General features: G+C 45.6%; 4 protein-coding genes across 22 annotated transcripts; all 4 read left to right on the top strand.

Moving 5' to 3' along the window:
* Positions 1-4,152: 4,152 nt before the first annotated feature.
* ATP13A3 (ATPase 13A3) lies at positions 4,153-64,409 on the top strand. 9 transcript variants are annotated; one of them, XM_082320086.1, is made up of 34 exons: positions 4,153-4,223; positions 5,550-5,603; positions 27,636-27,729; positions 29,688-29,861; positions 30,663-30,833; positions 31,137-31,207; positions 35,334-35,414; positions 37,232-37,301; positions 38,175-38,309; positions 39,109-39,181; positions 39,951-40,082; positions 41,098-41,277; positions 44,199-44,356; positions 45,027-45,215; positions 46,132-46,193; positions 46,776-46,926; positions 47,397-47,513; positions 48,509-48,526; positions 48,620-48,773; positions 48,860-48,980; positions 50,193-50,317; positions 51,244-51,422; positions 51,877-51,999; positions 52,083-52,162; positions 52,831-52,873; positions 52,971-53,080; positions 53,898-53,994; positions 54,886-54,958; positions 55,788-55,965; positions 56,778-56,965; positions 57,403-57,491; positions 57,688-57,768; positions 61,659-61,748; positions 63,291-64,409. In XM_082320086.1, the coding sequence occupies exons 2-34, from the start codon at positions 5,566-5,568 to the stop codon at positions 63,486-63,488; spliced, it is 3,843 nt and encodes a 1,280-aa protein (XP_082176212.1). In that variant the 5' UTR covers positions 4,153-4,223; positions 5,550-5,565; the 3' UTR covers positions 63,489-64,409. The 9 variants fall into 9 exon arrangements, with proteins under 9 accessions (XP_082176212.1, XP_082176213.1, XP_082176211.1 ...); XM_082320087.1 differs by having other exon boundaries at positions 4,153-4,281; positions 61,689-61,748; XM_082320085.1 differs by having other exon boundaries at positions 4,153-4,281.
* Positions 64,410-65,206: 797 nt separating this feature from the next.
* GP5 (glycoprotein V platelet) lies at positions 65,207-73,837 on the top strand. The gene is made up of 3 exons (XM_082320094.1): positions 65,207-65,814; positions 68,369-68,552; positions 71,731-73,837. The coding sequence occupies exon 3, from the start codon at positions 71,757-71,759 to the stop codon at positions 73,731-73,733; it is 1,977 nt and encodes a 658-aa protein (XP_082176220.1). The 5' UTR covers positions 65,207-65,814; positions 68,369-68,552; positions 71,731-71,756; the 3' UTR covers positions 73,734-73,837.
* A 10,785-nt stretch (positions 73,838-84,622) lies between these two features.
* On the top strand, positions 84,623-86,797 carry LRRC15 (leucine rich repeat containing 15). The gene has a single exon (XM_082320496.1). It carries the CDS (start codon positions 84,628-84,630, stop codon positions 86,350-86,352), a length of 1,725 nt encoding a protein of 574 aa, XP_082176622.1. The 5' UTR covers positions 84,623-84,627; the 3' UTR covers positions 86,353-86,797.
* Positions 86,798-89,079: 2,282 nt separating this feature from the next.
* Positions 89,080-105,996, top strand: LOC309594503 (uncharacterized protein). Of its 11 annotated transcripts, none has more exons than XM_082320469.1 (3): positions 89,098-89,168; positions 94,068-94,223; positions 95,135-100,384. In XM_082320469.1, exon 3 carries the CDS (start codon positions 95,769-95,771, stop codon positions 98,490-98,492), a length of 2,724 nt encoding a protein of 907 aa, XP_082176595.1. In that variant the 5' UTR covers positions 89,098-89,168; positions 94,068-94,223; positions 95,135-95,768; the 3' UTR covers positions 98,493-100,384. The 11 variants fall into 11 exon arrangements, 10 of the variants coding, with proteins under 10 accessions (XP_082176592.1, XP_082176593.1, XP_082176601.1 ...); XR_014229066.1 differs by lacking the exon at positions 89,098-89,168 and adding an exon at positions 101,446-105,996 and having other exon boundaries at positions 93,284-94,223; positions 95,135-100,292; XM_082320470.1 differs by lacking the exon at positions 89,098-89,168 and adding an exon at positions 93,284-93,964.
* Positions 105,997-107,954: the final 1,958 nt, after the last annotated feature.

Raw genomic sequence — 107,954 nt, 5'->3', positions numbered from 1 at the left:
AGCAAAATGATTTTTATCCTGTGTACTGCCAAAGTACATAAAATCCTTGGCCCCCATCAGCCAGGTAATATACAACAGGTAACAAAGCTGGTCTCTGCCCTGAAGGATTTACAATTTAAGATGAGAGTTAACAGTGGATACAGCCAGACTGGGGAAGCACATAAGATATGATTAGTCAGCCTGAGACTCACTAAATGCCATACACCTAATAAGCATCGTTCAGCATATCTGTGCCTCCGCCTGGGAGAGTGCAGGCTTTGGTGGGGCGAAGCTGGACACGGAAAACAGCGTACGCCCTCGACGCTGGGGAAAAGGTCGTGGGAGGGAGCAATCGAGAGGTGTCACCTGCGAAAAACGTTCTAGTCACAGAAAGTTGTAAAGCAGCTGGTGAGTTTTATTGTGGGAGCTGTACCCAGCTCAGGTTCAGGTGGAATATATGTGACTATGAAATCAAAATAGTCATGGGAAGCCCATTAAGAAAGGCTGCTGGAAGTGATCCGAGCAGGCTGTTACAGCTCCTCCTTCCTCAAGCCCCATGCTGCTTGCCTGCTCCCGCATTATTGAGAAAAGTCTTGAGGAATTACACTGGCTGCAAATGGCCATAGCGTTTCCAGAAGCGGTGACAGCGCTGGATTGCGTGCTCTGGCTCGTTTCCTCCTTTTAACCGGTCTCCCTAAAGTGAACTGAACAGAGAAAAACTGTTATTTCTCTTGTAATTTTTTTTCTTCTTGTTTCTACCAGGTTGAGCACCTGATGCTTTAAAAGCACCAAACGCCACGATTCATGTTCAAACACTCACGATGCCCTGTGACCTGTCCCGTCCCTGGAGAAGCTGCAGCCAGCGAGGCGGCGGGAGAGCGGAGCTTGCCAAGCACCTCCAGCGGTACAAACCCGTGTGATGCCAAGAGAGCTGGAAAGCAGCTGAGAAACGGCTTAAGGAGATGGGTGGAGGGAACATGCCAACCACAAATTTAATCTCTGAATTAATAAAAGCCTGCATGGTTTGAGGTTTGTGAAGCAATAAATGAATTCAAATTTGCCAGAGACTGAAAAAGAAAAGCAATTAGGTGTTAAGGGAAACCTTCTAATGGGGGTAAAGATAATACATTAGAATATGCAATGGGTTGAAAAACATGCTGAGAAATTAATCTTTAATTGAAAATGACTAAAGGAACTTTGATGAAGAACATAGAAATGTATGTATCAAAGCAAATCTTTCTACTCTTATTACTAACAGGTAATGACAGAATGAGAGCTTCTGTTTAATAGCACTAATAACTTGATAATATTTTTTCTTTGAGTCATATGGTAGACTCTCTTTAGCAGTGAATACTTAGTCCAAAAAAAAATCTCCTCTTTGGCTTCTCCTCATCATAGTCATGTTTCTGGGTCTGTACGGATGCCTGCTACTTCTGCTTACGTGTTTTGCCTCTGTTTTCCCCTTTCCATCAATGTCCAGGTAGAATGGTAGCCATTTCAGTCTCCCTGCCTTCGTATGACTCTACTGGGGACACTGCTGCCAAGTTTGCAAAGCTAAAAGTAGTTCTGAGCAAAAGCGAGCCTGAGGAAATACTTCAGTGCAATCTGAATGGAAATTGGGGGAGTTCTTCACCAATGTGTTATTAGATGACTCAAATGCTCACAATTTCAATGTCACCAAAGGAGGCTTTTCTGGTTTTAAAATGAAACAAAACATCCTGCTCAAAAGGGGAGGTATAGGCAACAATAAAGAACTGTATATAGGTGGAAATTTGGCAAGCTGATAGCAATGGCTAGATCAACAGTTTGGAAACAGCGGTAATGAATTAGGGAAATTCAGTGGAAATATACGTTGGCCAATATGATTGATCACCACCCAGTGGTGTTACCTTGAGGTACAAAGAAAATCCTAGCAGTGATTTAGGTTGCATGTTAGACAAAGACAGTAATAATTCAATGAAAAAAAGCTGAAATTATGCAGTAAATTTTTCTGTTCTTTGTTTGGAAAATGGATAGAACAACGTCCCTGTATTTAATGGAGGTAATTTTGTCCTCCATGTGTAACCAGAGTGAATGAAAATCACTGGTTAATACTCATCTTTTTAAAACTTGCAGGCAAAAGTGTTTTAAAAGTTGCCTGAGATCACAGAACCCTTAGTACTGATTTCTCAGCAAATACTGCATCGCTGAATTTCCAGAGAATCAGGGGAAGTAAACGTTGAGTCATTGTACAAAAACCAGTAACTGATGGGTCCCAGGTAAGCAGGAACTGAAGCTCGGCTAGGCTGACACCAACTTCTGGCAAAAGCGGTAAGAGAGCGATGAAGCATGCAGTCAACACAGAATTAAACTGCGACAGTACTAGAGTTAAGAGATTAACAGAAAATAGATGGTTTTAATTTTTTTTTTTATTTTGAGTAGAGGAAGGGGACCATTCTGATTTGAGTCAGAGCAGCTCAGTATTATGCCTGATCCGTGGGTGGCTGACAAAAGGAGCAGTTTTGTTTCTCCTTTTCTTTTCCTCTCCTTCACTTAAATAGTGGTCACATGCCTGCCTGGTGAATCAGTTCAACTCACTGGGCTAACGGGAAACTATGCCTTTTCTTTTCTTTTCATTACTGGCAGAGTTTCCTGCTGGATCCCTGTGCCGGGCTGACTCAGCCTGGAGCTGTGGGGTCACTGGAGCTGGTGCGGGAAGCCGAGAGTGCTGCTGGGAGGACAGGATGCTCTGCCAGATGGAGGCAGCCCCTCTTCAGTCACTGCTGGGGTCGCATGTGATGAGATGTAATGGTCAACGGCTCCCTTAATCTGCAATGGAGGAGAACTAGTGGAAAAAAAAAATATGTGAAGATAAATATAGACCCTATTGCGGTTTACAGACCCCCTAAATGGTTTACAGTGCTCTTCAGAATCTTTAACTGATGCGTCTGAAAACTTAACCCGTCATCCACCTGAGGGTATGTTTAGCCAAGTCACACAGGTGTCCCTTCTTTGGCCTTACAATGTTGATTATCTTTATATGTTACCTAGGAGTAGTAAAAATAATTTCTGATACAGCGTCCGGAGAGAGGCACGAGTTGGTGGGACAGCCGTTGAGCGGGCCGCCCGTCACGCCGCCCTCGCTGGCTTTCTCACCTGGGCGCACCTGAGCAACGCCAGCCCCACAAAGCGACGCGCCGGGTGGCGGAGGGCGCGCGGGGCCGGCGGGGCAGCCGCGGAGAGCGGCGCGGGCAGGGCTGCCCAGGAGGCACCGAGGGGCACCGAGGGGCAGCGGGGCGCCGGGCGGGCTCCTCGGGCGCCGGTACGTTTCCAGAGGAGCCCGTCGCTAGCAGTGGCGATGGCCGCCGACAGCAGCGGAGATGGGCTGTTCAGAGCGGGCGCCCACCGGCCAGCGGGCCGCGCCACGGCCCTCGGCGCTCCTGCGGGGCTGAGGGGGGCCCGGGCCGCGCCCCGCACCGCAGGTGGGTCTGCGGGGAGCCCCTCGGCGGCCGTGCCTCTGCCTCCGTTCGTCCCCGTCACGGAGGTTTCCACGGGCCGTTCCCCACCCTCTCTCCGCCACGCAACGCCCGCGGTGGCCGTACCCGGGCACGGAGCGGCCGGCTCCCCGGGGTGCCGCGGCCTGAACGCCTGCGCCGGCCGGGGCCGGCTGCGCCAAGGGAGGCGTTAGAGGCCCTGGCCCCGTACCGCGGCGTGCCGCTCCCCATCCCGCCGCAGTCGGGGACCGGGGTAGCTCAGGCGGGCTCCCCGAGGAGCCGGCCCCGACTCCGCCGGGATGCCTCTCCTGCAGCTTCCAGGGGCCGCGCCGGGCCCCGCAGCCTCCGCTCCCGCCCCGCCGCCAGCCCCGGCCGAGGCCCCCGGCGCCGCCGCCCCGCAGCCCCCGCAGCCGCCTCCCGCCTCGGGCGCGCCGCCCCCGGGCTCCCCCCGCCCCACAGCGGTCCCCGCCCCCGCCCAAGCCCCGCCCCCTCCCAGGCGAGGCCCCGCCCCCGCCGGCACCGCCCACTCCCGCTCTTCCGGCGCGTAACGCGCGGGGGGGGGGGGGCGTGCCGCGGTGGCGTCACTTCCGCGCCCCTCCCTGCCCCCGCCCAGCGCGGCAGGCGCGTGGAGCCGGTTGGCGGCGGATCCGGTCGCGCCTCACGAGGCAGCCGCGGCGCGCGGGCGGGGTGGGGCGGGGGAGAGCCGGTCCCGCTCCGGTCCCGGTCCCGCGCCCGCCCCGCCGGCATGGGGCTCAGCTGAGGGCGCCGCCGGTGAGTGGGGCCGCGGGGCGGCGGGCCCGGCACGGCACGGCACGGCACGGTCCGGCAGGTGAGGGAGGGTCCGCGGGCCGGGCCGCGCCGGGCCGGGCCGGGCCTGCAGTGTCGCCCGCAGCCCCGCCGCCTCGGGCTCGGCGAGGCCGCCTGCAGCGCCCTGCAGCCGCGCCGGCCTCGCCTCTGCCCGCAGGAGCCCCCGCGGGGCGGCCCGGCTCGGGCGCTGCCCTGCATAGCGGAGTCCCGGGCTGCTCGGAGCGGGGCCCGGGGAAGGGGCGGGCGGGGGGCGTGAGCGCGGCCGCCCGGGGTCTGCTGGCCGCCGGTCCCCGGACAGGTGCGGCGCCTTCCCGGCCGCTCCCCACCCCCCCTCCCGCTGCCCGCCTGTGCGCCGGCAGCCCCGCTCTGCCCCCGGGGCCGCCGGCTGGCGCCGCCAGCAGCTCGGGCAGGGGTCCCCTTGCGCCTCCTCCGTCCGCTCGGCCCGGCTTTCGGCTCTGCCGGCGGGGCCCGGTTACCGGACAGCGGCGCATGAAGCGTTTCGCTGCCGGGCACACGTCAGCGCGGGGTCGGTGGGGAAGGCTGGCCGTCATGTGCCGGAGAGAAACTTCCCCGGCAACGTGGAAGAGGGCTCAGTGCGTCTCGTCCATGTCTTCAGCAGATGAGTCAGTGCGTTACACTGCTGTTGACAAAGGGTATAGAGTATTTTTCTGTCAGCTGGGCTATGGCGATGGTGATCTCACGCTGCAAGCGCCTCTGACAACCACTGCTTCATCCCAGAGAGGGGGCTTGTTTATGCTTGTTCAGGGATAAACAACTGCCAGGTGCATTAAACGCTGAGCAATGAAACGGAATTGACGAGGCAGTTTTAAAAACTGCATTGGTACTTCAGGTGAAGAGGAAGAACTTGAGCATCTGCAGTATCGGCTCTAAAAGTTTGCTGCTACCACTGGTGCCCTGGCTTGCCCGCCGGGGTCTGTGTATCCCTGCAGGTGCTGTGGTTGGAGGTGCTGTGGTTGGAGGACGCTTTTGGAGCCCTTCAAGAAGCTGTCGTCTCCCTCAGCTAAGATAGCGCAGCCTCCAGCAGTGGGAGATGGTTAACTCTAAACTGCTCTAACATGAGCCCTGATAGTTGTCTGGCCGCCCCGGCTGACGGCTTCTTCTTCATCTGAGCTTGCTGAGAATTTTGTTCCAGTTCTAGAATTCATTAACGTGTTTTCTTTGCTGTTTGCACTTGCTATAGCTGTACGATGTTTTCTTAGCTAGGGCAATTAAGTTTCATTTAGCCTATTCATTCTTCTGACTATATATATTCTTTTTTTTTTATTGTAGGTGACTCAGCCGTTGTATGTCTGAGATTTGTCCACACACTGGCTCTTCAGACAGGTTAGCTGTATTTTTCTGCCATCAGTTCCATCATATCTGAAAGACTTGCTACTTTTACCTTTTATTAAAAATAAACTGACTTTTGTATAGTGCTGTGTTATCTCCTATAGAATATTGATTTTCTTGAACCTGTAGAGAAATGGCTTTCTTTAAATTATTTAAATATACTCTATGGTATGAGTCAGGCCCTCATAAACTTAGTGTCCATGTAGCAGTGTCACTGGCGACAGCAATAGATCTTGACTGCATGTACACTGAGGGAATGTTTGTCTTGGTGTGTAGCCTGACAGTAAGGGCCACATACTGCTAGATTTGTAAGCTGCTTTTTCTTGTTGGCTAATTAAAAATACAACTTTACAAAGTTTAAAGAAGATGTAGTATGTAAACTTTGAACTCTATAATTGACTCGGAAATTTATTGGTACTGACTTAACTCTCCTGATTTCGAAGAAGCCTATGGTTAAGATGGCTTGGTGAAATGAAAATGTCATGTATTGTTGGTGGTGTCAGCTGTGAGGAGGAACACTGGCTTCTGGCAGCATGGAGCCTTCCAGTGTGAGCGCCTCGGAAAAACTGATGTGCTCCAAAGTACTCAGCTTTTAAGGTACTTCAGAAAATGGGTAAGAGAGATCTTGTTAACTTGGGTTTTGGCCAAAGCTGACTGTCCATGCCACAAGGAGGAGAAAGCAGGGAAAGGGATCTGAGCAATTCTGCAGACTCTGTCTCCAGAGGAGCCGCTGGACAGCAGCTGCTGCCTCCCCGAATGCCTTCCAGGAGCAGTGGTGCTGTTCTAGCTGCTCCGCTTGGTGTCTTCCAGTAGTGCTCTCTAGACTTTGAGCTCATTATGCTCTCGCTGCTTAATTTTTTTGTTAGTTGTCATATAGAATCAAGTGTCCATTCCTGTATTTCTTTTTCGTTCATCCTCTAGGGAGGGCTTGGTGACTTGGGCAGGCACTAATTCATCCCTAACCTGAAGAGAGAGGGACAAAAGGTCCCAGCTGCTGGGTCAGGCAGCGTGCAATGCCTGGCAAGGGAGTGTGGGGGCTGCCTAGCAGGGAGGGAAGTTGCGTCATGATGGCTCGGTATGATTGAGAAACTTTGTGATTCAGTCCTCTTCTGCTAGCGTGCCACGTGACAGGCATGGTGCATCAGACAAGCTGCTTTGCTGTGTTCGTAATAAATTATTTTAAAAAAGAAAAGAAAAATCTCTACTGACATGGAGCCCTTCAGATTAATTTTTCTCATTTGCCTCGAGGAGGTAGTATCCTCATCGTCTTCTGTGTGGAGTATAAAACAGTCAACAAGACAGATTTTCAGTGCTGTGGAGTAAAATACCTTTTTATTGTTAAAGCCAGGTCCAAGTGGGTTGTCCAGGTCATGGAGGAAATCTGTACTAGAACTGGGAGCTGACGTGGAAAGGCCAGGTTTTCATCAAGCGTCTTAACCATTGCACCCTTGTTCCTTTTTCTGGCAACCTTCAGATGCTGTTTGCGTTATTTCTGTAAAATACTAACAGTGGATTACTTTTGACTTGGCTTGTCCAAGGTCTGTTGTAGGAATTATTACTCCTGGTGTAAAAAAATGTCTGAGTTGAGTGGTACGCTTAAGGATCTTTAAGAGGAGGCCAGGGAGAACTGTTCTAACACTTTCCTTATTAAATGTCTGTCTAGTATGAACCTAATGGTAGCTGGCATAGAGGGAAGAGGTTTCATTCCGTTAATACCTTGTGAAACAAAGTCCTTTAGTTCATTGTTGTAAAACTCTGAGTTTTGGAAATTAGAAAAAAGGGCTTCCTTAGATTTCGTTTTCTCAATGCCCAAACAGTATCAGTGTAATGTAAAAATGTATGCTTCTGCAGTGTACGTTTAGACTCATCTTTTGAATGGCTTAAAGACTTGCATTGGAGAACTGAGCGTGTATGTAAGTGTATGCTTTCTTTGGGCAGGGATTACGGGTCTCCACAGTGTGGCATCTAGTATGGCCAAGCCTGCTTTGGGTCTGTAGGCATGGTATTGTGCAAATTAGTAGGTTTTGTGTTCTTGTGTTCATGGCGAAAAAAAACCAACATTCTGACTAGTGCTTGGATCTGGTTATGTTTAGCATGGGAGAGTTCATACAAAACAAATCCTACTTCAAAAACCCTAATTTCCCAACTAGACATTTAGAAAAATGTTTTAAATAACAGTAATGCTGAAGTGTTTCCCTTTCACTGTTACACAATGAGCTAAAAATAATTTTCATTCATTAAAAAAGCTACTTCCTTTGTTAAATAATCTGCTTAGCAGAGAACAAAAGTTCAGTTTGTAGTAAACTGTAGTTGTATTATAGCTTCAAGTCTGACACCTTTATTCCTGATTGAAATAAGTCTGTAAACTTTAATCTTTGGTAGCCGAAAGGCAGACTTAAATAAAAAAGGATGGGTGAATCACAGCTACTCTTCAGGAGTTATGGATGTGGTCTACCCAAAAATCTGAAGTGCTGCTCCTTTTCTAAAATCTGTAACTTCAGCACCATCTGTGTGGAGCGCTGTGCGCGGTTGGGATTGGGCAGGGGTCTCTGTGGCGATGGAGTCTGGCTGCTTGCTCTGAAGTGGTGCAGTGTCAGTTGTAGTGTTCGTAATCCTATCAGTCCTACCAGAATTAGCTGCATTTTGCATTCATTCTGTATTTTCATTTCTTCGTTATATATTTTTCCTTTGAAAAAATTCAGACCTTTTTTGTGGTTCTGGTTTATTAGAATTGTGGCGTTGCATTGTTCATCTTAAAGCAGCTCTTTGGAAGAGGACCAGGTAGTGGAAATGGTAGCAAGTCCATTACTACTTTAGTTGGATTGAGATTTTATGTGGTATTTAAGACCAAAAGACCATCCTTCAAGATCAAAATACCCAACTCTTTCTCTTTTGACCTTTATCAAAGTTATGTGATGGTGACATTTTCAGTTTAGAAGGTACATACAGCAACAAAAATGGCAACTCCTTTAGATTTTATTCTAGCCTGGGGATGTCAAAATGAAAGGTAATAAATGGCAATGGCTATGAAGTCAGAGCTCGTGATCCTTATAAAGGGTAGGAGACAGAACAGCAAAATGGGAAGGCTTTTGAGAAATAGAGAAAGTAGTAAGACTAACTTGTATTATGAGCTTTTGCTGATTTTGTATACAAGAAAAAAATATATGTAGAGAGTGAAAGTAAGTCACATGAAGAACATGTATGAAAGAACAGTAGAGGCAGATATTGGAAAGGCCAAAGTGCAGATGTAATTACAACAAGCAAGAGGCATAAAAGCTAGCAAGCTTCCTGGTAGAAGTACATTAATAGCAGGAGGAAGACTGGAAAATGTCTCTCTTGATTCAGTAGAGAACGTATGTATCTACAGAAGGTGCAGAACTTTTAAAGTGCTTGGTGCTTATTTTGCTTGTCTTTAACACAGTGTCATGCAGGTCCTTAATCTTATTAATACTTGTGATGAGGTAGTATTTTACACTAGAGTGTACTTCCATTAGATGTTCCTGCGTCAGCTGGCCCTGATAAGCTTCACTGTACGATTCTCAAAACAGCTCAAAAAATGCAAAAATATTATCTAGAAATACTCAGAAGTACTAGAAGACTGGCAAAGGACAAGTCTTCAGAGAGTTATAATGGAAGAGAGCTGAGGAAGAGGAAGTCTGACAGTTCACTTTCTCATTTCTTTTCCATCAGTTGAGATTAATAAGCAAACATTCTGTTTTCAAGTGCTTGGAAGATAACTACGAGAAGAATAACAGCATGAACTGATTTGTGGGAGAACTAATTGCATCCAAAGTCTAATACCTTTTTACTGCAGAAGGCTTTGTGGCTATGGCAGAAGCAGTGGAGGTCTTGTCTCCTGATTGATAGATTTATTTATTTAATAAGGTTTTCCACATTTTAATGGCCTCATAAGTAAATGGAGACATGATCTGGGGGAAGTAGTCTAGGAAACGTGCAAAAATGGGTAGATGATCCTATTCAGAGAACAGTAATTATTGATTCAGTGTTGAAATGCGAGGTTATGTTGAAGGGTTCTGTCCTGGGTACAATTGCCTTTAATGGAAGCATCAGTCAACTGGCTGATTAAATGTGCTTATTAACTTCTCAGGGACTATGTGTTGGAGGACATGATGAGAGTTCAAAATGACCTGAAAAACAGGATGAAATTCAATAGGGACAAATGCAGAGTACTGCACTTAGGCAGGAATTATCAGCTGTGCAAGTGCAGGGTGAAGAATAGCTGGTTAGGTACTAGAAAAAGGACCTGGGGGTGTACTGGATCACAAGTTGAACATGAGTCAGTGTCATGCTGTTAGGAGAAAAGGCAAATATCTTACTGGGATGTTTAAACAGGATTATTGTCTGTGAGATGTAAAGTTTAAATCCGTCGGCTTTTATTTGTTGTTGGTATACTCCCAGTGTGCAGACAGCATCCGTTTTGGGTGCCAAAATTCAAGAAGAATTTGGACCACTTGGAAAGGGTTCAGAGGAGAGAAATGCAAATGATCGGAATTTGAGGAAACAACTTTATGAAGATGGAAGAAAATCCAAGTTATTTTGGCAAGAGATGAGGAGGTTAAGAGGAATGTAAGACATTTCAAGTATTTAAAAGATTTGTAAGAAGAAAATGCTATTTTCAATGACCATGATGGGCAGGTTGAAATGGGATTAAGTTTCACTGAGGAAAACACTGATTATGCTTTTAATTTTCTCACAGTAAGAATGGTACTCTAAGAAGTCTTTTATGGTGGCCATTAAGAACAAGTTCGTGTGTTGAGAAAGACTAGTGTAGTTGGTTTAGGTTGGGGAATAGACTAAACTCTCTATTGATGTCCCTTTCATCTCATTTTATAGGATTCTGGTTGTAGTTTGTGTCACGTTTGGGCCAAGGAAGGGGAAATACACAGGATTCTTTTTGTCCATCTCTTGGTCATATCATGTGAGCTTAGACCTTGCGCAGGTTCAAATGGCTAGATCGTGGTGCTTGTATCAGTTTGGAAACATACAGTGTTCTGGATGTGACTCTCTTCTCTGGGATGCTGCCTCTTGCAAATGGAACAAGTTTTCTTGTGCTGTCGGGATGTTCTAAACCTCCATGGCGGAGGTACTACAGGATGGCAAGGGGTACGTGTGCGCGTAACTTCAGTGTAGCAGAGCGTTGAGGAATTTTCAATAATTTTAGTAGTCTTAGTAGCTTCAGATTACTACTTTAGACTCAGATGGTAATCCTAATGCTTTTGACCCATACTTCGAAAGGTCCACCTTTGGCTTTGAAGATCTTTTTGAAGGACATGTACTTCAGTATATTCACCAGTACAGGGAGCCTAAGTGAGGACGGACAGATTTCCAAGTGGAAAGTCCAACTGTGAGTCTAGCCATGCTATTTTATTTATCATTATTTTCGTGCAGTCTTATAATTGCTTTTGAATGTCTGCAGTAGACTGCATGACAAAACAAAGGATCCAATTATTCCTTCTATTTCAGAGATTGATTTGTAAGATAACTGGAATGTGTGGAAACATTTAAATTAATCCTATGCATTTTGCTGTCATACCATGTCTCCAAGTGAATGAAGAAAAGTACAGTTACCCTTGTGAACTCTGGCCTTTAGATCTGCCACAGCATTTAATGTCAACAATAGCAAGAGCTTATCTTCTGGAGGATACGATAAATGCAGTGGTAGATAGCAGGAGCTGAAAGTTCAGTGATGTAAATAAGGGTTCACCTCCACTGTGGTGATTGTACAATGTGTTGGCAGTTACATTGCGTTACCTGCCTGACTGTACCTTCACCCCGTAATAGTATTTATTGAACTGTGTAACTTCTGGGTACAGATGAATTTCCTGAAAAGTCCTATTGCTGTTGAATTGCTAGAGAATTTTTTCTCTGAGCAGAGGGACAGCTTTTCTTACCTCTGTTTCTCAAACAGAGGAGCTGTTTTTATCTTAGTGGAGGAATCTTAACATGTCTGCCATTGTCACTAAGTTGTGAAGGCTTGATCCAAAGCCCAGTGAATTCAAAGGGTTGTTCCATTGGCTTGAGCAGTCTTTGGCTGAGGGTGCTGCTGTCTAAAACTGGTGCTTCTGTCACTATAGCAGTACTCGAGATCTGACAAGCCAGCAAAAAGTTCTTTTCAGACCAACTGGTAATTCAAACGGGACCATAAAAGGGCTGCCAAATGTGCAGTCTTGCAGAGTGCATTCTTTGGATTAACCCTATCTTCAGTTGGTCCATTTGATGAGGACCACAAAGAAGTTAAGTAGTGTTTCAGGAGAGGGTCTTGACATTACTTTCCTGCATCATAGCCATGCTTTATTGCTAGAGGCAGTCTACTGAGCCTTAATACTGGCAATACTGAAGACCTGTGGTGTGAAAAGGAGTAATTGTTTTGACTCCAGTTTGGGCAGCCAGGCTTTAAATACCAACAGTGTATGGATGAAACACAGCTTCTGCCTATTCGTTGTTCTGTACAATTGTACTGCTGCGACAGTTATCTAGTGCTTGGATGAGATCAACCCATGATGAAGGGCATGTGTCTGGTGCAGAGGCAGATGTAATGTGTCTGAGTGAATAGAAGCACTTGGAAAAGCCCTGTTGTGTAGTCTCCGTTGGTTGGAAGTGTACTTGGGCTCCTGACTTCCTAAGTTTTGTTAGTTCATCTACAAATTTTATTTTTTGTTTGAAATAAAAATTGCATTTTCTTACGACCATGTCTTTTCCAGCGGAAATAGCTTTACAATAGTAATACACAGGCAAAAATCTAGGAACACATGTAATGTTTCACCACACAAATTGTATGCATTTTGTAGGGGGAGAGCACAGTGAAAAATAACTTACGGTCTTGTCAGCTTGACAGAGTCCTTATTCTATAGCATACAAATGTAGGTATCCTCATAGTGCTCTTCCCTGTGCCACCTCTTCCTTTATGCAGCAACATCCCTTCCCCAGAGAGACAGCTTTTGTCAGTAGCAAGGCTGTTGGCATAATTGCATTCTGAGCATGCGTTAGGAAGGATTTTTCTGCCTCAAGCCTGTACTGGTATACTAGTAGCATTTGTAACACCAGTTCTTAGCCTGTGGTCATTTCAGTAGTGATTATCTGGTGCGTTAAATTGCTACTGTCTCTTTGCTGGAGATTGCTGGTCCACATAACTCCTTTGGTAGAATGGATCATAGGAGTGTTTTGCTCAGGTTTCGGTGCAAAGTACTTTGAATTTGTGTAGTCTACATCTTTCACGTGGAACAAACGTAGAGTGCCTCAGTTTCTTCTGCTTGCTGTTACCCTCCAGTGGCATAAGTGTCTGGGAAGCAACAGTATATTAAATGCCATAATTGTCTGTCCAGCTGAAGTCAGGTAACACTTGTTATATGTAACATTGATGGATGTGGTAGGAGAACTTACACAGACTATAGTCAAAACAGTAATTGTGCTGGTTGATTAGCTACTGTCAAGAGAAGCTGTATCAGGTTGAGAATATTTTGGTGTGCACACTGAGAAAATGCTTTCTATTGACTGACTGCTAAATTGAAGTAGTTCACCTTTTGTAAAGCTCATTTTCCTTAGAGACTAATTTTTGATATTACAGACATTGAGCTATACCTAGGCAGTTGAGTTTGCTGAGTTCATGGGGCAGTATGTTGTGGTGAATCATCTGCTCGATGTTTCACCTTATCCTCCCACCTTATCTTTGCTAGGTTCCTGAAGTGTGTGTTTTATATCTGTGCTTTCCTCCATCAGGGAACATCCTCATTCCTTGGATGCTAATTTTGATTTTAGTTAAGTTAATATTTCTTAAATTTGGAAGCGTGGTAGTGTATCTATTAAATACAGCTGTGAAAACGGGCTTGATACCTAGAACATCAGCTTGAAAGATAGTAAAAATACAGTAACTTGTGGCTGATTCCCTTCTTAATGTTCCATAGAAATAAGGTAATGTTCAGAGCTTCTGTCTTTTTCAAAACCTTTTTGATTGTTTTGCTTTCATTCAGATAAAGTAGTTGCTTGTGAATTTCCTTTCCTGAGTGCTGTGGCCAAGGAGAAACCAAAGTGCGTATTCATACAGCAAGTTGTGATGGTGTTTAAGTTGGGTCTTTCCCAAGTTCTTCTGTTCTGCCTTGACAAATGAAGGCATTTTTAAGAACTCTGCGAAGTGGTTGTTATGTTTGCAGGTAAGATGGGAGTTAAGTTAATGTCTGTCAGAAAGTTGCACGTGCGCATTTCTAACTGTATTAATCACTCTGGTTTGCTAGGTATCTTGGATAAAGCCTACTGCATCTGGAATCAGGCTACTCTGCTGTAGCTTCTGTAAGGAGCATACAAATTTGAGGACTGCAGAGCCTCTACAAGGGGTTCAGTTTATGCTTAAGTCTCATGATCCCGTTGAAGCTTCAGAGTGAGGTGTTAACTTTGACAGAGCTGCCCTGTGGTCGCTTTTACGTAAATTGTGAAGTCTACCCCTTCTTTCTTTGTGTAGAAAGCCAGGGTAAAAAAAACATTGCTTACTTTGTGTTTGAAGTGTTTTCAGATGTATTCTGTGCTCTGCCCTTGATCCCTTTACTGTGAGGTTTGAAGTGTAAGACAGATGGGGATTTGGATGCTGTGGAACCATCTGGAATAGAAGCATTAGCTTCATCCTGTAAACCAGAAATCCAGAAAGACCTGTGCTCATCAGAAATGGCATGTGGGGATAGTCCTGATGGGAACTTCTCATGTTCTAGAGATATTTCAGGGATCTGGAACTTGATGATGAGGGATTTAGTACCTGTATAATTGCAAGTTTAGTTCCTTGATGACTTATGAAAAGTCATAGAATCGTAGAATTATAGAATCGTCAAGGTTGGAAAAGACCCTTAAGATCATCGTGTCCAACCGTTAACCTATCACTGCCAAGTCCATCTATACCATGTCTTCAAGCACCGTGTCTATCCGTTCTTTAAATACCTCCAGGGATGGATACTCAACCACTCCCCTGGGCAACCTGTTCCAAGGCTTGACCACCGTCTCAGTGAAGAAGTTTTTCCTAATATCTAACCTAAACCTCCCCTGGCTCAGCTTGAAGCAAATGAAAATGTTTGTTGTAAATCTCTCATCTTGCGAGCCACCATCATTTGAACGTTCTTTTAAGAAAACATACTGGGTATGGTAAGTGGAATCGCAGACTCACAGGGTGGTTGAGGTTGAAAGGGCCCTCTGGAGGTCATCTTGTCCAGTCCCCCAGCTCAAGCAGGGCCACCTAGAGCCAGTTGCCCAGAACTATGTCCACATGGAATATATTTTTTTGTAATATATGTAATGGTATTTAATGTTCCTATTCCGTAGATGATTTTTGTTTTTAACATCAGCACTTAGTGTAACCAGCAGGTGCTTCTTGGAACATGTGACTTCTCTTCCACTTACCTGTGAAGTGTTGAGTATGTATGAGAGAAAACAGACACTTCTTCTCTTGAAAAATGTATAACCGATCTTAATTAGCTATTTGTGTAGCATATTATTTTCTGATTTGTTTGTAGCATTAATGTGTCATTGGCCATGTGCAAATTCTTATGGGGAATGAGACATTGTAAGAAAGATGCTGACAAGGATGATCAGAAGTATGGAATGACCTCCGTAAGGGAAGCTGTTAGTTGTTTCTGCATGGAGAAAACTGAAGGGTGGAGGATAAAACAGTCTATAAAAGAATCATAGGTGGCAGGGAGGGAGTAAATAAGGCATGACTTCACTGCCCCTTCAAATACAAGTAGGAAGCTTCAGCTGAAACTAGCAGATGAAGGGTCAAAATAAGGAAAGAAAAAAATCCTCTTCCACGAACTCGGGAATTCTTTGCTGCAGGATATTGGCACACTTAAAATGTGCCCCAAAATAATTTAAAAAATTAAGAAAAATCCACTTAGTATTAAATAAGATGATATGGTATTTGGCTGACGAAGCTCTTGAACTGCAAGTCACTGGGATTGGAGAGAGTCTACTGGGCAGTATCGTTATACCACTCTACCTGTGTTGAATCCTTGACTGCTGCTCGTTAGGATGCTGGACTAAGGTCAGATCGAACGTGCACTTTCGGGACCATTATTTTGTTGCTCTGTTAGCCTTCGGCCAGGCTTCCTATTCTTCGGTTACTTTCATTCAATGGATATAGAATAAAAGCTCCTCGCGCATTTAATGTATGTGGAAGATCGTGGCAGTCCTTAATGGTGCTTTAGAAAGCTGACCTCTGTTTTCACCTAATATTTGTGAAAAAACAAGGCTGATGGGGGAAATCTGAGTGGCGCATCTGGACCAGAGGTATCTGAGAAGATGCTACTTCTGAATATTTGGGTAGACAGTGGTGATATTTCAGTTAGTGGGGCCAACGCTTGAGGAAAGAGTGCTACTTGATACATTTAATGCACTTACAACATTTCAGTCTTGGTTTTAAGAAAACTAGCTTTTCTCCTTACAGCAGAGAAGACTGATACAGTTGCATCTCTTAGTACTGTTATAAAAAAGTTTATAGGCTAGGAAAGAAAAAAAAATTCTGAAAAAGGTAGCTCAAATGCGGACATAAATATTGCTCTAGACATGATATGTTAAAGAAGAATTTCTCCTTTTAGGTAAGTGTTCAGGATAAAAGTTAACTATAAATGGAGTGATAACCAAAAGCTGTTGCTTACTGGAAGAAGCAAGTCTGAAGACCTTTACTGACTGTCATCATCAGTGCTGAGAAGATTGCAGCAGTTGAAGGGAGATCATGTGTCAGATTTTTTCAGAGTCTATTTCCATTCTACAGAAGATGTCTCCCACTGCTGATGCTGTGGAAATCATTCCCAAGAGGTACACAAGTGCTGCGAAGTATCATTTAGACTGAGCTATTTAAGGCAATGATGAAACGTATTGTAGTAGGCTGCTGTGAGTTCATTTAATTTCATGGATCGTAGAATTCCTTCTCTGAGGGATAACTGTTTACTAAATCACTAAAGCTCTTCTGGGTTTGTAGGACTCTTCTGAATGATTGGGACATAGCAGGTAGATGGACGTGGGCCAAAGTTTACGTTACAGGCGTGGAGGAATATATCTGTTCTCTTCTCGTGTTTGTCAAACTTCAGTTCATGGAGATAGAGAGTGTAACTTTTCCTCCTCGGTTTTCTCATCTTACCTCATATGGTAGTTCTGAGAGTAAATTAATAATTTTCAGGAGCTAAGCTGTCAGGTTGTATAAATTCCTGTGCATAAGAAAATTGTCTTCTACAGCAGTCTAATCTCTGAATGCCACTTGTTTGTAGATTTTTCTGTTACTTATTTCAGTTACAAGAATTTGATCAAGGGAAATAAATTGTCCTGCTTGACATCTTAAATTGTGTTAAATTCTTTGATACAACCTTTTAATTTAATTTTTAGTGTTGTTATATGATACTTACAGTTTTAGCAATTTCTGTCATGGATAGTATTTCTATTGATTGGTGTGTTAGTTGCACACAAGAAGAGCTCTTTCCTTGAAGTGTTTCTGATCTAAGTAAAGTGAATGTGCCACGTACTTAAGGCTTTGTATCAATTTATTATGACTGTTTAAAAAAATTGTACTGTCAGTAAACATTAGAAAACCCAGGTTTAAGTGCTGAAGTTTAACCTATTTGCATGTATAGCTTTTATTACAGAATAAATCTTTAGAAGTGAGTACAATTTGATGCTATTTCTGTTAATCTGGAAGATACTCTATATGTGTGCATTTAGCAGTCACATAGTTGAACTTCAAGAATCTTTTAAGTTCTACATCATGACTTCAGGAAAGTGTGAAGAAATATTGCTGCTTTGTCTCAGGATGCTTGGCTGAAAGCAATGAAAGGTACTAAGTCATACTTACAATGGGAAAGGAAAGGCGCTAAAGCAGATTGCTTGCTTATGATGAGTATGACTGGTTCTCAAACTTTGCTGTAGTCATAGCTGTATGCCAACTATATGTGTTTTATGAGGAAACAAAAGTTAAATGTCTAAACTTTAGAGGAAAGTTCCATCTCTTGTGATTAGTCTGGTTGTGCTTGGTGATCTCCTTGTAGGTGAACAGAAATTTGATTCAAATGTTCTTGTGTTAACCTCAAAAGTATTTTCCAAGAATTTAGAGGAAGAGGAAAAAAAGTCATTGCCTCCTTTTACTGAGCATCCATACTACAAAAGCAAATATATCCCAGGAAGCAGATACTCTACATCGCACAATAAGGCGGCAGCCACACAGGAAAGGTTGGGCTCTTGGCACAGCCCCTGAGGGGAAATGCTTCCTTGAAAGGACCCATTGTTGCTGGATCTGGGTCTTCAGACTCCCAGTTCTCCGCTAGAATACTTGCGGTTCTCTTGGTGCTGGAATGGGGCATCTTTGCCATCTCCATTATCTGACCATAATAGTCTTGGTTATTTAATCAAATAGAAGGACTGAGTAAAGTTCAAGCCCCATGCCCCCATGTGAGAAAGGAACTTTTGGAAACAGCTTCAGTGCTCAGCTATTGAAAAGTCACGCTGGGTGTAATGGCGCCATGCCTTACCCAAGGTATTTGAAACAGTTTAACTTTCTCTTCCAAGCATAAATAAAGCATTTCATTGTCCCTGTTGTCAAAGTCTGTGAATTCTAACCCAAACGTCTAGTATGCTCTTCCAAGAGAGGAAAGGAACAATAAGCATCTAAAATAAATGTATGCTTTATTGGATTCCCTGACTGTGGAACAGACCTTCTTTCCCTAATGGCAGCCAGGTAGGAGATCCAGACATCTGAAAAGGAAACAAGGAAAGACTGTATTTCTGTGTGCCTGAGAGTGGGAACAAACTTTGGGCAAGTTTGGCTTCTGGTGCTTGATTTATCAGTTGGAAATTTTCATTAATGTAAATAGCTGCTGCTTCAAGTAAGATAAATGAGATGCCAGGAAGGTTAGGTGGTGAAGTGCTAGTCTAGTTGTCCTTGATATGAATGACTGCTTTCCTAAATTCTCTTCTAACATGTCTTCAACTTGTGCATGTGCTGTTAAATTAAAAGCAAATTTTTAAGTTGCCTGAAAATAATGATCTGAAGACCAGCCAGAAAGTAAGATTTGAGTATAGTATTGGCTATAGTACTTTGTTATCATGATGAATTGTGATACTGAGTTTATTGTTGGATGTAGAATTATCTTACCTTAATGTAGCATGTATTCTACTATAAACATTGCAATTGCTATTGCAGCCTGCAAAAAGTATACTTTACAAAGAATACACTCTACAAATGTAAATACAGTTTCGGTTTGGTGATTGTTAGATACAATGGTCTTCCTTAAGCCTAAACACAGAAACAAAAGCTTGTATTATAACAGAAAGCCCAAGATGGGAAGTGATAAAATAGGTATTGAGTGGAGGGCTTTGTTAAAATTTAGCTCGTGTACTTGTAAAATTTCCATGTATTCATTAAACTATTATGTCATTCTTATTGTTAGAGCTTGGTTAGTTGACTAAAGTGTTAAGCTTTGTTTGTAGTACAAATTATAACCTTAACTCCCTTCAAAATATAGCTGGAGGGTTTTTGATCTTCCATAGTTCTTTTAGCTTGCAGGTGTTATCCAACATTTATTGTACATTATGTGGATAACTTCGTATTTAAGGGTTCAGCTGCAAGCTACTGGAGAACTGTAAACCGCAATGACTTCCATTCATGTAAGGTGCATTTCTCAGATTGAAGGTGCCTCTCAAGGAGAGTGTCTTTCACGTTTGTAGTCTGGACTACAAAATATAATAAATATTAATCTGTTAAAATAATACTGAAAATTTCACAAATAAATTTAAATTAACACACACAAGCTTATCCTAGTGTATGTTGAAGTAAAATGTGATAACCTTGTTCTCTATGGTCATAAAAAATGTGATATCCCCAGACTATTGGCTAAGTTGTATACCAGGTATAAAGTGATCTGTCTCGGTTTAGAAGCGATCTTTGAGTGGTGTGGCTTTTATGTTTTGGGGGTGGGCAAAGACAGGATCTCGTGCACGGTGTCAGGCTTGCCAGGTGGTGCGAGAAGTCTCTAGTGTTGTGCTGCAGCTCAGATGGATGGGCCCCTCTGAGTCCAGGCTGTAGCGTAATCCTGTCTGCCCCGAGTCATGGCTGTGGTCCTGGATACTGAGTGTCACTGCAACACTGGTGCACATGAGAGATGCAAAAATGCTGAGTGCAGGCACACCTGTGTTCAGAAGCTCCTGGAAGACTGTAAGAATCCATAAAAAGGAACTTTGGAAACTGTTTCCTCCGAGGAGATACGAAGAATAATGAGTGAGGGATGATAAATCCTGATAACAGACTGTTTGGAGACAAGATGCCATCAAGTGGATTTTAGCCAGGGCATTCTTACAGCCTTTAAAATCGACTCCTAGCTTCTGTAATTGCAAGTCTGTTTAAAAATGGTCCTTTTTTCATTTTCAGTGGCTGCAGGTTCTGCCAATCTCTTCAAAAGCAGCCAGTGGAGAATTTTAGCAGATAGTACATTATTTTTATAGATGCTGAAATAGGATCTCTTATGTAAAGGAGGAGGACGACTAGAAAGTAAATATGGGACTTATGTATAAGACACTGTGGGCAGAAGCTCTGGTTTCAGCTCTTGAAAGCTTGAAATGTTCTGTTCAAGTTTGCTTTTTTTTTTTTGGTGATTGATTTTTAAAGTGTGCAGCACGTTATGTAGTACGGTTTGAGAAGAATGTGCTCCTAAATATTTTCCTTATCTTTATTTTTTTATCTTCTTAGCCTTGTGTCCTTGTCCATTTACTTATTGGCACAGCACATTTTAAGTCAGCGTTTTAGATTCAACTTTTCAGGTATTGTATGTAGAACTCATTAGCAGTTGGCATGGGCAGGAGCTGCAAGCTCAAGTAGTAATAGCTGATAAGACTTTTCCTTCTATTTTTTTGTAGCTCCATTTAACAGTGTGCTTTTTCTAGAGTATGGTCTCTTAAGCTATACCTAGAACTTCTTTCCTTGGCTGCTGGCAATTCTGGCATCAGATTAAATACTACACACGTATTGAAAGCAACGTACTGAGTGCAATTTTGTATAGTCAGTGCTGCCAAGTGTTGTGTAGACCAGGAGGTTTCATTAGCAGGATGGCAAAAGTGATCTTGAGTCAAGATCCTCCCCCTGCCCCCTCCTGAGAGGTGTTTCCATGGTTTGGGGGAAAGAGTTCTTAATCTGTCTGGAATAATTTTGAATAAGCATTTTCATTATTTTTTTTTTTTTTTTACTGCTGGTTAAGAGGTACTTCTTAAAAATATGCTTGTGGACATATACCATTGAAATTTTGAAATACACTTCAATATTCAGAGCAACTTTTGGCATTCGGCCTGAGGTACTAGTGCAGAACTGTCTTCCAACGCACCGTCTCCTTGGATGTGCCAAGTGTTCCCATGCAGCACCCGATACACAGCCCCTGTAGGGTGATGCGGAAAGCTGGCTTCTATGGAAGGGCAAAAGCATGCACTTTTCCTCTGTCAATCGCTTCGTAAAAATTAACTGCTATCCTCTTCTGCTAATGGTCAGCTATAGCCCAGGCTGTGTTTTCATCTTTCCTGAGAAATTGAATGTATTTTGAAACTGAATGTATTCTCGGAAGATACATTCATACCTATTCCTGGCCTGTTACTGCTCTTCTAGTTTGAGTACTTCTTCAATTTTTAATTTTAGAACTGCCAGTATGGCAGAGATTGAGCATTAGTTGGCGTTTGTATATGTAAAGCAGTGGCTTACCTCCTGTAGGTCCGGTGCATGAATGCCGAAAACCTTTACCATAATGCCTGGAAAAAATGGACTCAGTTTGGTAACAGCTCTGAATGTGTGGGAATCGCGTGTTGCTGGAACGTGAATAAGCCCTGGTGGTAAACGTTGCCGTTGTAAGGTCTGTTACCTTGCTGGTTTGTTCCTTCTTGTGGTAAAGGGTTGGAAGTGTGGCTCTAAAGTGCAGAAATGTTTAATTTCTGAGTGACTGAAATAATGTTTGGTTTTCTAGTTTCAAAATGAAACAGGATTTTTCTGTTTTGACAGCAAGTCAGGATACAGTTGAAGATGATGTCTGTCTGCTATGCAACAGGCAGTTAAGAATGACTGTTCAAGGTATTTTTTTTTAATTCAGGAAACTGAAAGACTTTTAATGGCATCAGGCCATTTAGAAAGTTAATTTTCAACTCCAGAGCTGTGAAGTGTCTCTTTTAATGGAGGATATATTTGTTGTAAGTAAGTTCTTGAAAAGTCTTTCAGTAGCCCTTAAAGATGCCATAGTAGATCCTTTTGGACCCAGGAGAGCCAGACTGGTCACTTAGTAAGACACTAGATCAGATTTCAGGAATATGATTCATGTTTGATCTATATTGTGATCTTTTTCTAGACAGGCCAATTGTGGGGCTTTTTTGTCTTAATTCTCTTCCTGTAGAAATTTACGGTGCTTGGTTTATTTAATGACAGCGATTACGTAGGAGGAAGATTGACTTGTATTAATGTCTGCATATAAGTAGTTCTTAGATTTGGCCTCTTCCATGCATGTCTCTCACTTTTCCTGTCTGCTTTGCTAGATCTTTTCATTTGCCCTTTGTGTTCTTACCAAAGCAGTGCTGGTTGATCCTTCTCTTGTACAGAAAAGTAACGTATTTCTGCAACGTTCGGGTAGTCACCAAGTTAACCCATTTTAGCTTTGTAGCGCTTGATCTCTAAAGGTTGTATAATTTGGTGTATGTGATTGCTTCATTATGCTGTGGGATAAACTGTAAAATGTTGAGAGTGAGAAATATATGTATTTCTTAACTGCCGCCTTTATCATCGATTAGCTCCTCAAAATGAATGTTGTTGTCTTCGCTCACAACAGCTGTAAATACAAGGAAGGGTTTGGTCAGAAGCATATACGCTTTTAGCTGGGCAGATAATATCAGGACTCGTGCATAGACCTGAAACTGTCTGCAGGCTCCTGGTGGGGCATTTGTGGTTTGAATAGCAGGAGCTGGACCGGGCGGCTGATGCCTGGAAGCGCAGCCTCCGCCAGCCCGGCCACAGTCTTGCAATTGTTCAGCCACACTGGAGGGAAGGGGGGGGGGAAGGCATTCCAAGCAGTGCCAAATTTTCTTTGATATGTTAATCTTTTGATAACAGTTTGAAAAGCCCTTGGAGACTTTTTTTAGATTTTAGACAAAATAGTTCATTTGTCAGGACTTCCCTTGTAGATAGGGTCTCAGTTATTAAGAACTGCCTCACTAACTCATGATAACAAAAGCAAGTGCAGACGACAGCTGCTGGACTGCTTGTTGGTAAGAGAAACTCTTTTAGTTATCTCAGGATTTTTACGAATATCTAAAAAGAATAAAATAGGCAATGTTTAAGATACAAGTTTGTAACTTTATTGTGTATTTTAAGCAGACGAATGATGGCAGAGCATAAGCATATGTAACAACTTGATAATTTTTTTATGCATATCCATACATGGATTTTACTAAAGACTTGAGCAGTCAAAATTATATTTTCATCTAAGAAACTTGGTATTTAAATTACTCATTGGCTGCAGGAGATCTCAAAAGTTTCTTCTTTTGTAGCTGTAGTCTTTCCAGACCTTGGAATTTTTCTCTTGAACTTAGGAAACTTCCAGTTAAACTGGAAAGCTGGAAGAATAAACTGATGGCAACAATGTATGTATGCTAAAGCAGAATTAATTTTTAAGGATTATGGACTTGGGACAAATGTTGAGGAGAACGGAGGGAAGATCTCTTTGCTTCCCAGCCCCCAAATCAAACTTGAAGGGTAAAATTTGCACTGAAGTACTTTGTTAATTATGCCAACTATGAGAAAACTGACTTCAGATAAGCTAGTAGTCCTTCGAAAGTGTGGCTTGCAGAACTTTTCAGGCATACTGATTGAGACTTACTGTAGTTCTTTAACATTTTCCTTAATGAATGTTCCATGCCTTCACTTGCACCTTTTATGCTGTTGCTACGAATGTTTATTGCCTATAAATATTTTGGTAGAACTGCTTGGTTGTTTAGTCAGGATAGATCAACAAATAGATACTGGTGTAGTAATTCAGAAAAGGTGCAATATTTTCTTCACTGGGGGGGATGCATGTAGTTTTAAGGTCCGTATACTGCTGTAATTTCTCCAGTGATCCAATTTGTCATCTCCTTTAGCTCCAAAGTAATATTGACTTAAATCTGAAACTGCAGGTGCTGTCCTACTCACGGCTGTATACTCTTCAGGACAGAGGCAAATAGCAAATGCAGTTTAACTTAATTTTGATATACTTTTTTTACAAAGTTGCAGATTTACTTTTTAAGCTTGTTATTCAAATGTATGCTCTTAGAAGTACTTACAGTTCAGACATTGTTCAGCTGATCGCTATACCATTTGTTAGGTTTATACCTATGTTGTAAAATGTTCCAAGTGATCTCATTCTCTTAGTCTCAGTGGCAAACAGCATTTCTTTTACAGACCTATTTGATACTTCCTACTTTTCTGACTCTAGAATATGCTTAGCTCTACAATAGTGGCTCAATGAGTAAAAATTATGTAAGTGGAGCAACAGTAACTTTCACCATTTCCATTGTTTTTGGCCCCTTTCTTTAAAGCGAATAAATAGTGCTTTTTGGTTGCTATTTTTGGTTTGTTAAAGGGGGAAGGGGCTTACCTAGCTATTCACTCCAGGGAACTTGTGCCGGAGAGAGGCCGAGTGGCAGCCCTTGCATCAGAGACACTTTATATTTGAATATTCCTGCATCCACGTTGCTTCTCCTGAGTGGATTTCAACCTCACTTCAATTCGAGTACTAGTAAAATGTCGTACTGCCTTGTAGTCTGAAAAGTCCAAGGCTTATATTTAAATATTAAGTATTTGAAGTATTGAATATTTAATTTCCCACCATATTACAGAAGGAAGGAAGTAAAGATCAAACGCAGATTGCTAAAGTCTCTTCTGAATTGGTGAGATGCTGCTGCTGCTTTCTTCAGTCTGACCCAGCAGCCTGAAGTCACCTCCAAAGAGGCCAACCCTGTGGAGCCCATGGTGGTGGTGTTCAACCCCACCTTTCAGCAGGGCAGTGAGAAACAAACCCAAAACAGTTATGCATTTGAACTCTTGACGACGTGCCAAAAGGGGTAAGACTGGAGAAAGAGTGCTGTTCTTTGTTGCTGAATAGTAACGATTTTTGTGACCCGTCAGCTAAGAAAAGGTCTCTAATGTTTTCTAAGTTTAGAGATTTGAATTTGAGTTTAATGTGGAAAAATACAGGTAGTATGTGAAATACTGAGAATGTGTGTGTTAGGTGAAGGTTGCTCAGTAAATGAGTCTGTATAAAATAATGCAGATGGAGCTAATGATGTGAGTCAAAAATAGCCTCCTAATGCTCCTCATGTATTCCCTGTGTGATTCTACCCAGCTGTTCAAAGAACTTACTGAGTCGCAGGAATTGTTGCTGGTGCTCTCAGTGCTGAGATTTCCCTTTGTGCTTCTTCAGACCGACGACTTGACGTTCCTTCCTAGCTGTGGAACAGCCCGAAATTAAAGCAATTGCACTTCTCTCTCATGCTGCCGCGGTGTCCCATAAGGTGCCTGTTCAGGCGCGTCGCCCATATGGAAATCTCAGTTGTGATTTATTGATGTTAAAGCTCTTTGCATTTATTTTGCTGCCTGGTGCTTTCCTGTATCAAGTACAGTTGTTGCTAGGTATGTTCATCAAGATTGGAGTTTTGCCTGCAGACACTGTTTTTGATGTTGCAGTACACTATAGTGGGGAAATGCGTGTTTGTTTAAGAGCAGACTAGTTCAAGTATGGTAAATCTAATCATTCCCTCATGGAGCTGTGAACTCTATTAGAAGTATAATTCTGTAAATACGCAAAACTTTTTTTCTGGCTGCATGATTTATTGATTGAAAATGTGATTTGTCCAGTGTACATAAAGTTGTTTGATGTTTAATTCAAAGATTGTTCTAGGAGCTTTCTTAGCAATCCTGTGTAGGTTTAGGACAGATTTTAACTTGGTTTCATCTCTCTCTTTCTCTTTCCCAGGATAAAAAGCTGTTTAGTGAAGAAAAGTGGCAATTTAAACAAAAATGTGTTTTAGAACTTGCATGACTTGTGTAGCAGATAAGGAAGTATCAGAGATGCACATCTTTTGGCTTAATTTCCAAATTAATCTGCAGTAAGAAAGGTATTCATAGTTCAGGACTGGGTAGTAATAGAAATTTTTCAGCTTAACAAAGCAAGGAGCATGTGAGCTCGTGTTTCTATCAAAGGAGACAGTTGTTACCAAATGAGCTTCCTACCATACAGAACAAAATAAAAACTGTGTCAAGCACTCAATTTATGAAGTGCCGAGTTGTTTTTCACCTGTGACTGAGCCCTGTGTTGTGATGCAGTTCTTTGCTTTGAGTGTGTGTTTCTTCTACTAGGACCTTATAGAGCAGTGGGAATAGATTTCCGAGGAGACCCAGATTTGGGCAGCAAAAGAAACCTTTTCTGTTGCGTTCATTTGTTGGCTTAATTGGAGAGGAGGTGGTAGCTTGCAGAAAACACGCAAGGGTGTGATGATGTTGATAAACTGCAGGAGTTGGGAGGAAGGACCTTTTGAAGTTGGCATTGCTGCTGAATGTAAGTGCATGGATCCAGGGGCTGGCTTTGAGAGGATCTGACTTGGAGTCTGGTGATTTGATTTGTGAAAATGTTGGGGAGTTAATGACAGCAAAGAACTTGGTAATGGTTGTGCTTTTATTGTAATGCTACCTAATACTAAGTATATTAAATAGTGGCATCCTGGTCTTCAGTGGACAGCTGAGATGAAGTTAAGTGGATGGCTTTCACCTTGATTTTCTTTAACAGCCTTCTGTCTGAAAAATGACAATTACAATAACTACTTGTGCTATGACAGTGAATCCTTAATACTTGAGGACTGCTTATATGCTGTGGTAGTAAGTGCTGTCTTCTGAGAGATTTATATGTGCAGTAAATAAAATCAAAGGCTGTACAATGTCAGTGCAGAGAATGATAGTTAATTCGTGTCTTGGCAGGTGAGCACTGGCTATTTGGTGGTTTTAACTATGGGAGGTGGTCCTGTGGAAATATAATATGGGTGCATTAATTATAAATTATATACAATTAACATGTACAGGGGTGCCCAAATGAAAGTTAGATGCAGTTTTAATTTCAAAAATTTAACTTTTTGACTTGGTATCTTTGATTTTTCTTTGTTTATGTGATGTTGGAACTTCTGATGAGCCTTTTAGTATGTTGTAGCCTTTTGTTTGTAGTTTTTCCCTACTGGAACAGGGATCTGTGTGCCCTATGTTCATCTCATAGACAGCTTCATATTTTTAATGCCTTTCCTTATTCCTGAAACTTGTGATCATAATCTCTCCTCAAAGCACCCCTCAAGATGTGCAACTATGAGAGATTTACAATAAGAAATGAACCCATTGATAGAAATGGAATGGTAAAAGAATTGGAAAGAAGGGGAAAGACTAACTGACCATTAAGCATGTCTTGACTTAGAAATACTAAACTGTGCGCTAAACTTTTTTTAGCATGTAATTTTTTTTTTTTTCTCAGATGAGAAGTGTGTATCTCAGGGGTACAGTGCTTTTCCTCTTGAAGGATAGCCTGGCTTCTGAAAGCATCTGATTGGAGCTATTACATATAGAATGATAGAAATGTGTAATCTTGACCTACTTTAAGCTTTTTTACAGGTTTAATTTACGTTTCCATTGTGAAGTTTGTAGAATGTACCAAAAACTGCTTGCTGCATGTAGAATGTAACCAAGTTAAATTGGTACAAGCTCTTTTCCCTCCTTCAAAGCCTGCGGTTTCTGCAATATTTCACTTGTATTCATCCAGTGTTCAATCTTAAAGTTCTACTAGAGCTCCTTGGGTCGTTACTACTGGAAACTAGTAACAGTGCAAATTTAAGGTCTATATTAATATGTTGTCTGTGTTTTATGGGCATGCATATACAGAAGATAACTCAAAACAACCTAATACTTAGGTATAAAAATCAGTAATGTTGCTTCAATTTTTAATTCTCTTGTTGTTAAAGGTCTTCCATATCTCAAGTCGAGAAGTTCCATATCATACTAAACATGGAGAAAGAAGAAAAGAAATTTGTCAATAAAGCAGAGGAAGATGAGATGGTAATGAATTCTAATGGTCTGTACAGTGAAAGAAACACATTTTTGTGGTTTTCTCTCTAAAATGGGGCATTTCACATTGGGAAGTGGACTGTCTCAGTTTAAATCAGTTTAGCAATTTTATAAGGTTATCCTTGATAATCTTTTTTGGTATTAAGAAATTTAGTCTTGGGATAGGGAATATTTTTGTTGAAAGCCTTTGCAAGGGTGCTGGTTTGGTTACATTGAGGTCAGTAGTCCAATAGATAAGAGATTTTGGTACTTAACAACATTTTTTTTTAAAGGAAAATGGAAGCAAAGTGGTGAGGTTTGGGTTTTTTTTTTGTTTGGCTGTTTTTGTTTTTGTTTTTCCTACAAATCCTGGAGCTTTTTCCCGTGTAATTTAAAACAGGCTAATGCTCCATAATCTGACTGTACTCTGCATACTCTTGCATATTCATATTTATGCAGATAAGACCCACTTCCTAAAGCATGGCAAACAGTTTTATGGGTATTTGGTAGCACCTAAACTTTGCTTCCTACTGGAGCAATGATATAGTTTGTCCTGGAAGACACAGCAGTTAGCTTTAACAGGAAAATAGTGGCAGCTGATCTTTAAATTCATAGCCCATTCTAGAGACAGCAGAAACTATTTGGGGCAGATAGGGATTTTTGTTTTAAAAAATGGTAGATTCCTGTGAACTGAAGTCCTTGTTCCGTCTTTGTGCACGCTGCTAGGAAAAGCTGCTCTTAGCTAGGCCAGCTCTAATGTGGAGAGTAGGCAAATGCACTTTACAACAATAAATGAGATGCTTATGGTCTGATCACTAAAATAAATGCTTTCCAGAGGAAATAATTTTGGTTTGCCCCAAAAGAAGCATTAACCTGTCCCACTATCTTTCACCCACCTGTTCGTATTGGTAAGGAGTGAATACTGGCTCCAGTGTTTTGGGGGTAACAAAGAATGGGTTTTGTCTCTGCTTTTTGTCGGCTGAGAAGGCTGCAAAACAAATTTGTCGAGAAGCCTTTTCTTAGGAAAGGAGTTTAAACAATTTCTAATACTGTTTAATGAAAAGTGCAAAAAATTTGCAAAAAGTTGGTGTCAATATGAACAATGTGGGTGGGACTCAATGGGAAACTTCATTGCCCTTTTGCAAAGGAAATATAAGCTAATGATGTAATGTGAAACTCAGGAATGTAACGCAGCATTTACTAAGTCACTGAATTATTTTCTGTTCCTGGCTGTCATCAGGTTAAGTTGGTACTTGCCTTTGACCAAGGCACACTTAATACTTTGTGGGTTTTTTTAATGGCAGAAGAGGATTTTTCAAGCTGGTGCAAGTTACAGAACCTTTCACAGTGTGGCTTGCAGTTTCTAATGTTTCACAATAGCATTTCTTGTTAAATAGCAGGCAAAATAAGCCAGTTTCTCTACTAAAAAGTACTGTTTGATAAATGTATTTACAAGCTTGTTTAGAAAGTATGAAATTCTGCTAGCACCAGTAATTCAAAACTATGTATTCTAGCTAATCAAATGCTAATGTGGTAAATCAGCATTTAACAAAACTACATATGCTTTTGCTCTTAAATGCTTAGCTGACTTGTACTGTATCATGGTCAAAAAATTTGGTTGCTCACTGAGAGTTAAGACAGGTTGTGTTGCAACCTCAGCCCTTAGGGAGCAGTGCAGAGAGGAGACAGGTCCTGCAATGAAAGCTTTTAAACAATGTGGATGTTCTGCCTTTGTCAGGCTTTTACTGCTGTTTGTATTTCTGACCGAGCAAAACAGCGTTCCTTTTTGTTGCCACTTGATCATGTATTAAGTTTTTTAAATCTTTCATTCCCCCAGAAAAGGAAAAGGAGAAAATGGCTTTGAAATTTGATTCGCTTTAAATACCGCACTTTATGAAAAATTAATGTTGCCTTCCCGAGCCAGAGTAACTAAGAGGGTAATTGTTATTTGTTTCTCTGTTTCCATGCAGGAGATCTATGGCTATGATCTATGTCGCTGGAAGTTGGTGCTAGTTACTGTAGGAGTGATCTGTTCTGGTGGCTTTCTTCTCCTCCTCCTCTACTGGATGCCTCAGTGGCGTGTGAAAGCAACATGCAAAAGAACTACGCTTAAAGACTGTGAAGTGGTTCTGCTGAGAACGACTGTAAGTCTATAGGAGGGTGCGCTTCTCTGTTTGCAGTTGTTTCGCATCCCTCTTGCGGCTTGCTAAATACGCAAATCCTTGCCTGCAATGTAGACAGGATTTTGTTTTACAGCACTGGAGAACTGCGCTCCTTGGTACTGCGCATAGCTTTGCTGCCCACATGGGACGACTGACAGCTGTTTGCAGAGGACATAGCAAAAAGAAAGTCTTTGCTTTGGGATTTTAAGAATTAAATACATGAATGCTGTTGTCATCAAAAGTTACAGAACAGATACCTTGTTCATATAACCTGATAGCGTGGTTTTCAGGTTCTCCCTCCCTTGTTCAGCAAAGATACATTTGTTGAATTAAGGTGTAACCGCGGACCCAAATGTGGCTTGATTTCAAGTGATTTTCTTCCTCTACAATTGCTGTGTGCAGTCCCTGGTTATGATCTTGTGTTAAGTCCTCAGTTATTTGAAGTTGCAGAGTGGGTGCAGCTGAATGCATAGGAATCCCATAGTTCTTACTGCTACAGAACAACTATATTAAATTGTGAAGGGCTGAAGATGTCAAAATTCAAGTACCAAGACTCATTTCTTAAAAAAAACCAAATCTTTCAGTGCAAAAAATATGCTTTTAGAATTGTGGAAAGAAAATGTATGCTTAAGGTAGCTGATATTAACTTGGGGATTTCTCCTGTAGTTAGGTATGGGCTCTGCTAATCTGTCATCTGATGTTGACACATTTTGCTATAGCTGTTGTAGTAAAATGCTGTTCAAATGCTGTTTCAACCAACTCATTTTTTTCCCTCTTTTTAAGGATGAATTTAAGATATGGTTTTGTGCAAAGGTTCGCATTATGCCTTCTTTGGGAACCAATCCTTTACAGAATCCTAACCCTATTGTACACAAGGTTTCAAATGGCCATGCTGTTCATTTCTGTGAATCTGCTGCAGAAGAGAATAAAAATGATATGAAAAAGTATTTACCTGTAAGTAAACCTGCAATACTACGCTTGCTAATTTTCAAAGTATCTCAAGTAGTATCTAGAATAAACACACACAATACAGTATAGGTGAGCTGCTACTTCTGCCTAAAAGGCTAACTCATTCTCTTCCTCAATAACCTGTTACAGGAAATTGTGGAATGCTTGATAGATTATTTTGAAAGAAAAGTATTCATTTTTCAGTGAAGCTTTTCTAAATTCACTTTCTATCACTGTTCAGAATAAAGTCAGTCAGAAGAGAGGTGTTAAGCAGGGCTAGTTTAATATCTATGTCTGTTGCCCTTGCAGATTCGTTATTTCACACATCACAGCGTGAAGTATTTCTGGAATGATACAGTTCAAAGTTTTGATGTTATACGGTAAGAATACTTTTTTCTTTTGTGTTGTGCTTCAAACTGCATTTTTTTTTTAAAATACAATAGCATGCCTAAGAACATGGTGAAAATTGGTATCATATTCTGACCAGCTGTTTTAGCTCGTTGAGTCTTTGAACTGTAGTGAGAGCAGGGAGATTTTAACTCAGTGTGACTTTGGAAGGAAGGTATTTGTTTAATCTACCTTTATCAAGCATGATTCGTATAGGGTGACAGGCTGCATGCCTCTGCAGGCTGTTTGCCTGTTCTTGGAGTGTTATTTGAGAATCAGAGCACCTGTTTATAGACAGTAGTTCTCCTTCTATAAACTTTCAAAAACTTTCCTTCTGATGGAACAACTTATATTTTTTCCATTGCTGCTGAGCTAGACCCAAAAGGAGTATCTAGGAAGAGGGGAATTCACTGAATACTTTGCTCACCTTTGTGTAGGTCTGCTACTACATTTTAGTCCAGTTGAGCTGAATTTGATCCCTCTTTTGCTACCCTTCAGTAACAAAAACAGGTCTCTTGCATTGATAGAAAACGTCTTTTGGTGGGCAGTACTAGCTGCGCTCACTGAATGTGATGTGTTGTATTTTTTTTTACCCAGCAGCACTGTTGCATGACGTTAGGGTTGAAGAAGAAAGTTCTTTCTTCTTATGCTGCTGCTAAGGCCTTCCCATAGATCTAACAAGTTAAATGAACACAGGCTTCTCAGTTTTTGAAAACTGCTTGTTAAAATTAGAAGTTCAGATCAGAAGTATAATTTCTTTTTAATGTAAATCAATATTCACTGCATTGAACCATCATGTGGAAAAGTCCAAGCACTACATATAGAAAAAATTAATGACTAGTGACTGAAGGAAAGAAAAATAGCCAAAAATTCTGTAAGAAGAAACATACTCTTCAAATGTGTCTTATGTTTTTGAAAAAAGTGTGTGCAAATAGTAATGGAAGTTGTGACAGCAATTTAAAGAAATTATCACAATACAAGCAGTTACAAAACTGAGCACTTCTCCTCTGGGAGAGGAGGGTGGAAATGTCTCAGTTCACGTGTAAATAATTAAAAGCTTTGTGTGCATTTTTTATGTTAAGCCTCCCATGAATTACAGTGGTGCAGGTAGTGACGCTTGTCATCTTGCATTACAGGGTCCTGTTTTCATGCCTATAGTATTGCTATTTTAAACTGTTCAAAGGGAATATTTCCCACAGATGAGATTAAAAAAACCCTCAAAACCATACTTTTATGCTAAGAACAGGTATAGGAAAAAAATCATACGACTCCATGTCTTTAGAGAAAAATGCTGTTCCTTAGCATTAAAGCAGTGACTTGAAACTTGGCATTTGTTGGCTGTTTGGCTGTGCCTTTTGATGTTCTTGTGATAACTCAGCCAATTTATAAGCCCCGGAAAAATCTCAGTTATGCCTGTGAAGTTATGTGAGCATTTATTCAATCACATTCTTGCTGATATGCCAAACTTTGATTTGTTTGATGTATTAGCAACGACTGCGCCTGACCACTTCTTTAGTCAGGTACTATAGCTGAGCTGGACACCATTATTTAGCAATTGGATAATAAAGAGGAGAAGCAGCTGGATCTGAGACATACCCAATACTGGCGGAGTACTAAGTCACATTTGCACAAGGTCAAATAAGAATGAGAGTTTGCTATAATTTTTCTCTAAAGTGAATTAGGTATGATCATGTAGTGAAGTACTAGATCTGAATCTGAATTCTCTCCGTGCCAGGAGGCACACAAGGCGCGAACATCGTTCTTCCACTTCGATCGGTCTGCGGCTGCGGGCTCTGGAGTCCCAAGGGCCACAGCGCAGTCTTCCGTCGGTTTTTTCCTCAAGACATGACCGATCCAGTTCCATCTCCTCCTCCTCACTTCATTACTGATTTTCTCCATCTCCGAGTTGATGCTCGTCGTTTCTGCAACACTTTCCTCCCCCCGCCTCCCCCCCCCCGGGGAGGAGGTAGTTGGCCTCCTGCCCAACCCCCATGACTTGGAGGGCCAGTGGTTTTTCTGTCAGGGTGGCCTTCCCTTAGGCTGCATTGGTTCGCGGCACCTTCTTCAATTTTATCCGGTGCACCCTCCAGAGAGGGATCCCCTATCCACCACCCAGGGGATGCGCCTTCTAGCCGTGCAGCCCCAGCCGAAGGGAAGTACTAGATACCACCTGCGAAATAATAACTGAACTTATGAGTGATAAATATTCTGAAAAGTCTTAAAAACTTGTTCTTCATCGAGATACTTTTTCTTCAATTTATGTAAAAAACAGAAATCGGTATTACCTGATAACATGGTGGAGAATCAAGTTAATATTTGTAAAGAGACGCTATATGAGACTGAGGGCTTTATAGTAAAATCCATAAGGCAAGCAGCACAGTTGTAGTTGTGATCTAAGCACAGTACTGCATCATGAAGATAGATTCACTCTGTGCAGTTAATTATGCAAGTATCCAGAGACAGAACAGCTTGATCACATAATTAAAGACTTAGCACAATACAGATGGGAGGCAAATTAAGATTTCTTGGACAACTAATTTGGTTATGAGAGCTTGAGTTTCATATCATTGTTCTTTTTATAATAATGTAATATTAAGATCAGTCTCTTAAACACAGGAAATGCAAGTGTAATTGTTCTTAAACTAAATCAGACTTGGTCACATAGCCAAAGAGGATGCAACTTTGACCTTGTATGTCTGTTTTGTTTTAGCTAGTGTCAACTGAATCTCTGAGTGAGTTGATGAGTGCTTTATGTAATAAACTGTGTGCACACAGGGATTTTTTTCTTTTTTTTAAATGCCCTGGGAATTCAGTACTGTAACAGGACTGTAAAAAGCAGATAACATCCTGCTAGAAGCTTTGTCTTTGCATGGACATTACATAGGTATGCATATTTGCATATAAAGCACTTCGCTTTAGGCACCCTTCTGAAACCCACTGTTACATTCCTTTTTGTGCAGGAGGAGAAAAACTGAATCATTTGGGATAGAATGGGAGGAAAGGCACAGTTATTAATAGAGGATTTATTTGTCTAAAAATCATAATTTTCAAGTTCTTGAACTGGAAAAATTTTAGGGAAACCTTGTAAACCTGTGCCCAGATTAACACATTAGCATTTTTACTTTCTGTTCTTTTACAAGAAGTTGGTGGAAACATGGTCCTAGCCTTTGCAATAGTTGAGGATGTTTAAAGCTTTCCCTGTGTTTTAGAGAATGGAAATAATTGTTACTATATATGCACAATAAAGAGTTTTTTCTTCACTAGGACAACTTTGAATCCTTTTTAGTAGATAACTTAATAGATATCCAATATAAAAGAGATTTGTGTGGAATAGTGCTGGTTTTGTCATGTCATCTGTGAAAGGCTTTTGGAAGGTAACGATATTTTCCTGTGCGTTCAAAGTATGTCTGCTAGAAAATGCCTGGATATTGGGCATGATATGTCCGATTTACTGAGTGTTGTAGTTGAAATTATCCCATAGCTGTAAACATAATGATGTTTCAGGTGTGCTTGCTTATCTGCAGATCTTCTAAATGATAGCATTTGCTTTCACAGCATGTAGAAAAGTCCTGTGAAGATGAATCTTCCAGTGATAATGAAGTACTTAAAATGTAGACTATACTTTACCTGGTGGATAAAATTTTGATAGCAAGATGCTGCAAAATAGCTTCAGTATAGATTTATTTGATAAATTGATTAATAATTGTTTCTAAAATGCTTCCATTACTACTTAGAGACAAATGAAGATAATTTGAAGAAATGTTAATCCATATTGATTTCATACAATGTTTTATAAAACTTGCTCACTTTTTCTTTTTAGAGGCCTTTGAATACTAGTTATGCTAGTATTTTATTTCGTTTTTAAAGTGTATCTCCATTTTGATTGAAATGGATATGGCTGTTCTACAGAGTAAGACATGTCAACAAGAGGACTGCTTTTAACATCTCATTGGTGTCTGCAGTTGTGACAAAAATAGCTAGAAAAACATTAATCCGTAGACTTTGTTCTTTTATAATACACTGTAACTCTTTGCAAAGACCTAGCTCTTTTGAGTTACTGAATACTTCATTTTAAATATCAGGTTTCTTAAATAACTCTTTGACTTTTCCTTTACTTAGAGGTCTAGATGAATCTACATTCTGTTCTTCAATTCATAACGAACACAGCACAGGACTGACAAAGGGAATGCATGATTACAGGTAACATTACAGTATTTGAGGGAAGAATTGTTTTTGTTCCGTTACCTGTGCCCACAGTGTTAACAAAACTAGAAGACAATTGAGTGATCAGTGTTTACAGACAGGCTCTTACATTCCCTGCAAAGAAGGCTGTTAGATGTATGAAATTCTTGTTTTTCTTACCTACGTGTTGAGTAGGAGGTAGACTCTGATATTGTGATGACTTGCTTTTCTCAAACTATGCTGACCACGGGAATTAGAACTATTGCTTATAGTAATTCAGAATATATTTCTGAATTTGTATTTACTACTTAACATTTTGAAATATTTACTACTTAACATTTAGAAATAAAATGAGTGTACAAAAAGAATAGCAAGCACAGTGAAATTTGGCAGTTGATGTAAAACAAAGTAGTTATTTTTTCCACATAACTCACCTTTAAGTGACATAAATGTTACCATAACATACTGTCATTGTTGAAGGGCATGTATGGGTTCAGAGGCGAGTAGACTGATTCCCAGTGGAAAAGTGCATCAAGAGTTCTTTAGCTGGAAAGACGCTCATTTTTCTCAAGCTGCAGATTGCTGAAGGCTTGAAGGGAATGCTGGGGGAGATCACTGTGCTGCTGCTTGTTTTCTTTCCCATCCTTGGCTAGTGGTCATTGTGAGTGAGGGGATAGTGTGCTAGATGGCTAATAAGGAATATTGGATGTCAGCAAGCAGCAAACCTGGCTTAAACTGTAACTAATTTCTTATTTTAGGAAGATGAAGCTGAAACTTCCCAGGTCTCAGGCCTTTGGCTTTAAATTTAAAAGCTTAGTATCACAGGTGTGTCCCATAGCTTGCATGGATCTGCCTCTGGTTGCTTGGGGCTAAATGCATTGCCCACTTTTTCTTTGAATTCTGGTTGGTAAGAAATAACTGGGGAAAACAATACTAATTTTTTAGTGTGCTGTTTTAGACTAATGGTGTAAATATGCCTGTCAAGGGACCCAGCTGAAGTGCATAGGTAGAGAAGCACTGAGCCTAGAAAAAAAACTTTAAAATGTAACTTTAATGGTACATACTTCAGGGATTTCTTAGTTCTCAAATGTGAACAGCAAACTGGAACATATATTGTGAAAATGTAGATATGTACTTAATTATTGGTGTTCTAATTTATTGATACACTGCCCAAACTAGAACAGTTTGGGTTCTGTTGCATTCCTGGCTGTCTTTTTGTGAATGAGACCCTTTTAGAGTTTAAAATACGGAAGCATCTGCTTGTTCATCGTTCTGTTTTCTGTCAACTTGTGTCTTTTCGTACAATAAAAGCCTTTTCCTTAAGAACATCCTTTAAGGGCTTCCTCATGTCAATGTCATTTAACCAGCTCAGATCCCATCAGAGGTTAGTTTCTTGCCCGTGCTTTCATGATTTGCCTTTCTTCGTGCTAAGTATAAAGCTAAGATACAGAACCATGAAAACAGTGTCTTCCTGCAGGGTAAGGGTTACCACTTGTTTGAGCTTAAGTTAACGAGGACCCCATATTGGCTTTCAGAATGACATGTTTAATAACATTGGACCTATACACAGTTTACAGGGAAATCTTACTATGAAAGAACCTAAAAATTAAGTTACAGTTTAAATTGAAGCATAAAATAATTATCTTTGTATTGGAACATCTCACTGGGTAAATGTTTTCTGATAAACACCTTCTGAAACAATATGATAAATAAAAGGGGCCACAGATGAAGTAATATTTTATACTTTCTCATGTTAATGGAATTACTTTGAAGTGAATAAGATTTCTAATGAAAATGTTAACTGTCTTTTGACGGTTTTCTTTTTTTTAATGCAGAAAAGCATTCTATGGAGTAAATGAAATTGCTGTGAAAGTGCCTTCCATTTTTAAGCTTCTGATCAAGGAGGTAAGGTCTTTTCTTTAACAAATTTAAAAAATAAAAAGTATATCATTAAAAGTTACTTTAAGTACAATGACTATCAGATTGGTCTTCAAATAATAATGTAAAACAGAAACCTTCTCCCAGAGCCCAGCATTCTAAAGCAAAATGATATGGACCTTTATTTTTGAGCTCTCCAAACTTAAGAGGCCTTAGCGGTAAGCTCTTCAGATTTCACAACCTGGTGCCTCAGCAAGGACATTAGAAAAATGTGTCAGAATTCTTTGAGAAGGTATGCATCCTATTTATTGGTTTTTGTTAATTTCAAACATAAAATGACTGTGTTCTCCATTATCAGTCTAGGGGTCATACATTACAACATGTGCATCGAATCAAATATGTTCTTGCATATACATTTGTTGGATTTGTTCCATTTTCCTTGTATGAGGTGGATTTGAATAATTGAGTTGTTATCCATGTGCTATAATAATGCGTGATAGAAACTTTTGAACAAAGAAACTCTCCAGCCTGAACTAGTGGAGTAAGAACTTGGGGTGTCAGTGCACTTATTAATATGAAATGGATAATAACATCCAAATTAATTTAAGAATTGTAACTTAAAATGCATCAGATGTTCCTATCATTTTGCTTTGAGGTGTAGGGGAAAATGCACGCAGTCTTAAAAAAGTATGTATTTGTGTATGATTTTAGTGAGAACTGTGCTTTTGAAGGGTTGAGGAAGTAGTGAAAAAGAGGGATCAGTTTGGTAAAACAGACAAAAATAATGTATAAAGAGCTGAAATGTTGATCTCCTCCATGAAGGAGAAGGATGATTCTCTCTTCTGACCAAGAATGTATGTGACCTTTTGGTGTAACTTCAATGTTCTGTCACTCTTCCAGGTTCTCAACCCTTTTTACATTTTTCAGTTGTTCAGTGTGATATTGTGGATCACTGATGAATATCACTACTATGCATTAGCAATTGTGATCATGTCTGTAATATCCATTGTTAGCTCACTCTACACCATTAGAAAGGTAAGTTCAAAGAATACAGAAGCATCTTTTCAGCTTTTTACTGATTGTTTTATTTTGATGTGAAATTGCCTACAAATCGTTAAGAATTTTTCAGAGGTATACAGGTAGAGTATTGTTACGGGTTTTCCTTCTTTGAGCTGAAAGAATTTGGGTTGGTTCTCTTTGAGACCCTTCTCTGCTGACTTTCCATGCTGTTGAATCAGTAGGTTGACCTCAGATAACAGAGATGCTACCTCGCTTAAAAAAAACCCGGACACAAGTTTATGTACCATGTTATACTGACAGTAGTGATTCCATCTTACATTGTTTCCTTCTGATGAGAAAGTCCAACGGCATTGAGCACCCGCCAAATGTGTGGATCATTAAATTGGTGATGCATTTTTTCCTCTGTAGACTTAGCTGTAGCTGATGGAAATCAAAGTAGTAATTATCCTTAAATTGCAATCTCTGAATTCAGACCAGAGACAAAAAAAAACCCTCTTACCTTAATCCAAGTTCATACAACTACTGCTGTTTTTACTTATGTTAATGACCAAATGTTTTTATAACATTTTGCGTGGCAGTGTATCTTTGCTTCCAGAATGCTGTTAAAAGTAGGAACCTGTACAGGTTGATGCACTCAAACTTTATTTGCCCATAAGTTTCCTAAATTACATTCAAGAGAATGTTTTGAGTAACATTTTGTTGTAGAAGAATGTTAGTAAAGAATCTCATTGCTTCTACTTGTAGAGATAGAATGTGCATTTAGAAGAAGACAAGCTGTGCTTTTAAATAATGAACTGTTTTCTCCCCTTTGCAGCAATATGTTATGTTACATGACATGGTAGCAGCTCACAGCATTGTCAGGGTTTCTGTCTGCAGAGGAAACCAAGGTAAACTTCACAGGCGGTTTGGAAGGTTGAGTTTAAATTGTTCATTAAGTGTGGCTGTATAGTTGGTCTACATCTGTGCTTTCTTTGTTCAGCTTGAAATGCTTGCATTTCTTAGCAAAATTGCATGGGAAAAGGAGAAGTTGCAAAGTGGAATTTAGATCGGATAATCGCCTGTTCAGGATTATCCTTCTAGGTGATATTTTTAGTGAGTATCAGGTTTGTTTTAGATGAGGTGCTTGTCCTATTCCTGTTTCTCATTATCTACCACTCCATATATGTAATTGTCTTTGTAGTTTCCTTCTTGGCTTAAAGACGTGCATGCGTTGGGTTTCCATTACAGTTTATCACCCAGCAGAGGCTGCAAATTGATTTCTGGACTTTTGCTCATTGGATACCACAGTAGTTGAAGATGGTTAGGTTGTGGTGCGTGATATTGTTTTGTAAGACATGCATTTGTGTTGGACTTACGTCTTTATACTGAAGTTACACTTTAGTTAATTGTTAATATCTTTTGCACAAGCTTGATTCCTTTAATTTGTTATGATGTACTATATCCATGTGCTCTGGAGTTTAATCTGTGATGGAATTGAATCTGTGATGGCTTATCAATGGTTTTTTCTATATCTTTCCAAAAACTTTTCATAATGCCATTAATAAAATGGAGTATAATCTTAATTGTCACCACCTGGATCTTAGCCATGAGGGTCTTTATCAGGTTTTGTAGATGGTGTCTATTTTCAGGTAAACTTGTTTGTGTTTTAACACTCAGAAAGAGAAGAAATCCTTTCCACCGATCTTGTGCCTGGAGATATCATGTTGATTCCATCTAATGGGACAATTATGCCCTGTGATGCAGTACTTCTCAGTGGTACTTGCATTGTAAATGAAAGTATGCTAACAGGTAAAGTAAACTTGATACAGTTTTGCATTGCTAAAGGTATTAGTTTATACCTGTGTGCATGCTTAACTTGCAGTATGCTGTAGCAGAAGTGGATATGTTTGTTTTGCTTGAAATGTGTATGTTCTTGCAATTACATATGCTTCTAAGTACTTATGTACTTGCGTTCTGCTTATCTGCAACAGCTACCTGGTACTGCTTGGCAACTCCAAAAATGAGTGGTGGTTTCTTGTTGAAAAGCTTTCTTCTTGATAGTTTGTCTTCCTGCCTCTTGACTTGGTGTTCTCAGTACAGATTGAGTTCTGCAGTATGTTTCTTCAGAAAGTTTTTGCCCAAACTTTTTAGCTGCTTCCAAGAATGAAGGTAGTGAGTAGAATGTTCTGCTCTGTTTAAAAACAGAAATTGTTATCTCAAGTTGAAACCAGGGACCCGATATATTTGAAGAAAAGCTTCAGTGAACAGGATGGACTTTTTGTTATTCCTAGAACAATCTGTCCAAACTGGCAGCATTTAGAAAATTGTAGTTCAGAGATTCTGCGTTTTATCACGTTCAATTCTTCGAATATACTTGAGCTTCTTGCTGCTGCTAGCAACTGATAAAAATTGATTGCAGCCCTAGCTTGATGGTACTCAGTTACCAAAGGAGCTGAGAATAATTTTCTTCAGCTTCTAGTTTTTCTGAGTAAAGATGGGGTGATGCCTTGCAGCAGGAGAAGGAAGCTCGTCCTGTTTTCTTTCAATGAACTGTATTTTGCACTTATCCGATTTGAAGTAAGAGGCACAAAAGCTGTATTGGTGAATAACGAATACAGTTAAATAGGATTTGGATAAGGAATCTGGTGAGCTGAGGCTAATAGGTGAGAGACTACCTAATAATGTGCTGAGAGGAAGATGACTTCTTCCATAAGTCTGCTTCTGTGCTGATGAAGTGAGTTTTTATATTGTTCTACCTGAAGTTGTGAAGGAAAAAATGTCTATTCTTGTTTGATCTTGCTTAGAGCCTGTTTTTCCATTTAAGGTGAAAGTGTTCCTGTCACAAAGATTAATCTACCAAATCCTTCAGAATATCCGAAAGCAATGGGAGATGAAATATACAGTCCAGAAGTGCATAAACGGCATACTTTATTCTGTGGAACCAACGTCATTCAAACCCGTTTTTATACTGGAGAATTGGTCAAAGCTCTAGTAGTGAGAACAGGTATTGATTGTGAAGTTTATCACTCGTTAACGTACTACTCGCTTTTGTAGGTGTATGTCAACTGATACTTCGGAGTATTGTGTTGAATGTTGCTAAGCTTGGTTAAATGAGTGTACCCCAAATAATTTGATAAACGTCTTAGAACTAGATAATGGCCTGGAGAGTATCGATTGGCAAGGAAGAAAGTGAATCAGTCTTTAGCATGAATTTAAAACTTATCTGAATGCATTTTCAAGTCCTTTAGATGTCTTTTACAGTGTGTTGGTTGAACTACATGTGCCTTTTTGAAAAGGTTTGGCGTACCATCAGATTCAGTGGCTAGTGGGGAACCGCTTATTTTAGTGGAGTCATTGACAACGTCAAATGTTTTTCTTTGCCCGTAGTTTTGTCAAAGCCCATAATATTTGCTTAAATAATGTGTTCAATCTAGCCCTTTCTACAGAAGTGCTTGTTCATACTAGTATGGTAAAGATTTGGTTTTAGATAATACAGATGTTCTATTAAAAACAATTGCACAGACTAACATAGTTGCGGGATTCTGCTTTACAAAGATGATCTTGAGAAAACCACCCCAAAATAGGTGAATGTAAGCTATAATCCAAGCTACAATAGAATTGGATAGAATAAATTTGACTACAGTGATAGAATACTACTTAAAGCAAGTTTTGCAACAAGTAACTTCATCCTAATTAGCCTCTTCTTTCTCTGGTGTCTTCTCTTCTGTTTTAGCAGTAAAGGTTCTGGCTTTTTTATTAAATTCATTAATGTCTTTCTAGAGGCTTTTATTAGTTTCTTTTTCAAAGAAAAATATTTCCTTTGAACACATCTCCCATTTAATAATATCCATCTCAACTTCTTTTGTTTTTAAATAAGAGATTTTATGTGCCCAGCCTGACGTGTATATACGGATAGGTGGTTCAAAACAGGAACAGAAATGAACTGCTGAAGACTTATTTCTTCTACTCTGCAGGAAGGATAATGTTTTTTTTGTTTGTTTGTTTGCTTTTCTTTTAAAGTCTGGAACTCTTACAAGGAGAATTGTAATTGCTTCTAACACACTGAGTCTTACTGCCCTGACATGTGAATTCATTTTTTTAATCTGCTCTTTGCCCATGACAGGTCAGAGTTAGCTCCTATGTTGTAAACAGGATGAATTTAACTCTGTGGACCTTGTTCAGATTTTGCGTGTGGACAAGTACACTTTTCCTGCTATGACTATATAGAGAATGAGTAGCAAAGGGATATAAAATCCTTTCTGTTCTCCTGTCTGGTTTACAGGGATGGCTTTTAGGCAAGTAGGGAATTTCCCACTTCGCAGAACTGGATAGGTGTCACAGTGCTTGTAGCTTCTCACTCCTAAGATGTCAGATAGTAAGGACTAATGTAATTCTTACCTTGTGAGATACAAGTAAAAATCCCTTTATCCAAGGATGGGGGATGCCGCAGAAATGAAGACATTGGAAAATTTACTCCTTAAAAGAATTCTAGGACAGCAGAACTCCGTATGGCTGTATGCAAAGACATGTAGTCGCAATCTTGTCGTAAGTCAGGATATAAGATTGATCATGCTGGGACTGTACTCACGGTACTTTTCAGAGTTAAGCCTTTAACATGAAATGTTTGATGTTACAGCTGAAATGTACATAAAATACTAATGAACTAAATGTATTAATTTTTTTTTTTGCTCCTAAAACGCAGTTCATGGATCTGTTAGTGTGCATGTCATTGTGGCTCCTCTTGTAATTGTAAAGAATTCAAAACTGGTAATTTTTTTTTTTTATTTAGAGAACAGAAATGTTCGCTGAAGCTATTTGTGTGTCCAGTGTGTTCTCAAGACACCACATGAGGTTTTCATTTATTGTTTTACCCTGGTGTGTTCTAGCCTATGTGGCTACAGAACCTTCTGCAAAACCATTAGAAGAAATCAAAAGTAGTTCTGATTTTTTTTTTTTTTTTGACTGCTGTGTCAAATTACAAAGCATTCATGAGTAAATACTCAAGTACATACTGAACTTCTCTGAACAGGCCCATGGTTTGTATTCTGCAGTAGCAAATTCAAAGCCTGGAGGCTTCACACCTTGTTCCTCTTGTGATGAACTCGTCCTCTTTAAGACTGATGCAATAGCTGCTTCGTTCTGGCAGAACATATATCAGCTTGGAGGGCTTAGCCTTTGCTGTGATGGCTTCCAGACTGACAAGCTGTCACTAATGCCAGCAGACCTGACATTGTTATTGAGGTTGTAGTAATAGACTTTGAAGTGTAAGCAGATACGAAATATTTTGGGCATACGAAATTGGGCAGTGGTGTGGGCCTCTTCACATGTTGAGGCAAAGGTTCAAGGAGGATCTCAGGGTGTCTGTTGGTTGTCTGACTCTAAGACCCTTAGAAGTCTAGTCTCCTAGACAGTGTCAAAATGCGATCAAGGCAAGGTTTTCTCCAAAGATGACTCTGTACGCTGCAGTTTTTTTCTGAATCTTTCTGACTGTGGAGGGAGCTTACAGAGACTTGCCATTTAAGTACTTAAGGTTGGACGCTATGAATAACTTCATTTTCTTTTTGCAAGGACTGACTTAGTTAGACAACTAATAAACATATACACTAGCTTTGCACTCTTAAGGGACAAAATGCAGTACAATAAACTCTTCCAGGCCAAACCATTTGAGGGTTTACTGCAGCTGTAGAAGAGGAGTTCATTTGCATCAGCTGCATGCCCTTGCCATAAGGAGAGAAGCACTTAGTATGATGTGCATGTACATTTTTGAAGCACCTTAATTACAGTATTGCAAAACATCTGTTACTGTATATTGAGAAACAGTCTTAATAAAATGAGTAGCTTAAGGGTTTCTTTGAGGTTTTTAATATATTTGAATAGCTTTGCTCTTGGTTATACTTTTAATAACTTACTCCTTTTTATTTCTAGGCTTTAGTACTGCTAAAGGACAGCTTGTTCGTTCCATACTGTATCCAAAGCCAACTGATTTTAAACTCTACAGAGATGCCTATTTGTTTCTCCTGTCTCTGGTAGTGGTGGCAGGCATTGGGTTTCTTTACACAGTTGTCAATAGCATCTTAAATGAGGTATGTTTTAATTTCTGGTCCAGAGCTGCCTTATTTTAGAAAAGGGTTGATCATGATTTCCAACATGCTTCAGATGATGAGAAATAATTTGATTTTAAGTGAAAATTTCTTTGCTTTATTTTCTATCAGTGGAATGAGAAGGACAAGCTTACTGAGAACAAAATACAGCAGAGAAAGCAGAATTTGAATATGTTACAGTGAAATTTGTTTACCTCAATTTCTCCTGACCCAATTACTAGATTTTTTATCTTTATTATATGCAAGATTACCATCTGACTGATACCCAGTTGGAAGAAATAGGATACAGCACATCTAAAGCATGCTGCAGGCAAAAAATCCTCACCAAGAAATTTATCACTAATAACCTGATAACTGTAATTTTTTTCTCTCCAAAAATTTTGCATTATTCAGTTACTGGTTTAAAGTAATATATTTGCAGGGGAAAAAGTGAAAACTTGAAGTTATGGGTTCTAGATAATTTAGGACTGGATTATCATGGTGGCTGATGGTGGGTGAAGATTGTGCTAGGTTTCTGGGCAATCCAGAACATGCTGTACTGGGGAAAGCAATGTGTGGATTTTGCTTTTGGTAACAGTGATGTAACGCTTCAGTGGGATAGTGAATCTTTAAGTAGTGAGTTCTTGGTCATTAACTCTGACCTTTATTGCAGGTTCCAGCTCACACCATCATCATCGAGTCTCTTGACATTATCACTATCACGGTGCCTCCCGCGCTCCCTGCTGCCATGACTGCTGGCATTGTTTATGCACAAAGAAGGCTGAAGAAAATTGGCATCTTCTGCATCAGCCCACAAAGGATAAACATTTGTGGCCAGCTGAATCTTGTGTGTTTTGATAAGGTTAGATGAATTTTGAAACTTTGTGTTGCCACCTGGAGAGGCATTGTATTATAAACGGGAATTCACATAGACTAGCAACTACAAGAAAGTTCATTACTTTCATATAAGTTAGATAAATTTTTGTCCTGATAGCTTCCAGGTATTCAGTGTTTATCACCTGTTAATGCGCTTAATTTTGTCTGCTCTAAAAAGTTTTTATACAGAGCTGCTTTCTTATCTCAAGACTCCCAAGTCCTAACTTATTACTGTCACCCCGGAAATGCGAGAGTTGGGGTCTATTAAGAGTTTTATTTAGTACACAGGCTTCTGGAAAATTGAAGTGTGGGGTCAGGCTTATTTCTTATTTTCATTTAATGAAAAGCCACACCAGCATATTTTGTTATTATTCTGTAACAGAAACATGAGTGAAAGACAGTAAAGCCAGTAGCCAGAATCCTTTGCTTTTAGCTAATTCTTAGATAAAATTTATTTTCCTCCTTAGATTTTTACCTAACATCTTAAGTACCCACAATAAATTTATTATTTCCCTTGTAAATATACTCCAGTTTCTGTTTTAGCTATGTAATAAAGTAGTACTAAGTGTTTAGTACCTGTTTTCTATTGCCCCCAATCCCTGAATACAGAGATGTTGAGCTATCATCCTTGGATTTTAAGGGTCTGTTTTGTTTGTCCTGTCTCCAAGGAGGGGCATGATTGCTTTGAATGGCTTTTATTTAACAGAGTTGGAACTTAGTAGAAAAACCCAAGGGAGATACTGTATTTCCTGTTCTGAAGTCTTGATTCTTAAGTGAAAACAAAATAAAATGAATTGTTCAGGTGAAATTTGGTTAATTAGCTGTTTAGTTTTGCTTTACCTGAGGATAACTTGTTTCTGACGGCTTTTTCTTCTTGCCATGCCCCTTGGTTTATTTTGCAGACTGGCACGCTTACTGAGGATGGCTTGGATCTTTGGGGAATTCAACGGGTGGAAAATGCTCGGTAAGGATAAGCTTAGAGCTGATAGCAAATATGATACTTAGTTGTGCTTCAACAGCTTCAGCAGAATAGAAAATTCAGTGTGAGCTCATATATGTTTGCATTTCTGTAATGAGCTGTAAGAATGCAACTGAAAATATACTTTAGGTGTAGTGAAAGTTATAATTCTCAAGAGGCTGAGGTGGAATTCAGTTTGTTAAAGTCTGAGACCTTGTTAGGTTCATACTGCAGACATGATGCGGTTAAAGTATAGCATGTTTCCTTAATCCTGTCCTCCTAAGTGATGACTTTTTGAGCTGCTAAAATGAATTAGCTTAGCTAATTGCGTTAAGTACAAAGTGATAAGAGGCCTCTGTATGAGGAATCAAACTAGACAGTGAATTAACACAGTTTTTGAACGAGACAGAAGTTGTGACTCTTTCTGAAGATTCCAGCCCAGAGTGTTAATCTGTTTTCTGTTCTGTGTGAAAATACAAGTGAAGAGACTTGTGCAGTCAATTTTCTTTGTTAATCTAAACAAACTTTTTGAATTGGCTCATAATAAATAATTATAGTGCTAAGTATATTATGACTTCATTGTTTTAGTTTCCTTTTGCCGGAAGAGAGGGCTTGCAGTGAGAGCTTGCTGAAGTCTGAGTTTGTTGCTTGCATGGCAACTTGTCATTCCCTTACAAAAATTGAAGGGGTACTTTCTGGGGATCCTCTTGATTTGAAGATGTTTGAAGCAATAGGATGGGTAAGTGTCTGCTTGTTTCAAGAGAAGCAACGTTTTTAAGATCAGTAATCTGAAATTTCCTATGCTGTTACATACAAGATAAGCCATTATATGCTGTTTCAAGCTGTAACTATAAAATAGTGGGCTTTTGACAATAATGCCTGTGTGTCAAAGGAAGTCTTAATATGAAAATGTTCCTAAAAGGTGTTCTGTGCAACAATTCATAGAACTGAAAGAATCTGAAGAGCTATTTTACTGCTTTCTGACGCTGTGTGTGGCAAGGTTTCAATGCATATAATAAACATGTAAAATAGCTAAGTGGATGTTAAGTTAACCGCTAAATTAAGAAACTTAATTCTCACAGGGAATCTTGTTTAGAAAGATCGCTGCACCTTGGGCTGACTTCCAAGGCTGTGTTTTTTTCTGAAAATTACATTATGAGAAAATCAAAGTTAATGAATATATAAATTAGTTGATTATTTTTAATACAGATTTTAGAAGAAGCAACTGAAGAGGAAACAGCCCTTCATAATCGAATCATGCCAACAGTGGTTCGACCTTCAAAACAACTTTCCCCAGAATCCAAGCAAGCAACAAATCAAGAAATGGTATAAAAATTCAAAGCAGTTCTTTGAGTTAAAGTAATCCTTGGTGTTAAACAAATACATTTTATCGTATGCTGTGGTTCTGGCTGATACAATTCAAACAGGATCAAAACTGTGTGGTTTTTGATGGCAAAGATAGAGCAGACATGTTTAAACCATTGGTGAAGGTTCAGTATATGCCACTTTCAAGGTGAGCAGACTGATTGCAAGCATTATTACCCTTACAGACTGGTTATAAAGTGCTGTAATGCTTTTTGAGCCTACGCATTTTAGTATTAGTATCATTACCAAATTCTTACTGTGCTAATGAAGTGCCTCGGTGTGCTCTCTTCACAGTTTCAGTTAAAACAATCGCTTGTTAATGTCACTGCATGGTACGGAATTCTTGCCACCGTTGTACCTTAGAGATGTTTATTTTAATTTAATGCAGATTTAAGATTCTTCTGTCTGCATTTTGAAGTATTTTTTAAACAGGTGACTGTATATCCAGATTATTACAGAGCAGGGTAGCAGGAGGGTGTAGCAGGTTGGTTCCTCTGTATGAGTCTCATTTTAAGTGGACAGAAGCATCTTTTTTAGTTCAGAACTCAGTGTACATGCACAGCAGTAATTATTGTGCAGTAATTGACATGTGAACATTCTTGAAACTTACTACGTGATTTTTTTTGGCTTATACTTAATAATCAGGGACTTATTCCGAAATACTATGGTACTTTAATCATTTATATAGGCTAAACAGGCACAGGTTGGACTGTGAAAGGTCTTGCAAATTCTAATCAAGAAATCAAGCCGTAAAGTTCTATGTGTCACTTGAAGTAAAGGATACTAAACAGATGCAGTATATTCATATTCAGCTTTCATGAAATCCATTGCAAATACAGTGTGACTTTATTTAGAGTGCTGTGTAGATTAATTTACTGATTTATGTTGAAATAGTTTGTAGCTAAAAAAAAAAAAAACCTTAATATTTACAGTAAATGTATTTTTTCTTTTTTTAGGAATTGTTTGAGCTTTCGGTAAGTATGCTTTTTCAATTAAACATGTACCTCTCTTTTTTCAGAATGTATGTCTATGTAACCCTTTTCTCCCTTCCTTCCTGCATGACACAGACCAGTTATGAGATTGGAATTGTGCGCCAGTTTCCATTTTCTTCAGTTTTGCAACGTATGTGTGTAATAGCGAGAGTTCTAGGGGAGAAGAGAATGGATGCTTACATGAAAGGTGCCCCTGAAGTGATTGCCAGCTTGTGTAAGCAGGAAACAGGTAAAGGAACAAACTATTTTTATTTCTTGTGTAGCTCAGCTGTAATAGGAATAATTTTAATAACTCTAAACTTGACCTTTTTAAAGTTCCTGTTGACTTTGAGTGTGTCCTGGAAGAATACACGAAGCAGGGCTTCCGAGTTATTGCTCTCGCTCACAGAAAGTTGGAGTCCAAGCTCACGTGGCACAAAGTCCAGACTATTAATAGGTAAGAGTGACTTCACTTTTTTAATAAGTCACAGGCTTTAAAAGCTGCATGCTTTGAATTAATTATGTAATGTTTATTTTCGTTTAAATCAGTTGCTACTCGAAGCTTTCTTCTGTCTTGACATATGTAGTTCTGTGCATTCTTTATTTGTACCCTGGACAATACATAGAAATTTAAGATAAGGAAGTTTTTCTGCAATGATGTGAATTCTGAGGAACATCTTTAAGCTTGCAATGAACTGTAATAATAATTCTTCATGAGGTTTAACTTGTGCTAATGTGGCAGAAAGCCTCATCTGATTTCTCTGTCACTTGAACATACTTGTATCATCTGTGTCTATTGAAGGTAATGGCATGTAGTGGAAACCCTCCTGTGCATGTTTGATTTAGTTTCTTCACCTGCTATAGGCACCATGTCCATTTTCTCATTGCAGAGCTTGTCAGAAAGGTTTGGAAGGTAGAAAGGTTTCTTCCTTCAAAGTGTAGTATTTCCTGTTAATTACTTTTCAGCTGGTCTTAGTTTTGTGGATAATGGTATCTTTTCCATAGTGTTTGAAAGTGTAGTATCGCTATGAAAATGCCGACTTTGATTCTGTTCTTTTGTATCAGCTCTGTGCACAAGATGAACTTTTTGCAAAACAGTACAAAGCAGAGAAATGGGTTTTCCAATTTCAGGTGTGAAAATCTAGTAGTGGCAGTAGAATACCCAAGACCTGTAAATATACTGACTTTCATGTAAAACAAAGTTAATTAGTTGCTTTACTTAATTAGCTAATGTCTATCAATCTTACTAGTATTGGCAACATAATTTGGTAGCTTTGTATGTTGAGGTTCAGCTAATTTGGAAATTAGAGATCTGCATTCTAAACAAATCTTTAAAATTTGGCTGTAAATGCAGTTAGTTTCAGAGCATTTTTTCTAGCAATGATCTTTCTTTTTGAGAATGTAATTTCTTTTAAAAAGAATTCTCATGGAAGAAATGAAACAACTGTGCTTGAGAGGAAGCAACATTTTCTCATACTGGTTTTAAACTAAAACAAAGGAAATAAGTATGAATGAATGTTATTGATGATATCTCTTGGGTCACTTTTTATAGAGCAAATTCTTCACACTTGTAATGGTTAAAAATAAACATTTCCTTTTATTAAACAGAAATTCAGGCTCTTTAAGCTACATCTAATAATTGTTCTTTTCCTTGCCTCCTTTTCTACAGAGATGCTATTGAAAGCAACATGGATTTTATGGGGTTAATTATAATGCAAAACAAGCTAAAGCAAGAAACCCCTGCTGTACTTGAAGATTTGCATAAAGCCAACATTCGCACTGTCATGGTTACAGGTTAGCATGTAAACATTCATACTCAAAAATCCATCTCTTTTTGGTGGTCTTTTGATTGTAGTGTATAAGTAAACTTTTAGTGTCAATAGGCTGAGATTACACTGTATAGCAAGAAGGAAGTTTAGAAACTATCGTGAGAGTATTCAGACACCAACCTGTTTCTTTTTGGGTGAAAGTTGCTTTGCTAAGTCAGAAATCAGAAACCAGCATGGGGGTTAATTCTATGTTGTAGCTTCCTCCCCCTAGCTCCTTGCACAAGTTACTTTATGCTGAATTGAAGGGTGAAAAACCTTGGAGGTTTTCCAAATCAGACTAGGTAAAAGTTGCGGTCTACTCTTACGACTGACCCTGCTTTGAGAAAGAGGTTGGACTAGATGACTTTCTGAGGGTCCCTACCATTTTTAATTATATTATAAGTCACTTTGTAGTGGATATTTTTTTTTTTTTTTGCAAGAATGACTTCTTATATTCCCCTGAGTGGGCTAGGTATCTGTGCTCAGTGTTTTGCATGCAATATGCATGTGTGTTTTTTAAATCACAGGTATTGCAACTTAGCAATAGCGTTTTGATAGGCTAGTAATACAACTGGGTGTTTGTGTTGCATGATCTGTGACCATGTTTAAAAAGCAATACTTTAAATGGCCCCATGTTTTCTGCCTGATTTTAGATTTGCTCAATAAGAGATCTTTGTGGCTGAAAGAAGCGTACAAAGTTTCTAGTGATGCTAGTGCAGGGGAGGGGTTTAACAGGCTAGACTTTGAATTTTGTCTGTAGACTTGGTTTGGCCTAAGGTTGTCACTGGTACGTTAGGCTTTTCTCCTCCTAGTTTAAAACAGCTTTTGTTGGCTTTTCTCTTACGTGGAATATCAGTGTATGCTATTGATCCTTTTCTAACTCAAACCTTTTTATGTGCAATTGTTTAACAGGGGATAACATGTTAACTGCTATCTCTGTGGCCAGAGACTGTGGAATGATTCTACCTCAGGATAAGGTCATTATTGCTGAAGCACTACCTCCAAAAGATGGGCGGGCTGCCAGGATCAACTGGCATTATGCAGATACCCTCGCAAAATGCACTAGTTCATCACCAGCCATAAACTCAGAGGTAATGTGAGCATTATTATGCCCTTAGAGTGTAAGCAGTTAGTTTTACTGTTGAATTTCTTTCTTTTTATCTTATTCCGTTAAGTAGCAAATCTGCTGTTAAGTGTCAAATAAAAATTGATTTACTAGTTAACTTCCAGATCTTAAGATACCAAAGAGTAGTAAAACAGCCAGGGGAGCTAGTTTTTCAACTGTGACGTGACATTTGATACTTTAGTTGTGCAGGAGACAGGTTTTTTCCCACATTTCAATCTGTTGCTTGCAGTTGAAACATTAAACCACATTCTCTTATTACTAAATAAGTGTTTTCATTGTATGAGGTTTTCTTTCAAGTAACATTCTTAGGAGCCTCCTCTAGTGTGGGATATCTAGGGATACCCCCTGAGTATTAGCTTGAAATTACAAGGTGTCTGTATAAAAACACTACAGCTAGAGTATTAAACTACTTTTGATAGGATATTCCAGTTAAATTGGTCCATGAAAGCCTTGAGGATCTCCAGATGACCAAATACCATTTTGCAATGAATGGAAAGTCATTTGCAGTGATTTTGGAGCACTTTCAGGACCTGGTACCCAAGGTGAGCATTTTACTTGAGTATGAGCACTTTTGATGGTGAACAGACTTTGCCTTGTGAGCAGTAAGAAATCTTCTGTCTTCCAGCTTGTGTTACATGGCACTGTGTTTGCTCGCATGGCGCCTGATCAGAAGACTCAGTTGGTGGAAGCTTTACAAAACGTAGAGTAAGTATTTGCTTAAGCATAGAAAGCAGGAGGATTGACAGTGTTCGGTGTAACAGGAGAAAAATTATGTATGCTGCTAGCTGTTTTGCCAAATGAAAAAGGCTGGGCTAACATAACTTCCTTGAGTTGGTAAATCAGCCTATTGGCTGAGCAGGAATGAGAGTAGTACCATCTGCTGGCTAGTTGTGAAAGTTTCAGACTTTTCATGAAGTTATAAATGATGAATAACTAAACTGACTAACATATTTTATAAATCTGACTGCTTGGCTTAATAAATCCATCAAACATCTTCCGTGTATTAAAGTAGTATTAACGGGATGGCTTCTGTTCACATATGGTCAGTATACTGTCCGATGGTGTCAGGCCCTGCAGCTGTACAAAATACTACAGAAGTCTCTTTGCCTAGAGCAATGATGCTTTAGACCACCTTGGAAGGATAGAGGGCTGATAACCATATTGGTTTGGGTGACCTGGCTAAGTCATGTTACTTTTTGCTCTACTTCCTTATATTTATAATGGGAACAGTAATTGCTTTCAGCATTAATAATCACTGATTGCTATGCAAACACTGAATAAGTCAAATAATATAGATGTATTTAATGAAAAAAGCTAAATGTGCTATGATTAAGGAACGGTCCAGAATGCTGACATCTGTTTGGTTTTTATAGTTACTATGTGGGCATGTGTGGAGATGGAGCAAACGACTGTGGCGTAAGTATATTTTTATTTTCTGTACAGAACTGTTCAGTTAAATTTTACAGCTGAAATCAAGTTTTAAAACGTTCTCTACTTCAATCCTAACTGGCAGGCGCTGAAGAGGGCACATGGTGGTATATCTTTGTCGGAACTTGAGGCTTCTGTGGCGTCACCGTTCACTTCCAGGACACCTAGTATTTCCTGCGTGCCAAAGCTGATCAGGTAGTGCCACTTCCTGTGAACTTAAACGTGTCTGTGTAACTCGTTTTGCATACCCGATGTTAGTGTATGCTTGATGCTGTAGGAGGCCAGTTTGAATTAAAGAACAAGCCATACGTTTTCAGTAGTTCTGTTTCTTTACTGAAGGTACTCCGAGCAGACTTGCCATAGCATGATTTAGTATTTTGTTATAAACCCTTTTGTCCATGTAAAGTTAAGTTTTTTAGACTGTAAGCAAGCTTCTATAGGTTAATATTTAATTTGATGTCTTAGTGACTATGTTAGTTTACATAAAGGCCGCATGTAATTGCAAGCAGTAAAGTTCTTCAGATAACTTGCTCAGCACCATACAAAGTAGAAAACAAATCTTCTAAGTAGGGTTTGACCAATTTTTGATTCTAGAATTGGAAATTAGGTAATAATTTTGGATAAAGGTCAGCCAGAGAAGAATCTAGTTAAGTCTGTGTGGAACTAATGAAGTAATGCGTAAACAGAAACATTTCTGAAGTCAGCAACTCTGTGGCTGACTGCATGTTCATTCAGTCCGTGTAGTAAACTAGCGCTTCATAGGTGCTTTTGCAAGCAGACTTTGATTTTCAAACCTGTGTTGGAAAACCACATAAAGTGCAAAGAACACTGAAGTAAGGTAGTGGCTCAGTTCAGAAGGCATGCTCGCAACTTTGATGTCCTTGAAAGTGTACCATTCTGACCCCTTTTTCTCCATATGTCTTCAGCCTAATGTCCCTCAAAGGATTCGCTGATGTGTTTAACTGCTTCCCCAGAAAGCTTTCTAGTTACATGATTGCATTTGTTTTGACAGGGAAGGCCGTGCTGCTTTAATAACTTCCTTCTGTGTATTTAAGTTCATGGCATTATACAGCATTATCCAGTACATCAGTGTTACTCTGCTATATTCTGTAAGTATTTAATTGTGCTTAAGCAGTGTCAACGTAATTCAGAGATCTGAAAATTGATAGATATTTAATGTAAATTGTTGCAAGTCTCTCTGAGTACACAACTCCCACATTCTAAAATCTGTCTTTGGACTAAAAGTATTGTTAGTATTTTTTGCCTCTTTTTATATTAACTGTATGGAAAACATGGTATTATCTATTTAAAAAAAGGCAATAACTAATGCCTGTGAATAGAAAGTCCCTACAGTGGGAAGTCCAAATAAGCATATAAATTGAACAAAAATACAATTTTCCATTATTTAAAAAATATCAGCATTTTAAAATAGCCTAACTTTATTTAAGGGCAATGCATTCCTTTTATGTAAGGATTGAAAGAGAGCAGCTGCAAGTATTGAGTTAGGAGAGGGGGAAAAATCAAAGTGGACTATTTCCTGTTAATATGATTGGATTCACAATATGACATGTGGTAGAAATCCTGTATTTTAATTTGTATTCTGAGTGAGTTACACATGCAAAGTATTAAAGGACTTGTGAGGTAGAAATTTTGATAGCTGTACGATTACATAGTAAGGTTATGGTGTTTAGAGAACTGCGGGCCTAAGCTATTATTTCATTGGCTTGTGAGATTCAGTAATACAAGTTTGATTACAAACGAACTTCAATTACAAATAGCTTATGCATCTTGAAATTGAAATTGTTTCATACCTTGATACTTCAGGAATTGATCTGTGAATTGTAGAGTACTCCAGACTCCTGCAGATAAAGGAAGCCAGTTTGATAAGAGACTGTTTGTTATAGAGTGAAATTTAAAGAATTAATGCCATAGGAGTGTCGTTGTAAGATGTTTCTTGGTGTGAAGAAATTACCAATGTTTCAGTTGTGATTTCTGTCTAGATCCTGAGCAATTTGGGAGATTTCCAGTTTCTCTTCATTGATTTGGCAATCATTTTGGTGGTTGTCTTCACTAGTAAGTATTGTGCTGAATTACCCCGGCTGGCTTCTGTAATGCTGTTTTTGCTTGGTCAAATTTTCTTTAATATGGAATATTTTGGAGTAAGCGCTGTGACATACAGTTAAGATGTTACAACTACTACAGTATATGCATTGAAAAAAACAAACCACTGTGTACTGAGTTAAATTAATCGGAAGTTTGTGGAATGTCCTCATACAAAAAGCAGGTTGTGGGCATGATCTTAGGAAAGTAGTTCTTGACAGTACAGGAAGTCATAAATCTCTACTGACGTGAGGAAACTGTTTTTGGAATCAAAACAGGAGTTGTTCCAACATAATCTTTCTCCAATGTTTTGATTTCTTGCATTTTTAGTTGAACTTATGTCCACAAAATGTTATACTTGAAAACTGTAATCTAGTGAAATATTTGATTCCACATATGAACCTAGCACTCAGTTTACTGGCTAGCAGTAGAATTCCATTTTCAAGTTTATTAGAAACTGCTGCTTTGAAGCAATGGCAGACCAAAACTGAGGAGATGAGCTCTAAGTCCTTGTGCCAGACAAAGGGAATTTGGCCAGACACCACTAATTCCTTAAGTCTCATGGCTTCTATTATCGTCCCCTGCTATCCTGTGCTGCTGGGGGTAAGGAGCCTAGAGAAGGCACTGTGGCATTATTCTATTGCAGTATAATCTTTTCAAGGTGGTTTCACACTTACAGTTCTGGACTAATTCTTAAAGTGATGTCATGAGCAAGCCATTCTAATTCCACGGAATGTGAGCAGGGTAACTCTTGAAAACCATAATGATGTAATGTGTAATTTATTTTTCTTTCTCTTTGCAGTGAGTCTGAACCCTGCTTGGAAGGAGCTTGTTGCGCGAAGGCCTCCATCGGGTCTTATCTCAGGTCCACTTCTGTGTTCCGTTTTGTCTCAGATCATCATCTGCCTTGCTTTCCAAACCTTTGGGTTTTTTTGGGTCAGACAGCAGTCCTGGTATGAGCCTTGGACAACGGAATCTGAGTAAGTGTTTCAGTGGCTCCATGCAGGATACTGTAATGATCAGAAAGCTATAGGCAATAATTGCTCTCTTCTTTATTGATCTGCTTTGGGGACTTTGTAAATAAAGATTCTGTATGGCAGCTTGTTAGTTTGCTGAATTTTTTGTGAAAAGCATACTAATACGTAGGAGTTATCCAATGGCTGAAATGCAAAATTGGGTCAAAGCCAGACTGCAGGGTCTGAAGACTGCTCAGCTTTGGGATAGTTGAGATTGAAATTTGAGCTTAATGGTTCAGACCTATTTTAACTCTTCTATATTATAAAGTTTTGTCTTCCTGTTAGAACTCCAGTAAATCAAATTTGTATTGCTGAAAATGAAGAGATGTTTTCATCTTTTTTTAGATTGCAGTATTTTCTTACCTGTCTTCAAAGTGTATCTACAGTGATAGTTTCTAAACAGTTCATGCATTCATAGAATCATTTAGGTTGGAAAAGACCTTTAAGATCGAGTCCAGCCGTTAACCTAACACTGCCAAGTTCATGACTAAACCCTGTCCCTAAGTGCCACGTCTACACATCTTTTAAATGTAGTGAACTTACAAGCTGGAAGCATAAAAGAACTCGAAGCTCAGAATGCACAAAAATTGCTACGTTCCTGATGCAGTTTTGACTTCTTTCTTATGACCTGTTTTCAAGGATAAGCTTTTTATCTACTGTAGCAATTTGTTCTGTCATTACTTTTGTTAATAAGTACGCCTTGTTTGCATCTTCTCCTTAACTCAGTGTTAAATGGGTTTTTTTGTGTTTTTTTTTTTTTTTTCTTTCTGTTGTAGTGCATGTAATGTATTGGATGCCACAAACACCAGCTCTGCACACCATGAGAATGAGACTCTTCATGATGAACATTACATTCAAAATTATGAAAACACAACTTTGTTTTTTATATCCAGCTTTCAGTACCTCATAGTGGCAATTGTCTTTTCTAAAGGAAAGCCCTTTAGACAACCGTGCTACAAAAATTGTAAGTCCTTTCTTACTATATACAGTTCCAAGACTCATCCATGGCTTGCTTACAATTCTGTTGTGCCACTTCAGCAGTAATAGTGTTGCTAGGAGAACATAGTACAATTATCCTCTGATAATCAGAGATAGAAATAGGGAAGTATTAAACTATATTAAAGTATTAAACTATATGGAGAAATCTGTGTTAATAGTTGCTTTGTTTGTAGAAGTATATGTGTATATGCGTTTCAGTGAGCCAGTGAGAAACTGAGTCTGGCCTTCTGTCTCTTTATGGCTATCAGCACAACTTGTATTGCCAAGATCCACCTGGAGGGGGTTTAGAGGGAGAAAAGAGGTTATTTCCAGGGAGTAATGAACCCATGATACATGGAAAAACTGTCTAAAACTCTGATTGAGAGATAGTCCAATTAAAATATTTTCTTTCTTCTTTTACAGTTCTGTTTGTTATATCTGTGATAGTTCTTTATGTCTTCATATTCTTCATCATGTTGCATCCTGTTGAATCTATTGACACATTTCTTGAGGTAAGATTCAGCAGATAAGCAGGTGTCTGTACTTCCTGGGACAACTGGTTGGCTGCCTTTTGGGCAAGCTTGACCCCTTTAGAGCTTTAACTTCGCATCTCTGGGCGGGAAGGGAGAATTTATAACTCTGAGCCTGTTTTGAATGTGCGTTTACTTCATATGCGTGTTGCTAACCTCTGGAAACTTTTTCTCACAGCTCGTGTGTGTGCCATATGAGTGGCGCCTAAGAATTCTCATCATTGTTATTCTCAATGCAATTGTATCCATGCTGACGGAGGTAAGAAATTCAAATGGAAAAAGTGCTTGTCTGTTAAGTGGGGTTTTTTTCAGGGTACATGTTTGTCTTTTGTTTAGAAGGTCTCCTTTCACTGCATGCCAATGTAAGTGGCCACTGTTTTCTTAAGTTGGTATTCCTAAAGATGTCCTTGTAGGCTAGATTTAAGGTGTCGAGGTTTCTGTGTTAAAAGCATAATTTTAAAACCTTTTTTATTAATTAAAGAAAGAGGGGTTAAAAGTTGAAAGACACCTACATTATTTCAACTATTTCATAGGACAATACTCTCCGTATTTATTTGCTGTGCTAATTCAGTTCAGAATAGCATAACATAATAAAGAACTATATAAAATCCTTAGGGGACCTCATCTTCATTCAGTTGGATCATACACATAGCTTATTGTTCAGAATAGTGCGGGTCTAGATGACTTGTTCATCTGATTTGGTCCAAGTCCAGAAGAAGAGATGTTCATATAGATCTGCTTTTTTCCAGTCCTGAGCTTGTCCGAAGTTAGTCACTCTGGATATTGACCTTTTCTGCTGTAATTCCAGAGTTAATGTGGGCAGAAACATGCCTTGCCTTTCATCCAGGTACCCCAGGTACCTTACTCCAAGAATCGGAGTTTGACAGATACATCTTCCAGAAAGAGTCTGGATTCAAAGCCAGTCATTTATTCCTGTGGTTAGTTCTTCTCCCTGTTAAATTGATGCCTTATTTCCAACCTGAATACATTTGGGTTTTGGTTGCAGCCATTAGTCACTATTTTTTTTTTTATGCGAGATGAAAAACCCTTTTAACGTTATCTAGTGCTTGCACACTACAATTATCTGTTTTTACTGTATAACATTTTCTGCAGCTTCTAGTCAGTATTTCCATTACCATGTGAGGGATTGCTATCAAGGTAACCAGCATGATGTTTACTTGGATCATACCATTTTGGCCTTTGAAGATTACTACAGCATTAATATTCTTTCCAGTTGACTAGTCTTTTCCCTTTTATTCGCAGCTTAGTAGAAATAAAATCAACCAAAGTTTTTTGGATACTTTAATCAAAATTATCAAGGATTTGTGTTCAAAATGTTCCAAATAGAATTTGCAATATATGCTATTATGTTGCTCCCTCTTGGAACATGTTTCTCAGTGTTTTCACATGATAGGCGATAACTTGTCTTTTCCAAAATGTGGCAGTAGATATTAAATTTTTTAGCCTTTGCCTTGTGGTTAACAAGTTTATCCTCTCCTAAAGGTCCCGTGCCTTTCTTACATTGTCCTATATTTACTCTAACCCTGCTTGTAATGTTTTCCTGTATGCCCTTTAATTCTTTCATTATTTTTGTACTACTAAACTCTTCGTAGTTTTCTTTTTTTGCCTGGTTTTATTTAAGTTAAATTTTATGTATATTGCTGTCTTTGCTACTGAAACGAAATAGTTTTTCTGAAGCTGCAGAATCATGGCTTTTTTGTCTTCTGATAAGTTTAAAACAAACCTCCTAGATAAAAATACTTTTTTCCTGTTTACTTTTTCTAGTCAGTTTTGATGTTTTTATTACCATCTCTGGGAAATCAGCTCTTCTGAAGTGCTAAGATTATTCCTTGGAATTGAGCTTTGTGTTGGTACGTGGAGCGTAAATAGGCGGTGGTTACAATTTTCAGGCCGGTGATAAACTTTACTGAGAGAAATAAATTAAATTTAGCTTCTGCTGAAAAATTACGTTGTTCTGCAGATGATCTTTCTAACTTTCATACAACCTGGCGGTGTTTCTGTTCTGGAAGCGTAAGGGCTCTAGTAGAAAGTCTGTACAGTGTGTCAGTCCACGTATCGGCACGTCTCTCTCAAGGACAAGTGGTTCTCTGGTTTAAACGTTCATAAGGTTCCACTCCTGGGCCTTGTTGGTTGCCACATCAATTTGTAAACTTCCGAGTTTCTGGTAAGCATAACCTAAGCAATATAATTACTGTAGAGCATTTGCTTTCACCCAGTATTTCAAACCCCACCCCACTCTTTTTCCTGTGCAGGTGTGAGTTGGCATCTTTCAACACTTTAGTCACTTATCATCCTACCAGTTTTGGTAATGACAGTTTTGTCACGCTCCTTTTAACCAAACTTACCTGTTTATCTTGTTGCCCATACTTTTAGTAGTGGAACAGAAGTAACTATAGAATTTAGTTTTCTTGACATTCATTGTTTGGGATGTTCTGCTTTGACTTAAAACCTCTTTCTTCCACTTTCACTGTTAGTTGAGCGCTTTGTTTAGACAGAGAGATAAGTTGTCTTACTGCACAGCAGGTGTCCAACAGAAGCATTACCGAGTGATCCTCAAATCCCAAGCCTTGTTTTAAGATACTCTTCACCTTCCATAACTTCAACCTGCTTTTGTTCCGCCTTTTGACCTGTATGTGTCCAACTCCAGCAGTATTACTCTAGGCTCCCTGAAGCTTTCTCACGTGGTGCCAACTCATTGGATCCAATGTGTTGTGTAGAAATCACAGGCTGTTTCATTCCTTCACTTCCAGTATAACTCACTGCCCTTCTGTCCTTGTGTGCCTGGCTGGATTTTCTGCTCACTACACTTTTTGCTACAGAGTTCCTGGGTACCACAGGTCATGTTCTGAGTATCTAGGAAAAGCTGCTGGTGGCACTGCCTTATTTCTTTTAACAAGGTACTCTGTAGGTATATCACCTGTAGTTTGTTCTGCTGAGACTAATCCCTCCGTAATTGCCTCTTTAAGTGTCTCATAATGATGAGATACATGAGAGATTGGATCTGTCCTCTTTTGTCACGCTTCCAGTTTGACGCTTTTGTGTCGCGCTATGGTCTTAATTGCTTCTACAACATGAATGATTTCTGACTGTGGTTGTCCCAAACATGTTTTCTGAAATGCTGTGTAAAGCTTTTGCTCCTTCCATGTGGGTGCCAGACTAGGTTCACAAAGCACGCATATTCTTTCTACCAGATGACAGAAAATACTGCACAACAAAGGCAGATCCTAGCAGTGGTTCCTCCTTTCCCTGATCCCTGGTATAGACATACTTAAACCAGACTGGCTTCAAACATGAGCATCTAACAAGCTGAAGATTTGTTGGCAAGTGCTTTATAAAAGCACTATAAAATTCTGGTGTGTTGTAAAATCATAAGCATTTATAAAATCTATTATAAAAGTCTGGCTGATCAGCTCCCCTTTCTCAATGGCAGAGGTTAGTCAGATGTTAGAAATGGAATCTGCCCAAAGATCAGAGTTGTAGGCTCAAGGCCATGGAAGATACAGGTTCACACCTGTGTTGCTGGATTTGTTCAAGGCTCTTGAATCCGCCCACACAGCCGTATGAGAATAACCAGATGTACTGAACGTACTGTTCAACTTCTGCCCGCTCTTCCAAAATCTGGAGTGGCTCCTACAGAATTCCTTCAGGCTTCCTGCTGGTGGCTCAGCTTTGCCACCCCACTGAAGCTTTTCTGGGAATGTCACTGGTTTAAAACAAACTACAAACGAAGCATAGCTACAGCATGAAGTACACTATAATGTTAAAGATGGTTTGAGGGGAAACTCCTTTAAGCACTCAAGTCTGCAGTGCTTCACAGGTTTTTTTAAAGTATTGAAACACATTAAGAATGTGTATTTATGATTTTTACCTGTATCGATGGCTGCAGTTTTGGTCATTGTTGCTATTGATTTAAAGTACATGTTCATATTCTTAAATCTCATGTGAGCACTTTAAGAATGAAAATGTTTATCACTTAAGTATTGACAAGTAACGTAAACTCTCCATTTTGCCTGGCACTGAATTAGTTATGCCTAACACACTATTTCAGGTTTTGTTTGTAATGTGCACACTAACAACAAATGATCATTAGTTTCTTTAATTCTTCCCGCTCACTGCAATGTCTCACAGAATGTCCTCCTTGATATGATCCTTTGGAAGGTTGTGTTCAATCGAGACAAACAAGGAGAATATCGCCTCACCATACCCCAGCCGCCTCAGGTTGGAGACTAGTATTTTGCTGTCATCATTTGAGTGCATGCAGATGAATTCAGTTTTGTCTTTTTTATGATCTCTAAGTGTCTGTTGCCTTATCTTAAGCTTAAGACTGTTTAAATTAGATTTCTGTAACTTGAATATTAAAAGGAAAGGCTTCTGGTTTTATATTTTTCTCCTTGTTGGCACTTAAAGAATTTAGCTCTGTATACAAGAACTGTGAAGCAAACCCATAGGATTGCTTTTAAGACTTTTCGCACTTTATCTTCAGTTTGCACATTAGCAAATTTTACTTGCATTGTCACAAGTTGGTATGCTAGGACTGGAGAACATCTTGATTTGCTTGGAAGCAGAATTGCTGATGCTGGGACTAATCCAGTTCTTTATTAAACTAATTCAGTTTAGGGTTTTAGAACATTGTCTTGTGAGAGCAGTAATTTATAGCATGTACAAATGAAACAAAACAAAATGGCAAATGAAAGTATGTTATTACTACTTCAGATGGTTTAGGAGACTGAAGGATTTAGCTTCTGCTTTTCAGGTGACCACGAATCTTGGTCTGGTCTGCCCCTCTGTCAGTAATACATGAAGGAAAACTATGTGAATCCCATAAAAAATAGCTTTTTTCTTTTTAAGCCTGTTGGCTTATTACATTTAGCTGGTTGTACATTTGTTCTTGTTAAAATTACAATGGTTTATTTCTCAGTACTAAATTTTATTAAATGCATTCACTTCAGGTTTACATTTATCCTTTTGAGGCTGTTTAAGAAAAGATTGCTTTGTGTTCACTGAAGAATGGAAGTTGAACTTAAGGATCATGTTTGGTTCAGTTCACCAAGTGATAGAAATTCGGAGTATGAAGAAAACCATAGAATATTATATGTCCATTAAAATATCAGCCCTGCAGACTACAGGTGCTCTCTGAGGCATGAGAGGGATCCAGTCCTGAGAACGAGGAATGGTGTTTCTCTTCTCCAGCTAGTTAAGTTACGTGCTTTTAGGACTGGGAGCAGAAAAATAGGAAGGAAGACTTAAGTTCAGTGATTTGTGTCTGTTTTAATAACTATTAATACCTGTAGGACTTAAGTTTCACAGTATCAGCAAGTTAAATTCTGCCACTTTTGGCTGGCTGCCTGCCTTCAGTTAAACAATTGCTTAAAAAGTGTTTTGAGACTCTGGGAATTTGACTGCTTTTTCCAGACCAGGCTTTTATTCTTCAGTAGTAACATCATTTAATGGTGACTGTTACATCTGTGTTTATTGAAACTATTATGAAATATGCATAAAAGCTGGTGGTGACCTTAGGTGTTAGAATAATGCAGAATACTTGGTTTTTCTTAATGTTTTTTAAATGTCATTGCTACCATAGTATAGAAGAGATGACACAACAGAAGAGTTCCTGTACTACACTTTCTAGGTCCAATGTGACAATGAAATAGTAAATTAGAAACTAAAATCATAGTTTTTCTTCTAACGATTTACTGTACTGTTAGTTCTATTCAATTTTTCTTATGATAATCCAGTTTTCAAATCTGTTCACTTCTGCAGGAGGCTGTGGACCGCTGTGGAGTCTGTTTCCTTTCTTCCCTGTTTGGTTGTAGAGAGAAGACACCAAAAGCCAAGTATATGCATCTAGCTCAGGAACTGCTGGTTGATCCAGAGTGGCCACCAAAACCCAGAACAACAACAGAAGCGAAAGTACCATCCCAAGAAAATGGTTCCTATCAAATCATCACTGTAACGTAACAGTGGATCTTGCTGGCATGTGTCTTTAGTAGTATTCAGAAGAATGTAATTTTCAGGCTTTATTTGAAATTGCAGTATACTAAATGTCAAATTCTAATGCAGATATTTCCAACTCTTTTGTCTCTCTGAATACAAAGTTCAGAGCCAGACATCTTATGGCTATAAATTTTAAAAATGTAGGTTACCTTAGGCAGAACAAAAATGATTGTTTCCTTCCACCTTCTTTCAAATCTCATTATTCCTAAGTGAGATGTATTTGAAGGTTTAAACTGCAGGGCAGTTAAAACAGGTTCACTTTATTTGCCTGGAGTATCTTAATCATTGTTCTAACCTGCTTACTTGGGCACGTGTTCATGTAAACCCTATGATGTAATGGTGTCATGGTAGTACTAGAGGCACATAAGAACCTTGTCATGACCTTTTTTTTTTTTTTTAATATTCATTGTTGGAAAGCTTTGTGCCTCAGAACGGTTCTAAAGTTTTCGTGTGTGTACCTCTGGGTTTGTCCCTACTAGTAAGGAGTGTTTCCAGGTGTAAAGTTTGGATTTTAGGTTTTAATTCTTTAGTCTGCCACAGCAGGAATGGGGAATGCTATAAAAGCAATATGCTCTGTCCTTAAGAAGAAAGCACATTGCTTTCAAGTGGGTTCTTAGCTTCTTTCCTAGCTAACCCCAAGGAAGGGCTTAGGTGGCCTCCTCCAGAGGAGGCATTTGGCTACACTCTAAAGTTTTTGGAGAAGGAAGGCTGGAGAATCTTAATGCTTTCTTCTGTCTCATGTTTTATTACATTTAGCTATGCATTTCTTCACAGACCTTGCTATTTCCAGCAGAAGGGTTGGATTATCCCTTTGTGGACCATGTTTTATTTGTAAATCTTAAGATGATTTTCCTATGTACCTTGAAGTAGTAAGGCCAGAGTTACTGCTGCAAGGGAAATGGGGGTGGGAGGGAGGAATATTTTCACATGCCCATGCTTGGATTTGTGCATGTTAAGAACATATGCATTTCATAGAGTCTGCCAGTGTCTTAAGCTCTGTATGTAGCTGTATGAAACAAAATTAAGAGAAAATAGATGAGCTAAAACCTGTCTTGTTGCAGAACTATAAGGCTTATGTGGATTTTTATTTAAAAAAAAAAAAAAAAGAAAAAAGAAAAAAGAAAAGCTTGCATCACCAATAATGCTGATTAAGCGCTTGGGGTAGCGATACATCATTTTGCCATTAGGTGGTGTCAAAACACAAGACCACTAGAAGAATAGATCTGCAGAGATGTAGAGGCAGGCGTTGTCTTCACGTGCAAAGCTTAAAACCTTTTTTTTTTTTTTTTTTTTTAAATTTACCTTTTTAAAATTTAAAATTACTTATCTCCAACCCATCTTCAACTTGCTAAACTTTCAGCAAAGTAGTCTTTGGTGTCTTTGAGAAGATGATAAAAATATCAACTCTTGATTAGTGTGTTTTGACCAGATGCAACTGACTGGTTCAGACACCTCCAAGCTTTGGGAGGGGATCTGCGATCTGGAGAAATCACAATTCTGTAGAATCTTAAGAGAAGGAAGCCGGGTCCTTTAGAGTAGTTGTGGAAGGGGGGCACCGAACTCCCTGGCCGGCTGGGATCCATTTGAATTGTGTGTATTCTGATGATGGAATTTGAGGTTTTGGTTTTGTGTTTGTTGTTGTTTTTTTTTTTTTTTTTTTTTTTTTTTGTTTTGGTATGGTGGGGTTTTTTTGGTTTTTTTTGTTTGTTTGTTTGTTTTTTAAATTCCTGTGGAGACGATTCCATTCCAGCATTGTTTTAATAAGGGGAATTTTTCAGGTCGGGCCTAATTCCCTTGTGCTGTTCTGTAAGGCAGTATGGACAGTCCCCCCTCACTGCTCACGTTATGGTTTCTGCAGTGTTGAACATACTGTGCCAATGGGGAATTTAAAAGTGGTGCTAAATGGTTTGGAAGACTTTTTCCTATAACTTGGGGGTTTAAGTTATTAGCACTTGCTCCTCAGAAATAGTATGCATATAGTGTACTATCATCTAGTCCAGCTGTCAACTCTTTTCCTGATTTTTTTTTTTGTTGTTCGTTTTTGAGGGGTGGAGCAGGAGGAAGGGGGGAAGTGGTTTTCTTAACATTCATTCAGCAGAGCAATGTAAAAGTCTTATCCTGGCTTCTTAGGGTCATAAAGATCGAACAACATTGGTAGCTTTTAAGGGGTCTGTGGACTTGGATAAATTTATTAATCATGAACTTGAGTCAGTTGGCTAATTTCTGTCAATGTTGATTTTACAAAATCTTTGTAGCATGGAGTAACTGATGAAGAATAATTCTTAGCTGCGTAAGTAGTATTCAAATTTAAAGAAAAATAATATTTTAGTTGAAAAATATTGTGAAGCTATGCATCTTGGACCTGGGAGCTGTGACATCCTTAAACGCATAAGCTTTTGCTTTCCATTTCATTGACCATTTTAGCTTGGTTGTTCCATCAGAAGTGAAAGAAAAGATACGTGTCTTTCCCTTTTATATGCTTTTGCTTAATACTTTCTCTAAACTGGTAATTTCTCTCAGCTTGTTTAGTTTCTGAAGCTAGTCTTTCAATCTTATTCTAGTTTATTAGACTTACCTAGAAAGTGAGGAGGAAACAGCTTATTAAGGTGGGCTTGTCTTTGGAGAATTTTGGGCAGTATCAGTTTTAGTAGGAGTTCCCTAGATTGAGTACCTAATGGGTCATGAGCCTATTTAAACTTGAATATTTTGCAAACAGGAGCTGGTTTCCTCAAGGTATGTGTTCAGAGTTAGTGAATGTTCTTGAGGTTGCATGCTTGAGCTCTGACCTATTTACTTCTGATGCTTACTCAAGAATAATAAATCGGCTTTTCTGAGAATCCTTCTTGTTGTTGCAAGTTCAGCCACAAACTAAGCTTTTGCATCTTCTGCAATTATTGGGATTCATGCCTTCCTGCCCAAGAGCTGAGTTTGGCCACCTATAATTTTTCTCATTTTGAGCAGTTTAGTTTTTCTGGTTTTCAGAAATGCGGCAAACTAGATTTGCACTAGTGTATTCAGTTTCTGCTTTGAAGTAAGATGAAATTCAGTTTGTAGTGAAAAGAATCTCTTCTAATGTTCATCCTGGAAGTCTAAATTCAGGTGAACAGACCAATTTAGTGATCTCCACTAGATACTTGGTAGACATTTTCTTTCTGCTGTATATTTTGGCCTTACATTGAGGAGTTTGATTTATTATTAAATTATTTGTGTATGCAGACTTTAATCAGTACATATTTTACTTTGATGTATCAGGATTTGTAAATATTACTGATTTTTAAATATTATTTATGCACATACTTAAAGGACTGGTCTACCCAGAAAAGCAATTGCTAAATAATAAATGTTACTTTTTAGAAATAAATTGCAAGTTCATGAAATTGTATATCCCTCAGGGTTATTTTTAAAGTTTTTTTTTTTCTCCTCTTCCCTTCAGATTCAATTAGCAGTAACTCTAGTTTCATGTACTATAGAACTAAATCTACTGTAAACAAAATGCTGCGAATAATGCTTGAGTAGAAGCGGCTAAAACACCCACAGAACTGACTGTCCATATTCATCGTAACTTTAAATTGGAAACTCTTACTGTTGCACTTTTAAAAAGTTGTTGGATTTTTAATTCTATTTATTTTTTTCTTTCTTCATGAAGGTTGTGCTGAACAGTCATCCCAAATTGGGTAAATAATCCTGTACTGTATATGTCTATACAGTATAATACTAAGCAGATGTGGAGTCCTTTTTATGCTGCAAATTTTTAATGCTTATGTTGGTCATCACAAAATGAGAGAGCTAAAGTTCTGTAGGATTTCTCCCATGAAATTCTGAATTGTAAACTTAGGCTTTTGTATGTCTAAGGGAAAGCTGTGGGTTTTTGACAATTTTTAGAGTCTTGAATATGTTGATTTTATACAGTAAAGCTTCAGGTTTTTAAAGCTATTTTCAACAAACTGCAGCTTGTTTGATAATTATGTGAACCAGAAACTACTCAGTTTGTCATGAATTCCTCAAGCCTAACACAGATTAAAAGGCTCATCATTACAGCGCTCTCTAGAAGCTCAGCTTCCTTTTTATTTTTAAATCTGAAATGTTACTACATCTTTGTATTTAAAATATGTATTGCTGCTCTAGAATGGTACCCTGTTGTCAAGAGGCATACATAAATAACTGTACAATAGAATTGTAAATAGACTTGTAAATCATTTTTGTGACTGAAGCTCTTTGAAAATAAAATTAAAATGAACAGATATTTTAACTCTTTTCATTAGTTTCATGAAATTGTTTTTTTAATTATTCTTTATACAATTAGATCCAAAGCTTGTTGAAGCATACAGACTTACTCCCACTGACGGCATGGGTATCTTGTTCAGTGCCTCTGTATTTTTGAAGATGGGTAGAGAAGTATGCATGCTGTGTGTTAGCAATGCATACGGTAGCACTGCTGTTCTGCAGCAGGATAATATTGACCGTACTTTTATCTGGCTTATGAGAGCCATTTTACAGCCAGACCTCCTTGTACCTGTGATAGCAACTTGTTTCCACCTTCTGTTATCCAGATGTTCCTTCTGTTCTTTGATGTGTGGGAGGCATTATCTTGAAAAGTCTCTTGGGCAAATGTTCCTGGTTGTGAGCTGGCACTGTTGTCACAGTCATCTTCAGAAAAATCACACAGAAACGAAGGTGTCTTTTTCCATCCCGTGTCTCACCTTCTGTTTAAACATTCATTAACAGAGCACATGGTTTTAAACTTGAAGATAAGATGTTTGAAACACGGGGTTACTTCATTACAAAAATTTAATCTTTTAATTTCAAGCTAGTATTTTGAAAACTTAACGCTTTTCTCTCTTCAGAATCTTGCAGGCTTTAGGTTTTGTTGGCCTGTGACTACAGAAGACTTGGAGGAAAAACAGAAGGCAAATGGGTCAACCCTGGTTTGCTTAGCCAAAGGGTTAAGTAGAAAACTCTTCGTTCCTTACTCAAATTGCTTTGATTCCAATCCCGCAAGAAAGTAAAAGTCAGAGCAGCCTTGTGAAGGTACATATCAATCACTTGGTTGTTTAAAGTACATGTGTCCACTCCTTCAAAACCTAATGCACCTGTGGAGCAGACTGTGGTGAAACTAAGTGTCTAACAAATTTGAAATTTCTTTCTGATCATAATTCATGTTGAAATACAGATTTCTGACTCTAGCCAGATTTGCATTGGGTTGGTTGAAGCACATACTCTAATATTACTGTCAAGGAAGCTACAAGTGTTTTTTGTGCTGTTGCACGTGTGGCTTCAAACTTTCTCCTGTTTTGTGAGTGGTCTCAAGTTCTACTTTAGGAGTTACATACAACCTATGGAAGCTGGTTGCTTACACAACTAAATGTAGGCAAAATCTGCTCTGAAGCTTAAAATATTCTTTGGCCGTTCACAGTAGTTATGCAAATATGGGTGAAAGTGTTATCTACAGGATGTGTTTTGCTGTTTTACTTCCCATTTAAAGTGCAGAATCATGGTGAAGCCTGGTTGCCTGCTATGCTCCTAGTAAGTTCCTCTAAAAAGCAGGTAAGTTTCTAAGGTACAGTTCACAATTCCTTTTTCATGCTCATATGAGTTTAGGAACTTGGCAAGAAAGTAAAAAAGTTAAGCGCCATAGTAAATGATACGTGTGCTCAGTATCCTATGAAACTATGTGCAAAACTGATTTGTGACTTTTAATATTTTGACAGTATTAATGTATTGCTTCTGGCATCCTTTCATAGTCTTGAGAAACATTAAGGGGGTGGTAGAAAGAGGCTGTAGACCAGAACATGGTAGGTGACCAGCCAGGCTGGTGTCCCTTCTGGAATGGCAGGTGTCTCACATGAGGGTTGGAGAAAATTTTAATGCACGGGAATGTATAAATATTACCCTTAGGTGGATCTTACTGTGTTCTCTACTACTAAAATCTTCAATTGTGGAAGTTTAAATATTTCTTCAAAAAATACCATTAGCAGCTCTAGATGTTTGAGATCCATGGGATTATCCAGTTCCTGTGCCAGTCATATGCTTGTGGCCTTAATCTCTTGCAAAGAATTTGTACCATTCCATTGTTTGTTTGTGAAAATGTGTGTCTTCTGGCACTTCTGAGTGTCTAACCTTGTCTCCTTGAATGCTCTTACCTTTTGTTATGAGACAGGAAAATGGACATCCCCAGTCTACAGACTCTGGCCTGCAGTCATGCCCTCTGAGGGACCTGCATTGGCAGTCTGTAGCATAACAATTTGTTGTGGTTTTGTTTTGTTTTGTTTTTTCCCCATTTGGTTCTCTAGCTCCTTATTTCTCTCGTCTCACTGAATCCTGTAGTTCTGCTGTGGTCTTGGGTTGAGTTGGTGCAGGTTGAGATGCCAGTTAGGGCTTGAAACAGCAATTACCCGGTGCGTTTCTGCCCCGCGTGGAGGGTTGTGCTCCTGCACCACACAGAAGCAGCTCGCCGGCTGCCAGCTCTGCGTGCTGTGGGCTGTAGGCTGCGGTGCATGCCCTGGGTGCGCGGGGATGTGCTCCTCAGCAGCGTGCTGAGCTGGGGATAGGTAGGATCAGGGACAGGCTGGCCTATGAGTTCCTCTATTGAGGTGAAGGCATCACTGGGTTATGTGAGATGGTCAGTTTTGGAGTCGGATGGGGGGGTTACTAGGAGGGCGAGATTCTCTGAAACATTCTTTTTTGACATGGAAAAGTCCTTTGGAAGGGTGAAATCTCAAGGCCTTTTTTTGGTGACTTACGGTCTCATTAACAGAGTCATAGAAAGGCCAGTGAGAGCTTGCCTTGCAGCACCACGTTGCTGGTAGTTGATACCACTAGGCGCCGTGTCCTTCCTGAGGAAGGGAGGCAGATTTCACCCGTCTTCAGTACCCTGAAACTAACCAAGAATCTTTTTCTGAAGTATTCTTTTGCCTTTTTTTTTTTTTTTTTTGGCACAGCAGGTGTTCTTGCTTCATGGTGGTATGTTCTTGTCAGCAGTTCAGGCACGTGAGAAGCTCTGCTCTCCAACCTGGCTTACTCCTTTTTAGGTGATTGTGTTTGTGCCATGTCTGTTTGTGGGGTTGGTATGGGACAGCTTCATCCTTGCCGCTAGAAAAGGGTATGTTGAGATGGAGCCCTCCTTTCTCCCAGTGTTCTCGGTGCTGAAGACTGACAAGGTGTCAGCTATTCCAGTTAGGTCTGCAGAACTTGTCCAGCTATTCCAGCCGTCTCAGCTGCTGCTTCTCCTGATCAGCTAGGTGCTTGACTTCCAGGTTTCTGATACACTTGGACCTGATGATTTCACTAAGGAAGTATTTCTCAACTGTGGAGGATTTCTGTTTGACTTAGTCTTTTAAATATTATCATTGAAGCTACAACGATTGCTTTCCTGTTCCTTTGCTTGTTTGGAAGTCTATACAACTTTCCAACTTTGTGGTATGTTTCATGCAGATCTACCTTTATTGGTACAGCTTTCTAGCAAACCTCATGGCATTTCTTTCCTCTCATTTCATTGTATTTTTAATACCACTGATAACTTAGTATTGTGTTAAGCTGTTGAAATGAGGCTCATTGGTTATCAGAGGCCCACTACTGTCCTGTGCTGCATGAGCTCTTGTGTGTTATTTCAGGCTACGTCAAAAATAGCCTGTTGCTTCTTGTGTGTTCTTGGGCTGTTTCAAGAAGTGATCACTTGCAAATGCTGACAGATGATTTAACAGAACTGTGTGCTGTTTTGCTTTTGGCCACTTAAAATATAGGACACCCTTTTTACCTCCATTATCTATTTTTGCAGGCTAAATTTTGTTTTTAAACCTCAGGTAACCTACAATAAAAAAATATTGTGGGTGCAGGACCCTTTGATAATTTTTTTTATAGAGTTTCTGTGTGTAACTTAGTATAATGCTTTTCTGTTCAAATAAATATATGCTTCATGACTACTTAAGAGTTCCATCATGATTTTCGTATGCTTTTATTATACTTGCCTAGTACAAATATAAACAGGGAATACTAGATTTACAAAAAAGCTTTATCTGTACTTCTCAGTGTAAGCTGAGCACCTTAGAAATATTTGCAGTCAACGGTAATAGAGATGTTGAAGTTTGCTTTCAAGCCAAGAGAAATTTCGCACACGTTTGCAGGTTTTATGATATATTCACACAACTTTGTTGGCTGCTAAGTTATTAACTACCTGTGATCAAATCCTGACTCTCTCTTATCTCAACAGCTAATGTTTCTGGCACTTCAACAAGGATGTTGGTGTTCTGTTTGTCAGTGATGATCAAGCTTTTCTTCCCGTTGGATGCATCTGTTTGTCCTGAGAAATGCGACTGCTCTTCAAAAAATGCAATTCATTGCTCTGGTTCCCACATAAAAGACCTGGAATTGTTAAATCTGCCGTGCAACATGACAGAAATTCACATAACGGACACGAATGTAACATACTTACAGGATGTTTTTTCTAGGATGGAGGAACTGCAGCATCTCATCTTGTCTTCAAACAACATCTCTCTGATTTCACCAATGGCTTTTAAAGGCTTGAGAAGGCTAAAAGCCCTCAAGTTGCTAGATAATAAGCTGGTCGAACTTCCCTCAGAAGTGTTTGATGACATGGTACAGCTTCAGCAATTGATCCTTGAAAATAACAGGTTGAAATCCATCGAAGAAAATCTGTTTGACAAACTAGCTAGTTTGGAGGAGCTTTTCTTGAACAAAAACCAACTAACAACACTTCCTAGTGGCGTGCTGAAGAAGCTTGCCAAACTCAAAGTACTGAACTTGTCGAGAAATTACTTGGCAGCACTGCCTAGAAATATATTTAGTGCGTTAACCAGGCTTGAGAAGCTGATGTTGTATTTTAACAGGCTGTCTTCAATAGAGTCTGGTATGTTTGATAGCCTGAAGGAGCTGCTGGAACTCTTCCTGCATTCCAATAACATCCAGTCCATTGCCCCTGATGCATTTCATCGTCTTCATAAACTGAGAAGCCTAACGCTCTCCAGAAACAAGCTTGAGGTTTTGCCTCCTAGGCTCTTTCTGCACTTGCATGACCTGTCTAAATTGACCTTGTATAGGAACCCACTGAAGTCTCTTCCAGAAGTATTGTTTGGAGAAATGAGGCATCTTGGTAGCCTGTGGCTGTATTACACAAAGCTCTCAACAATACCAGATTTTGTGTTCAGTAACTTGACAAATTTAGAGCTGCTTGTGCTGAGTTTTAATCCAGAGCTTAGTGTTCTTCCTAAGAATGTATTCAGTGGTCTGAATGAACTGCGGGGCCTTTCTCTGCATACAAATAATATTTCTCGTCTGCCAGAGGGCATCTTCCTGAGCCTTCAGAAACTGCAGAACATTTCCCTTCATGATTCGAGGCTTGAGGCTCTTCCTAGAAACCTCTTTCATAATCTCAAGCACCTTCAGAAGGTGTACCTCAATAGTACTAAGCTGCAGTCTCTTCCTGGAGATTTCTTTACTGCTTTACCTGAGCTGCAAGAAGTCTTCCTTGACAACAACCCTTGGAAATGCGATTGCCAAATTCTTGGCTTCCAAAAGTGGCTCCAAAAGAGCATGGAGATAGTTAAAAATGTGCCATCTCTAATGTGTGACAGCCCACTGGCACTACAGAATATTTCTCTTGTGGCTCTAACAGATCATCACCTGAAGTGCCTGCCAACCACAGCCATTACATACCAGATGTTCAGCTCAGCTTATTCCCAGGCTTCGACTTCTCTTGTGAAGGAGCACTTGACATCATCTTGGGAGACTACTGTAACAGTGGTGTCCAGCATGGGTACCAGCACACCCACATCAATTCCTCTTGCAACTCCAGGTTCTACCTACTCACATGTTCAAGATGTTGGACGGCCTAGGTTTCATTTCTCAGATGCTCCAACCCAAGCTTCTCCCAGTGTCACAGTAGAAACCAGCAGTGTCAGAGGAACAGATTTAACTACTCTTGCCTGGTGGGATGAGCTGACAGCCCGCAGGAGTGCTAAGCCCTATTTTAGTACCAGAATTGCTTATTGTCAGCTGTTCTTGTGCCTTCACACTTTGATTTTAGCACTCCAGAGTGTAACCATTGTGCTCAGTCTGTATGTGATGGGTATAACCAGGGAGCTCTTGCATTCCAGAAATATTCCTGCTCAGCCTGTAGTTCTGATAACATTTTTAAGAAGATCAAGAATACCAGCCAAAGAGAGGATGAGAAGAACTGTTTTGGATGCATTTTGAGCATTTGGGCAGTTCACACTCGATTCGGATATGGATTACAAATCTTCCTAGCAAGAACCATAAAGACCTTGTTTTTACAGCATAATGAAAATGCACTTTGTGTTTGCCCAAAGTGATTGTAATCGCTGTACATTGCTACAGCGCTTGGTGCATGAACCCAGAGGGAGAGCCGAAAGAAAATCTATGGTCACCTCTACGTGCGTGCTCCTAGCTCCCTGCTTTGGACTGCGGCCCTGTCCCTGCCAGACACCACGCCACTGCCTGCTGTCGCGCTCACGCTGCTCAGATGGAAGTGGCATCAACGTAGGGAAGTCTACGTAGGAACACAGCTTTAACCGTGCTTTAAAGGTTGCCTGTAGTATTCCAAATGCTATTATGCCTTATACTGCCTGCAGTGTTTTGTCTCCTTATTGAGAAAAGGAATAGTATTTTTGGAAGGAGATGCTGGAAAAAAAAACTTTTGAAAACGGAGGTGGGGTCAGAATGATATGGTGCAAATGTCTTTCTTAGTTTTTGCTTTCTGTCCTCAGCCCCTTTCCAGGACGTGGCAGGAGGAAGGGGTACCATTTAAAGCTAACAGTGCTTTCCTCTAGCTGAACCAGAGGAAGATAAGTAAGATGCTGGGTAGGAGGCATAATCTTGATGTATTTTGTTGTTTGTTTGTTTTTTTGTTTTTTGGAAACTTTGTAACATTACTACAAATCTGAATTTTAAGTAAACACTCTTTCATCCTTAAACTTTAGCCAGTGATCTGAAAAGCAAGGTGGTGTTACTTAACCGGAGTGCCAGGCAGATGCCTGGGACTGAGGCTCGGCTCCAGAGCAGCGCAGTTGGTTTGAGAGCTGGTCTTGACTGAGCTGGGCGAGAAGGGGATGGTCTCTCCTGGGCTTGGCTAGCAAAACACAGGCGTGCAGCAAAGTGCCAGGGACCCTGCCTGATCTGAGGGCCCTGAAGTGTCGCCACCTTTTTTTGAAGTTGGCTGGGGAGCATACGCATCTCCATTGAATTGCAGTATGCAGTAGGGTGTTCGGTCTCGGTACTTTTTACCATTTCTTATTCCATAGTATTACTCCCTGACTTCCAGCCCTTTCAAGTGTTGATATGCAAAGATAGCTACGAGGCAATAGTGTGGGTTTTCGTCTTCATACTGAAATGTTTTTTTAGTATTTTGAATGGTAGGAGTATCTTAGTTTGTAAGTAGTCTGGTAGCTGTCAGACTGCATGTGCTTTAGTAGCTCTTGGATTTAACTCATAGCTTTTATATTAATTATGTGACTTAGCTTGTTCTTAAAAGCTCTGATGTTGTGCTTAAAAGCTAGGGCTGTATTAAAAAGCCTCTGGATGTGGTTCCCTGGCTCCTTGGGCTGGAGACCCTGTACTCTAGGAGTCCTGTAGTAGCCTTACTGACTTTCTGACTATTGAGGTCTTCGGATGGCCTTGAAATGGCACTTTACAAGCCTGAGGTGAAGAGAGCTTGCATTTGCTGCAGGTTTGTGGCTTGTTCCCTGCTGTGTGCTGCTCTGGGCAATGAGCATAAACTACGGACTGCTTTGTTTCAGGGTGCTCTGCTGCTGGACTTGAATTCCTCTTCTATGCTGTGAAAAAAGGCAGTGTACTTCTACGGTGTTAAATAACCATCGTCTTGCTGGTGAGGTTTAACAAAATTTAGCAAGCCTGCCTAAATGGTAGGTAGAGGCATCTCTAAAGGAGGAGAAATGCAAGTAACTACAGCTCGTGCGAAGCAAACTGGGACTGGATTCATAAACAGAAGCACCAGAATATTTATTGCAATATATTTAAGAGAAGCCCAAAGCTGACACGAAGCTTTCTTGGTGGTGGTTCTGGGTTGTTACATGCTAGTGCTTAAAAGGAGGTGGTTGTTACAAATTTAGGTTCTTGGTTAGGCGACTGTAATGACCACTTACTGTTGTTCCAGCTCCAGCGCCGTCGTACCGGTGCCACGCAAGCATCTGCTTGCAGCAGGCAGGAGATAAGTATAATCTGGACTAATGAGGAAATGGTTTTACAAACTGTACTGGTTATTGTTTGCCTCGGTCAGGCACTGAAGAAGTGCGCTCATGGTTACAGGTACTCGGATGCACACTGTCTGATTTCTAAGAAAAAGCAACAGTTCGGTCGCCATATGGGCGTACGACACCCTAATGCCCGGCCTCTGAAAGAGCAGCGGGTCAGTGGCAGCTGCCATCTTTTTAAACCCTCCTTTGGCTGCCCCAGCCCTGCGGCGGGGCCAGCCGGGTCTCCGTGCTGCTCCCTTGGCTCCTGTTCCGCAGTCGCTGAGCTCTGGCACGTGGGGGCTTTGGCACGCGGCTGCGTACCGTCAAGTGCTCAGAGGAGGGTGATTTGTCTTTACATGCTGTCATCGGGCTTTCCCCGCGCTCGAGCCAGACGGGGAAGTGAAGTCAGCAGACAACAAAAGGCTGGAGCAATAAGGGCCTTGGGTGTTTTACTAACTCTTCCTCTGAGGTGTCCTGTTTTGAGCTGCCTCTGATTCATTGCTTGTTGCCCAGCAGAGCTCAGCCCTTCCTGCAAAACTCCCTGGCCTGGGAAATCCAAGGACATGCTTATTTATATCCCATCTCCGTTTCACCTGGAGGAGGGACGGTCTTCGAGGTCAGCGTGATGGCTGTGGCAGGCAGGGAGGCAGCAGGGAGGGCTCCTCGGGAGAAGTGCAGCTGCACCTCGGAGCCTCTCTCTGGGCAGCATTGACTTGCTGCCACCCAAAGGCACCGATGGCTTGCCATCGCCAGTGTATTGGCAAGGTGTTTCCCAGTCTCTGCAGCCCACGCCTCTGTGATCTGCTGCCCAGCCTTCACCACCAGGCTGGGCTTGGGGGGACAGCGGGCTGGGAAAGGTTGGAGGTATCTCATCCCGGGTCAGGGGGCTCCCTTCTGCTGGGGAAAGCATGGATGCAAAGCATGTCTGCACTCGGTGGCTGAGGGGATCGGCTCCGCACCCTTGGCTCCTGCAGGGGATGCAGAGTCATGGGTAACAGCTCTGCATGTTAACCAAACCTCCAAGTCCAGGAGCTGCCTCTGGGGTCACATCCTAGTTGGCAGCACTTGGGGTACCTCACCAACGCAGCCTAGGCAAGGGTCTTCTGTAACTCACTCGGTTCCCTCAAACGCCTGTTTCTGCAGTGGTTGCTCCTGCGCTCTCTGCTTTAGGAAGCCCTGGAGCAGTGGGAGCTCTGACCCCCTGTGCTGGGCCACAGGAGTAGCCAGCGTGTTTCCAGCCTAATGCCACTGCAGGTGCTATTCTCCTTTGCTTGTCAGGACCTGAATGCACAGAGTCCCTGAAGAACGGGGTGGCGAGGAGGGAATTAATTGCTGCCGTGAGTGCTGGCAGCTCTCTGCCTGTTCCCTGGCTGCTGCAGGACCCTTCCAAGCCACCAGCACTCGTGTGCTGTGCTTGTGTCCCTGGCATCTCTGCCCTTTCGGTATCACCTCTGCCAGGTGAGGCGGCAGCTGCTGGAGTGCCTTTGCTGCTTGCAGAGGGGAGCGAGCTCAGCCCCAGCATGGAGCAGCAAGATTGGAGCGTGCACCTCGAACCCTCCCTCTCCCAGTGGCAAAAAGATGTCACCCAGGAGCGTGTGAGATCACTGGCTGCGAGGCAGGAGCTCTGGGAGCCTCTGGCTGATGGTACTGAGCATTAGCCCTGTCTCCTCCAGGCCTCTGACCAACACACATCGCCTGGGGAAGCTGATTCAGCAGCTGCAATATTGGAGCACAGCATTTCCTAGGGATGACAGAATAGCTGGGAGGAGATGCAGCCAAAGGCATGTACCCGCGGGACAAGGCTGGGGTTGCGAGTGTTTACAGACTCTCAAAGTGATCAGGAGGCCTGAAGCTCCTGCTGTGCCCCTCCTCTGTCCAGAGATGGGCAAGCTATGGAGGTTTTACACCTCTGTTTTCCTAGCCAGAGTCTGGGTTCACATCCCCTTCCCTCCTGGGTGTTTATGGGCGGATGAGCCCTGGCAAAGCCTCTTGCCTGGGACATGGTGGGTGAGTCCCACTTCATTGCAGGGTGGGGGTCTGCTGCTCCAGTGGCACCCGGAGGCATCTTGTCACTGGGCTCGGCCCCTCTTGTGCAATCGCTGCTGCAGGACTGTCGTGTTTCTCTGCAATGTGCCAGGCTTTCAGCTGTGCCTTTGTGTCTCTCTAATTGAAAAAGGCCTCAGGCAGGGAGCCAGCACCGGCTGGCAGCGGCTCCACAGCCTGCTGTGCACTCCTTTGCTGGCTTTCCCTGGGCACTGGGGAGGGATGGGGCTCCTTCCCCCTTGGTGTGTGGGGAAGGGGTTCCTGGGGCACTCCCTGGTGCCAGGGATGGCTTTACGGAGATGCAGAAAAGGGCGAAGCTGGTCCAGCAAACACCTCGCAGAGCAGGAGCAGGGACAGCCCTCTGCCATCGCCTCCTGCTCCAGCCGGTCCTTTCCCCCCCTCTCGCAGCGCCCATCGGACAAGCTCTTTCCGCTTCGGATTATCACTCCAGGCGGACTTGGCTGTGAGCCCCACATTCCTTCCAGCCTAGCGCTGCCCTGAGCCTGCGCCAAGCCCTGCGTGCTGCTGCTATCGCTCAGGGCTCGGGCCAAGGCTGAGCCTGGAGGAGATGGTCCTGCTGGCCAGGTGAGCCCCACTGGCACTTGAGATCCTAAATGCTGTTTTCCTTGAGCTCCAGGAGGGTTGTAGTGGGTCTCGTGCTGGTGCTTGGATGGAGGTTAACCTGATGGCCATCCCTGCTGCCCATCCTGGAGGGACCAGGGCTGCTGCCCCTTCCCAAAGCTCCCACCCTGCACGTGCGCTTCCCCAGGGAGAGCAGGACATGTCCCCATCCCTTGGGGCAGATGCAGATGGGGCATCCTGTGGCCACGAGCAGCAAGGCAGCCCTGGCCCTGCATTCCTCAAGCAGGGAGCTGAAAATGCCGTGGGGGCTGGATCCCTGGCCCTGTGGAGGAGCTCTCTGGTTTGGGCTCCTCAAAGGGTTAGGGTGGGTGTGTGGTGGGGAAGGGGCTGCTGGTGCTCCTCTAATGGGTGGTGGGGGCCTCAGCACCGGTCCCTGAGGGACTAATGCACCTTCCTTCACCCCCCAGCTGTGGCTCGAGCCTACGTGTCCTGCTGCATGGCTGGGGCCCAGAGGTGTCCTCTGCGCTGGAGCACAGAGGGGACCCCCTCCCCTGGCCCCTGGCCCAGCCCCCGCCCTCCTCCTCCGCTTCAGCAGAGCAGAGTTTGGCCCGATGCCCCGGGTCAGCCAGTCTCTGCGAGCACCGGGGGCCACCGTGGGGGCTTCTCATAGCGTGGTGGGCAGCTTGCAGCAGTGCAAAATAACGGGGGGGGGGGGGGGGTCCCAGCCCTGCATTGTGGGGAGCGGCAGGGCCTGGGGACGTCCCGTCTCTCCCAGGGGTGTGAATTCGGGCAGGAGCTGGAGGTGTGCGAGGCACAGGGGCCGGGGGGAGCCGAGGCTGCTGGGCTGTGCAGCCCTGTGGCGTGGGTGAGCGAGCTCAGCTGTTTGGCAGATGAGCAATGTGCTCTCCTGGCCAAGCCCACAAGCTGCTAATTTTAGTGATTACATGAATTTTCCAAGCAGTCTTGAGTCCCTTGGGTGATTCAGAGCCACTCGGCTTTGCTGAACCCACCACCCCAGCCGTGGGGATGCCCTGGAGGTGTGCCAGCACGGATGGACCCAGGACTGTCCTGCTGTCCAGGAGCGAGGCGAACCTCCCCCAAAATAGGTGACGCTGCTGTTCTGGAGCTCCTGGGACCTCCGTGGCTGGTGGTGTTTCGGGGCTGAGCTTGGTTGGGGGAAGCACCAGGGCTTGTGCAAGAGGTCACAGGACAGACAGGAGCCCTGGTGGGGCTGGGAACTCAGACTGCATCAAATGCAAGTGGCTCAGCGTGGCCAAGGGTTGCCTGCTCCTGGCCCTGCCAGCCTCCGGGAGCCCCAGCCAGGGTTACGTCACAGCGCAAAGGGTAACGCTAGCTGGGACCGCTTGCCACAGGACCTCCAGCCCTACTGTGGGCTGAGCAGCATGCGGAGAAATGCCCATGGAAAGTCCTGGGGTCTCTTGGGTGCAAGAGCACCTCCAGCCTGGGCTGCGACTGCCGGCAGCGGCTGGACTGCAGGGCGGCACCATGTGCTCTTGCTTTTCCCCACACAGTGGTGTTTGACCATGGCCTTTGGTGAGGAATCAGAAAACCGCATTTGTGCAGGCAGCAGAGACAGCGAGGAGGGCTGGGGGCTCTGGGGGAAGGAGCCAGCCCCCGGGGCCAGCCGTGACCGCAGGTTTCGTCACTAGCCCCATCTCACAGAGCACAGGGTCTGGCAGGTGCCCATCCTTGGGCTCCATCATCCCCTTAGAGGTGTAGGGACACGGCAGTGACTCCACGCTGTCCCAGGCTTGGTCTGGGGTGTTCAGCCTTTCTCTGGCCAGCATGGCTGGAGCTGGGGAAGGTCCCCAGAGCGCTGCTGGACCCTGGGACTTTTCTATGGCGTGAGGCTTGCTCCGCTCCATCCAGCACCATGAGATCTCCCAGCTACACAGAGCAGCCTCCTTTTGCAAAAAGCTTATCTCACCCTCAATAACGTCCACATGCTGTCTCAGGGAGCTGCCTCTCCCCTTCAGATGTGCAGAGTGTGTCCGTGCATCTGTCCCAAGATCTTGCACCGCAGGCAGCAGGTCCCCTTCCTTGCCTGCTCCCCGCTCCTCTCCCTTGCATGTAGCCTGGGGCAAGCTCCTCTGTGCTCACCTCCGGGAGCGGCTCCCCCTCCACTGCGGGTGCGGTGTGCGGGCTTGTGCTCTTACTCAGCCTTGCTTTATTTTTAGGAATGTCTTGAAAACAGACTCATTCTTCCCAGCCAGGGGCCGGAGCCAGGTTCCTGAGGCCTGGCTAGAGACAGCTGGGTTTTTGGCAGAGCTGTTACCTGGGCTCCTCTGAAGCTTTGGGTGCTCTGCGTGGCTGTAGGTACCATAATCTGATCACCCCCCTCCTGGGTGCAGGGTGTTTGAGGGCAGCCACTGCTGCATCCCCATCCCCATGTCCCACCCGGGGCAGCGCTGCTTGGAAGGAGCGGAGTCTCGGAGACATTCCTCTGTCGGACTGGGCTTGGAGTGGTGGTTTTTCGGAAGTGCTGGGGTTTAATTTCTGTGTTGCCTTGCTGAAAAGCTGTGTGCTTCTGGGATGAGTCAGAGCAGGCAGGAGCCCAGCAGTGCTGGCGCGGGCGGGGGCAGACAGAGCCGGCGATAAGGGTGTGATAAGGCTACGAGAGCCCTGCTCTTGTGCCAGGGCTGCAGGGAACGGGCAGCTCTCAAGCCTGCTGCCTGACCTTCAGCTGCACCGCTGTCAAGGAAGCTGGGAGGTTATTTTGGGAATCACGGCGCTGAGAAAATCTGCTATGTTAATAGAGTGTGAGCTAAAGCACTTGTGGGTGGTGTTTTCAAAAACCCCTTCTCTGTACCCAAATCCTTGGGCTTTTCCCCAGGAGCAGGCAGGGAGGGTGGCTGGGGGGCAGCTCCAGCCTCGGTGCTCGCTCCCTGGCCGGAGAGGGGTCCGTGGCCATCCGGCATGTCCCATGGCAGCTGGGGCCCCCCATGCAATCCGACATATTGGTGGTGGTTGATTCCGGCTGATGTCCCACTCTCTACCCTCTTCCCACGATCCCTGTCGCCACCTTCAGAGTCTGGCTGGAAGCTCCCCCCTCCGTCCCTGCAGTTTGTTGTTTATCCTGGTCTGATCTCTACTTTGAACAGGGTCCTTGTCCCCTGCACAGCCCCGTGCCCTCCCACCCCTCATGGCACAGCACGCTGTGGCGTGGGGATGGAAGCAGCCTTCCTCCCCCATCTCCGGCAGCAGCCCCGTGCTGTTCCCATCTCCAGCAGCTCGTTAGCACCAGCTGGGACCCGAGCAGGGGCTGCTGCAGCCGGCGGAAACATGGGTGGGCTGAGACAGGATTAGACGTGGTCAGTGAAATTCCAGCTGCCCCGTGGTTAGCACGGTGCTGCTGCAGCTCTGGGAAGCCCGATGGGGCCACACATGCTGGCTCTCCTCAGCTGCTTCCTCCCGAATATCCGTTCCCGGCGGCTGCTGGACCGGGGCTGCCCAGGAGAGGTGGGCGAAGGGGGGGACCTGGGCTGGGCAGTGGGGACCAAGGGCACCCCCCCACTCACCCGCGTGGGCTGGAGCGGGCAGAGGAGGGGTGGCAGCAGGCGCCCCTGAACAAGTGGATGGGATGGGCTTGTGCCCTGCTTCCCAAACACCCCTGGGCGCTGGGCTCCATCACCCGTATGTCGGGGCTGCTGAGGAGGAAGAGCAGCGTGCAGGCTGCAGCGCAGCCGTGGCAGCCCCTGGGAGATGGCGGTGTGTGCTGCTCTGGGGCTGCGAGGCTGACTGCAGTCGGCATTGAGGGGGTTTCTCACCGCCCGCAGGCACGGCAGTGCTGGTGGGAGATGCTCTGGGTGGCTGAGGGCTCTCTGAAGCAGCCTGGCCTCCAGCTGGCACCAGCAATGCCGCTGACCCCTGCTTGGTGCCCACACCCTGGCTGGGCTGGGCGAGGTGCCTGCGGGGCAGAGCCCTGGAGTGGGTGCTTGCGAGTTCCTGGCATGTTTGCATCTGCAGTTGCAAGGAGTGAATGAGAGCTGTGACCCTGAGCAGGGTCGGCATGCTGGGGGGCTGCCTGCGCTGCCAGCCCCGGGCTGGGGCATAGCCAGAGGTCCTGACCTTTGCAGGGGCCATAGCCGGGGAGGCAAGTGCTGTGCATGTACCGAGGCAATGCCGTGGAGCAGCCCCGCTGTGAATACGTGCTAGCGAAGGGCAGGAGGGTGCCCGGGGGCCTGGCTTTGCCTCACCTGCCCCCATGGTCAGGGGACCCAGCCGTGTCCCACTGGGGGCCTCCCGGGGCCAAGCTGCTACCTGGACGCTGTCTGACATGAGCAGCGTGTTTGCAGGGCTGGCTGCTTGTCTTCAAACAAGGGCGCTGGGGTTCAGGAGAGGGAAACCCAAAACTCCATCCTTGAGACGATGGCTGTGTTTGCTGAGGAAATAGGAGTTGGAAGCAGCTTTGCTTCAGCGCTTTCCCTAACCCTGACACTGCCCCTGTGCTGATTCATTGATTTGGACGGGTTATATACTGGGAGGGGAAGCATGAACCACACTCGGCTCTCTTGCCAGCACAGAGCTGTGCTCGCTCGGCGCTCACGGCTGCAGAACACTCGGGTAAGTCTCCTCTCCACTGCCGCTCCTGTGAGTGGCCCTGGGGGCTCCCGGGGCAGCTCCAAGGGGTGGTGGTGTGGCAGCGGGATGTGCACGTTCAGCATCTTTTGATTTGATGGAGATGTTTGTCTTGTAAGGGTTCTCCAACGAAGCAAGACTACTTAGGCATTGTGGAAGCTGAAGTAGTTACATAGGTGACATATCCTAAATAATAACCAATAGAGAAAATTAAGGGGGCAAAGTAAGATTTAGAGGGGCTGAGGTTAGGAGCAGTGGGATGCTGAGGGGCTGAGCGGTAGGGCATAATCAGCTCTTTGGTCTGTAAACTTTTTGTCCCTAGACAAAAAGAGGAGATAAATTGTTTGCAGCTGCCTTTCCTGAAGGGCGCTCCAGCGTGGATGCTCTGAGCTGCCTTACCAGGGAGTGACATGAGCAGGGCTTTTGATGTGCAGAGCGTTTGGGGAAGTTTATAAATGGCTTGCTACAAAAAAAAGCTGTTCTTGGATGCAGATTGTTTCCATATGGGAAACATAAACTGTGCTGGCTTGTGGAGGGTTCCTCCCTCCCTGCCGGGAGCCAGCGTCTTCCCTGGAGGGAGCCTGGGGCGGAGGGCAGGGGCTGTGCCCCCAGCACCCCGGGGTGCCGTGCCAGCCTGGGCACCGTGCCTGGACCCCTGCGCTGCTGGACTTGCCTGTCTGGCTGAGCCGTGCTTGGGCACGGGGGAGCCGTGGGTTTTCTCCTTCCCTTGTGCCATTCGAAGCTGTTAGTGGGGGGCTGCTCCATGCCAGCCTGGCACAAGGCTGCTGCTTTAATCTACGGAGGGAGAAAGCTCCAATGCTAGAGGAGGGAGGACAGGTTGTCCATGGGGGCTGTGCTTGTGGGGTGGTGGAGGACCTGTTTGTAAACCCCTTGCTCCCCCAGGCTCCAGGGCTCCCCCAGGCACCACCCCTGGGACCAGCCTGCAAACAGGTGCCCACACCAGACACTCCGCTCTCATGGCAAAAATCGGCCAGGGCGGAGACCTTCTGCTGGGGATGGGGTGCAGACAGGGCCACCCCTGTACCCAGCCTGGACTGGGGGGCTGGCAGAGGGCTTGGCTGACCCAGGCTCCCGCAGGGTTGGAGGTAAAGCATGCCAGGGCAGCGGGTGCTGGCACTGCTCTTGGCTCTGCGACAGGAGCTCAGAGCCCTTGCTGCTGGGCAAAGCCTTTCTTCCCGCCCCCACCCAGCATCCCTGGGACCTGCTCAGCTGTGGGTGCCATAGGCCAGCTCCGGTGAAGGTCTCGGCTGTTCGGTGGGGCCAGGAGGCCAGCGCCGCTGGTAGCAGCTTGCCATGCTTGCTGCAAAACAGGAAACCGCGCTCCTGGCCACTGGAGGAGCTGAGCGAGGGGGACGCCAGGGATGCCACTAATAGCTGTGGTATGGCAGCCAGGCGCCGCAGCCCCTGGCTCTGTCCCGCTCTGCGCTCCCGCCTGGGCTGTGCCCAGCCCTGCCTGCCCCCAGCTTTTCTCGCCTGCCCTCCTCTGCCTCGCTGCTGTGCTGTGGGCAGGAGTGTGGCCACAGACTCAGTGGCCTTTTCCAGGGAGAAAGCAGCACCCATCTCTAGCAGTGGCCCTGGTGGGCTGGGAAATCGCAGGGGCTGAGCCCCCCTCCTTTGTTTTTGCTACAGGCCCAATGGAGCAGGGAGGCTGGTGGCGGTGGCTGCTGCTGCTGGTGGGCATCCAGCTGGCTAGTGGCCAGTGCCCAGAGCAGTGCCAGTGTGTCCGGACTGCACAGGTGGAGTGCTCTGGTGCCAGCATCACCATGGTCCCCAGCCCCATTCCCGCAAACGCCATGACCCTCCAGATCATCAACACGCGTATCGCCGAGCTGGGCGACGCGTCCTTTGGCAACGCCTCCCTGCTGATCGGGCTGCGCATCGAGAAGAACAGCCTGTCGCGCATCAGCCCCGGGGCTTTCCAGCACCTGCCCGACCTGCGCTACCTCAGCCTGGCCAGCAACAAGCTACAGGAGCTCCCTGTGCAGGTCTTTGAGCCCCTGGACAAGCTGGAGTCGCTGCTTCTCTCCAGCAACCAGATCCTCCAGGTTGAGCCTTCTCACTTTGCCCACCTAAGCAACCTCAAGGAGCTGCAGCTGCACGGGAACAACCTGCAGCAGCTGAAGGAGGGGGTTTTCGACCAGCTTACCAGCCTCACCAAGCTCAACCTGGCCAGGAACAACATCGACCGCCTGCCGCCCCGGGCCTTCGAGCGGCTGGCGCGGCTGCAGGTGCTGCGGCTCTATGAGAACCGGCTCCGGCAGATCCCAGCGGGTGCCTTCGACGGGCTGCCAGAGCTGCAGGAGCTGGGGCTGCACCAGAACCAGCTGGAGATGCTGTCCCCGGACCTCTTCATGCACAATGGGAACCTGCAGAAGCTCTACCTGTCCAACAACCTCCTCACCACACTGCCGAGCGGCATCTTCTTGCCCCTGCGCGCCCTCGCCAAGATCACCCTGCATGTCAACCGCCTGCGGGACATCTCCCCCGGCGCCTTTGGGCCCATGCCCGACCTGCGGGAGCTGTGGCTCTACGAGAATGAGCTTTCCACCCTCCCTGCCGCTGTCTTCAGCAACCTCACCCAGCTGCAGCTCCTGGTCCTCAGCAAGAACAGACTGTGCTCGGTGGCCCCGGGGGCTTTCAGGGGCTTGGGAGAGCTGCTGGAGCTGTCTCTGCACTCCAACGCCCTGCGCCACCTGGACGCCCAGGCGCTGGAGGGGCTGCCCAAGCTGCAGAACATCTCCCTGCACCACAACCAGCTGCAGGCACTGCCGCGGGGCCTCTTCAGGGCCACCCCAGGGCTGCGGCATCTGCAACTGCACTCCAACGCCCTGGAGTACCTGCCTGCTGGCATCTTCTCCCCCCTGGCCGCCCTGCGGGAGGTGAAACTGCACAACAACTCGTGGCGCTGCGACGAGGGTATCCTGCCCCTGCGGGGCTGGCTGGAGGACAACCCCCACAAGGTGGGCGAGACACCCCCCCTCTGTGCCCAGCCCCCCACCCTGCGGGGCACCCCCATCGCCAGGCTGCCAGACCAGCTCCTCACCCCCCAGCCCCCCACTGCCTCCCCCCTTCCCAGCACCCCACTCCCCGCTTGCCCCTCCGAGGCGGCACCCCCGGAGGCTGCCTGGACGGAGCCCCCCATGGGGCTGCCAGTTTCCCCTCGGGAGGAGGAGATGGAGGAAGAGGAGGAGGAGAGGGGGCGGTGGGGGCTGACGCGCATGCAGAGTGGGGTGGTGGTGGCGGTCATCGTGCTGGTGTGCGTGGCCCTGCTCGCTGCTCTCGTGGCACTGGTGGTCTATGGCTGTAGGAAGAAGAGCCATGTTGTGCTCATGAGGATGAAGGCACCTAATGAAGCCTGAGTGCCTGGTAGATGCTGGGGGGAGCGGTGCTGTCAGGACGTCCCCTCCCCACAGGGCCGAGGGACACGACAGCAGCTCTGCATCAGCTGCCCTCGCTGATTTGGACAGGCTGGCATCACCCTGTGTGCTGCGTGTCCCCCTGTCCTGCTCTGCTTTGCCCTGTCCCTGCTCTGCAGCAGGGCATCCCCCCAGGTGACCTCCCATGGCTGCCCTCTGTCCCCAGCCCCTCCTGCCTCCAGCACAGCCTCTGTGCCCATCCCCTGCCCGGGGGAAGCAGCCGGGCTGTGGGGGAGTTGAGAGGGACCCCTCGAGCCGGGAGCCACAGCCTGGCCATGATGGTGCTTACCCAAACAACAGGACTTCTCCATCCTTCACCTCACATCGCCCTTCTGGCGCTGCCTGCCCTTGCGCTGCCTGCTGCCCTCCCCCAGCCCCTCTTCCCCATCTGCCCCCCACCCCATGCCTTCAGCCTCTGCCCCTGCCTGCCCGGGCAGGCGCTAGCCCTCATGCAGGGCTGGGAGCTGAGCGAGTGCCTTCACCCCCAGCAGAGCTGCGTGTCCTTGTGCTGCTTTGTAGCTCGCCTGTACCCGGGTGGGGATCCCCGCAGGGCTGGGCTGCCTGGGCCTGGCGCTGCTGCTAGGGTGGCACACCCCGAGTGACGCGGCCGCGTCCAAGCTGCCCTCCCTGCCTGCAGGCAGCACGGGCCAGAGCACAGCCACCATCTTCCCGCACCCCAAGCAACCTCCTGCTCCCCTTGCGCTTGTGCATCTCCTGCCAGGAGAGCCATGGCTCCACGTGCCAGTGTCTGGGCACAGCGGCAGATCCCCTGAGCCCTCACCTCACACTGGTGCTAACCCTCCTACAGCCCTGCCCCTGCCTGCAGCCCCCTGCTCCAACCCCGCAGGTGGCCGGGGGGCTCACGCCAGCCCCTGCTGCAGGGGAATTATAGAGGTGGGGTGCAAAGCATGCACAGAGCTGGACCCACTCCCTGGACATGCTGGCCACCCCTTCCCCTGCGAGGGCTGCCTGCCAGGGGCTGGGAGAGGCTCCTGCACTTGTGCCCCCGGGCTGCCGGAGCATGCTTGGGCTGCTCCTGCTGCACCCTGTCCCTGGTTCTCGCTGCCTTGACACCCTCGTGTGTACACTGACAGCTACTGAGCAGCCTGGCCCTGCTCTGCCTGGCAAAGCTACATCCTCTCCTCCCCTCTCTTCTTCCTCTTCCCACCCCGAGTGTCCCCCTGTGTGTGTCTGTGCCCGGTCCTGCTGCCTGCTCGCAGCCCTCAGGCAGCGGGGATGCGGGGGTCAGCAAGCACTGGCTGCTCTGCAAATTGCAGGCAGGGGCCACACGGTCCCCCAGCACCTGTGTCCAGTGGCCACTGTGACTCCTTCAGCCATGGCATGGCCACAGAAGAGTCCAGCTCACCTCTGCGTGCGGTGTGGCAGTACCAGGCTGCCTTGGGGATCGCTGCCACGGGACAAAGCTCACACTTGGTGTGCCCCCCATGGTGCTGGCTGCTTGCAGTGCCCAAGGAGCCAGCACTGGCGCAAGCAGCCCCATGCTCGTGCGCGTGATGGGATGCTCCTCCGGGCTGGGATCTGCATGGTGGTGGGAGAGACGGGACTGTGCCGCGGGGCTGTTGGGTGCTGCTCTGTGACCTCTCCATTAAAGCACAGTTGTCTACCCCCAGAGCCAAGAGCTGTTCGTTTGCTCCGCCGCGGTGCGTAGCCGGGGAATGACCCAGCAGGGACAGAACCTGCGCTTGATTTCATCTGCTAAGAGATATTTTTCCTGTTGAGGAAAAGCCCATACAGGCTGGTGGGGCTGGGAGAGGGTTGTGGGCTGTGCCGCAGAGCCTGCACTGGCGTGGGCTCTGACCTGGGGTGAGGGACCCAGGAGGTCTCAGCCATCCAACAGCAGCAGGATGGCTTTTGGAGAGTGAGCTGGACCTGGGTGAGCTTCTCCCTGGGGCAGGGCCCCGAGGGTTTCTCCAGCTCCACCCGGGGTGGGGGAGAGCTCACTTGGCTCCCTTCAGAGCTGGCTGCCGCTGGCTTGAGTCAGCTGAGGTTCTCCGTGCACCACCGTCTGCTCCGTCGGTCCGGCTGAATGCACGTACGTGTCCCTGCTCAGGCCCCTGGGGGTGCCCCCGTGGCCGCTGCCACCCCAGCCGTTCCAACACAGGCCCTTGCAGGGCAGCCCTTAAGGTGGTGTATGCTGCTCCCCCGGGCAGGCCGCAAGCTCCCTGGGAGTCCAGCTGTCCGTGGGTCCCTTTGGCTGTCCCACCACTGGCTGGGTGTGTGTCCCAGGCCACAAAGCGCCTGGTGCATCTCAACATGATGGCCCCAGGGTGGTCCCCACCCCATAGCATTGCTTTGCCTTGCTAAGCCGTGCCTGGTTCCCTCTCTCATGCAAGGGACGTTTGCTAGCCCCATTCCCCACTGAGATTTAATCAAGGGGGGCTGCTTCAAGCAAACATGCTGATCTCAGTGTGGGACCGGTGCCACCCGTGACAGCAGCGCCCTGCCACCATCCCAGGGCCAGTGGACATCCGGGGCCAGGACCCCACTTCCCTGCCAGGATGCTCTGGCAGCTGCCTCTGGCCTCACCTCCAGTCCCTCTGGGGTCAGGTTGTTTTTCGAAGCGTTCCAAGGACACGGGTTGTTGTCGCCGATAAGCAGCGAGGGGCAGCTCCGCCCCAGCAGGAACGGCTCATCAGCTGGCTTCCCATCCGCCTCAGAAAACATCGTCCCATCTCAGCGAGCAGCGTCCCTGCAAACCTGCCGCGGGCTTGGTGGTGGTCCCCATGATGCCACGCTCGGTAAGTGGTGGCCACACAGCTCGGGTGGTTTGGGGGGGGCCTGGGACAGGTGGGAGTTGCTGTTGGCTCTGCATGAAAACAAGCGAGATGGTGGAAAACAAAAACCAAGCTCAACGCTGCTCTCAACCGCTGCTGTTAAGTCCAGGATACTCCCACTTGTGCAGGGTGTCTGCAGATGGGCATTGCTGTGGGGCAGGCAGCATCCCCATCACCCGGCAGCACTGGCATGTGTGCTGGGTAGGGAGGGACTGGTGGAGGTCTAGAGGCCACCGCTTTGCTCAGGTGGTCAAAAAGTGCCTCCCGTGGGCTATGAACAGGCATTTGGTCAAGCCAAATATCCCTCGGGCAGGTTTGATGCTGCTCTAGTTGCTTGCAGAGAAAGAAGTACTTGATGGGCAATTAGAAATACAACCAGTGGAGCCCGCTCCTTTTGTCACTGAACGTAGAGCAGCCCTGCAGCATTGTCCCCATCACCCAGTGTGTGCAGCACATCCCCGTGCTTCACGCATTGTCCTGCCCCAGTGGCCGGGTCCGTGAGCACAGGGACATCTCATGAGGCCACGGGTTCCCCTGAGACCCCCGCAGGACCCCGCAGCTCCCACCTCGGCTGCTGCTCTGCAGGATGTGGGGAGTGTTGGCAAGGGTGGCACCACCCTGGTTGTCAAAGGGCAGGCTGGAGCAGGGCTGGGTGCAGGGGAAGAGCCCCAACTCACCGCATGGGGCAGGCGGGGAGAGATTTGGGAGGGAAGTGCTCCCTGTTCCCACAAGGGGAGTGCTGGGATGGTGCGGGGGTCTGGGGCTGGAGGGATGCCCCGTGGCCAGGGCAGCTGCCCGTGCTGGCAGTGCCCCAGGGCTTGTTCCCCTGAGTTTCTGGCTGCAAAAGCAGCTTCCCCAGCAGCAGCCACCTGCGGGTGCAGATTTCTGCCCTGCCGAGGCAGGGGATGAGGCTCATCTCCTTCTCCAGTGCAGGCTGGTGGTCTATGTCCTGCTGGGGCTGGGGTCCCTGCTGGTGGGGGGGCTGCCCCTACCCTGTCCCCCCGCCTGCCAGTGCTACGACACCTCCAAAGTCTTCTGCTCGGAGGAGAGGATGCGGGAGATCCCGGCAGGCCTGCCAGGGAACGCCACCCAGCTCTTCTTTGTGGAGACGGCCCTGAGCAGCATCCGCAGCGGGGCCCTGGGCTCCAGCACCACCCTCACCAAGCTGGTCTTCCTCAACAACGACATCGAGCATCTGGAGGCTGGTGCCTTTCGGGGGCTGCCCAGCCTCACCGAGCTGGAGGTGTCGGGCAACCCCTTGCCTGCAGTCAGCCCGGGGGTGCTGGTGGGGCTGCCCAGCCTCAGCAAGCTCTCCCTGGGTGCCAACGCCATCCGCTCCCTGCAGCCGGGCTTCTTCGCCACCGCCTGCCGCCTGCAGGACCTGCGCTTGCCAGGGAACAAGATCGAGGCGCTGCCCCCCGGCATCTTCCGCCCGCTCCGGCGCCTCCAGACCCTGGACCTCTCACAGAACGTCCTGGCCGAGCTGCCAGCCGGGCTGCTGGCCCCCCTTGCTGCCCTCCGCCTCCTCAAGCTCAGCGACAACCTGCTGGCGCGGGTGCCCCCCGGTGCTTTCAGGGCACTGGGCCAGCTGGCCGAGCTCCACCTGGATGGTAACCGGCTGGAGGAGCTGCCAGCTGGTGCCTTCGCTGGGCTGGGGGGGCTGCGGCGGCTGCAGCTGCAGCACAACGCCCTGGGCAGCCTCGCCCCCGACATCTTCGCCGGTCTCCCCAACCTCACTGTCCTCAGCCTGGAGGGCAACCGCCTGGCCACTCTGCCTGCCGCCCTCCTTGCCAGCACCCCTCATCTCCTCCACCTCTCGCTGGCCCGCAACCGGCTGGAGATGCTGCCCCAGGGACTCTTTGCCAACCTGTCAGTGCTGCAGACCCTGGCGCTCTCGCACAACGCCATGGTCCATCTCCCCACCGGGGTTTTCCAGGGGCTGGCGGAGCTGGTGGCGCTGCAGCTGAGCCACAACAACCTCTCCAGCCTGCCGGCTGGGCTGCTGGCCGGGCTGCCCCTCCTGACCTCCCTGGCGCTGGACCACAACCACCTGGACCACCTGCCCCCGGGGCTCTTCGATGCCAACGAGGAGTTGGGGAGCGTGGGGCTGGCTGACAACCCCTGGGCCTGTGACTGCCGCCTGGCCTATCTCCTGGGCTGGCTACAGGGCTTTGATGAACCCCTCACCCACGTGCAAGCCTCCTGCGCCAGCCCGGCCGCCCTCCAGGGACGGTCCCTGCTGGAGGTCCCCAAGGTGCGGTTGGAGTGCCCAGGAGATCCCAGCATCCCCCCGGAGGAGGGCTGGGATGGGGTGCCGGGAGAGGATGCTCCAGGGCAGTGCACCTACAGCAACCTCGAGGGCACTATAAGCATGGCCTGCGATGCCACGAGCTGCCAGCGGCTCAGCCTTCACCTCCTTCCTCTTCCTCCTCCCGGGCAGGTGGTGGGGCCAGGGCTGACGTACCAGGGCGCCTGGGTGCTGCGCTCCCGCTGCGGCACACTGCAGGTCAGTGTCCTCGTCACGGTGCAGAGCGGGGATGAGGCCATGTTGCCAAGCCTCCCCCCTGCGCCCTAGGGCTTGGGCAGGTGCCTGCTTCTGCTCTCCTCTTGCGCTGGCAACCTCCAAACCAGCCTGGGAACTGGCATTCTGTCTCGCTCTGCTACCCCTACCACGATCGCCAGCTGTCACCCAGCTCTCTGCAAGAGCTGGCCTGGTGGTATTTATTCTCCCAGCTATGTGTTTCCTGTGTATTTCAAATATGATTAAAATGTATATATTATTTCTGTGCAACCAGTTCCCATGGTGGAGGGAGGAAACTCTTCCCCCCGTCCCCCCCATCTGCATATTTGGGGGAAGCGAAGGTCACTGTGACGCAACGGGGACTTGGCTGGGGCTGTGCGTGGTGTCCCATGGGTGCAGATGCAGGGTGTTGAGTAGATGCTGCTCTCGGGCATGCTCATCTCTGCCTGCTGCAGCTCTGCAGCCCCTCCTCCTTCCCCCTCTCCCTTGGCAGTGCAGAGACCCAGCTACAGCCTGGCCCCAGCCCCCAGGGCACGGGTTTGGTGTGGGGTGTCCGTGGGCAAGCGCTGCCCGGCGAGGGGCCCTGGCTGCAGGGCGGGCTCCAGCCCAGGGCTGTGCACCAGCAGGTTCCCCCCCGACCCTGGCAGGGCCTGGCCCACAGCCCCCCCATGGGACCCTGCGTCTGCCCCAGAGGGGCCCCGGGACCCACGGAGATGGGGCGCACAGTCCCAGCAGAGCCGCCCGCCCCGGGGATGGCAGGTAAGGCGGCTGCTCCCCTTAGAGAGCCAGTGCGTGTGCACGCACACGCGTGTGCGTGGGTGCGGGTGCGTGTGTGTTGGTGGGTGCAGGCACGTGGGCGGGGTGCAAGGCGCGCGCCCCGCGGCCCTCCCGGCGGCGCCCGGCCCGGGGCTTGCGGCGCGGTGTTGCTGCACCCTCTTGCGGCCGATGGGACACGGGCGCTGCTGGCCAGGCAGAGCTGGGAGAGCCCTGCCTGCGCCGGGCCACCCTCCTCTGAGCCAGGCGGCAGCGGCGGAGCTGGGGTCCTTGCTTGGGGCTGCGCTGCTCTGGCTGCCGGGCTGTGCGGCTCTGCCAGCCCCTTGCCCGCTGCTGCCCAGCCGGAGGGCTGGGAGCGAAGCGGAGGCTCCGTGCTGTGATAGCTCCTGGGAGGCAGGCGGGCGATGCTGCGCCCCCAGACTCGATCCCACACAGCCACCCTCCTGCCGCCATCTCCCAGGTGATGCTGGCGTGGCCACCTCCAAGCCTGGACCAGGGAGGCTGAGGCTGGCTGCAGCTCCCCAGCCCCGGCACAGCTGCACACCGTGGGGTGTGTGTTGTCTTCGGCCCAGGGAGGCTGGTGTCACTCCTGCTGCAAGCTCCGTCCCGTCGTGCACCCTGGCTCTGCCACCCTATAGCCTCTGGAGCAGCCTGGTACCAAGGGGGATGCGTGCAGGGGTGATGTTGGAAAGGGGTAAGGCTGTTGAAAATGTGCAATAGTTCGAAGTGTTTCTAAATTTGCCAGGAAAACCCAGGAGCACAAGCTGAACCTTAATCCGAGCAGATGAAAATGGAAGAAGAAATGCTTAAATGCAACTAGTGCAATAGTTCGAATTGTTTCTAAATTTGCCAGGAAAGCCCAGGAGCACAAGCTGAACCTTAATCCGAGCAGATGAAAACAGAAGAAGAAATGCTTAAATGCAACTAGTGCAATTATCCGGTGGGAAGCAATGGATGCCTTGTCTTTTTAAGGCTTTGCATCCAACAGAGTGTTTCTTCCTTCCCACAAGAAGCCCCACACCAGCCAAGAACCCCGGGTATCACCGTGGGAGGGTCTTTGGCTTGTGCTAAGGGTGGAGGGGAGCACAACGCTCAGCCCCAGCCCTGCGGCCGGCGAGGTGTGGGGCTATGGGGCCAAGCCCAGAGCCGGGATGTCAGCGTATCTGTCCGGCCACAGAACTCATCACTGTTAGAAGCTTAAACAAATGGCTTCAGAGCAGCACCTTTAGCTACATAAGCCAATTCCTGAGGAAGGAAACAGCTGGATATTTTTAATAGGAAATGCTTTAAATAGGAAGAGTTCCTTTCTGTTGTCTCGGTGGGGGTGGTGCCTGTGAAGCTGCTGGGTTACACTGGTGGAGATACGGGACTGCAGAGCTTCAGCTGCAAAACAGGCTGGCCTGGAGGCCTTCAGGTTTCCCTGGATGTGACTAGTCAAGTGGCACCAGCAGATAATGCCTAAGGAGTAAGTGTCTGTGTCCTCTCCGAGGGGGTTCTGCAAACGGCCTCCCACACTGGGGCACAGCTCTGCTGCCCGCTCCCCGGCCGTCCCTTATCTCCCCTCGCAGCCCTGCACCCTGACATCATGCGAAACCAAGCCCTGCGCCTGGGCCATGGATAAAGACCTGGCCAGGTGATGGGACCCCCGTCCGGTCTGGTGGCCTCGCTCCTCGCACAGCACGGCTCGCTCCGGCAGCTGGACTCGTTGGCAAGCGCTTGGCCAAGTAAGTGACGCAAAATGCTTTTTTTTGCTCTTTAAAATGTGCCAGGAGGGGCGGCTCTGGGGGGCTGTTGATCATTTCCTTGCAGCAAGGAGCAGGAGAGGCTGCAGTGCCTGAGCTGGGAGCGTCCCTCTGCGTCCCTGCGCTGATGGAGGGTGGGACAAGCAGGGGATCACACTGAGGTCCACTGCAGCCAGACGGGGTGAGAGAGGGTTTTAAAAGAGCTTTGCAGTTCAAAACTGTTAAATTTCATCCCTGTGCATGCAGCCCAGTCATTCCCACCTGCGCATTGAACCCATTGCGCTGCCCCTGCAGCTGAAGTGAAGCAGGCACTTCTGCACCCACGCCCCAGCTCCTGCACCCGAGTCCCCAGAGGAGAGGATGGGCAGGGATCAGCAGTGGCTTCTGCCCTGGGGAGCCCTGTGGGGCAGCTGGCACATACTTCACCTCCCATCGGTTTCTCTTCAAACCCAGTGGCTTTTAGCGTCCTGTATTTGCTGACCTCTCAACATTTTTTCAAAAAATAACTTTTCATAGCAAATTTACCCTCCCAGCATAAGTTTTTTTGCATGGTCAGCTTTGATGGACACCCAAGAAGCAACCCACAGCCCTTTCCCCTGCTTCCCACCCAGGGCTGTGAATCACAAGCTGGAAACTACTGTCCCAGTACGATGCTCACGGCTTTTAAACTCCAGCCAATGTGTTAGCTGACTGTTTCCAAATGACTCGATGGAAGTGGTAGGCTTTACGTGGCTACTGGTGGGCATGCATCAGTGACTTTACTTCCTAACTGCAGGCCAGAGCCCTAAATGTCATGTATTAAAGAGTTCATCTGTGGACATTTCATAGTCTTTTAACAAGCCTTGCTCTAAAGCTTGGTTGGTGCTCACAAGTTAACCATTTCTATCTGACAGAGCTGCATGACCAAGGCCAAAATATGATGCAATTAGCATATTAGCTTAGAAGCAATGTTTTAAATGACTCCCCTGAACTGAGAGAAGCACCAGTGAAACAGCAAGTTCATCCAGCACAGCGTGGAAATTCTGTGTAAACAAGGTCAGCTGGTCTTGGCTGGCTCCTGGGACCCTTTGTGGTCCCTCATTAGCAAGCGCAGGGCTGAGTGCTTCTGTTGTTGCATGAATGGGCTATTGCCCTGCTGAGTAACTGGACCCACCGGGGCAGTGCTAATGGGCAGCAGCACTTTGCCTTCTTCACCCAGACAGATGCCAAGCCTACAGCCCAAACGTGGGAGAAGGATGGTCAGAGAACAGACCGCCAAGCCCTTGCCCCTCCTGGAGCGTCTCCCAGTGCCAGGCGATGAGTTGGCTCACTCTCCCTTTCTCTCCATCCCTCCATACCAAGGGCAGTGAACTCTTGTAAATGCAGCATACATTGGCTTGTACAGTCTCTCTCATAAAATGAGTTATGATGTGTGAATAGAAGAGTCCACAGAGCTGAACGACAGCGTGGTACCACAGTTCATGAGCTGTGAACAGAGATTTTTTTTTGCTCTTCATAACTGATTTTTGAAGCCTTTTTTTCAGGACGATGTACCAGCATTTCCTTTTCCTTTTCTTCCTCTCCTTCCATTCCCATAAATGCCAAGATCAAATCCTGGGTGAAGATCTGTATGAAATGCCCGAAGACTACCAGGAGGTCTACAGAGGGGCAAAAAATGACATCAAAGAGATCCCAAAGATTGCAAAGCCCTTAATTTCTGAGATGATCTTTGTGCAAACCAGCATCACTGCTATAAGGAAAGGTGCCTTCAGGTACATGCCCAACCTGACCAAGATTTTGTTTATTGGCAACAAGATCAAGACAGTTGAACCTGGAGCCTTTGATAGTTTGGAGAAGCTGAGGGACTTGGAGATATCTGGTGCCTCGTTAGAAGAACTAGCTGTGGGCACTTTCCAAAACCTCCCAAGCTTGAAGAGGCTGGAGCTGAGAGAGAGCCACCTCAAATACATCCCCAAAGGCTTGTTTGATGGGCTGGAAAATTTGGAAGAGCTCTCGCTGTACATCAATGCAATTCCTTCTCTTCCAGAAGGTGTTTTTGATTCTCTTGTCAATCTAACGTTTTTGGACCTGGCTAGAAACAGGATCACAAGTCTTCCTGGGGATGCCTTTAGCAAACTCCCCCGGCTGCAAGTCCTCCGGCTGTATGAGAATGAGTTGCAGGACCTCCCAGAGGGGCTGCTGGACAGTCAGCCGGGGCTGCTGGAGCTCAGCCTCCAGAGGAACAGGCTCGGGGCACTGCCACCCATGCTCCTGAGGAGCCTGTCTCACCTGGAGAAACTCCTCTTGGACAACAACCTCATTGGGGTTCTCCCACCTCAGGGTTTTTTTGGTTTAAACAAATTGAAGTTGCTGACTCTGGGTTCAAACCACATTACAGAGCTCTCCTGCTGCCTTTTTGACACCATGCCACACCTGCGGGAACTGGACCTGGGCAGGAACAGTCTGGCCACACTTCCAGATGGCATCTTTGTCAACCTCACATCTCTTGGCAAACTCATCTTGTCCCACAACCAGCTAGCAGCCCTCCCAAGAGGAGCTTTCACTGGGCTCAGCAAGCTCTTGGACCTCCAGCTGGACACAAATCAGCTCTCTGCTCTGGATGATGAGGTCTTTGCTTCTCTGCCAAATCTGAAAACCCTCAACCTTCAGAAGAACCAGCTGGAGAGTGTCCCCCGAGGTCTCCTGGACCCCCTGAAGAAGCTCAGCTCGGTGTATCTGAGTGGGAACCCATGGAGATGTGACTGCAACCTCTGCTACCTGCGCAGCTGGATCCTGAGCAACAGTGAGAAGGTCAAATTGTCCACCCAAGTGTCATGCAAGAGTCCACCCCACCTAGCAGGACAAGCAGTGACATCACTGAGGGACGACGACTTAATTTGCCCTGCTACTCTGCCTCTTTCAGCTTCTTTTACCCCATCTTTGCCATTCACCATCACATCATCTCAAGGGATGTCAACCATGCTGTCATCGGCAGCCTTGCCCATCATGACAATGCTAACCATGCTGTCACCTGTGGCCACCTCTACCATGTTGCCAACAATGCCAACAGAGGCCTTCTTCACTGCTCCATCACCAACCATGCCATCTAAGGACTTCATCAAAACCCCATCATCAGCCGTGCTGCTGAAGACCTCCATCACCATCCCATCATCAGCTGTGCTGCCAAAGGCCTCCATCATCACCCCATCCCCAACTGTGCTGCTGAAGACCTCCATCACCATCCCATCATCAGCTGTGCTGCCAAAGGCCTCCATCACCACCCCATCTCCAACTGTGCTGCTGAAGACCTCCATCACCACCCCATCATCAGCCGTGCTGCCAAAGGCCTTCGTCACCACCCCCTCATCAGCTGTGCTACCGAAGGGCTCTGTCACCACACCATCACCAGCTGTGCTGCCGAAGGCCTCCATCAACACACCATCACCAACTGTGCTGCCCGAGACCTCCATTGCCACCCCATCACCAACTGTGCTGCCCAAGGCTTCCACCACCACCCCATTGCCAGCTATGTCACAGGAGGCCTTCAGCCTGTGTCTAGCTCCATCCATCGTAAGCCTACAGCCTCCTGGGGCCAACAGCCCAGAGCCTGCACTGTCCACTCTAGCTTCTGTTACCGCACCAGTGCCAACCAGCCCGCTGGCAGCCACTACCAGACAAGTGCCTCCTGCTCTTCCGGTGCCCACAGAGAGGCCAGCCACCATCCCATGGGGGACGCCCACCATCTCCCTTGTCTCAGCCCCTCCCATGGCACTCTGGCCACCCCCCAGGACTGCTGCAGCAGGCATGGTCCCACTGACCTCACACTCCCTGTCCCACGATGCTCCTGCGCCAGATGCGGAGCGGGACCATGCCACTGTGTGGGGCTTGTCCACGGGTGGCACCCAGCCCACTCCTACTGCCCTCCAACACGCTCCCACTCCTGCAAGCACCATCCTGCTCCTAACACCTCCTGTCCCCCCGCTGCCAGACCATACGAGCCCCTGGCCGGCCTCCCCACCCCTGGCCCCCAGCGGCCGTCACGCCTGGGGCTTTGCCCTGCGGTCCAGCCCGCGGCACTGCTGGGTCTCCCTGGCCCTGGGCCTGGCCGCGCTGGTGCTGCAGGTGGGCTGCACGCTGCTGTGGGGGATGCTCGCCCTTCTCCTTCACCAAGCCACCCGACGCCAGGGCCACCCCATGCTGCCGGTGAGGCTGCTGAGTCTCCAAGCCCTGGCTACCCCGGGGTCCCCTGAGCAAGCCCGGGCACCGCTTTGAGCTTCACTGCTGCCGCATGACGTGGGCAATGCCCGTCGCTCTCCTTTGGGGTCTGGAGCTGTGCTGGCGACGGGGTGCGTATGTCACGGGGTGCGGACCAGCACCAGTGGGGTGCAGTCCCCCAGGGGTGGGTGTCCCAGCACCCAGGCCGTTTTGGGGTGCCTCCCAGCTGGCCCCTGGAGATGCTGTGAGCCTGGGGAGATGATGCACAGTGTCACTGCCTGACGGGCCCTTCTGCCAAGCGACACTAGATGGCATCCCGACACAGGCGGTGGCTGCCACCGCCTGCCCAGGGCCACCGGCAGCAGAGAGGACGACCAGTGGCCCTGGAGGCACCGCACCGAAATGCTGGAGACCCTGCACCCGGCCGGCTGGGGACCTCGCTGGACCTCGGGCACGGCCCGCTCTTGCTTGCAGGGTCTGACTGGGGCTCCTGTCTGCATCTCCTCCCCGTCCCTGGCAGGTACCTGCAGGGTGCAAGCAGTCCTTGGGGAAGGACTTCCTAAGGCTTCCTTCCCCGCGCCCTGGCTTCTTCCCCGCGTTTCGTTACAGGTTGTGGACTTCTTCCCTGCGTTGTGTTACGGGATGTGTCAGTGCCTGTACGTCCATCGTAACACTGTGACCTCTTCCCCTCTCTTTCCCCCTTTCCTCCTCACCAATATTAAAGCCTCCCCTGCATCTCTGCCGTGCACTGAAGGGCTGGCAAGTGGAGTATTTTCTTCCCAGGGCTTTCCTCTCTGTGACCTGCTGCGGGGAATTCCTGCTGCTTGCTGGAGTGTGGGGTCCTCAGTCAGTGCTGGCCATCAGGGACCAGTGCAGGACCCGGGCTGCACACCCTCCTGCAGGCAGCGACACAGGGAGACAACAGACATGCTTTTCTCCCCCCCCCCCCCCCTTAAATCTCGTGCCCCCAAAACCTCTTTGCGATGCTGCCTGCCCTGGCCTCTCTGGAAGAGTAATGTTTGAGCGTGACCGGCCATGTGGTGCTCATACCATGACTTAACCGGACACCGAGCCCGACTGCAGGCTGAGCACCAGCTCTTCTGAAGCTCAGGAGGAGATTCATCTCTTCTCCTAAACGCAGGTTTGATGTGCGCCTTCACCTCTGCAGTCCCGGGCTGCCGCCAGGGCCAGGAAAGTGCCAAACTTAAACAAAAGCAGCTGTTTCTGTGGGTTTTCTGGAAATGCTGAAACTTTCACTAGAAAGCTTTAGGCCAGGAGATTTTTGAGCTGATGAACACAGGGGTTGTTCCTTGGTTTGGGTCTTTGGGTACCTATTTTCTCTAGGCTCAGTGCTGACTTTGCCCTGTGCCAGGTGAGCTGCTCCCAAATTTAGTCACCCTGGTTACTGCAGGGTTGCAGGTGTCTGTCTTCAACTCCTCGCCTTTGCTGCCAGTGCCTGCTCGGTCCTGCCCTGCCTTTGGGTGCCGCTCCCAAAGGGTGTAGGGGCTGCCTGGCTTTGGGGGGTCTCAGCGGGGAGAACCCCTGAGAATCAATAGTCTGGACACGTGCTGGGGAAGTGGCTCAGAAACCTCCTGGCCAGGGAGCCCAAGCGTCCCAGCTCCCCTGCCTGGTGCAAGACCAAGGGAGGGGGAAAGGGGCTTCGCGTTAGGGTATGTGCCTGCAGCTATGCGTTAGGGACCTGGATATATGTCTTTGCTAAGAGCCTGTGCAGTGTTACAGGCCCTTCGGCTGCTCCTTGAAGTCCTGCTGACGGCTGTGAAATACGGGAGGCGAGCGCGGGGCAGCACATCTGGGCGGGATGGAGCGAGCGGCGCGGGGCCGGGCCTGGCATGGCAGGTAATGAGAGGCAGATGAGGAGGAGGGAGTGTTTTTCCTGGCAGTCCAGATGGGCTTGACTTAATACTTGATTTAGAGGGTTTGAAAGCGGGGCCTGGCTGCCGGGGAACAGACCCCGAGCACTTCCCAGGGCGGCGAGGGGGGGTCTCTGCTGGCTTTTCAGATATTTAATGGCCCAGCACAGTCTAAACAGGGAAGTACTTTGGGGTGAGATTAGCACAACATAATCACATCTTAAAAGGTCTTCAGAGACACAAGGCACATCCGCTCTCATATTAATTACTTGTTATTAATAAAGCTGGGGTCAGGCTAGAGGTGTTCACGCCGGAGCGTGCCGATTCCCTCTTTGCAGAGCGGTGGTGTATCTGAAAGCAGCACAAAGCCCCGCAGCCTCCACCTGTGCCTGTCCCACTCCGGAAACCAAACGGCCAACATTCCTATAGCCGCCTTTAAAACTAATTTGCCCCATAATACCCCGAAAGCACCACGTCTTTCTAAGTGCCCAGAACACCTCCGAGTGCTATAAAATAATAATAGCCAGGGTGTTCTCAGCACGGGAATTTCCTGCTATGATTGATTTCTAATTTGCAATGAAAATACAGCTGCCCATGTTCCTGGGGCCAGGCTGGTGCAGCTGGCTCGCAGGCAGGAGTCGGCTCCCTCCATTGCTGCGGGGCCGATCCCTGGAGGGCTACGGCTGTGCTGGGCTGGGAGGAATTAGCAGCCGTTCCTGTTTGCCCCTGCTTGCTCTGGTGTCCCCCAGGAGGGAAGAGGTTGAGAGATGGGTGGGATGCAGGGTGTCCTGGGGGTGATGTGCCTGGGCAGGAACATGCTTGGCTTTCCTAATCGCTGAGCAAGAGCAGCCAGAGAGAACACACAGGGATGGGGCAGAGCATGGGGGATCTGCACTGGGGAGACCAGTATACAGGTTTGCTGCTTCAGAGCTGCACTTTGCTGCGATGCCAAGGAGAGGCCTTCATCCCAGCGGGGACGTACATGGCCAGGGCAGGTGCCCGGGGAGTGCCCAGCCCCCAGCACACCCTCCCCACTCTGCTGTGGGCAGCCCGGGCATCCCTTTGCAGGACAGCCATTGCACTGAGTAGCGCGTGATGATTTTTTCATCTCTGAATGTCTCTGGTTTTTCTGAACTCAGGCAAGATTTTAGCACCCACAGCACCCTGTGGTGAGAAGTGCCCAGGATTGCCCACAGACTGAATGAGGCAGCACCACCCTTTGCTTCCCCCTGCTCACCGCTCTCTGCATGGGATGCCCCAGGTTCTTGCACTGGAAAAAAAAAAAAAGAGGTGAGCATGGCTGTGTGGTGTCTCCAGGCTGCTTGTGACACTGTAAACCTCTTCCCAGTTTCCGTGACTGCCTGAGGTCCTCATAGTTAGCCTCAAGTGACAACCAGTTAGAAGCAGAGACAGGACACCGTGCGTGCGTGTCCTTGAGCGGCGCTGGGACCAGGGGGTCTCCAGCATGGCCTGGGAGTCCTGCAGCCGCCGCTGGCTCTCTTCCTGCCCTGTGCAGATGAGACGTGGTTCCCATGGCCCTGTCACTCGTGCAGCAGTACCATCCTGTAACCCCTCTGCCCATCAGCCCCGCCGGGAGCCCCCGGCACTGCGGGTGCAGTGGCCTGTCCCTGCCACCTGCCTCCGGTCCCCTTCCTGCCCCTGGGGCGCCCCACGGGCAGGAAGGGGGCTTGCGAACGACAGCCCTTTCTTGTGGCTGGCGGGAAGGGGGGCAACGAACACCTGCATGGGGGGATTTGCACAATAACCCGAGTAGGGAGCAAACCTGAGCCTCCGGTGGGCAAGTCCCACTGCTGGCTTGCTGCTGGGAACCTGCCCCAGCTCGTGGCTGCGCTGCCGCGGCTTCCTCCCCAGGCGCCCGCCTCATGTGCCAGCCCCAAACACGTGCCGTAGCTGTGCCAGGAGCGGCATCTCGCCGGCTTCTGGTGTGGTTTGAGCCCCCACGTCTCTCGTGACTGCCTGCCCCGGCGGGGTGGGGGGCTGGGGGCTGGCTGCTCCATGTGCTGCGGGCAGGGCGAGAAGGGGCTGGTTTGGCACTGGGTCCCATAGAAGCAGGGAGGTGGTGGCAGCGCTGCCTGCAGAGGTGGGATGGGCAACACAGGACCTGCAGGGTGAGGACCCGAGCTGGGGCAGCTCCCTGGCAGAGGCAGCTGCTGGGATCAGCCTAAGGACTGGCTGGGCAGGCATGTCTGGCACTCAGCAGAGATGACCGTGGGCTGGCAGTCATTGCTCGGTGTCTGCTGTGCCCCCTTGATGCTGGTGATGGTTTTGAACACCAGCACCACTCCTCCGTGTGTCCTCTGGATGGTCTGTCTCTCCCTCCCCATCCTTCACCCACAGCGTCCCTCCCCGCGCCAACTCACGGCACCCGTCCAGCCGTGTCAGGCTGCTCCTTGCTGCGAAGCCGCGTGAGATGCATGGGGCAGGAGCTAAACTGGGACATTCATTCATCTGCTTCGGCCTTGGCACCTCCCAACCCTCCTGCAAAAGGGCTGTAGCCACATCCCACCAGTGGACAGGGCTCAAGAGGGTGTGGGGCTGGCAGCCGCAGCATTCCCATCCTTGGTCTGCCTGCTTTGCACCTTATGCTGCCCGTGCTTTTATCCAGGATTTGGGCAGGGCACAACAGCAAGGGCAAGGAAAACCAGCCGGCGCATCCTCCCTTGGGCAGCGGAAGAGCCCGGCGGGGCGGAAGCCGCCTGTTTGTTTAAGGTGCAAACAAGTGCTGTTAATCTGCTGCCTGTTTGTATTTCTTTAGAGCCCCCGAGTGTTGGGAGAGCGGAGATGGGGTCTCCCCTTTGTGCGGGGGCAGGGTCAGGCTATTGGAAGTGGAGGTGAGAAAACACAGAGGGGCAGCTGGAACCTGCTTTGGGAGGGAAAGATTTTTTTCGGCTATTTATGATAATTAGTGGGAAACGTTCCTCAAGCGTTTCAGATGATTCTGTAATGAAGTTGGGCCGAATGTTCCCGCTTTGTTCCCCTGGAACCATTAAAAATCCCCCTTCTTTGGCTGCCTTAATGCAATGCTGAAAAGGCACAATGGCATAAAAGTGGCTCTGGGCAGGGCGGCACGCCTCCTGCCCCGCCAGATAGAGCCCTTCAGAGCCCAGATTTTCTGGGTTATAAACCTCAGCACTCGCAACATTCATGCAAAGGCTGCTGCGGATCCCACGCCTGGGGCTCCTTCGCATCCCTGATGCTGGTCAGCGCGTGTGGGTGCCAGCCGGGCAGCACCACCAAGCTTGTGGCACGCTTCGGGGCACAATGGCCAACGCAAACACACCAGGGTGAGAGAGAGCAGGTGCAGCGAGGGATGCCATCACTCCACTTTTATAGAAAAGCTGCTTTCTCCCTGTGGTTGTGGCTGGGAGTTTGCCAGGGTGAAATGCTGCACCGGGAGGGGACTCATCCCTGTGCAGGGGGAAATGGGGAGTCCAGCCCCAAGGAAAGCGCTTCTGAGTCGGTGCTGTTCTGGGCCAGACCCTGCCCTGCGCACTAGGGCCAGGCAGTGCCCCAGGCACCAGTGCAGAGCATGGTGTGTGAAGTCCAGCCATGACCCTCTGGGTGGATTGCTATCAGGCTGCAAGATCTGGCTCACTCTCCTCTTGCTTGTAGCAGTGGAAGGCTTCTCTGGCATAAGTGATGAAAAGAAAACCCACCTGCCCGATCTCACATATCTATCAGCGCTATTTCCCCAAGGATGATGTGTAAAGCTAATGGGAGCTCTCTTGCTGAAGCCATGATAAAAAGGGAAAATGGCAGGAGCTTTTAGCGTACTGGTGGGGGCTGAACGTGATGGTTTTTAGTGTCTCCATCAATATTCCCATCAGGACTCTGGCCAGTGAGCTCAGTGTCCCAGGCTGCAGCTGGTGGCGGGGAGCTGCTGCCCTCCTCCTCCTCCTTCGGCTGGGTGAGGGCGGCTGGGGAGCACTTGGGCACCCGGCAGCAGTGCAACCCTGCAGTGCTGTGAAGGCAGGAGGGTGCTGTGCCTGCTGGCCAGGCACCTTCCTTCCGAACCACAGCCGGCGTTATTGAGACAGCGAGCGCCAACTGGGATCACGTCACCCTTAGTGCCCACCCGCTGCCCCATGGCTGGAGCCGACGTGCCTGCTAAGGCATTAAATCATCAGGCTGGGGAGGAGAGGTTAAGGGCTGGGAGCACAGCTCTCTGGGAGCTGCCCCATCTCTCCACCTCACCTGCCCCGGCCATAATCAAGAGATCATCTCAACCCCCTCTCTCCTTTCAATGAGGGAAAAATTGCAGACAAATTCCTGCCAGTGGGATGCTGGAGCTCTCCTGGGTGGCGGGATAAAGGTACCTGTCGCCTCTGCCCAGCCGTGCCGCCGGCTCACACTGAGAGCACGGCTGGGGAGCCCCGTGCTGGCTGCGGGGCTGGTGACTCCCGGCAGTGTGGGAACGGGCCAGGAGGGCTCCCGGGAGGAGCGGGAGGGCTTTCCTTTTCCCCGAGATAATGCATGGCCTGCAGCGGCGAGGCGACACAATGAGCCCAGCTGTGAATAGGCTGGAGCCCTTACCTCCGGTTTCTGTTACGGCAGGTCCTGAAGCACCCCTTGAATTATGATGCTTTTGCCAGTTCCTGTGCCTGCCCCAGCAATCTTTTTTGGGGAAAAATCTCTAGACAAACAGTAAATTTTCTTTGGGAGCTGGGGTAAGGGTATTTGGACACCTGCTGGCACTGGGGTGGAATATTTGGCTGGTGTATGTCTGCAGGCAAGGGTGATGGGTCCTGGGCGAAGCGTGGTGCGTTTGGTCTCGGTGATGGGGACATCAGCACAGGGTGCTGCCTGCATCATGCTTTAAACCTCTACACTGAGCTAAATTGCTCTCTTTGCAAAGTTTACTGTGGGAAACCAGCTGTCCCAATGTGTAAAAGTGATGATACTGAGCCTCGTGGACCATGGCAAGCCCGTGGCTTCCCGAGCGGCACGCAGAGGGTGGACACTGGCAGCATGCAACAGCCCTGGCCAAGAAGCAGCGTGTCTGATGGAGCAGGCAGCTCCGGTACCGGCACACCTCCACCCCTTCACTCTGCTTCCCCCCCAGGTCCAGCGATTGCTTTCCAACAAATTATTTCCATAAGCTCTCGGCAGAGGCCGGAGACAAAAGCTCAGGTATGGAGCGGTGGTGTGCTCCTGACCTTTCCCACCGCCGGACAAACGGAGCCGGCAGCATGAGGCGGGCGCACAAAGGCACCGCGTCGGCCGGAGCGCTGACCCCGCCGTGCCACAGCTACCTGCTGCTCCGCCACAATGGCCCCGCGGCCCCGGCCGGCCTGCCGGGGCGATGAAAAAGGGCCCGAGATAATAATGAGCCTGACTACCACTGCTCTCTTCAGAGAACCGAGTCAACTCCTTGGGAAGAAAGAAAAAAAAAAAAAGAGGAAAAAAAGAGAAAGAAAAACCCCTCTTGGATAATAAAGAAGTAACAAATGAAGACTGAAAGCCTATAGAAGGCGTCTTAACCCAGCGAAGAAAAAAAATGTCAACATCTGTGGAGCTGTCTGCAAAAACAGACCGAACCCCTAATGAATACCCTCTAGAAAAGGCATTCACTCGAGGAAAGGCAAAAGGCTACATTTTTCTATGGAGGTATAAAGATTTTGATGAATCTGCCCTTTCCCTTTCCAGTGCAGTTGAACCAAGCGCTAATGTTCATCTTCAGCTGTATTAAAGGGTGCGGAGGGGGGCAGAGGGGGGAAGAGTCTTGATCTGAAAGCTTATGAGCAGGGTGGATTTAGGGAGCCTGGATAGATGTCTGAGCACTAAGGCAAGGAAGAAAAGCAACAGGCATTAGAGAAAATACTGTTTAACAAGAGTTTCTTTAGTCAGCCCATTTGAGCAGAGATTGGTGCGCCATAAACGTAATCCTCTTAGTGCTGACTTAAACGTGTTTGTACAAAACAGGGAAATATAATATGAATGTAATAGTCACGTTTGCTAAAATGGTTAATAAAAAGACAAAAGTCCTTTATTTTGATCTTCAGCTCCGGTGCAGGCTTGGGGCACAGCAGATGTTTTCTCAGAAGACTGCTTGGAAAAAAAAAAGAAAGAAATTCAGAATATGGCTGTGGCCTGGCTGGCTGCACCACACTGCAGCATCTTCACTGGGCTCGTCGCTGGCGAAGCCAGCCCTTGCCTAACGAGCCCCCGGCTCTCTGGCACGCAAGGAAAGCTGCCATGGTTTTGACCCTATAAACAGTTGATGAGGAGCAGTTGGTAAATAAAGTGTGTTTCAGGTGGGAAGGCACAGGCAATTTTCTTTACTGTCCCTGGAGGCTTTGCTGGGGGGGACGGTGTTAAGGAATAGTCCCCAACTGGAAAGGGTGCAGCTCCTCCCGAGCCAGGCAGAGTTTAAGTCCCGGGCTGTCAGATTCAGACCCAGCTGGAGCTGTTGTGGAGGGACCGTAACAGTCGTCCCCGGGTGCTTCCTACAGCAGGAAAACTGATGGGTGGAGTTGCTGTAATCACCATCCTGACATCTATGCTTATCACAGACGAATTTAAAAGACACGGGTGAAATTTTGCAGGTTTTTTTCTTTTTTTTGTACTTTTTTTTCCCCCATTTCCATATAGAAAATGCTAAATTGAAATGGCAGTGTTTGGTTTTGACTTAGCTTTCTAAACTTTCAATTAGTGTTGATGCTGTACAGCCGTACTGGCTAATGTTGAATATATTAGATGTTTGTCTTGGCCACTCTTAGTATTCCACATTGTGAAACACCAGCAATCTGGGCAGAAGATATGGTGATAAAATCAGGTCACTTTTGCAGATCTAATAGTCAAACATTGCTATTCCACAGTAAATTTTAGACTTTTCTTCTGACCTGGGACAAAGAGCAGTGCCGCAGTATCGGGTGGCTCACATGATGGGGCAGAAAAGGGCATCTCCATAACTGCCCTTGGGCCAGCGTGACCCTGGGAGCCTGCTCTTGGCTCTTGCATGGCACCGGGGAGCTGTTGATAGGACTAAAATAATGTATTTTCCTCTGTGTTTCTCAAACAGGTATCATCTTGCCCCAAGAAGCCGTGGTTCCCCCATGGGCCAGCCTGGGTGGGTGCTGGCGGTTGGTGCTTGGTGGCCCACAGGGCTTGGGTCAAAGCTTGGGTTGAAGCCAGGGTTTGTGCTGCAGGTTTGGGTGCCTGGTCCTGCCAAGGTGCCCCTACGATGCCACCTCCCGGAGATGGAGGGGTGGCATGGGGACAGGGCTGCTTGCTTTCTCCTGTGGCAAATGTCAGTGCAAACTAGGTAAAACTTGTTTCCTGAAGAAAATTTCCACTCTCATAGGAAAAGAAATGCCCCAGCGGTTTTGGAAGCACATCAGATATTTTCTGGTATGGCCTACAATGTGTACAGTGAACGCAAGGCATTTTCTGTGGAGAGCAGATATTTTCCACAATAACAACATATTTTGTTAAAAAAAAAAAAATCATCTGGTCTCCCAATTAAGAAGAAAGAAAAAAAGCTTTGAAAGCAGATATTTTCTGACTGCCAGGGTCCTGTGCTCGGGCGCTGCAGCAGCGGGCAGGGATGGAGCAGCCCCTCCAGCTGCAGAGGAGCGAAGGGGAGCCCGGGGGGGTGAGCTGGGCTGGTACCCGCGCCTGGCTCCTG

The sequence above is a fragment of the Platalea leucorodia genome (genome assembly GCF_965183815.1).
Source record: "Platalea leucorodia genome assembly, chromosome: 8".
Lineage (NCBI taxonomy): Eukaryota > Metazoa > Chordata > Aves > Pelecaniformes > Threskiornithidae > Platalea > Platalea leucorodia.
This window is presented reverse-complemented; position numbering and strand designations above follow the sequence as displayed.

Excerpts from the sequence above, each read along its gene's own strand:
- ATP13A3 (XM_082320086.1), top strand. The coding sequence starts at position 5,566 with ATGTCTGAGATTTGTCCACACACTGGCTCTTCAGACAG. Across the intron at positions 37,302-38,174 it reads TTAAGCTTCTGATCAAGGAG|GTTCTCAACCCTTTTTACAT; the intron begins GTAAGGTCTTTT and ends TCACTCTTCCAG. Across the intron at positions 44,357-45,026 it reads TCAATAGCATCTTAAATGAG|GTTCCAGCTCACACCATCAT; the intron begins GTATGTTTTAAT and ends CCTTTATTGCAG.
- LOC309594503 (XM_082320469.1), top strand. The coding sequence starts at position 95,769 with ATGTACCAGCATTTCCTTTTCCTTTTCTTCCTCTCCTTCCATTCCCAT.
- LRRC15 (XM_082320496.1), top strand. The coding sequence starts at position 84,628 with ATGGAGCAGGGAGGCTGGTGGCGGTGGCTGCTGCTGCTGGTGGGCATC.
- GP5 (XM_082320094.1), top strand. The coding sequence starts at position 71,757 with ATGTTGGTGTTCTGTTTGTCAGTGATGATCAAGCTTTTCTTCCCGTTG.